Consider the following 144,179-nt stretch of genomic DNA (forward strand, 5'->3'; position numbering starts at 1 on the left):
AGAATTGACAGTGCAACATGATCTAAACATTGAATACAAGGAAGTAATGTATGAGATAAACTCTAGGGCCATAACAGTAACATCATATAGATTAAGATAATAATACATGTCTTCTAAATAGTGGAGCAGTCTGCAGCTAAATGTATCTCTGAGACAGTTTACAAACATGCACACAATGAATCTGAACCGTTATTCAACGAATTAAATAAACAGCGTAGACCATTTTAATCTGATTTATTCTCTTTACATTTTTTACATTTGTACAAGTGAACATCTGTAGATCATTTTAGTATCCCTCACTTTGGCCTTTCAGTGTGCTGTGAAGGTCACAGAACAAACTGGAAAGTCAAAAGAACAAGTATGTGTTCACACAAACCTTTAAATTATCAAGCTGTTCCTTGAAAACACATAATAGGCTCACGCTGGATCTGCCGTCTTTGTTGCTCCATGTTGCTAAAAGGCTTCAATGAGAGACTTACTGTTTTATTACTGTTATTATGTAATTTTTATTGTGTTTAAATGAGTGGATTGCTCCAGCAGAGTCAGTGATATAATTGAGGGGCTGCAGGGGGTCAAACACAATGGCAGGGCACACATTGGCTGTCTGCTCTCCACTATATACACACACACACACACACACACACACACACACACACACATACACACACACACCACCCCATGCGGAGCTATAAGGAGGTTTGGTGAATGGATTGGTCGGATTAACGACTAAACAATAGTGTGGAGAAGCTACACAGACGCATTCACACGTTAGCATGAACACAAATACTCACAAACCCAGCAGTAGCCACATACAATAACAGCAATATGTGTGTGTGTGTGTGTGTGTGTGTGTGTGTGTGTGTGTGTGTGTGTGTGTGTGTGTGTGTGTGTGTGTGTGTGTGTGTGTGTGTGTGTGTGTGTGTGTGTGTGTGTGTGTGTGTGTGTGTGTGTGTGTGTGTGTGTTACTTTTCATGTATTTGATGAATGATGAAAGAACCTCGATCTCACACTCACATACACTGTATTTATTACCCGCTATCAATAATCAGTGGTATAAGGAGCCACATGTGTACGTCTTTATGCCTCGGTGGAAATCTATACACTGAACATGACGATCTACTGAACTGGGCTTCATGTGGCTGCAGTCGTCACTTTGAAGCATCTTCGTCGTCGTGGAGCGAAGGCCTCACTTTCAGGCATCTAAAACATCCCAGCTGCAGCTCATTCTCCCACAACTACCCCCAAAAGAAGTCATTGGATTACTGTAATAAAATTACCGAGTGTGTTCACAGAGAAAAGCATACAAGGGAACCCTGGCCTCCAGGCTGCAGCTGGCTGCACATACTGGGGTTTCTCTTGGCCCCCTGAAAGATGCTCTTTCAAACATAAATCACACTTTCAAGCAATGATGAATTCTGAAGAGTTTCCCTGATCAAGGTTATTGTCCTCAAGTGTGCATGCTGCCTCCGACTGCATCGCTCTATATGCTAAGCCCTCCCTTGCCTTGGGACTTCACTAAATTAAAGGCATGCAGGCATCTCTTTCAAGACCTCGGGTCTCTGTGAACAAACTTCCATTGTGTGTGCATCTCCGGTGAATGTAAATTTTCTTTTTTTCATGTTCTCTTGCATCCTGCAAGATAGCCTCTTTGTTTGTCTCCCAGGCTTCTGTTGAGGACGTTTAGTCTCAGACAATAAAGTCAGAGATTTGACATTTTGGAACAAGGATCTCAAGCTGTTTTTCTCCTGCCCTGAAACCCATAGAAGAATCGCCAAAACTGATCATAGCCCCCCCCCCCCCCCCATCCCCCAATTTATCGCAAGTCATTGCCATTTTGTCCATGTATTTCCATCTAAACATACTAATGTCCACTAACTCCATTGCACCTACTACATCTTAAAAATAAGATTGCTTGAGGTCAGTTTTCATTGACACCTGAAGTAACACATATTCCTGTTTTCTCCCTCTGAACCAACATGTCATTAAATCTGAATTCACCAGCCCAGCTGTGCAGCACTAATGTTATCAATCTCACACTGAGTAAATATGTATGTCAGGTTCTGTGTGTTTGTTGCTGCATGATTAGCGGCGCCACAAATAAATGGTTACATTTGGCTGAAAACATTTGTGGCTATGGCAAAACCTTCTCCACTGCTTTGATAGTAAATGCATTCATCTTTTTGTACTTAAAATTAGCTTTTAGCCTAATCATTTTTAATCATTTGAATGTATTGAATGATTTAGTCCAAAGTTCACAATAATGTGGCTGCTTAAAATGTCATTGTTCCAAACCATTAATTATAAGACCCTCAGTTACAAAGCTTCATGTGTATGTCATTCCTTGAGCCTAAATTCTACATTTGTTCCTGAACATATCAAGCAAAGGCCAAAGACGTATTTGCTGTGACTCGTCTCCTCTTTTCGTAGCAACGGTATTTACATACAAACAGAAACGCCTTCACACTCAGCTCAGAGAGCATGTAACAGAGACGAGAACTCAGGTGTGAGATGTAGATTGTGGTAATGACTAGTAATGAACACATAAATCTGACTGTGTGCACATGTCTGCGTGCGTGCGTGCGTGCGTGCGTGCGTGCGTGCGTGCGTGCGTGCGTGCGTGCGTGTGTGTGTGTGTAGCAGCTTGAGGGGGATGTTAGAAAATGACTGTGTGTCTTCAGTGGACCCCCTCTGTGCTGCAACATGGTCTTGCACACACTTCAATACTCCAGATGGTGTAGGTGACACACACACACACACACACACACACACACACACACACACACACACACACACACACACACTGCAAGACAGACATATAGTAAGTAGCGGAGATGTAAATGATTACAGTTTGGTGACAGGATTTGATTAATTACTCCTGATGCTGGGTGAGTGTGTGTTGATGTTCAGCAAAATGCATAATGATCTGCTTTATATGAAAAGACTCACATACTTCTGCTCTTATGCAAATATTAAGGACACAAACCTTGCCAAAGAGCTGCTGTGAAGATGTTTCGGTGCATTAGGTGTACTTTATGACACCGGCTCATTATATCTCCCGAGCAATGAGTGCGAAATGAAGAAACGGAGAAGCAGAACATAATGTAAATACAGTCACATTGGAAGGTGATTAAAAAGGAAGAGGAAGACAAAGTAGAAAAGAGACGAAAGAGACTCGCTACTTTTGAATATCGTACTGAGAAGGAAAGGTTTTTAGTAAGTCTGTTAAATAAATAGGTCAACATTTGGGAAAATATACCTAAGAGTTAGATATCATTCTCTCTCTCTCTCTCTCTGCGGGTTGGAATTGGAGCCAGGAACCAATTAGGCAAGTTATTGGCATGAAGCAGGAGGAAACCACTAGAATGACTCTCTCCAAAGTTCAAAAATCCTCTGCCGAGTAATGATGTGACTTTCTTTGTTTGATCTGAGCACAAACCGCCGTGCAATAATAACTCTGGTCAATTCAACTATTTGTTGATGAACATCAGTTTGTTTACCAGCACAGAACTTTCTAAATATTTGAGAGTATCACCATGACAATATAGTTCAAGGAAGTCAAGGAAAACTTCCACAAAAAAAAAACATTCATTTAGTGAGCTCTACAGATATGACCTGGGTGATCTAGGTGTTGTGGGTCCTTACTTCTCAGTTTATACTATGATTTTAAGCACTGCTTGGCTCTAGAATCATCCTCACTCATCTCGCTTTTTGAAATGTAACCAGTATAGTGATGCCATCATGGATAAGTACCCCCCCCCCCCCCCTCCACAAAAAAACCCCCAAAAATTAAATAAAAAATTAACCCAAACATAGTAAAACTGCAAGCTTTTCTTTGAGAAAAGGCTATGTTTTGGAGAGATCTACATCATTCAGTAGAGCAACCATTTTATTGAAAATGCACAAATAAATTATTTTCAATTTTATTTTTGCTCAAACGGTCATAAGTTACATTTCTCTTTCTCGCTGCTTCAGTAAAATAGACTTATGACCACAGGGAAACCACAGAGACAGACAACACATAAAGTCAAACCTCCAGTATATGTGGAGTGGAATGGCTATGAGGCCTGGCCCAAACTCAAATCCACAATATTGTCACTATAAGGCCGGGGTGCTAATCACTTCCCCTCCGTGCCGTACAGCTAATGTGCTTCAATATAGACTGGAAATTGGACCTCCTGACCTTCATTTGATCCCTTTCTTGGTTGAGACGTGTGATCATGAGCTTGTTTGTGTCCTTTCTGTCTGACAGCAACATTAAATCGACACTGCTGTTATTGTCATGTGAACACTGTAAACTAGGAGACAGGACCTTCTCCCAGTTATCAGCTGCATGAACAAAGCATAATTCCCTAAGTTAGGTATTGGCCATGAGAATAAATCCTGAGCAAAATTCATTTTATCTTTAGTGTTTGTCTTTACTAAAGTCAAGCTTCAATAAATCTGTTCTGGGAGAACAGACACAGATGACTGTGTCATTTCTGACATAATACGTACTGTATGTTATCATATCATATGTGACACAAGAGTCACCTTGTTGCTGTGCACTGACGTTAACTACCGCATCTCCAGATCCATCAGTTAATCAAAATGAATGACTCAACCGAATTCGCATCCGCAATGATATCATATGCAAGCATAGCAACTTATAGTATTTGGCACTGAGGTAGCTGTTGCCAGAAGTTGTCAAATAGATAAACAGTTTCCAGTGTGAAGTGTTCACGGCAGAGGCCGGTTCTCTCTCCATCTCTATTTTCTCTCCTCTTGAATAATTTAATGTTCTTCACAGCGACAAGGTCATGGGTTCAAGTCTGCTTCAGGCCGACGGAATTTCCTGCGTGGAGTTTGCATGTTTTCTCTGAGGTGCGTCTGTTTCACAGCTGGTTTGTTAATATGTTGTTACCAGTAACCTGCTCATTTAGAACTGGGTTCAGACCGAGGCGCTGTGACTGGCAATGTTTCAGATTTCCCCACAAATAAGTAAAACTATAACAATTCTTCAGTCAAACTCAGAAAGTTATTATTATATAGGGACACCTTGTTGGCCAGCCAGTATTTCATTCACTAATTAATATATAGTGTTGTTTTTAAAGGCTCATACATAACATTGTTTGCTGCTCTGTGGATGTAGTGAATGTTTTATATATGCAGTAGTTGATCTTTTTTTTTTAACTAAACATTCCTTATTGTGAGTAAAGGTTTTTAAAATTGTTAAAGGAAACTATCAGTACACCTTGCTTGAGTTTTATCAATCAACCAAACGACCCATGGTTCAATAGTTCCTTTTTATTTCCACTTGGCAGAATTAGCCGTCACTCCTAACTATCTGTGGCCAATGAGCTTCAAACGTAAGAACTTCTTTCCACACTGTGCCCCGAGACTGATGGATTGAAAATGTCACCGTATCCCATTTAACAAGGTAGATACAATCAAATTGTGCTCTTCTTGCCTGACAGACCAGACATTTGGGATTTCTGAGGATTACATGAAAGGTCTGCTGTGCAAAATATGAACCCAAATCAAGTCACTCCAAAAACTTCAAGGAGAAGTCTCCACAACTCGCTCTCTTGGAAATCCGGCAAATGTGCACAAAGACAGAATTTCTGTGCCCTTTATTTGTTGGAGTGAGTAAATGGGTCCCTTCAGACCGAGCTGTGTGACCATTGAGACAATGGGGTATTTTACAACTCCCTCCAGCCATTTAGACAGCAATTTCTAAAGCAGTTGCAGCCACTTTAACCGGGGTCCCACATGGTGCTGTGGGCGGATATGGATAGACAGGGCAATTACAATGGATTTATCATACACACACACACTCACCCACACACACATGAACACACATAGTTACATGCACTTTTAATAGCACTGTGATTCCAAGCACCTTGGGAGGTGACCGCGAGACACATGCACGACTGCCCTTTGCCTCAGCTGTAAGCCATCCCATGTCATCTAATGCGATAATCTATGGCATCATTAAGAGCAGTAATTAACATATGTTATCCATGAACATCTGATCCCAAAAATTACCAATCAGTACGTCTCTCTCTGTCTCTCTCTTCTTCTCTTTGTGTCTCCCTCCTTCCATGTGTGAGTCTCCTCCTAATCATATCAGAGTATAAGGCTTTAGCATCAACAACATCAGCGGCTCAACACCTCCACAGGAATATACAGTCTAATCTCAAAAATTCATAAATCCTATTTCTACTGGAGGAAAATCTGAGATTGAGTGGTACGCCACTTAAAACAGTGTGGCTAAAGATAGTACAGTTGCTGGCAGGACCTTTCTCGGTGTGTATCTGTGGGTGGTTTAGAAGCTCCTTTGAACCCCTGCTGTTATTCTGTAAAGAACCGAACAGCCTGCAGCCCGATAATGACTCTGCTGAATAGCTGCATGATTATACCTCTTTCTGTGAAGTGTTTGTCTTTTCCCCCCTTCTGTATTTTATCTCCATCTCCCCCATTTTTTTGTCTCGCATTCCATCTTGTATTATTTTCTCCTCTCTTCGGTTGCTTCTGCCTCATTTTTATTGTCTCCTCTCCCACCTCTCTTCTTCCCCATTGACCTCGCTCGAGTTCACTTCCCCGCAAACTTCACCAGTTGTTTCCATGTTTGTGGTATTTATCTGCTTTTCTCCAGCATTGTAATACACATGGGTGTTTGGGGGAAAAAACAAGAGGAGTGTTATTTATCGTTTGTCCAAATTGTTATCTGTATTATGATAAGACCCTCTCGAGGCCGAGGATATAAATTATAGCTGTTCGGAACACAGAATGGAGTAGTGAGTTTGCTAAAGAGCTATAAAACCAGAGACTTGATGCACATTATGAAACAAAAACAGGAACACTCTTTGGTACCAGTTAATGTAAAAACACGGATGCCGTTTTAAACTCATGGTTTAGGCTTGTGCAGTCTTTGAATTGTTTGCCTATTCACTCGGCTTGTGCTTCGTTCGGTTTAGTTTTGTTTTGTTTTTTGTACTATAAATGCAAAGGCGATGACGTGGTCACAGTCGTGATGCAGTGTTGTCGTATCTTGGTGTTTTTGTAATCAGACTTCACCAAAGCTCTCAGTGGGGCCATCAAGTTAATGTGCAACTTTCTCGATTCTCTTCTGATGTTGCATTTGACCTTCCTGTGGCGTATGAAAAAAATGGCACAGCCTGTGTGTGTTTGTGTGTGTGTGTGCGTGCGTGCGTGCGTGCGTGCGTGCGTGCGTGCGTGCGTGCGTGCGTGCGTGCGTGCGTGTGTGTGTTGATAGCTGTAACTAATGCATACTGCTACACACTTTGTTAAACCCCTGCCCTGGAACAACCTCCGTCTTCCCTCCTTCAGTGTCTTCAATAACCTTCTGTTGTCTTTCCATACATTATCCATGATCTGGTAATGATACCTACACACATACTGGCACATGGGCCAACATATTGTACCAGTATCAGGACACACACACACACACACACGCACGCAAAACAGACAACACACCCACAGTCAAAGGCCTGATGTACGCAGCGAACACTCACGCACAAACATTCATCATGCATGCTATGGTATTACAATAACTTAATGCTAATCTTACAGCATCGCATTATTAGCTTTTAATGTATTCCGGGACACTATTAGCTGTGAACACTAATGCTAGGGCACTATTAATGCTTAATGCTAATGCAGTAACAGTGAGAGTCCTGAGCCTGCCCGCCCATCGAGGATTATGTGGAGCTTTATAATCCCTTGTTAGCTAGTAGCGGAGGCATACATCACACCACCAAGGTAATCTGAGTGCTGTGTGACAGCTATACACCTCGCCTTGTCCTCATCTACTCCCATAATCTACTCCTTCTGGGGGAGTTGCTCTATCAGCTGCTTTTGGTGATGATGTGCACACACACCACACTTGTTGAGAAACGAGAGTTCGCTCTTCCAGTAAAAAAAAAAGAATGACACACACAAACAAAATTGCAATACGAACTTTCAAGTGTATATGTTGGTATTAGCCGTTATCTACTTGCCAGAGGGGAGCCATTGTAGGCACAATACCCATTCCGAGTCATATTGTATAGCTTTCAAATTCCTGCAGTCTGTTAACGCCTTTGAAAATGGAAGCTCAGACGGTGTTTCTGTAAGTCGGTGGATGGATGTCTGCTGCCGACGTTCTCTCACAGTTCTGAGCCTTTGACATTTTTAGGTCAAATCTTGTGTTTCCAATTAAAACAGCAGGGGATCTTTCTCTCTTGAGCTGTAAGAGCCGACATTACTCCAGTTTTCCAAGGGATCAATGTTAAATGACGACTATTTGGTCTAATCTGTAACAAATGTGTTAGCCAGCATTGATCACGTTCACCTCAACAAGTACCTATGAACAATGGACACTGTCTGATGTAGTCTTTTATTTGACCTTTGCTTATGTGGAAACAATACAAAAAATAATAATATATTGATGGAATTTGGATTTTTGGGGTGTATCTGGTGCGATATCAATGAGATGATAATACTTATCATGTCAGATTTGATCAATACTTTCTATTTCACAGTATTCAGATTGTCTAAATAAAACATTCCAGTTAGTAAATAAAGATTAAATCTTAGATTTAGTCCTCTCATATAACGCCACTGAAATCAGAGACATAGTAACAATACCCTGGATAAGTTGTATCACATTTGTGCTGGTAAATGTGGAATATGACTCAGCTTTTGTGACAAAGCTGCCCTGATTTTATGTTTCTTTGTGGCTAATCAGATCCAAATCTTGTAATTATGTTCAATGGAGAATGAGAGGAGTGATCTATTAAGAGAGGAAGAGTATTTGTGATTGGTTACAATCAATTCTGACAAGGTTATAAGCTACTGTGGCTTTCAGTAATGGATATTTTCCAGCTTAGCTAAAAGGACATATGCCGACTCATATAAATCAAGTCACAACAGTCAAAATTCACTTCACTCAGTGAACTTTCATTTCATCAAAGTGTCCACCAATCCACAAACAATGATGCTGATGATGAAGTTTCTCCAGGCAGCATTTCTTGCATCAACAGTCATTACAAGAACAAGGAGAGAGCTCCCATGTTATTTGATCTATTTCAGGAAAGTTTGCTTTATTGTCTTCAATCTGAATATATTTCCTCAGACAGTGTTTCTTTTGAACAAAGTCTCAGCAAACTTGACAGGCAAAGCTTCGTCTCTGCTGCAGGAAATTAACACGTTTGTCCTTTCCCTGTACAAACCTGTTCCTGTCAGGGCTACGGCGCGTCTTCATCTCATCCCATCTCTCAGGCTGCACAGAGCAGAAGCAGGGTACGGTCAGGTCATCAGGACCGTCCATCATGTGGATGTACAGTACAAACCGGGGCCATGTCAGTTCACTTGTGGCAAAGACAAACTTGAGATAAATATTTGCTCTTATAGCCTTCTGCTCCTGAACGGTGTTTGGTTCAACATCTCTCCTGATCTCACCTGCTGGGCTGACCTTGCTGTATTGTGACTGCTATATTAACTAACTGTGAAGAATGTCGGACAAACAGCCCGGCGATGTATCTCGACGGCCATATGGTAAGGTGAGCAACATACATACTTAGTAATGCCCTTTTTTTCTCTTTTTCTTATCGGGCTTTGATAAGAAAACAGAGGATGGGAAGCTTAGAGGCTTGATAGGAGGGGACAAAGCAGGGGAGGGGAGGGCAGCGGAGGAGAGGAAAAGGAGGGGGCAAGGAAAGGCAACAGAGGGGAGAGAAAAGAGGTGAAAGAGGGGCGATAGGGATGAGAGGAGGAGCAGGAGGCAAAAAGAGGGAATGGGGGGGCAGCAGAGGAGTGGGGAGATAATGTACTGTAGGCTGATTAATGTCAAAGGCGCTGAGTCCTGAATACTTATGAAGCAGATGTCAATGGAGCTTTACCCTGCAAGGTTACGCAGAGGGAGGGGTGAGATGGCGTTTTGCAGTGTGTGGGGGGGGGTCCAACTCTGTGGCAGGAGATGGGGATGAGGAAATGAAGGTGAGAATGAAACAGAGGTAAGAGTTGAAAAAGAAAAGAGAAACAAACAAAGCGGGGATTGTGACAAGCACGGAGGTGATAGAGGCCACGTCTATAATTTGAAAATGCCACTCCAAAGTTTTCCCCAATGAAGCTCTTTTAGGGGTTTTTTTTCTCTCTCTGCTCAAAGAAAAACTCTTCCTCCTTCTGCCATGTGCAGACCACTTAAGCCGGCACCCGTACAGGAACTGAATGCAGGCAGCTTCTTGCCGTTTTTGAAGCTTTTTGTTTGCTGTTTACAGAACATAAAGATCAAACCGTGGCTGACAGCTGGTTCGGAGATGAAGCGGGGCCATTAGTCACATGCTAACAACAACATTGATGCATCAGCGTTTTGGAAAAACTTGCGTCGCCGCCTGAACTAAATAAGCACCGAAAGCGAGTGATCCAAGATGTGTGTACTGTACACACTGTGCGTTTCGTATCTGGGACGATGATGAAGAAGCCCGAGAAGAAAGAAACCTGTGGGCAGAGTCTGTGAGTTGTGTTTGTGTGGCCGGAACAAGGAGCCGCACATGTCTGGACGCCACAAGGTGAACATTCATCTGAGCTGAGTGTATTCAGCACCAAAAGGGCAGCACACAGTGCAGCTGTAGCGCCTAATGTATTCAGCTTTTAATGCTGTCATACACAAGCCAGCAGGAAAAAAAACAAAGAGAGAGAGAGAGAGATAGCTCCACTCCTGATCTCAGTGTGTGCCTCGACAACAAGAGACCTTTACAGTCCATCTCATATTGATGACAGAGCAACGGCCTCTCACCTATGACCTTTAGCAGTGACCTTGACCTCTTGGGGATGGTTGTAATGATACTGGGATACATCTAATGACCCCTGGGTGGGAGGGAGGTCATTGAAGAAAGGTCAAGGCCAAAGGTCACACGTCTTGGGTGACCTCAGGAAAGGAGCGGCGCCGGCTGATTAACTGACCGGACAGTGAATCCTGGGGAGAGGAAGTGTGGCGGGTACGGTCTGCTCACGAAGATTACAAATCAGAGCTATTCAGAGAGTTTTTCAAAAGAGCCTCTCTGTGTGAAACATGAGCCAGAAAGTAGAGAAGCAGAGGGGGAGGGAAACGGCAATGGCAGCATCTCCTCTACGGGATTAAATGTATCTCTTTTTTACCGTTTCTGACATTATTTTCCTGGAAACCTGAGAGCAGCGTGAAGGATATTACTCTGCAGATGAAAACCTAAAGAATGGATGTTTATTCATCCTGTGACTTGCCTTGAGTGTTTCCTTTGTCAACAGATATGCAAGATAATGATTTGTGTGATAGCAAATTAAGTGCTAGAACCTGACACAGCTGTTATGTCACATCAATGCAATCGATGTGTTTTCAAATCTTTTGACGGCGTCTACAAGTAGCCAATTATTAACGAATCCAAAAACTACACCTCAGCACTTTGTCACTCTCTGTCACATACACATGCATTAGCTGGATTTAACTTGCTGGGTCCATTGGAAGAGAGATGTTTAAAAAGGCATCATTGAAAACCTTGGTCACAAGCTGTCTGGAAGTCATCCTCACGGTGCAAACAAAAACCCCTGAAACTATGCTACTTATGTGAACTTGTGTTTATCTGTTCTGCTTCTTTTATGTTTACGAAGGATTGTTAATCTGCTCATAGTCTTGTTGATTTGGAAGAAGACGCATAAAAAAAAAATAACATGATACTGCCATCATTGTTGCTGCGGTTGGTGTTTTCACCTTACATGAATATGACCCGAGTCTGAATCTCGACTGGGAACCTTCTGTGTTCAATTCTCCCTGCGTCTCTATGACTTTTTGTCTCTTCAAATCCTTCAAATCCTTCCCATAATCCAAAGACATGCTTGAAAGGTAAACTGGTGACTCTGAAGTGCCTGCAGGTGTGAATGAGGATGATTGTCTGTCTCGTTGTGCTGGTCCTGTGATGGACTAGTGCCCTGTCCTACGTGTGCCATGCCATTTATTGTCAACTGAGATCGGCTGGAGCTCCCCTGCGACCCTTGTCCGGATAAAGTCTGTGTAGAAAATGGATGGACATCCACCAGAAGGATGAAGACAAAGCTTTGTTGGTCTAGCATGGATGCTTTCTGAACCTCCAGTCGAGGTAAACTTACATTAACATTCACACAAACCGTCTATTTTTTTTTTTTTTTTTACCCTTTATTGTGTATTGTTTTGAGAATATGGATTACAACACTTGTGATTTTGAAAAGTTGATAGAGAGTTCAATGCAGAAAATACCAACATAAACACTTCTGGGACACTGTGAACCAACGCTTAATGGAGATAACTGTTGAACAGATGAAAGGATATTAAAAGTTGGTCATGTCTATTTAGTTGAGTCAATAATGAACCAATAAGTTACATTGAGAGTAGATGTAGATGTACAGTGAGTTTGACGGTGCAGCCACAGGTGTGACTGACGTGAGCCTCCTCCCATTGTTTGATCAGATTCATGGGTAAAGTGTGGCGCCGCTGACATTACTATTCCTCTCTCATCTCCTGCTTCCTCTTCTCTTTCGTATCTCTCCTCTACTGTCCTCTCCTCCACTCCTATAATCTCTCTCACTATTAGTAGTCTATTTACAGCATATTCAGTCTGGAGTCTGCCAACACTTACTGCTCTCCAGAGCTTTATCTAGCCACTGATAAACTATACCCACACACACACACACACACACACACACACACACACACACACACACACATTTACATACTGGCACATGCATGTGCCCGATTTCATGAAGTGATTTTATGGAGTGTGTGAGTGCTTGTCTGCAAGCATGCATCTTGTTGATACTCCTGTTTGTATAAAAACATGTTGGTGAACTCGCACAGCTGGACGGAGCCCAGGAAGTCTTAGTTTCTGAGTGCTGTGGTTCGGGATATGCATGTACACGTGTGTTTATGTGCATCCCTCTTTTTTTTGTTGCGTGTGTCCGTGCTCGTGTGTATATGTTATCAGCAGTGTCCCAGTGTGCTCGCCGAGGGCCAGTCTATTTAGTGTTCATAACAAAGCCTTTTACTGAGGCTGCAATCAGGATTAAACCCTTATCAGCACACACAGACCACAGGACACAGCCAGGCTGCGCGCACGTTTGTGTGTGTGTGTGTGTGTGTGTGTGTGTGTGTGTGTGTGTGTGTGTGTGTGTGTGTGTGTGTGTGTGTGTGTGTGTGTGTGTGTGTGTGTGTGTGTGTGTGTGTGTGTGTGTGTGTGTGTGTGTGTGTGTGTGTTCGAGAGGGTAAAGGGGATTATTTGCACATTTGTATTGTATACCGTGTTAGTTGTATGTGTGTGTACCTCTGTTCATGCATGCGCATAAAGTATATATGGACCGTAGAAGCTCATGGGGCAGTGTGTCCTTGTGTGTGCACACTCTTTATCTTTTGTGTTTCTGTGCATGCAAGTAGGTGTGTGTGTCTGTGTGTGTCGGTACACTCAAGTGTTGCAATAAATATGAAACTCTGAGACTGCATTAAATCCAGATTCAAAGAGCTGGCATCCCCCCTGTGGATTTGATAATTATCACGGTGTGTGCGTGTGTGTGTGTGTGTGTGTGTGTGTGTGTGTGTGTGTGTGTGTGTGTGTGTGTGTGTGTGTGTGTGTGTGTGTGTGTGTGTGTGTGTGTGTGTGTGTGTGTGTGTGTGTGTGTGTGTTAGAAAGACAAAGACAAACCAATCTTACTGAGATTCAGCCAATAACATCACAAGGTGGAGGCAAACGTAGAGAAGTGAATGAAGATATAAAGATAACGGTAATACATTTGGGGGAGGATCAAGAGAGAAAGATCAACGGATCAATAACAAAGTGGACAAAGTTGCAGAAATGTGCCGCTGACAATAAAGAAGTTCAGAACATTGACAAAACAAACAAACTGTAAATACTCTACTCAAGCAGCTCTGCTTGCAGCTGTTATAGTGTCATACACAACATGTTAAAATGTCTCTTGTTGATGTTTACACAGCAGGGCTCAGCTCAAACACAACTTTGTGTCCTGCATACTGAAAGAATAAAAGTTTTTTTCTTTCTTGCATTTGTGCCTGTCGTCACAGCCAAGGAGGGTTCTCAATAATACAGTCATCTTTGTTCTTTTCTAGGTCAAAGCTCAAAGATCTGATCTGAGGTCTAGGATCCTTTTAGAGATACACTCTACTGTAGGCCTTTATTATTGTGATAACGCTGCATGTAATTATGTAGATTGATGTCATTAATATTCATGAGCCACGCTGCCGCCAGGGAGGAGCCTGCAACAGACACAACAATGAACCGGCAAAATAAACTGAATCTATGAATAAAAATCTCAGACCGCAGAGGATTATTTACACCCATCTGTCTGCTTACTGTGCATACTGTACAAAAAAAGGTGACCCACTACTGAACAGAGCTGAAAGATAATAGTTAATGAAAACTATCCTTTTAATTTCCTTTAAAAGATTTGATAGAATAAAGTTGATCAGAATTGGTGCTTATTGGTTTAGTTAAGTTATATTTAAATATGCCCTTTGTGGGGTTCTTTCTCAACAACAAAAGAAATAATTGCATTTAAGAAAACACCCCACAGAGGATAGTTTAATATCACCAGTGTTTTCATAATTTTCTGAAAAATACTCATTATGCAATAAACATTGTGTTAACCTCTAATTAATTTCTGCAAAAACAAATGCCTGAAGAAGAAATCTCTCCATTCATGAAGAATCCCAGAGGCTTTTTTTTCTTTTTTCGTTAAATAAGAAAAGTTTTCTCATCAACATGACTGAATGAATAAAAATTGAAATGCAGAAATGTCTAAAAAGAACACCAAAGCTTTTTCTTTATTTCCAACCACCAGTTTGGTTATGAGTGCAAACACAAAGAGTGTAATGAGACTGTGATCATATAAAAGGGCTATGATGATTATTTATAGTTTTATGAAGTTAAAAGTTTAAAGCACACTCAATTAAATTAGTAAATAATTTAACCTTATTGACTTTAAAGTATAAATATCCATTATTATATGATAATTATACAATCCAATCTGTTTCAAAGTGGTGTAAAACTACAGAATATCTATTAAGTTCTCTCCTACAATGCAGTGTTGCCATGTAGACTAAATATGACTTGTTCGACTCATGGGAGTAACAGATGCTGTCAGTCTCATTATTTTTTGTGTCTATTGCTGATGCTGAAACACAATTTGTAAAAATGTTTCATATTCTTCAGATAAATGCATCGATTAAGGAAACTAACTTGAAATAGGCAATGTTTACAAAAGTTAAAACGTCAAACACTTGAGTTTATTGCTATTATAGGGGGGGGGGACTTTCTGGTGTAGTATTTTATTCAACTTCCCATTGTTAGTTTAGAAGAAAATATGAATAGATGAACATGGAACCAAATATAAACTTAAAAAAACTAAATATCCGATAAAGAATGCCGAAGAAAATCTGAACGATAAATAAATTCATTCATGCCAGATGAATCCTGAGCTGATCGGTGGAGAAAAAAAAAGTGCCATGTTTTTCCGTGTTTTCTCCACATAAATATTCTCTACAATGATGCTGGATGCCCTTAATGTTAAATGATGATGGAGATTCATGATGACACATTCTGTCTGCGATGTACAGTAAAGGTACATCAACACAGAGCGTAAATTAGGCGGGCCATCACAGTGCATTTGGGTATAGAAACAGAATTAGGCTGAAGTGAATCCATGAATAAATATTCGGGTCCTCAGAGGATCATTAACACCTGTCTGGCTGCTCATAACCACTACTGTATGCAAATGGATGGTACATTTATGACCTGCTAGTAGCGTTTAAAGGCAGAATAATAAAACTCAGGTGTATTGTGAAGATGTGCCGACCAGATCAAAAGTCTGAAGATTATTTCTAGTTAAATTCAGTCATAAAAATGGTGGGTAAAAATAAAAAATAAAAAACACTTTCCCATTAAACATTGATGAAGTGAATCTATGAATAAATATGACTGCCTCCTTGGAGAGTAATGTGTGTCTTACTATATGCCCACTGTTGCTGCTGTACAGTGAAGAGAGGGGAAAAGAGGATAGAAGAGGAAAATACTCACAAATACATCCCAGAGGCATATTTAAATCACAGCTAAATCTCAGTCGAAACCAACAGCTTCAACAGGAAATGTGTTGGCGCTATGTGTGACTGAAAAGTATGAAAGATTGAATTCACAAACCAGCAAACAAACAACACGTGTTGGATTATAATCGTCCTTCTGGGAGACATAATTGTGAATTGTGGGTGTCAGATAGTCGGTTCGCCGCGGCTCTCCGTCTGATTGTCGGCGGTAAATTTCCATTAATGAGCCGGACTTTCTCTGCACAAACCAAACCAAACACATCAAAACTGCTCATGCATACGCTTTGCACAAAATCATGTGTCACACATTGGTAAAAGATCATTTTGGGGTTCAGCGGGAAGCATAAAGCCTTTATGAAAATGTTTTGATTTGGAATTCCATGAAAGGGCAAGGGCAGCGTGGAAGGAAGTCTTTACTATTCTAAATGTGAAGAAAGTTATCTCAGAGTTAGAGAGAGAGAGAGAGAGAGAGAGAGAGAGAGAGAGAGAGAGTGTGTGTGTGTGTGTGCTTGCTTGTCCTAATGAGCATCTGTCAGTACAGACCTGATAACCACAGTGACACCCGGGGTGATTTTTCTGCCCGTGTTCACAGGCGCTCTGAGGCTCCACAGCGAGGTCAACATCTGGGTGAAAAGAACAGCCCTCACACCCTTCAACACTGTGATCACTGCTGTCAGTTTGATGTTGTAACAGATCTGCACTCATTCTCCATCCCTCCTGTTCAGGAATGCTTTAATTTATTACGCATGTTAGCCGCGAATGTTTCAGGTCAGAACCATTTCAGTGTGGAAAACTTTTACTGGTCGAGGTTTAGGTAGGAGGACTTGACTGAAGAGAAAGATTGTGTTCAGGTTTGAAGTGAAACACCGGATGAGGTTCGTAAAAGTTACGCTCATTGCGAAAAGTTAACGTCTCTTATGTTCCAAATCAGTGTTTTAAGTGCTACACAAAAATCTGATTCATCTAATTCATTATTCAACTCATTTCATTTTTTCTACCTCTTCAATCAGATTCAGGATTGTTTGGAGATGAAGCTGGTCCCAGCTTAGTTAAATGGATCATATTATGCAGCTTTTCAAAAAAAGTAATATGGTCTCGTTGGTCCAAAAACGTTGTATTCAAAGTTTATTACCCCAAATTCAGTTTTACCTTGATTTTCATCCATTTGAATATTGGATCATATGAGCTGCATTCAGAATCTGCTGTGTCTGTGTGAGCTGGACTGGCTGGACTATTTGTTTCATGTTATTCTTCTCTCTTTGCTATATTGAACTGCGTCTCAGTTACTTTTTGCAGTTCTTACCTTTTTCTTCTCCTCTGAAAGTATCCTTTCCATCAATCACTGTTTTAATTTAATCTCGATAGCCACACATCATAACGAGAAGCAGTTCTGCTGTATATTTAGATTTCATTTGTTTCTCATAAAACAGCAATGTTGCTGTATATAAGTTTGAATAAAAATATTTTGGGAATACAGAAACAGAGGAAAACTATGTTTCTGTCTTCGAATCAAGTTATTATCTGCCTTTATTTTGTAATCCCTGACGTTTTCTAGGAACTCAGCTAAGTGCCGCGGGACCATAAACATTTCTGCGGTGGTTACAAGCAGTGGGGATTGTCCAAGTCAACCGGGGGAAATACGTTTTCAGTCAATTAGTTTCTGAAACATTCAGTGTCAACATCTTTTTGACTCAACAGAAATGTCAATTAAGTATGTTTACTCATTATATGAATGGAAAGTGCGGGCCAGGTCTGTTATGACATGCTGTTCTAGTAAACATACTGCGGAAAACATGATTTGTTGTGACAAGATGTCTGCAGTGAGTCCGGAGGTTCATTAATGAAACTGGCTAAAACTTGAAAAAAAAAGATGACACGTCTCCCGGTCAAGCTCTGCTCAGTACGGTCTGCTGCAAGTCATTTCACTCTAACACGTCTTAGTCAAGTTCTGTCATGGCGGAATCTTTCATGGCACTGAGTTGGAGTATTGTTATTTCAAGCTCAGGATTGAAATCGTCCTCGTGTTAATTGGTGGCAGTCCTTTCCACCTATATTTGTACAGATGTACAGCATGTTTATTGTAAGTCAATGCTTCTTATGACTGCTTTTCTGACGCGGTAAACACTGTTTGTTGCCACAGTTTTTGGTGTCCGTTGCTTTAGGGAGATAAGTCCTACTTTTGGCAACGTCTCTGACGTGTTGGGCTCAATCTGAAAACTGGGCAAATGCTGCAGTTTGTTCGTTTGTGTTTTTTTTTTCTTCACTCGTACGACTAAAAAGTACTGATCTTCTCTTCAAGAGACACGTTAGTTGTGAAAATGGCACTTTTCAAGGTTGAGGTGTGTGTGTGTGTGTGTGTGTGTGTGTGTGTGTGTGTGTGTGTGTGTGTGTGTGTGCGTGCGTGTGTGTGTGTGTGTGTGTGTGTGTGTGTGTGTGTGTGTGTGTGTGTGTGTGTGTGTGTGTGTGTGTGTGTGTGTGTGTGTGTGTGTGTGTGTGTGTGTGTGTGTGTGTGTGTGTGTGTGTGTGTGCTCGTAGGGTTCACATCCAATCTGTTCGAGGATTTGCTCGTGAAAGGTGCTTCTCTTTGTTTGGACACCTGTGTGACCACCAGCTAAAGCCTCGAGAGGTAGAAATGGAAGCTATATGTTAACGTGTGTGTGTGTGTGTGTGTGTGTGTGTGTGTGTGTGTGTGTGTGTGTGTGTGTGTGTGTGTGTGTGTGTGTGTGTGTGTGTGTGTGTGTGTGTGTGTGTGTGTGTGCGTCTGCGTCTGCGTGTGTGTGTGTGTGTGTGTCACTGGCGGCTCATGTGTACCATTGTGGTAGTTTGTGTTTCTATTGGTCCATTAAAGTGAACAACACAGGATGTTTGTCAGTTTGAAACATCGCAGGGGGCGGCGTGTGTTATCCTGAGGCCCCAAAGGTGTGTGTGTGTGTGTGTGTGTGTGTGTGTGTGTGTGTGTGTGTGTGTGTGTGTGTGTGTGTGTGTGTGTGTGTGTGTGTGTGTGTGTGTGTGTGTGTGCGTGCGTGTGTGCACGGTGCACAGAAGCATGACTGAGCCAGAGGCAAAGGAAGGTCACCTCACGTGCACAGCTTAGTGGAACAGCGCCTGGCGATCGTGCACGAGGAGCTGAGCACCAGCAGTCTCCCAAGGACAACAAAGTGCTTATCCAGGAGAAAAAAAGAGGAAGGGTGTAGAGCTCTCTGATCACTCACACACACACACACACACACACACACACACACACACACACACACACACACACACACACACACACACACACACACACACATACACCTCAGTATTCAGTATATAGGCTCTCATGCGCTGTCATAAACAGAAAAACAAGCCTCTTAACTCACACATGCAGCCACCTTTTGCTCGCATCTTTATCACTGCGTCTCCATCAGACCACGATTTGTCTTCCTCAAATGTCTCTGCTGCAATGTCAACCGCTCACTTATGCTCCGCGTGGTTCACAGGAGTAAATTATTTTTTGACGTCTGTCAAATAGAGTCACAGGTGTGAGCAGTCTCACGTCACAACGGGACACTGGAACAGAAATCAGCCATGTAGCAGTAGTCACATCAGCAAAATTCTAAATGTCTGGAAGTTATATCTGAAATCGAATGTAAAATGACTACCAGTAATTGCTTGTAGCATCAAACTTATATAAACGCCAGGGATGTTCATCCCTGTTCCTGCTACGTGACAGCTGATCAGTTGGTTGACTAGGTTGTCTTAAAATCCAAAAGTTGCCGATTCAACTGCCGTTTGCGCCTGTTCATCTGGAGATGTGTTCCTGGGAAAGATGCAATCTGGAGTCCAGAGAGCTTCGCCGTGCAGCTTTGACACAAATGTGCAGTAGCAGAAGGCTTCATGTCTGAAAAGACACGTAGAAGAAAGTCTTGAGGAAGGCAGTGACCAGGATTTCAAGAACATTACAGACTTTTTATCAATACTCATCATGTAAAAGTGTCAGATTTGCTCAAAGTATTATCTCTATTATGTCATTTGTAAGTGTTTCAGGGATTTTTTTTGGGGGGGGGCAATGGAGACTTGTTTCAGTGCAGACTCAATCAGTCTCAATATCAGCAGAATAACAAAAAACCTTTTGAAAGGTCTTTATTTACATTGAATGCAAACTCAAGCTTGTGAAAAAAAAAAGCCTTGACGATATGACTTGAGTGCTCTCAGACTCCGAATATAACGTATTTATACGAGGGGTAGCATCGCCTTAAGATTTTTCCAAAAAGATGAGGAAGTAACTGGTTTCCTGTATATCTTAGAATCCTTCGTCACAATACGTGTCATAGAGAGGCAGCGTTTTAGTCAGGGATGCATTAGATATCGCCACTTACCCCACTATTTTTTTTTTCTGTAAGTATATCGTATAACAACTTTCTATTTCCGTGCAGAAGCTTGTTTTGTACAGTAAGTGGAGCTGTCCATTGCCTGCAACCTTCCTCACTCTCCTCTCTGCCATCGGTGGTTCAGCTGTTGTTTCTCATTATAAAAACCACCTTATTGTGTTTCTTATTATCCCAACCTGCTCCGAGCAACCAGTATACTCTGTGCATCGAAGTGTGTGTGTGTGTGTGTGTGTGTGTGTGTGTGTGTGTGTGTGTGTGTGTGTGTGTGTGTGTGTGTGTGTGTGTGTGTGTGTGTGTGTGTGTGTGTGTGTGTGTGTACAGTAGCTGCCAAATGGAGTCTTTATTTGCCTCCAACCTTATTCCGCTCGTTCTCTATACTCAGGTGTTTGTCTCTTCTGTCCCCTCATTATAAAAAACACCTCACTCCCCCACCTCCCCATTTCCCCCTGCTCCCGCCTCCTCTCTCTTTCTCTCCTCTTCCCCGTCACCGTTCAACCCGCTTTCCCTCTCCATCCCTCCCTCCTTGTCTCTCTTTACCTTTCTCTCACTCATTATCCAACAGCTTGAAGCAACCAGTCAGCCATATGTGAGTGAAAAACTGCCACCTCGCACTGTTAGCTCGTATTATATCGAGCCTGCTCTTCGCCTTAAACTTTGCCCTAAACCTTTGGCTATTTCTGTTCTTTTTAAACAGTCAAACTAATTAACCAAGCAGCTCCCAGTCAACATCCTGCTGTGTGAATCTATCTCTGTAGTTAGTTTTGAACTCATGTTTGCCTGAAGTTTTTTGGGGGAGTTTTTTTCGAATCCAAGTAGTTTTCCCTCAGAATAACCAATTAGTGAAGGCGCGCACCATCATCCATGTGTGAAGCTTGTTTGGTATGTTTACTGTGGAACCTGTGGGCCACAAGCTATAACTCTCCTGTCCTTCTAAAAGAAAGGCCATTTTGATATATATACATTGTAGTTCTCCCGTAATAAATGACCATAACAGTGAATCAAATGACTAAAGGGAAATGAAACAGGAGTTTGGCAGCCAGCGATCTAAGACGGAGGTACTCAGAGAAGCACCACTCCGTTTTCAGCCAATAGCTTCTCATGTCAAACAAAAGAATGGGTTTATTTTCTATGACTCCGAAAACATAGGAGTACTTTCAGTTATCTCTGTATGGCCTCTGTGGCTTCATATCTTGTCTCAGATAACCAAATCTATCTCTGCCATGCTGGGACTGTTTTATAGAACGGTCTGGCTCCACCAGCGTCTCTTATATGTTCAGAAAGAAAACTGTCTGGTTTGTTTGCTTTCTGTAATCTAATCACAATGTTCTTGGGTGGATATAAGTCCAGCTCACATAGACATTTTGTTATGATTTGGTGGAGGCTCTCCTGCTATTTATTTGTTTATTCCTGTTTCTTGGTCAGCGTACGTCTGTCTCTTCAACTTCTGGTTCTCATCTCAGCTTCTCATCCGACAGGTTTGGCCGTACTAGATGATTGCATATGATAGACCGCGTGGAAATTATGCTCGTAACATCTTCACAATAAATCAAGCAGTCATGTCTCATTGTTCGACTGGATTTGAAAACCGGCAGCGTATTCATGCGATCTTTGATCTGGTTAGTCGGACCATCCAAGACGACAGGCGAGGTCAAATTTATGTGAATTAATTTTTGAGACAACAACATACAGGGATGTCAGGTATTAATTTCAACAAAGACACAATTATTATACTTGTTTTATACATTCCTATTATAATGAGAATCTGTCCCTCAGTGCAATAGTTTCTTGTTTGTTTCATGTGATACAAATATCCCTCAAAACAAAACCCAAAGTATTTCAACAGATCAATGTCCAGAGTGGTTAGAAGTGTTACAGAACGCGCCTCTGTCACTGATTGCACTTTGATTCAGATTGGACCGTTTGTCCTCTGACAGAGTCACTCAAGCAAGACCGCCATTCAGTTCACTGCTGCTCAGGTTAACAAGATGATTCTATTTCTTAAATAAGCAAGTCAGCAGTCTTTGTAAAAGTCCTCTCCACAACGATGACAACGCTATAATTCACTTCCTGTGTCCCAGAGGGTCGAGCGTGACTCGATCCAATCAGAAATCATGCCAATTAGACGCCTCAACTGGCACTTAATTACCACTCTGAAGAGGCTGATGGGCCATTAATTAGCAGGACATTAACAGGACTGATTGTTCATTAACGGCAGAGCATATTAGAGGAGATAAGACCCGATTGTAATGGACTCTGGTGGAGACGAGAAAGGCTGAAGCTGCCTCCAGTAGAATTAAGTGACCTGCTACGGCAGTCAAGTCTGGGATAATAATGTTAGCAATGGACATTAAAGGGAAATACCACTTACTTTTAATGTTGTGACTTTATCACTCATATGGCTGATGTCTGTTTCAGTGAACGCTCCCTCCTTGAGGGAGACATCCAGGCTGTTAGTTCCTACGAGGCATCCAGCAAATAAAAAATCTTGGAATAATGGACCCAATAGATAATGTTGAGAATGTGCAGGTGTTGCAAAGGAAAATATAATGAATGTGGATATCTGGTGATGAGAAAAAGAGAAATATTTTTTGTCGTGCTGGGTTGTTTTTTTTTTACTTGCTTTGGAGAAAATATTAGTTTTGTTTGTTAGAGTTTGGGAAATGTCCCTTTTTAGAAGCTCTTGCCTCCTGTAATGTTTGGATTTTAACACTATTATAAAAAAAATATTAACACGGTCATTAACAAAAGACTATGTTGTCAATCGAGTAGTTGTTCCTTCTCTTTTCCATCGATTACACACCTCCGAAACACTTTCCATGTCTTGCTTTTTATTCAATAAATCAAATAGGCAGTGCTCATTGTTTATTGGATGTTTGCCAAATTGGACAAAGAACTGAGTGAATCTGAGCGGCTTTGAGAATGGGAACATCTTCCTGTGCCACAGTGAGGAAAAGACAACAGGACATTTGCCATGAAAATTGCAAACACTTTGGATCATCGCCACAGTTAAACGCGATGACTTTGACTTGGTTTGCTATGAAAACTGTTTGCCTGTGACTAAAGTTTATAAGCTTGCCGAAAATGAGCTCCAATCAAAACCTCTTGGAACTAGTTAGTCAAAGCTACAACCAGGCAAATAAATCCCTGACCTGCAACACTGAACATGAACAATGTGGAAAATTTTATTTGCATTTGTCTAATTATTATTATTATTTTTTTACAACAGACCGAATTTAAAGAAAATAATGACGTCCACTAGCAGTTGGCACAACCGAATTACCCTATTAAATGATGCCAAGCAACACAGTTTGTGTCTCAGGGTACTAATGTCTGGTTTGAAGGCAGATTTGTCAGTGTGTGGAATCAGGCATATGGCTAATAGGAGTTGTACTTATTCGCAGTATTTATCATAGACACGTTTGGGTTATAAACTCTAACATCAATTGTCTTAAATTAACGTACACTTTGCAATTGTGGCGTTAAGTGTGGATGAGCTGCTCAATAGTGAGAGTGACGGTTGGTGTAATAAGTCTCCCGCCTGCCACTTCGTGTCTCTGGGCGGCTCCTCCTTCATGGGCAGACAGGTAGGGCAGCACACCTGAGTCACATCGGGGGCTTAATCACCTCTCCGCCACAACCTTCAAATCACTTGACCACACTCTACTTTAAGAGTAGGGATGCACCGATACTGATGCCAGTATCAGCAGTGCATATCCTTCACGTATCGCTGGCATGTGGAGCATGAATTCGACTTAATGGCATTTATTAAGTGCACGAATTGCTAGTTGGGAGCTAAAATTTAGTACTCGTATTTGTCCTTTAGAGAAATGGTGTCAGTGCACCCCTACTTAAGACCACTCCTTGGCATTTACTATTCCAGCAGTTTGTGTGCCAGAGAGGGGAATTACAACTGTATCATTCTACAACTAACTGAGAAGCCTATGATTTGTGTCACTTTGCACTATTGGGGGGGGCGGGGGGGTCACGTTTATGAAAAGTCTCATTCTACCACGAGGAGACGTGTTGATGCAGGGATATTAAAGGTTTGGTTTTGGCTGTCCTGATGTATCCTGGCCCGGTCCGTGTCAGTCCGCCGTAGAAGATCCCTGGGGAAGGAATGTTCTCACATCTCTGACTCTTCATTTCACGCTTCATTTACCATCACAGTCTCCCCCAAAAAAACTGCGTGTGTGCGTGTGTGAAAGCAACTTTATGCAAGTGGATGTGTGCGTGAGTGTATTTTTGCTCTTGTTTCACTGTCTTTGTGGGGTCCTAAACTGAGTGTCTGATCTACTTTGTGGTACCAAAAATTTTTTTGCCCATCTATGTATTTAGAAGTCTTTATAGGTTAAACATTTAGTTGTGATGTTCAAGGATCATTTAGGGAAAGTGTATCCTGGTGGCGAAGAGGTTAAAGCTTCAGAGTCAGGATCAGGGTTACAGTCGCAGCTGTGAGAGTTAAGTCAGTGGACGAATCCAGTGATGCACAACATCATTTGGAAACTCCCACCAAGTTACTGCACAACCTCGTGTGCATGCCTGCAGATGCTTAGGATGGTTTCCTAATGTTTTTTTCCCTCTTCGATTTACAATGTTTCACACACACGTCCATCCCCAGAAACAAACCATGCACAAACCGAGAAGGGAAATACTCGTAAACAAATGACCAGCTTGTATGTGCTGGAGTCAATAGGAAGTGTAGCTTTCTCCAAGGACAGGCAGAGCACGAGAAAGAATGAAGCAGAGCTCTTAGACGCAGTCAGAGGATTGGATGAAAGGTTTTAAACACACACACACACACACACATACACACTCCCACACTGACACACTGTAACTGTTGTTTTACTTTTAAAGTCAATGCAATTATCTCTTTCCCCTCTCAGTGGTGGTGTATCCAGTGGATGAATATAGCTAGGAGACATGCAGTAAATGGGAATATGTGTGTGTATCAGAGTGAGTAAGGGGAATAGTTATTGGAGACTTTGTATCTCATAAAGCCTCTGCAGCATCAATACAAGCTTCTCCCTGCTGCTACAAAAGAGACAATTTTACAGTCTGGCATTTCTTTTTTATTTTCATTTTGCAACACTTGTTTTCTTTTTGTGATACAACTATAAAACTTTGAGTTTGCTGCTCCTGTTCAAGTTTTATTTGTATTTTGTTTTAATAGATTGTGTCAATGATTTTTGTGTGAAGTTCTCCAAATCGGTGAAAAGAGACACTAAATTTTTTACAAGTTCATTCAAAGTCACAGGAGATTATTTTTCTAGTAGACGACTCAAATTCATACAACAGCCATCAGTCAGCCGATTGGCTCTTGGAGCTGAGCTGCTGATAAAAAATCATTTCTGAGGCGCGCGCACACACACACACACACACACACACACACACACACACACACACACACACACACACACACACACCTGAAAGCACACAAATTCAGCCTTGACATGTAATAGCTTTTAAGCACAGCAAGGCATTGAGTTGCATTACGGGCAGCGGTGTGAATGGATGGGCACCATCATTACACATACAACACACACACACACACACACACACACACACACACACACACACACACACACACACACACGCTCACACAGATAGACACAACACACCATGGTGGGTGGGTATGAATGGATGGTCTGTCTCGGATTGGTGAGATTGGTTCCATCTGTCGCAGAGAAGGTTGCGGGGTCACATCCCTCCTATTACCTTTCTCTCCATCCAATGACACTTTATTCACCTGAATGCGATGGATGGAGCTAATCGGAGCAACACAGAGGGGCAAGATGGATAGATGAATGGACAGACAGACAGACAGACAGACATGTAAGTAAGTAGATAGATATGCCATGAAAGTTTTTTTGTTTTTGTTTTTTTTTTAAAAAGGAGTTGAAAGATGTCTTATCAATCAGAGACCAAAGCGAGAATGAAGCAGCAGAGAGATAGGAGCGGACAAGGCAGGAAAATGAAGAGCAGAATGGAGAGGAGACGGCGAATGTGGCTCATTGAAGGACAATCATTGTCTATCAACATGAAGAATTACCTTTCCCTGTGTCCCTTATGCCCACATGTGAGCACACGCACATACACACGGAGAGGAACAAGTTGACCTGCGAGGGAACACTGATTGAATCTTCGGTGGGATTAACAGGGATTTATCCCAGTGTAATGATATCTGAATGAGTTGATTAGCTATCTGATGACACTTTGCGGTTTGACCTCCACAGTCCAATAACAACTGGTAACTCATCGCATTCACTCCGGCTGCATTCAAACAAGGGTAAGAAGAATAACTGGCGCGGCCGTGGGCCTCCTTGAGGCAGCGATCAGTGCTTTTTCGTGGCTAAATGAACCATGAAAGTGTGTCACCGTGTGGGCAGCGACGGCACGATCTGTTATGGCTTGAAAATCAGTTTTTCTGTGGTTTGTCCCTGTTAAGACAGTGACGAAGCACATAAGCAGTGACAAAGCACAGCTCGAGGGGGCTGAAGGGCAAAGGCTTCTCAAACCAAAGCTAAGAAGGAGAACAAATATACTTACAAGAGGCGATTAAAGCCAAATGCACACGTAAAGGAATTGCAATGATGTGAGAGGAAACAGAGGAGTGCAGGAGAAATGCCATATAAATGCAGTTGCTTGGTCCAGTAAGGCAGTAATGAGAAAAGGGAAACGTTTAAAGGAATAGTTTATTGAAACAGACCTTTTGTTCTTTCTCAGCTTAGCTGTACCTGAAATGAAATAGACCGACCAGTTTAAAGTTCACTCTTTAATACTATCCAACCATACTAAAACAGGTTTTCAGAGTGTTTAGCTGATTCCAATTAACTGTGAGCAAAAGGCCATCAAAAATGCAGGCAATTTCAGATTGACGAGTTAATTTTGGGGATGGGGCTGTGGAAGGAAACTGGAATACCCAGAGAAAACCCATCTATGTATAGAGAGAACATGCAATCTCTACACAGAAGGGCCCTCCCTGGATTCAAAGATATCCCCACTGTGAGGCAAGGGTGCTACCCAGTACACCACAGCGCAGCCTAACACATAAGATTAAAATACAAAAATAGGGAGCTGAAGCTTTTAAAACATTTTTCCCTGGTTGCTTATCTGGCAAATTCACATTGAGGAAGGAAAATCTGATCATCTTGCACAATGGGTAAATATATTTAAATCAATTCAATTTAAAAACACGTATGTAATTTGCAGTGCGTACACTGTATGTCTCGAGTTTATTATCAGCTCATCTGCAGTCGTAAAAAGATTAAATTCAAATCTGAAGATAGAGCACAAGCCTATGTGTATGGATGTAAATATTGTTCTCAGCCAAAATATACTTTGGAATGATAATCTTTTATTTATAAAACAAACGTTATCAAGTTGAGTAATCCAAACTTCACTGAACAAAATAAAAAAAATAAAAGAACACATTACTGTTCATAGGCAGCGACAGTGGTGTCATGGGGAGTTACTGTAGTTTCCTCCAACAGTCTAAACACATGCATGTGAAGTTAACTGATGACCCCAAATTGCCAAGTGTGTGTGTGTGTGTGCGATTGTCTGTCTCTGTGTTTGTCTTGTGATGGATTGGCGACCTGTCCAGGGTGTTTCCCGCCCTCGATCATAGTTAGTTGGGATTGGCTCAAGTGCCCCATGACCCTGAACAGGATTACATGATATAAAGATGGATGGATGCTCATTGGCTGTTCTGTACACTGCTCAGCTTCAACATTATGGCCGCAGTATCTCTTACTGTATAGACCACCCTGAATAATACATTAATCACAAACTCTACATTGTGTATTTATGTCTCCTATCCACTAGCGGTGTGTCAGTGTGATAATCAGTAAGTGGTTATAAAATCTGTCCAGTCGATGCAAGTGACTGATCAGCTGATATATGAGTGTTTAGGTTTGAATACATGAGTAAGATTCCATTTTTAATTCACCAACCATCTGGGTTTTGTTCAAGAAAGAAGGAATGAAGTCTACGCTTCCTGGCCAAGTTCAAACAAAGTGAATTATAAATTAGAAGCAGTCCTTGGTAATGGAAATCCATAAAGAGGTGACAGAAATGGAATATTGCATTTACAAGTATGGTCCTCTGGGAGATTCATTTTCTGTGGGGTTTTGAATACCGGCTCGGAAACGTGCAGCGCAATACGAGCAGACTTGGTGTGTCATCTGCAGGCAGGTTGGTCCCAGCTGTTGTTTGGAAGTTGATTTAGATTTCAGCAGCACCTCTCCCATCACTAACAATGACATCTATAGCCCCCCTTTGTCACCTCCACCTGCGTGAAGTGAATGTGACTGGTGTGAGAGTTGCTTTTTAGGGAGGGTTTTTTTTTTTCCCCACTCTTTAAGTATGTGAAGAGCGCGCCACTGGAAACATTTACCTCTAAACTCGCCTGCGTTTGGAGAGGAAATGTGCTGGATCATTGTCTGTAGAGAGCAATAGTGAAGATAACTGATAAATCAACTTGCAAATCTTAAAACCCAGTTTTGTTTTGTTTGAAGTTAATTACTGAATTTGTTCGGTGTACCAGTCAAGTAGCACAGACATGAAAACACGATCAACAGTGCTCGAGGAAGAACAATTTCAATGGTGAACAAAAGCCAAAGTGACTCACATTGTTATCTCTTTGTTAACAAGAAGCAAATAAAAAGTTTTCTCGGCTCCTTTTGCAGTTCCGATAGGTCAAAAACATAGATATGAAAGTTCCCCTGCTGGCTCAGCAGGCACCAGTGCTGCTCTATTGATCAGCCGACCAGAGCTGGTAGTTAATTTCTCTGAGCTGACATTTGAGGGTAGCTCTCATGAATTTTTCTGCTATACTTTAAGGAGTAAGACACATCCGATGAGTAATGGGATGGAGCTCCATCAACAGCTCTCTCTTGTTGTAGTGAAAACCTTGAGTGACTTGTGGATGTGATGGCGCATTGACTCCAGAAGTCCGGATCTGATTCCTCGTCAGTCTTGAGGTCAAGTGATTCAGGTGAAAGTCAGACCCCCGAAGAGTCAAATTGAAGTTTTGTACAACCCGGATGTCATTAGACTGTGACAGCTAAAACTGCAGATTTGTTGGTTATAAGCCGATCACTTTATGTCGCCTCAGTGTGATAGAAAACTGCAGAGGGTCAACAAAGTAAACACCAGACAACAAAATTAACTTACACATCAATCTCAACTCAGTCTGTGTGCTGTGTCTCCTTCAACGAGCAACTTGTGCAATGCAGCAGGTGCCAAATCCTCCATCGGAGCGAGATGAGCCTTTCTTATGCACATCATAATCAATTTCCTGATGATGGTTATTATATGAATGAGCTGTAGTCCCAAATTGCTTACATCCATTTCCGTGCCCGTACTGAAATTAGCAATGATTTTCATCAGCCTGTTTGAATCAGCAGACTCATGTTTTCACTTAGTTTGTCGCGGATCGTGTGCGCACGGCTGTCAGCAATAAATAAGCGCGTCAACTTAACTTTAATGACAGTGTTATATGAGAATTTATCATTGGTTTATGATCGTTTATCAACAACTAGGTAAGCATGAATCCACACAACAGCGTAGAGACTAACATGCGTTATGTTACTTCTCATACACTCGATGAAGTGTGGTGCAGCTATTTCCTGTTTATAGAATTGGGGTTTTATTGTTGATGCAAACTATACGTGTGGATATGTGCGTTGATATCCATACATAGGCCTATAAAAAAAAGACTTGGCTGCGATTCGAAGAGAGACTCTTTTTGGCTGCGAGATGTCTCCCAGGCGAGCCCACTCGACACCGGTGTTTATTTTAATAAACTTGTTTTTATGCAATGAAGGCGGTGTGTCTCCACCTGCACATCATCGATGTGTTTGAGCAACAGCAAGATATGCACTTGAGGTAAACCTGTGACCCTAAGCTACTTGTAGATATGCATGTATTTAACCTTTGATTGACTGTACTCATTCATAGGCGATGACTAGATACAGTACTTTACCCTTGATTTATAATGACTCTTCATCAGATATTAATATTCCTCAACACATAAATATGTAATCAGAAGGCTAAACACTATTGATTATGATTCCTTGCAGCTGTTTCAAGTTGATAAATGACACTGAAATGGACACAGCGTTGTGACCTCACCCGCTCACTGCGGGGCTCATACCAATAAAACTCTGCAACGTTTCGACGGCAGAATGAGCAGGACTCTGTCGCCTCCAGGTGGAGACAAGATGTACGACAGCACAAGCTTTTCAAACGTCAAACAAATCAAAGCTGCAAATAATGCACTGTGTGGTATCCATATTCATATTTAGATCTTGATACAAATAGTTTTGATGTAAACATCGTGAAGTTAGGACTAATGACCTATGATAACTCTACTATAACCTAAAGGCAACCTAATTCTATTCCCCCAGGTATAAATCACAGCGGCTAAAATGAAACCACACACACACAAACACAAACACGTGCTTGCACTAGCACACAGACACACTCCACTGGGCCGTGTGCTTGGGTAGTAGAAAGCCCTGACGCTGTTCATTAATCACCATGTTGAGGTTTTGATGCCACAGCAGGAATGGAAATGCTGCTCCGACTCTCATGGATATACTATACTGCCTCCATCAGCTTCACCGGAGTACAGATCCGCAATGAGCAACACTCAGCCATGAGTAAGAGCAATCATTTGCAGAAATACCAATAGCTCCTGTATTTCTGGAACATGTCATCCAGCGCAAACACTCGTGACTCATTTGTATGAATGGTTTCTGTGGGAACTCGAAACATGTCTTCCCTCGTTCATTGTTGTTTCTTGGTCTGGCGATATAAAAAAATAAGCAAATATAAATACCAAGACCAACTTCATCTGCATGTGCTAACACATTAACTCCTCATCCGTTTTTATTGGCAAGCTTGCTGTTTGTTTTGTACTTGGACTGAAGGATCTTGTGCAAACAAGAGACGACTGGACAATGTGTTCTTACAGAGCCTGAGCAAACAATTAAAAGCATGTTTATCGAGCCCGTCTCACTATATCAATAGATGACGGTGGTTGGAGTCGTAAGATTAACTTTCTCCTTTTTTTTTATATTTCTTTAAAATTTATACTGCTCGCTTTATACCCTTTATTATTTAATAAATCTTGAGGAATATATATGTAAACTACCATAAAATATACAATATAAATGGTTGTGTCACGCTACAAGTGTGGTGGGAAATCATAAAGTGCAGCTGTGGTGTCAAAAGCACCAAAACAAATATATATATTTTTTTTTTTTAATGATCTAAAATTTGGCTCAACCGGTGATTCTCAGCCCAGGTTGCCTAAAGCTGCAGACTCACTCTCCAATTTCTGTTTGCCAAAACATTTCAGCGAAGCGAGCAGGTAAAGCCCCGACAGACACGCATTTGGGATCCACTGTTTTCAAGGAATGACTGTACTTGTGCACATCTGCTGAACTTAAGCACATGCCTGTAACAGGATATCTGAACACAGTGCAGTATTTTTTATTTTTTTTATTTTTTAATCGCAGCCGTCATTGTCAAGTGCGCTTACAGGTTGTTTAATGTTTTGGATCTGTCACCATTTCTCGCAGAAACGCACAGATGGAGGGATCAAAAAACTTCCAAGCTGGTTTTAATGGGCACTTTATACAAAAGTAGCTGACAGTCGGTAGAAAACTAACAGGATCCTTCCAACAGCTCGGCAAACTCACTGACAACTTGTCTCTCCCACAACCAGACTGGACTTACACAACAGGAAACACATCTTCTACACAGTGACACGCCACATTGTAGACAGGATTGTTTGTCCATGGTGTCTGAAACATAAGCGTTTGCTTATATTTCAAACATACGTCCTGGGGAAAGTAGGAAGACTTCCTCCTGCTGTCAAAAGGTTCTTATTATGGTTTTCTTTGAAATTTGCAAATCAAATCTCGACAAATTCTCAGATGATCCCAGGTGCCTCTACAAGAGGGTCCCAGAACTAAAATAAAAATCATGGCATTCCTTCAAAATGACAGAAAAAAAAAAAAACAACTAAATTAAAATGTATTTATTTCGTCACACAGTGACGATTGACTTAAAACTGCCTTCTTGATAAAAAGCAGCGTAAATGTTCAAGCGGTGTGAGCAGGACTGTGTCGTCCCATCGCTGTCCATTAGGAGTTTGGCTTCGTGGTTTTTGAGCCTGGCTCTGCTCTCAGGGCACGATGCACGTTGCCTTCCGGAGGGCCAGGTAGCCCGTGACCACGTCAGTGGGGAGGAGACGGATGTAGGCGAACTCCTCGGTTGATGTGAAGCGGAGCTTCGTCTGAGGGTCTGTGTAGTTCGCCTGAGGAAAAACAACATTTCTTTCTCAGTCTTCTTCAAAGATGTGGCTGAAATACTGTTTTCCTTTCTTTCTTTCTTTTTTTTTTTTGAAGCAATCTGCTCAGTGCTCACTCACCGGGAGTCCAGAGATGTCGGAGTATTTCTTGGCAGGCTTCAGGGAGGGGGGAGCATCAATGCTGTAGTCTAACAACACAGGAAACCCATGGTTACTAATGCATCGTTATTGCTTTTTGTTTTTCTTTCACACGTCATCTATAACATCCGTCTTAATTTTTCCTCATTCCACTGATATTTAACGCCATATAGACACTGCTTTCAAAAAAAAAAACACCAACGCAACAAGGCCGTTCATTAGGGATAACTGATAATTGGGAATTACTTCACTCTGGCATATGTTTTTTCTCAATATTCCACTAATTATTGATGGTATTCAATTAAGGTTATACCACTTTTGGGCGCAGGGTGGAAGCTTTGTTAGTTTAACATTGTTTGCCAAGAACTTTCACTCTTACAGCTCTTCTCATATTGGGTTTTCTTTTTTGTGTCACTCTTGTTGTGAAAGGAGCGTTAGAATGACTCACGACACCACCTTGTGGCACAATCTTTGAAGACAAGGCGGATTGGGCTGACGATCAGTTTGGAATGAAAATGTAAACAGTTTACTTTTAAGAAAATGACCATTTTGTGGACTGAGTGAATAGTTGGTACAGTAAAACCCAACAACGTGAGAGAGCCTGAAAAGTTCTTGAGGAAACTTTCTTTTACCCTGACGCCACATCCATCATTTTCACTCTCCAGAGAAAAATGTACTTGTCTCACATAATCTGACTCCATAAGCCAGAGTCATTGTGTTTGATACATCAAAATGACGGGGACATCGGATTCTCTGAGACACTCAAATGCAACAAGATGATAAGCAGCAGTTTCCTCACTTGTTACCTTGTCTATATTTACAACAGACACAGAAAACCTTCACAATGGTGAATAGGGGAGCATTGAGCCGAAGCTGAGTCAACTCACTCCGTCTCAATGACAAACATCGATCCAGCAGCTCTACAAATGCGATGCTCATCTCGTTATTTATCTTACATGCTGTTGGAGCAGTTTCACATTCCAGCAACAGGTAAAATAGAGCAGACTGCAAATAGCGGGTGAGCAAAACAGTTGTGAAGCACAATGACCTTAAAAATAGATCAAAAAGTAGATTTAACTGACACCAAATAATATTATATAAATTTAGTTTCAGTTGCTTGACATCGACGGAGGCAGAGTCAGTTAAACAGTCAGGGCTATTGTCTGAAGCAGTTGCTCCAGGTGCCGCAATAGAGACGCACTGTATTTCTATTGCATGCAGAATAAATGAACATTCACCAGGGCAGGATGACTCATAAGATATTTTATATCACTTTGCCAGAAGAGAAAAAGAGGCAATTTGATGATAAAAAAAAATATATTTCTTGACAGTGATTTGAAACAGGCACTGTGAAATTGTACTTTTCCATTTATATGATGGAGACTTTATGACAGTGCCATATGTACTTTTAAGGGAAAAAAAAAAAAAAAAGAGAGAGAATTGTTGCATTGCTTAGAATTGCTTATTTAGAGTATCCAAAACAGGAATAAAACAAACGAAGCAAAACTCACAGTTTGGGTCGTGGAGTTTCCAGGGTAAAGTCCGCTCCAACGCCAGGATCTGCTTGAGGTTTTTCCAGGTCCTGTTCTTTTTGCCTGCCGCGGCTCCACCAATCCCAGAATGCTGCACAATTAATCACGACAGTTAAAAAAAAACAAAAAACAAAACCGAATATGGAAATGGAGAGAGTACCAACGAATGAAGTGACGTTCGGGCGGTCAGATTCACTCACCATAAACGTGGCGTCTTTAAACGGTGGCGGCTTTGCCTCTGTGGCGGTGGTCGGGACGCCGTCGGTGGGTGCGACCGACTTCACCTCAACCACCGTCTCCACTGCGGCAATCTGCAGAAACACCTCGATTAGAGATTTCTTTTTGGGTTTTTTTTCATGGTTTTTAACAAGCATATCTGGGTTACGTGGATTTCACTTGTGCTGCACGTTTGCACTGCATTTTTAAACGCATCCCCACACAACAAATGTGACAACTGCGACACAGTGTGCTCAATCTATCCGTTGACAACATGTGGGTCCAGTGTGTTGCTCAAGAGCACTTCGACATATGAACGGGAGGAGATTGAACCTGCAACCTTACAATTGAGAAATGATGTAAAGCAACATCATTGACTGTTTCTCCACTGAGACAAGAGAGATTTAAGATTATAATACATGATATCGTTGGTGCGACGCGTTTTTATGTGCTTTTTGGCCGTCCTGCAATATTGATCATACCGTTCTGCACACATACATTTGATGTGATTGTGCCGGGCAATATGCGCAGTGTCATTGCAGTTAGTTTTACACATTGTGCTGTAAAATGCATTACAGGACAGCAGTTTCATGTATCAGGATACACAGAACAACGTCTGCTAGCAACGACCAAAAAAAACACCCCTCTCCAGAGGTTTGTGGTCCATTAGGGATATCGACACGTCCACATCATGTTACAACCTTTCTGCAGCCCATTGTAAAAAAAGAAAATGCATGCTTCTTGATTTTCAAGAGTATTACACTGAAGATGTTTCTTCTGAAGGACAATTTACTTAATGAAATGTAACCTAGTTTTTTTAGGTTTTTACCAATGTACTGGTGTGTACCTAATATGAAAGACTCATATTTATCATAGACTCTATAAAATGTCCCTGTGTTGCAATTATCAGTGTTTTTATCCATATTGAGCGACCTATGTGCTCTACGAGGAAATAAAGGAAACACATTAAAACAAGGCCATTATGAAAAGCTTCATAACAAAAGTGCAAACTTTATTCAGATAAAGGTAATAAAACTAAAATGTATTGTTTAATGGAAAGCCTGAGCAAATAATAGTGTTTTAAGGCCTTATTTCAAAGAAGTGATCGTGTCAGAAGTTTGTTCCACAGATGAGGCTTGTAGGAACTTAAAGCTGCGTCGTCTTGTTTCCACTAACTCTGGGGACACTTAGTAACTTAGTAAACCTCTTCTTGAGTTTCATATATTCTACAAGTAAATCTGAGATGTATAAAGACCCAAGAAGACCAATCAAGATGTAAGACGTTGAAGTGGATCCTTTAACTCACAGGCAGCCAGTGCAGAGATTGAAACTCAAGTGTAATACACTCCAACCTCTTTGTGTTGGTGAGGACTCTGGATGAGCTTCACATTTTTTACTGACACATGTAAACACACCTTTGTAATAATCCGGCCTCTTGAAAATAAATCCATAAACCAGTTGGAACAGATTACCCAAAAGAATGCTATAGATGACTTGACCAGGTTTAAAGAAGTGAGATTAGACATACATGTAAGGGGAGAAAAGCTATGGCAGCATAGTTTCTTCTTTTTAGGGGTAGATTAAAAAAAAATGTGTCTCTAATTGGATCAGAAATGTGAGCTTCACTCTCCATACAAGGCGTTTATTAATGTGTACAGTTAACTAGATCTTGTCAAAGTCGCAAGGAGTCTGTGTAATGTCGCAGAGTTCCAGCAGCAACCGGGAGAGTGAAGTAGTGTGCCTCCACCTGGATCTGTGGTGTGGTCTGCATCACCGCCACCGCTCCTTTCTTCTTCTTGCCGCCGCCGCTGCCGCTGCTGCTCCCGGCGGCCTGCTGGACGACACACACCGCCGGACTAAGCGGACGTTTCTTCCCCCGCAGAGCCGAGGGGCTGGCGGCCGGCGGCTGCGTCCTCACGGTGATCGGGATCTGAGAGGCCATTTGTCGTGACGGACACTGGAAGAAGAATAAATGATCTGCGGGTAATTCTCTCTACAGTTAGCTTGCTGCTGTTCAGATTGTAAACACAGGGCGACCCGGAAGAGGAATTGATCCACTTCCGGTATGGAATGCGACGGGTTGAATAAAAAAATAAATGATACATAGAATCATGTGTGAAGATTTAATTAAATTAATTCATAAATAGATCGCATTGTTATTTTTCTCAGTTATTTCTTAAATTTAATAATTGAATTAAATTAAATTTAATTAAATTTAATTAAATTGAATTGAATTGAATTGAAATGCTTTTTTTTTTTAATCCCAGGGTGAATTTTTTTATAGCCTTGCTCCAAACAGAAGATGATGTAATAAAAATAGAATAAAAATGTTAAAATACCAAATAAGCCAGAATCAACATTAAACAATTAAATACAAATTAGTATAAGGCTTAATGGAAGCATGGAAAAATGGAATTGACACAAACACACTATTTACAGAGAAGACTTATACAGTCAGATGGCCACAGATACAAGTATATATGGCTCGACAGGTGTTTGTACATTAGGTTTGAATTTATTCATTTCTGAATACAGATGGTAAAAGATATATTATATACTTCGAAAAGAGTGCAATTTTTTTTTTTATTATTCAGTTAACCATGTTTCAATATGTTATCAACCAATGGTAAACTAACAATGGACATGTAAAAGAAATAAGAAAAGTGTTGGAACAAATTGAGGGTTCAATTCAGTATATGGAAATAACTTAACAGCTAAAATAGCACCGGGATTTCAACAGTGCTTCATTAAACAGCTTGCAATGCATGCAACAAAAACTTCAGTTTGGTCTCACATAATTACATATCAAAGTTTATAGTGCCTGCTCTCTTAAAATTGACGTGTGTTTTCTATTTTGGTAGTAAAACTGCACACTTCTTTTCTAAGGTCTTGACAGTTTGTTGTCCTGCTGCTGTAGATATCTCAGCAGGACTTCTACCCCCATACACACTAAACCAGTGGCTCTCAAATATAGCGGCAATCTTCCGCTGGGGGGCACCAGAGAGCTTCAGGGGTGCAATGCAGGAGGAGAAATCTGGAGTTGAGAGGTCTGCATTTTCCAAATATGATCCACTACAATAAGCATGAAAAGCTATTACCGATTACTCGTTTTTGTTATTGGATTTAAATTACTTTAATTTGTTTTGAATTATTTTAATTGTTGAAGTTTCTTAAATGTCAGAAGGAAATGAAAACAAAACTGTCTGAATTTATCTGTAAATCTGTAGCAAATTATTATTAGAATAGTTTCACATCATAGTGCCTCATTTTCCTCTTTCCTGCAGGGTTGTATCCTGTTTCTTTCAGCCACTGTGCAACCACTAACCCGATTACCACTCTGATGTGACCTTCCTGCGATGAAACTGTTTACATTATAGAGACTATAACAGCAAAATGAACGAAAGGACACTGATAAATCTATCTTTATAAATCCATGTTGATCAAGTCAGTGGATAATCTAATTTGCTTGTCTATGTTTTATGCAACTTCCAAACGCCTCAAAAGAGGCTTAGATTTGCATTAGTTCAACACACCCGAGCTCAATAAATATCAGAATAGAATCAAAAACGTAAAGCTTTATTGTATTGTAAGACAACTCGATTCATGTGAACAATGCAAATGAATAAGATGTAATATTATTCTTTATTTATTATTGGCGATAGCACTACTGAAACCAATGCAAACATACACAATATATAGCATTTACTGCCGGGGGGTGACTTAATGCCTGCAGTAGAATAATGCTGCCACCTTGTGTTTTTTGAGGATAAATACTTGGACACAGAACGCTAATTAAAAAAAAAAAATACAGCTTTTAATTGTAAAAGGAGGATAATATTGCTGGGATCTGTTTCCTGGTTTAAGTTCATTATTTGACACCATTCCTCCCATGATTTCAACACAAATAAATTCTCCTATCATCCTAATGATGCAAGTTGTAACACAATTTGACAACAATATTTTACTGTATAATATAGGATGTTTCCTCATTCGTTCACATTATTTGAGGTGGCGTTGGATTTGAGGTTCAGATTGTGTAAAATATCCATACTAGTTTACCAGATTAACTACTTCCCATTTCACCATGACGTGAAGCGGTCCTTTCTGTCTGTGGACTGATGCAGACGTAATTATTTTTTCTTTTCAATGTCATCAAAGATCAATTATATTCATCCAATGTGGAAACAGGTTGAGGCCAAAAAAAAACCATTCTTAATTAGCTACAATTTTACATGAATACCCTCCTATAAATACCCTTTAACTTGTTTAAAACTAGTTTTGTTTTGTTTTTTAATAGATTCGGAACACTATAAATCATTATAAAACACACACTTTTTCACAAAACAGTGACCTGGTAGCCAAATAGAAAGCTTGCATTATGTTTCTAAAAAACGTACTTTATTATACCAACAGGCTTTATTGTATTCTTTAGTGCTTGTTACTATGTCATCAGCCTTAAATCACATACTTAAAAAAATGGGGAAAAAATGACAAACTATGACACACACACACTAATTGGCTATTCACACTATAAATCTGTATAAATAATTCTGTTTATAGACGTGTCCGCATCATAGCTTAAAGTTGTAGTTTTTAAAAGTATTTTTTGAGTTACATATCTTTCCTATGCTATTTAAAAAAAAATGTTTTAAGTGTAACTCTTTAAAGTGACCACACCACATTGCCATGAGCAGCAATTTTACCTCCCAGCGTATCGAAGTTGCTCGTCAGTTGATCGTCCCTAAAGATAGCCATGATATCAACAATGAAATAGTCACTCCATCAAGAGAGTTCGAATTATTTACTTGTGTCTGTAAGAAACTGAGAAGCTTCCTCGGATGACCTGCATTGTGACTCAAGAGTAGACACAATAAATAATTCATAGCCTTTCATTCAGAACACTATGAAACAGATGCACCCTGTGACAACTTACAACTTCTTGTTCTTAGTTTGAAGCCTTATACTATGGTTTTAATCTTGAAAACTGTTCTTTTTATTCAAATAGAATACTTTAGTTTATCATCGTAATCTCTCTAATCGCACAAGCAAAATAGTGTACGGCATTATGCAGAATCTAATTTGTTGTTTGACTGTTTACAAGTTGTGGATATAGTTTTCTGTATTGGCTGTTACAAAATTCCATCCAAGAGCCCATAAAGTGAACGGATCTATGTCTGCTGAATTGAAAAGAGAATTGCTAACCCCCCCCCCAGCCCAAACCAGGTTTTCAATCCCTACCCACAATCTGTCTGCCCTATCCTATTTCCTCTTCCTATCCCCTCACCCCAACCAGTACAGCAGCAATTCTCCACCTCTGAGCCGAGTCTTGCAGTTTCTTCCTGTTAAAAGGTGTTTTTCCTTTCCACTGTCAATTATGCTTGCTCATGTGGAATAGTTGTTTTTTTTTCTTCTCTGTAATAGTGCCTTGAGATGACTGTGTTGTATTTGGCGCTATAGAAATAAAATTGAATTGAATAAAGATTCAATTCATGGCAGATTGCAGAGCGGAGTAAAGGGCAACTGCTTTAAATTGAAAGTCACAGCCAATTTATTCTCACAATAAAACAGTTCCAGTCTCTTCACATTTTGAAACAACCTGTTAATGCCCTATGTCAAAAAGTTTAGAACAATATCAGGGGGGAAATGAATGCTTATTTTCCCCACATATTTTTGAGAAAATACAACCAAACAGTTGTATTTGAATCTACTCTCTGACCTGATCTGTGATAGTGTGGGAGTGAGATGAAAAAATAATAATTCCCTTGCTGGAATCTATAAAGTTGTTGCTATAAACAGGTTTACCTGTCAGAATAGGTCTGCAGGCTGAGTTGGCCTCTGGTTATGTGCTGGTTGATTAGAGTGGGATGCGATGCCTTGGGATGTACATGGTTACTCTCTTGTCATTCAGTCGCTGCGTTTTCACACAGATACCTTTGAGGGGAAACTGCCTCCAGCAAATCCTTCAGTCTGCAGTGGTCCACCAGGGAAGAACCTGTCAGTATTCAGCCAACCCACACAATAAAGATCTACCACATCCCAATTCAACACTGTGCCCTTTGAGCTGCTGTGGAGACCTTGGTGAACTCTGGGATGCTGATTTAAGGCTATGTAGTGGAGTACTTGACACACACACACCCACACACACACACACACACACACACACACACACACACACACACACACACACACACACACACACACACACACACACACACACACACACACACACACACACACTGAACCATTCCTGCCACTTTGCCTCCATTGTCCTCATGGTGACTAGAGGACCAGGCTCACAGGGGAAACATTGGTTCAGAAGAAGGCCTTTTCAAATGTCTCATCCATTTTTCAACGCTGGCCCACCGCTGTTGCTAACTACATGAATAAAGTATATTTTGAGACTCTGCTCAAGCTCAGTAGCAAACAGATATTAATGTTTTATACCTCTGGTTATGGACTACGGGCAGTGACTGGGGGACATTGGACCTGTGGTCACGTCCCTCATAAACACGTCACCACCTCCGACCGACAGCCAACTATTGATACTTGCATCAGCACTCGAACCATCTCTGCAAAAGGTTTTTGCAGCAGCTGCAGTAAAGAAATCTTCTGTCAAGCAAAGCCAAGTTGTTTCATGTTGTTCTCAACCCTCTGTGTTCCGACCGAACCCGTGCCGCCGTTACAAACAGCCGTGGAAAAGCATTTACCCAGCAAACCTCATTTTATTTTCACTTGAAACACTCCTATATTCTGTGGGGTGGGGGTGGGGGTGGGGGTGGCGGGTTCTCTGCTCCAGTGACTCCGGGTGGTATGGGAGGCAGACATGTAAGCCACAGCCTAAAGCAAAGCCTATTGATCTGTGTCAGCAGGCCATTGACTGGTGCTGGATATGTGTCAATGTTTGTAATGGGAATGGATAGCTCTCGCGTGTGCACGTCAGCCAGCATGTGTATGCGACTGCTGCCCGACTCCTGCCTATAGAAAGAGTTTGTGAATATGGAATGGTTACTTGAATATACACGAGTGTGTGCGGTGAATATAAAGAAAAATGTCATCTGTTGTTCATCTGTTTTGTATTTGCGAGAGTCGGCTGAAAATTGTAACTGTTCAATATTCAAAATGAAAACTGCATGTTCCTTAATGTGATGCTGTAGGCGTTACAGATGTCAAAATTAGATGAGCACATGTAAACCACAACAAGGAAAGAATATACTGAATCAGTGCACTCAATAGAAACCGGACTGGGAAAACACGGCCTTTCTATTTTAGCTTGAAATCCCAGTTATGTCTGAAATAAATGATGGGCGCTCAAGGGCGCTTTATTGAAATTTTATAGCCCTGGTTTGTTTTTCAAACTACATTTATTTGCATTCATTTCTCAAAAAGGACTCCAAGTGAATTGCAGAATTATATCAAAGCATTCACAGCCTAAAAAGTGAATTTGCTCTGTCCAAGTTGACATGGGGTCGTCATTACCAAACAACCGAAACAATTATAGTCAACAATAACAAAACAAAAAAAATTCAAGGGTGCAAGATCCCTTTGCAAATGTGCAATGACTAATGCGAGCCTGCTGGGGTTGGTGAACGCAAATAGGCTATGCATATCCAATATATATTAATTCCCCTGATGCTGAATCTTGCCTCATGAATACATTCTGCATGACCCGACCTAGAAGTGCGGCTGTATTGCAATTCAAATGACATCAAGTTGAGGCAAAGTGTTTTCTGTCTGTGCAGGTAGAACGTTGAGTCATAAAAATGAGACACAGCTCCTCGCTGACTTCATTAACTCCGAACACGAGTTTGGCGGCGATGCTGACACAAACCAATTTGCATTTGCAACGCAGGGAAAGAGTGGACTGACACCATATCTTGCGGGTCATATATTGGATATCTTTCACACCTGGAAACTGCAGTCAGAAACAGTGTCTACCTTCCCAGTGAACGAACAGACAATAAATTGCTCCTCATCAGAAGATAATGAACTCAGTGAGTCAGGCAGCTGACTCTGTCTGGCACTGGCCACAGTCTGAGCACTCTAAAGGGTTTCTCTTATTCTGGTAATAAATTGTGACAAAAAGAAAAAGAAAAAAGGTTACGCCTGAAGTCAAGACATCTAAAGGCCCCCTTGATAGAACAGCTCGCAATATTGTTGACATCTTATTTGTGGCTTCTAGTAACTGAGAGTATCCCATTTGTCGTAAACACTTCTCCTTTTCCTTGTAGAGGCAAAAAGGTACAGATTCATTTTTCTCTTCTTTTTCTCCTTCCTCACTCGGGATTTTTGTCCACGATATTCAGCAATATGAGACAAGCTCTCTGCAGCGAACACGGGTCTCATTCTATCGAATGGATTGTATGTTTGCAAGTAGTGGCCCATAAAAACAGCCAGAATTATGACCCTCTGTCATGTGGACCTGTAGCGGCCCATACTGGCTGTGCTTTGTGCTTTATGCTCAGAGATTCCATCATACCGTTATATTTGATTGAAAATGCAACCAATAATGGTTCAAGAAACATTGATGTATCATATCTTCCTATTGGATGAATAGCAATGCATTCAATGTATATATTCAGTCATGAAGCTTCACTGCTAATAATTTATGAGCTAAATCCAAAAACAAAAAATGGATTTTTACTAAAAACAGACAAATTCAGCAGAATTAGACACGTATACCCAATTACAGACAAAATACAAAGAAGAAGGTTGATGCAGAAGTGACTTTTATTTTACATCTTAATATCTAATCCATCTATTAAACTTAACTTTAAAGATACTTGAGCAAAAAGAAGACGATGTAAGACCTTGTTTAAATGTTTGTATATATCATGTTAAGCTGGTTTAAATAATGAGAAATCACATATGGAACAAGTGTTGCGTTGCCTGGATCATGTTTGAAGAGATCAGTTATGTCTTTGGAGGTGACGTCTGCTTGGTCTGTCAGCGTGAATCAATAAACAAATCTTCAAGGTGATGTTCACAGCAACTCTCACCCCCACATGAATTAAATTGACACGGGAACGCATCAGCATATGACACGATAGACATTCAGGCTGAAAAGCAAACAACATAAACACAAAGTTACAATGCTAGAACACAGTAAACTCTAAGAGGGCAAGATCGCCTACCTTTCAGGCAAAGTATAGCTGTTCGGTTCACCCACAATTAAACCAAACGGGATTTAAAGACAAAGACAAATGTTCCAATTGTCGAAAAAACAAAGACATTCAAGTAAAGTCTATATAAATTGTGGGCAATAGTATTAAAGTCGAGTGCATTAACCCTGCTTAATTATATATAACTTAACAATAACCTAATGCCACAAGCAGAGCAGACTGCAGGTTCTCAGTGGTTTTCATGCATAGTTGAGAGTATGACATGTAAAACTAACCTTCAGTGTATTACAGACATCAACAGCCAAAAAGGTCAGAGTTGCTGTCAACTAGTTTCTTTAGCTAAAACAAGATAAACCCACTCATTGGCCAACTTGATAATTCACAACTTTTAGACCCATGTTGAAGTGATCTGGGAGTTTAGCATAAAACCTCTAATAACCACAAGCCCCATTTCACAGCTGGGTGTGGTGACATGTTTAAACAAGTGCTGGTGATGTCAGATGTGTGTGGGTCTGTTTTGTTTTTTTTTTGTTTTTTTTTAAAGAGGTTCATTCTTGGCAAGTTTTTAGTGTTTAAGACGCTCACATTCAGTAAATGTCTCTGTAGGCGCTAACGTCACTTTATGTACCATAAAAACAAAAAAAGGCAAAGACCTCCTGCTGTCACTGCTTCATATTGTCGCCTGCATGTGTTTATTTGCCAGCATCCTTTCTCTCATTCACATTCTTGTTGTGTGTCATCTCATTAATCTCAGTTAACCTGCTGCTATTGCATTGTTTGGTAATTATAATGCAAGTGATGCTTGAACAAGGGGTCTCGTGGTACTTTAGTTGCCACGACTGTCCTTTTACATCAAGAAAATCCCAGGTTTTTTTTGCATTTTTGGGCTCGGAGGCTTAGATTTTCAAGTGCACTCCGATTTTCCTTCCATAGTGCAAAAACACATTTCAGTTTAATTGGTGACGGTAAATTGCCAAAGGGCAAATGTGAGTATGTGTGTAGTTGTCTGTCTCTCTCAGTCTGACATAACTGGAAACCTGTCCATGCCGTATCATGTCTTTGCTTATTTGTCAGCAGGGATTGTGCACCCGCCCTCTGGATAAAGTTGGATAAAGAAACACACAAGATGGACAGATAATTATCCTGGTATGTGTCATTGTTTTATGGCCATTTCCTCTTTTTTTCCCCAGTATTTTTTTTTCTTGGGTATTCCTCCATTTGATTCATCCATCTTAAAACACCCCTCTGACTGTACCAGTGCGATTTTCTTTTACAAAACGCTTTACTTTCTTGACTTTTTTTTTTCTTTTTACCCGTTTGTTTCCTCACTTAAAATAAAGCTGGTAGAGAAAGTGACAGCTCTAATTCTTCCGAAAGAGCGAGGGAGCAGCTTCCCTGGGGCCTTGTGAAATATCAGTGTTGGAACTAAATGAAGATCTCTGCCAATGTGAAAAGCTGAATAAAGTTCCCTCAGACTTGAATCCTGAATGTTCAACGCTTTTTGAAAGAAACGAGTTGAGCGTGTGCCACGAATACATACTGATTGTTCTTGTCTGAATCCTCAATGTGAGTAGGCATACAAATGACAGACCAGATACTTGAGCTTGTTTGCGATTAGGGGGAAAACATTTGCACAGGTATTAGTGGGACAATATGCCAAAATCACACTTTCATTGTTGGGAATTGCTGTGGATGAATGGGTTGTTAATTTGTTTCAAAGCTACAAGGTGTAGCTCCTAAATAGTAAAGTTCATTTTAATTACACATGCTCTTTGATGACAGTTATAAAAGTAAGCTGACTTTTTTTTTTTTTTTTTTTTTAAAGAAACTAATACATCCACGTGTTAGAGGTGCTCAAGGTCACAGTTTGCCTGTGAGGAGAACATTTGGTGGCCCTGATCACATATGTATGGATTTGGTGATCTTAACAGTTTGTGCAGATGTTTAATGCACAGATGAAACAATGTTTGTGCCCCTCGAAATAATGATTGCAATTATATTTTTGGGAAGTAGAGTTATAGTATTTTCTTCCGGGTTGAGGTTAATGAATGGGGGGATGAGAAGTGATGCCAGTTTGCTTCGCGCATCTCTCTCTCTCTCTCTCCCTCGCTCTCTCTCTCTCTCGCTCTGTCAGTCGGACTCGCCAAGGTTCAGGGAGGACGTCCGCCCGGAGAGAGAGCACGCTCTCCCCGCATAGCGTCACTGTCGACCCGCCTCGGCTCTCGCCTCCTTCAACCCCCCCACTTCCCAAATGGATGTTATCGCCTGATTCGTCTCTCTCGCTCTTTTTTTTTTTTTTTTTTTTTTTTTAATTTGGACATCGCACGGCGCTCTCGCAGCCGCGACGACCATCTCCTCCCCGGCTTGTGTTTTACGGTTCGTCTCGACGCCACGGAGGGAATCACTCCCCCCCCCCTTCCCCCTACTCCCCCCTCCTCCATCGCTAGCGCGCTAAGCTAGCTAGCCCGCTAACTTAGCGGCGATACTTTGCGCCGTATCGGCGTCAGTTCTTTCCGCCTCGCGGCTCTCCTGCGCCACAGCGGCGGCTTGACGTGACCCGTCACTCAAGGTAAGCGACTATATCTGCGCGTGGGTTTTGTTGTTCCGACCAGGGTTGTTTTTTTTGGGGGGGGGGGGGGGTCTGGCGGTTCATCGGGAGGCTGGCGGAGGGAGCCGCTTGTTGACAGAAGCAGCCAAGCAACGGGGAGATGCGACGCGACTCAACGTTTAAAACACACGGGTCGTCCCTTTCTCTCGCCCAGATGATTTACCCCCTGAAACCCGTCTAAAAAGCCACACGACACTTTTCTTCTTCTTCTTCAACCTTGACTGTTGTGTGATGAATGGGCCACTGCCGGGTTCACGTTATCTCACGCTTGCCGCATTTGACTGCGGCGACTTTTCCTATAACGGTCTCCTGTTGAGAGAGAGAGAGGGAGCGAGAGAGGGAGAGAGAGAGACAGCGATCACACACCAGCCTCCTCTGTCAACAACATGCAGAGACATGGAAAAACGACTGAAGTTCAGCCTAATGCTTCATTCACAGGGGAGTGTGTGCATACTCTCTTCCTGGAGCTCCTTGCCTCTTCCCCCCCCCTCCTCTCTGAATATTAAAGTGCTTCAGTGTTGCATCACAACCTGGAAATATGAGCTATAAACCTGGAATTTAACCTCCGCTTTGCACCCCCCCCCCCCCATCCCCATCCTGTGTCTAATAAAGGTCAGATGATTTCGCTGAGCTTGACACAAACCTGGAGAAAAAAGCACACCGGTGGCCAGAATTCAGCTCGTCTTTCAATCAGCCTGTCTTTCACAGAGGTTGAGCATAATCTTGTGTATTTCAGATCACAAATGTGGGCTTGGTTGAGGCATGCGTGTCGTCTGGTGTGTGTGAGGAGAGAGTGAGTGGGAATGCATTAACTACGTTGTCATTACGTGCAAAGATAAGGAATTGGACTCGCTATCAATCCTGCAGAGAGGATGAAGACGTGGGATTGACAGGAGCCCAATTAAAAGGAATTTGTCATGTTCCTCTTTTAAAGGGAGCGGAAAAAACGGGAAGCATGTATTATTTATCACGTGTGTTTTGCAGGCGTATGTGTGGCATCGCTTGTAGTAGGAGGGAGGGATAGTGACTGCATCTTTGTTTTTACCTGGAGCAAGTATTTCAGCCGCAAACGGGAGCTGGTGGCTGTGATGATATTTCATCATGATTATCTGAGTGGTGCATGAAAGAGGAAGCGTCTTGACCGTGCTGGTAAATAAATGATGGCGCTTACATGTGAGTGGTAAGTTCTCTTCACAGACATTTCCTCAGACGGGTGTTGTATACGTCTCATAAGTGGGATCGTGCCTCTGAGCTGTATATCTGCGTTCAGCCTTGTGCTCAAGCATGGCCGTCCGGCATCAAAAGGAAATGAATCATGTTCCTCATTTCAAGGCCGTGGAGTCGGCATGATGCGTTTCCTGCCCTGTGTGTGTGTGTGTGTGTTTGCTGGTCATTCAGGCCCCAGCAGATGTGCCGCCGCCGCCGCTGTGTGTGATGATTTAGAGCATCATGTACTGGGAACATCTCGGCTTAATTGTCAAGACTGAGATGTAGTTTGACACGAGTTTGTGGAGTACAACAAAATAGGTCCCGCTTCTCAAGGAGCGAATGGCTTCAGTGAAGTCGCCTTTCGTGTGTTGAAGTCCAAACATGTCTTTGGGCGAGTACAGCTCGGTGGCTTTTGACTTTTATCGTTGAAGTCATCCGTTGGGCACGTTCCCACAGTGTTGGACAGCAGGCTTTGATTAAAGCTGCAGCACACTTTGAACGTCACCTTTTCAAAACCGAAAGGAGTGCGAGTGCAACCACGGTCTGGGATCAGTAGCTGAGGTATCCAGGCTGTGTGCTCGACTCGGCTACTCCAGGACATAACCCAATATTGATAACGGTGAGGCTCTCCAACATCCTCTATTGGTGTTTGTCATCGAGCGTGGCCGCGCTGCATTTATTGCTCTGAGCTGCTTCTGGAACAATAGCTCTATTCTGGCCCATGTCTCCGGAGGGAGGCAGCAGCATTCGGCGTTCCCGGCACTCTGTGTGCCAGCGAGGCTTGGTTTAGGATTGGGTTTCCACAGCCACCTGGAGCTCAGAGCACAGGAATGCCATTGTTCCTCCTTCCAGACTATTGCCGGATCAGGCACACATGCAAACAGACGCATGCACATAAACAGACACATGCAAGAGGAGCTCATACCAACTTTGCCCGTCCTCCGAAAACCGAGGTCCCCCCTGCTTTGTTACCGAGCCATTACTTGCATAGTGAGAGAAATGTCAGGCTTTCATGTGCACAGGATCTGGCATTGCAAGAAGAGATGCTTGCTTATACAAGTGGCCGGTTTAAAAAGAAAAAGAAAAAAAATCCATTGAGCAGCAAACCGCAAAAGGTATAGGACCTGAGCTGATTGCATTTCTACTATTATTTGCTGGCCTCTTACTTTGTATGCCTGTACAGTTTAATGAGGTTCAGTCCAACTGATCTGCTATAAACTGTGCTTTTTAGAATGGCAAAAATGAGGAATATAAAAATAAGAAAATCAGGAGAAGGTTTAATCTCATTCTGCACCCAAAAGAAAAAAGGTCGCTGTATGTTTAAGTATCTCCTCTGGGGACAAGTTTGTCCTTCATAGTGCTTCTATTCCTATTATACAAAACTTGCTCGAGCCACACGAACATCTCCATAGAATAGGGAAGCTGTGGTCAAATCACAGACGCTAGATGCAGCATGTCAGCAATGGACCTTCAGATAAAATTAAACGGCTTGTTTCAGACAGAAGATGACTTAAATAACTTATATGAAATGAAGAAGGATTAAAACAAGAACCCCTGCATTCTCCATGCTTTTTAGGTGGAATCCAAGAATATAAGTGAACCATGCAAATTAGGATTGTCCGTATTCTTATATTCATGTAAGCATATGCGGATGTCACCAATGGTAGCGATGTTAATCGTTTATTGATATTTCATAATAGGAAATTTGCCTTCAAATTGGCAAGTCCTGTTATTTACCAATGTGTGGATTTGTCAGTTCCCTGCCTTTTGTCTGTTATCTTAAGTTCAATACTTCAGCTGTGTTGGTTAGTCAAGGACCAGGCATCGCTACATAGAAACTGTGAAGTGTGATTTCTTCTGTCATTAAAGACCCAACATTTAATCAGTCAATCGTACAACGTTAATGACATTAATGACTATTTTCTTGCCAAATTCAAGTCAATAGAAATTCAGCACTGAAAGGAAATTGTAAGTTACTGATAAAAGATGTGGATTCTCACAGAACAGACCAAATGTACCGTCACTTTCTTGTGTTATCGGTTCCCATGAGTGAGATGTCAGTTTGACTGTTTGCTTGTAAGTTTGTTTTTTTGTGTTTTTTTTTCTTTTAGATATGAAGTCTTGCCTTGTGCATGAGAGCATTGCACACATATTCCAGCCTGCTCCTTCACTGATGCAAGTTTTGTTTTAAATAATGTTGTCTGATCAGCCACAGACTCACTCCATGTTGCGTCAGCCAGTTTTGCCAAAGAGCACCATGTCAGAAAGCTGGTATTTTTATTTTTTTTCCCTCCACGAAGTTGTCGACTTTCTTCTCAATGTCATCCTGTAAGACGCATGTTAAATCAGTTCCAAAACAACTGTCCCCAGAACCATAATTTAAACTAGAGTGCTGCGCTAATTGAGGATAAGGAACAAGTGGATAAATGGAGACAAAAAAAACAACTTTGTCTCAGCAAAGGTCAAAAATAGGAAGCATCCCAAAACAGTAAAGGTTGAGTTTGTTTGATACATCGATCATCAATATGGCTCTCCGGTCGCCAGTCCATCATAGGATAAACACAGACACACATACTTAATCCTCTGGGGAATTTAGAGTCACCAAATGACCTCACATGCATGTTTCTGGACCGTGGAATCGGAGTACCTGGAAGAAATCCACTCATGTATGGGGAGAACATGCAAACTTTGCACAGAAAGATATTGATACTGTTTAACTTCCTGTCATTTTCTATCCATAAATAAATATCATCACGATGCCAATCCTGAACTGCAACAATCTCACGTCGTGACAGTGTTACCGGGATGTGCGCCCCCGTGTAAAAAGTCTTCAACATTAGCTATTCTTGCTTTAAGCTGCCGACTGAGATTTAATGTCGAGTCAGAGCCTGCAGAAACCAGGTCTGGATAGTTGAGATGGATCAGATAGCAGAGACCTAAATACTTGCTTTTCAGACAAAGTGAGAGAAGCCGAAAACGGAGAGGGATGAGAAAAAAAAAGAGCCACTGGCAACATTTAGCAGTTTTGTGGTTTTTTTTTTTTGGGGGGGGGGGGGGGGGTTCTGCCTCACAGTCTTCTAGGGCCTCTAAGGCAGACAATTTCAGTTGTGTGTGTGTGTGTGTGTGTGTGTGTGTGTGTGTGTGTGTGTGTGTGTGTGTGTGTGTGTGTGTGTGTGTGTGTGTGTGTGTGCACGCGTGTGCATATGTGCATGCACTTGCCGGCGTGTGTGTCCTCTGGCTCTCCGGTGGGTCACATTAGGGATAGGGTTGCATCGAAGTGGGTCAGCCACTGCCACGAGGGAGTCTTGCCAGCTTCCTTCTCCCTCTCGGGCGGGAGAACCATCTAAAGGCCACCGCAATCACACAAACCCCCCCCCCCCCCCACCATTTGTGCGCTTGTGCACACGTCGTCACGTCTTTTAATATTTGTTGTTATCGTGAGCCCACTCTTGACATACCTGCCATCTTCCTCGCACCTCGACTCTGGAGGAACCACCGTGCATTTGGAGGCAAAAAAATAGAGCAGCAAGCCTCAGCTATGGCGCATTATGTTGCTGCATATGGGGTCTGAACAGATGATTCAGAGCCTGTCACACTCTGCGTGTCTCAGCTGGATGGACACAGTGTTTCTGCTGGCTTAATGATAAGGAAATAGGATTTAGTGCGGTATTCAGCAGAGGTTTATTTCAACCCCTGGCCGCAGTCGCTGGTTTTCTGCTTTAGTTCTGATTTTGCGAGGAATTAATGGTTTAGTTCTGTTTTCAGCGGGGTATGTCGTGTTCGTGCCTTGTTGGTTGTGAGATTTCGGCACGAGGTAACAAAAAGATAGCAAATTAAGGAGGCTTTTTTATGTCACAATCTGGTAAAAATTCACATCAACTTCTACCAAGTACAAATAAAGAGTGTAGCTCCCAGTGTGGGGAAGTGTAATTTAAGTCTGTTCTTCACAAGAGCAATGTATTGTCCATGAACAAACTGGAAGAACAAACTAGGAATTGATTGATGTTTGTGCATGAAAGTCAGGAAATCTTCCAAATTCAATCCTGCACGTTTGTGTGATATTCGTACATTAAACTCTTCTATTGTCAGAAACAAGATTTCTGTCGAACAGAAACGCCTGTTGAGTTTTTGATATTTATTTACAGGACAGCGGCATTTTGATCCCCTCGAAATGTCACTATTTGAAAATGGCTTCGAGGAATGCCCCGGTCTGCATCAAGAGGGAAAACGCAAGCTTCCTGAAGTACTGACACTTACAGTAGCAGTCAATGGATTTAATGCCCAGGCATGAGTAGATCGACTCCTGCTAGTGTGGCTCACTCTTTTGAATTTAACAGTGCTTGTTCAACAAAGTGTACATTTTCTACACCACTAAATGGATCAGCGGTGTGTGTGTGTGTGTGTGTGTGTGTGTGTGTCATGTGTTGCATGACAAAAAAAACAAACATTGCTAACTCCATCAGCGTCATGCGTCTGTTTCAATTAGGTCAATTTCATCTGCAGAGGGCCTGAACAAATCATTTTCTGAATTGTGTTGACATTGAAGGTCAGACCCTTTAAATTATTTTGCTTTATGTCGTTCATAAATTTGTTTAAAAAGCTATATTCCTCATAATTTCTGTCTGTTTTCTTCAGAAATGTCAAATCTTTTGTAGTTACAAGCGTCTTGTATTCAAAAATTCTATTTGCACTGTGTGATAATGTAAGACTTTTTGACTATAAAGAACAGTTCCCAGGTCTAAGGACATCACAGACAGCTGTGGGGAAAAAAAAAAAAAAACCTTTTTCAAACAGAATAATTAATCAATTTAGTTTTTCGGTCAATTCTCACCACTCTCATTAGCTGCATTTCCTAATGCAGCAGCCAGCTGTTCTCGGCATAAAAGCTGTACACCACAAATAACAGGCAGAGAGGGAAGAAAAAAAAACAGCCTGTCAACGCTGTGGAGCATTGAACAGCTACAGACCCAGATGTTTCCTTTATGACGCAATAAGGAACACAAAGAAAGAGCAAAAAGGAGAGCGAATAATGGATTCATCCTCAACAGGTGGTTAGAAACACGTCAAAAGATACGTTTTGTGTCATTTCTCTTTTTTTTTGTACGTGCTTTAATGAGAGTAGGGTCACGGGGGCTGCAGCTCGTTTAAGCAGACGGCATGCACCAGTCTGGGTTTCCAAGGGAGAGGTCACTTATCTAATACAGGGCGAACGCAGAAAGACGGACGATAAACTCTGTCCATTCAAATCACAACTGTGGAAAATTTGTATCATAGAAAATGTTGTATCCAAAGTTTATTGCCCCGAATCCAGCTTTTCGTCAATTTGTATTTATTCAGTCATATCAGCTGCATTCAGAATCTGCTGTGTCTGTGTAAGCTGGGCTGGCTCCGCCCACACATGCCCATCTTGTTTAGAGGAGGAAGTAGTTCCTCTCGTGGTGCCATGTGCCAGAGCAGAGCTGCTTAATATTGGAAGGGTCAAAGGGAAGGCCTACCTTGATTTGGAATGGCTAAAACTGCAATGGCATGGTTTGATTTCTGGTTGGTTCATTGAAGTGCACACATTTGAGAAAATGGAACAAGCCACGGAGAGAGATGAAAGACTTCATTCATTTCTGGGGCGTCCTTTCAAGTATGGGGACGATTATTACTGTTGAAAAAATAACCCATTAGAAAGTGAATTTTGCATGATATGACCCCCTTAAAATAACCGAATAAACAACCCATGTCATGGAGTGTGAGAGGAAACTGATGTAACTGCAATAAAAAAAAAAGAAAACATGCAAGTACAAAAACATCATGCAGTCTCCACATAGAAATGCCTTTGGAATTCAAAACCCTGAACAATTTACTGCATCATTGTTTTTCCTGCGCCTCGCATGCAGTTTTGCCATCTTGTCCAAACTCCCAACTGAAGGACGGTGGTGTTGTGTAGTGCTGCTTGACATTGGCGGATATCCGTACTTCACAGAGAGACTGTGTGTGTACTGTACACAGCTTTAAGAGTCACCTTGAAGGCTCAGTGGAGAGAGAGAGAGAGAGAGGGAGAGAGAGAGAGAGAGAGAGAGAGAGAGAGGTGATCCGGCCAGCAGCCGCTCACTCCCATAGAGTTTAGTAACCCTATAGGTCGTCTTCAGCTTAGCTCCAACAATTCCCCTCTTTGTAAAAGTGTACCGCTCGTGTGTGTTGGTATCAGTTTACTGCCTCAGATACTACTCGACGGGGGGAAAAAAAAAAGGCATAGTTTCCATGGTGACAGCCGTGCTCCTTCCCCATCCCCCCCCCCCCCCCCCACGCACTCTCCATAAGAGGAAGTGGAATATGTCCAATTTCTGCTGACTCATGGAGAAACAATTGCCTGAGACATACTACACACACACACTCACACACACTCACAAAACTCCCCACCGTGGCCTGGAAGAACGGTTGGCGTGCTTTTTTAAAAATGTGTTACACACTGTTAGTATGTGTTGGCATCTTCATTCAACTCTAATGTGAGACTTGAATTCAATGGGGGATTTTCCAGTACAATTTTATTTTTTAACCTTGTTTGACAGACTTTCTCATCTATAAAAATATAAACCAATATTTCTTTTTTTTTTTTTTATGTTTTTCATCAGTGGAACAGAGGTATTTTTTCTGTCCTGTTCTAAATGAATGCTGGGGTTTTTTTTCTGGGTCATAAATGTATTTCTTCTCAATCTTACTTACTTTGAGGTTGTTGTTTTTTTTAATCTGGTATCGGCCTGTCTGGCACAGTCTACCACGAGCCATTCAAGGTCTGTTAAATCCTCTTTCTTCTCATGGTTTGAACTTGAGGAGATAATTTTGACCGTGTCTGTGCAGTACATGCGAGAATCTATTGAGTTGACATCAGAAACCTTCACTCAAGGTTTGACGAGGATGAGATGCACAGGTCACAAACTTCCAGCTCCACCCCCAGAGATCCTGCAGGGTGTTGCAGAAAGAGATAAAGAAAGCACATGGTGACATATAAACCTCTCGGAAGTCAAGAAAGTACATGAAAATCAAACCACTGCACGGCAATAGAAATCTAAAGCAAACTATATAAAAAAAAAAACAATCCGAGGTAACCAGGAGTATTTCCTTCACTTGTTTTTCAATTTAAAAGTTTAATTTGTGGCTGCCATGCTCAGGGTTCAGTTCCTGTAAGGCATTGATGCTTTATTGTTGGCCATACCTAGATTGTGCATCTCAGTTTGATCTGCTCGTGTAACTGTGTTGCTGCCGCGAAATGAATGAATTAATTACAAGTGAAAATGGCTTCACAGCATCTGTGAATGTCTTTATTGCTCAAAGTAACCAGTGAGAAAATCTGTCATGCAGTTCTGAGTGTCGCAGATGATAAGCTCCAAAAGGCAGTCTGAAAAATGCTAATTTTGAGAGACAACATTTTTCCTGCCTCCAAGAGCCTGTCGGGGGGAAGAAGCGTGAGCATGTGACTGATGGATGAGATGCTATATTTTGGATTTTCATTTGGAGAACCAGGCAGGATCTGACAATCAGGCCAAAAGTGTTGCATTTTGAAAGAGCGCGGTATCTGCCATGCAATACCTTAACCGTTAAAGTGAGGCGTGCACAGTGGCCTGGCAAAGTTGCACATTATTGATCTCTGCGGGGATGTTTGTCTCCTGTGTTTGATCCTCTGTACATGAGCAGTGGGAAGCCACAGCACAGTGTACAGAGATTAACTTCACTTGAACCTTTGCGGTGCCTCGGTCACGGCCTAATGGCAATCCTGTTCCCGTAGTGACGTCTGTTTGTACCTGGATAACAACCCAATGAGTGTTCATATGGAGGATTTGGTTGTACATTTTTTTTAAATGTCCTCGTTGCAAAAAAGGGGAATCCTGAGATCGAGCAGCTGCACAGCACATAAATACCACCTATTGGGTTCATCTGAGTCAATGAGGAGGGAGAAACACCGAGCAAATAAAATGAATAAAATCAATGAAAAAAGATATTACAAGTGCGTAAATTGTTTACTTTCTTATTTAAACTGCAGAAATCAAGAAGACACACATAGGCTACAGATCAATTGCAAAGTATGTTGTTGCTATTTTGGTGGGTTGGAGTTCATTACAGTCTTTCTCTCAATCTTTAGTGTAATAGGAGTTTGTGGATATGATGGTGTACAGTTGGCTACACTCTATTCCTCCCAGTGTGGTATAGCAAACTACATCACACTTTTATTCTCAACTACATTGACCAAGTGTCACCAAATTACCTGAGAAATGGATTGTAATTGTTTTAAGGCAATAGACAGGAATGTCAAAACACTGAATGTCGGGAGATTTTTGTTTTATTTGGCAGAAAATGTTTCGCAAGCCCTTCGTGGCTACAACTAAGCTATACTGTGTGTTAGCAGTGTTGGACTCCAGGTTGGAGATGTGGACTTGGTATCTAAGGTTCAATGGCTCGAATCACACGGCTGACAGGTTTCCACTGTGGCTCCCGGAGCAAAGCCCGGAACTCATCGGCTCCCTGGGCGCGGCGACGTGGCGGCCCGCTGCTCCCAATAACGGGATGGGTCAGATATGATATTGGAGACAGTGGTGGCCTCCAGCTTAGAAAAGCAGACTTGGGATTGGACGTTTGCAGGTTCAAATCCCAGTGCCGACCACTGTAACTCCCTGAACAAGAACCTTGTTCCCTGGGCATGACACGGTGGCAGCCCACTGCTCGTAGCTTGTGTAGTTAAGGTTAACTATGAATAAGGCGGGTTAGATGCAGAGAATGAATTCTCCTACAAATGCACGTTTCTCGTGAATTTCACTCCATTTAACAGGAAAGTAAACAGGCTTTCCGGTGGGTTATGATTTATTTCCATTAAACCTTATTGTAAGAAAAAAAAAATATCTACCAGACACAGATTTATTTATTTATGAGAGTAGCAAAGCCTCAGCCCCAAACAACAGCGTGTATGTGCGCTAGCGTTTGCTTTTATGTGCAACTTTTGAGGTTAATAAGGAAGAGGAGTGCAGGAAGGTCTGACCCTGCCGTGGCACCTCTCCACTCTGTCTTCAGTTGTGTGACAGTGGGAGCTATTTGCCATGGGCTCATCCTGGGAAAGGTGGTTGCACTCCTCTCTCGGTCCACACACACACACACACACACACACACACACACACACACACCAGTTGTTATCTGCTGCCAGGCTGCTGCTCTGAGTGTCCGTACGTTTTGTGTGTCTGAGGTCTCTTTGAGAAGAGTTGTTCTGGCCTGGTCATACTGATAGCCGTATCACCAGTTACTCCTGGTTGATGGACTGCAGAACAACACATCCTTTGTTTTTCTGAGTATGTGTGGGTGTGTATGCTAAGCTATCAGAAATTGCTTTTCAGCAAGCTACAAATGTCAGATGCACTGTGCTGAAGTGACTTGGGAGTGTGTGTGTGTGTGTGTGTGTGTGTGTGTGTGTGTGTGTGTGTGTGTGTGTGTGTGTGTGTGTGTGTGTGTGTGTGTGTGTGTGTGTGTGTGTGTGTGGGGGGGGTGTTTGAGCTGCAGTGTAATCTGCCTGAGGCTGGGATGTGGGTCAGTGTGGCTGATGGGGGGGGGGGGACAACAGCAGGATACTGCCTCTGTACTCGCTGCATGGGGACTGGCCACCTTAAACCAATGCAGCATTAAGCAGGGACCAGCCCGCCCGTCACATTTGATTTCTTTATTGTTGCATTTTGTCTTCCATTTCACATATCCTTAAACACAATACCTTGACTGTTTCTGACATTCTAATCTTATTTTTTTTTCTGGATGCTAATATAAGCAAGAAAAAAGCCCAAACACGGCCATTTAGAAATGTATTAGGAGTAGGTTGTGTTAGTATGGGGTTTATCAGCATAGCAGGATAGGAATAGAGATGACGATTTATGCAGCTGTTGATAAAGTGAGATTTGACAGAGAACGGTCAGATCAGTCGGACCTGGAACTCATAGTGGATTTCACCTGCAGTCATTAAGCCAAAGTTATTGCGCAACATTAACAACTCACAATGAAAGCTTATTGGAGGTTATGTAGTGTGACGAGGAGTGCGTGTGTGTGGGCACAGGGACTATTGACCTCATAAAGGAGCTGCTTAAATGAAATATCGACAGTGTCTGCTTGGTTAGGAAAGATGTGTGTTTGTGTGTGTCCGTTTTCAGAGTTGCCTGTGTAAATGTAGATATTTGCCCAGTCACTGTGCATTTTGCTTCTGCCAGTTGGCTATTGAGTGTCGATTCTTAAAAATGTGTACTGAAGAGGACAAGAGTTTTGAGTGTTGATTGGATGATAAGGGTTAGATAAGAGCTTTAAGTGGTTAAATGACTTTTTTTTTTTCAACAGTTGGATAAAATCAGTGTCTTTTCTCCTGTCTAACAGTAGATTAGTTGTTTGCTGGACTGAACCTGTGATACAAATCTTAAGAAGTTATATGTTAAACCTACTCTGATCCCATTGAAGGAATTGGTAGCATTCTCTTGTATCACTTTATAATTAAAGTAAAAGCCTAAAAAGTTCAAAGAACAACGAGCAATCACAGATTTCTGACCTCCGTGAAGAGTAGACATGGACACAGGGTAAAGACACACAATCCACTTCCAGATCAACTGTCTTTATTCATTAAGTAGTTTGTATTTCAAACTTTGAATTAACACAAGATAAGACAATATATTGCGAAATAAAAAATGTTCAGTGATAATTGTTTTGATCCCAATCACCACCAAAAATTATTGTGTTCTTCCTTTCATCAAAATGCACCTGTGTACCAATTTCCATGAAGATCCGCACATCAGTTATTGAAATAGCTTGTTAACAGACAAATAAACGCGGGTAATTTTATAACCTACTTGGTGGAGGCAATACCAAAGTAGTGTGTGAACATTAAGTATATCTGAACCTGATTCAATTTCTACCAGAGTTCTCGACTTTTCATGCAAGAACACTCCAGGTTCAGTTCCCGGTCAGGACACTGCTGAGTCAAATTTGCACGTTCCCCTGGTGTCTGGGTTGGTTTCCTCAGGGCATCTACCACTTCTAGTCCAAAGACATGTTTGTGGGGTTAATGGGCGACTCTGAATTGACCGTAGCATCGTATTTGCATAGTCTTGCAAATATTGTCTGTCGTTCTTTGTTCGTCTTGAGATTGGCATAAGACCTGTCTGGAGCATACTCTACCACTTTCAACGACACTCCTTTGAATAAAGTGGATATAAAAGTTGAATGGAGATTTCCTCATACCCGCATACAAATCAGTGTGGTTGTGATGTTAAGATAAACTGCATTCAATGCTTTGACGCAAAGAACAATAGCTTGTAGCTGTTCCATACTTCCAGTTAATATATGTTCTGTGTTGCTTTATCCATTTCATGGTCGTGGCTCAATCCAGCCCACACCAGCTAACAATGGGGAATCTACACAGGTCTCCATTTGTGCTTCTCCCTGAGGCCGTAAACATAGTCACGTTAGAGATGACCTAGCTGGATCGTTCCATGTAATCCCATGCAAATAGTTTTTTTTTGTGGAAGTAAATCCAGCTGCTTCGTTGCGTGTGCAGGCACATGTTTTCACTGATGCGTGTGTCTACATGGGCAAAGTAGAGGCAAACACGATAATCTATCTGTTATACATTATTCAGTTTCTTGTGGGTTCTTTTTTTTTTTTATCCCCTTTTTGTTTCTGATGGGGTTTATTTTGTTTTGTTTTTATTTTGCGAGAATGTTTTTAATAATATTTTTTGGGGGTGTATTCCAAATTCAAAATGTTTGACTTTTTTTTTTTTTTTCTTTCCCCAAGTGCACCTTGAAAAACCTTTGTTGTTTTTGTCCCAGTGTGTGCAGTTAAAACTGGCTCGTGTGCTAAAACTCCGTGTCAAACCTTTGCTACGGCACCACAGCGGGAGGAGGTTGCATGCTGTGTAGAATTGGTAGGAAGTCTGTCCTGGATTGGGAATGTTGCCGGGAGCGTTGGGAGCACACAGCTGGAGGCAACGCATGCACTTCAGCTTGATCCCGTTAACAGGGAGCCGTTGGCCCGAGCTGCTGGGACAGCAGAGAAGTATTGCACCGAGAACAAATCACGAGATGTCACCAAGATAAGCGGAGAATGTTGGGAAGGTTTGAGGCTATATCGGGACCATGTGATCACTGGAGACACAGTGGGAAGGTAGTGAGTCTGGGCCTGTTCCTTTTGTGTGCCTTGCCATCACTGTTATTCAGTTTAACAGTGGTCTGGTGGCCTGCTGCTCCGTTTCCTGTGTTCTCTGCTCTCTTGTAAACAGGAAGCAGATCTCTGTCTCCCTGTCTCTTACGCTTGCCTTTTATCTGTCTTTTTTTTTTCTGCCCTTCCTTTGGTACCTTCTTCTGCCTTTTCCTCCCTCTGGCGACCGCAGAGTTTCGACCCTATATCTAGGCGGTGACAGGCATGCGGCTCCCAGTGCATGTCATTATAATGGAGAGCAAAACACGCTCTTGTGTGTGAGCCGTTTCATCTTGGGTAAGTGTGACTTATTGGAGTATCAAGGGAAGTTGAACCGGTTGCTTCTCACCTATTTTCTCCTCGCTCTATTCCTGGTACCACTGTTTTTTTCCTCCTCGGACTTCCCCTGGAAAAGCTGTCAGAAATGGTGAGTTACATCTCCAGTTGCCTGTAATGGTGTTGTTGCCATTTTAAATTGCCTTTCATCTTGTCCCTGTTTACCACGGATTGAGTGTTTTGAGGTGCCGAAGCTCCCGCTAGTCCTTCCTTTCCCCGCAACATTTTAAAGCGAGGTGTTTGACAGGCCAGAGAGGTGCAGGCTTGTTGCAGTTGGCCCCCGGGTTGGCAAAGCTCTATTTGTTGTTGCCGAGACCAAAGTTGTCATCTTTGGACTCCTTCTGTTACAACATATGCTACAAACAGAGTCACATAACACGTCCACGAACCCTGGCACCGAGCCAACCACAAACACAAACACCCACATGCACATCGCTCCACGCTCATTGCAGGCTAGCGCTCGGTGGCCTCTCTGCTCGTCGTACCCGGCGCCTCCCATTTTTCTCTCTGGCAGTCTTGAGAGAGAGAAAGTGAGTGGAACAGTGAGGTTTAATGCTCAGACATGGCTGGTTGGTCACAGTGTGTTCACTGTGAGCTCGGGGAATTGTGAAAGACCGATTTGACTGTCTGTTAGCTTTAGCTTTACTCCACACTTCCCTTTTAAATTGTCCAGAACAAAGGTTATTCCAGAGCTTTAAAACTTATTTGGCTCCCACTCAAATCTTTATTCCAACCGTGGACTGTCGAGTCGCTTAAACGTATTAATATTCTTTTAAACTGTATGTTTAGATTACTCAAAGAGAAATTGTGCTTACTGTGAGCTTCTACTCACCTCTATTTCGTACTCTCCCGCAGCCACTTGGTGTTTTAGATTTACGACGGGAAATGGAAAGAATGAATAAGGGTCGACGAGGGAAAAGACAGTGACTTCATAGATTAAGAATAGGGAGTGTTTTGTGGAGATGGAGATAGAGGCAAGTTGGGTGAGATGCCTTACTTGAATTCTCTAAAGCTGCTGGCAGTGAAGTGAGCAGAAGTAAGGCATATTATAACATCATGAGAAGACAAAACCTGTAACAGAAAGTGTGCAAACTCTCTCTTTTTGTTTCCCCCATTCTAATTTCGACACGTTCTTGGATCCGTTGTCTATGTTTTTAAATTCATGCCTGGACGTAAGCTGTCTAGGGTGTAACCTGCCCTCACCCACAGTTAAATGAAATGACGGCACGTGATCTTCTATCTGTCTGCGCTGACTTGTGACTGGCTGACGATGTGTTTATCATGTCCCCGCACCGGTACTGGATCATTGATATTGGCTCTGACGCTATGTCAGGTACTCCAACTGGTACTCGGCGTGCTCTGATACGACGTTATGGCTGCCATGAAGCGTCACTGACACCTGTCACTGGACTGAATTGTCAGAAGATCAGGCCAAGAAAGAAGGAAGAACAATGTCGGCCATATGGAGGTTTTTCAAGGGTTAATGAGAGCGACAAAAAAAAATAAAAAATAAGGCAACAGCAGATTTTGACTGTGGTGATTGAAGAGATGTGTTTTTGTTTTCTCTTATTGATTTTAACAAAAGCAATTGCATGACTAAGTACCAAAATACAGGAATATTACAACTTGTTACAAAAATGTGCTCGCTGTACATTCCTACTTTTCAATTAACACCATCAGAAATAGACTCCAGCCGTCTGTGATTATCCTTAGGATAAAATATGCATTTAAAGTCAAGGATGAATGAATAATTTCTCTCAAGAGCAGGTATTGGCACTAATTAGCACCCGAATACATATTTTGTAACTCTGTGTCAATATTCATAAAGGAAATTGCATAATTTAATCGCACCATTCTCAAAAATGGCTTATTATTGCATTTTTTTTTTTTTAAAGCCACTTAGCTCTCTTTTTGCAAAAGGTACATTTTTCCCTCCGCTCGATTGGACGATTTAAGGCAATTACATAAGCAGCCAGCAGCAGAATCAGATCTGACACAGCTGACCGATGAACGATCTGCTCTGAAATACGGTCTCCAGCCTCTGTTTGAAAATACGATGGTCTTGATATCGTACATTAGTATGTTTTTTTTTTGTACAGCAGGATGAGAAAACAAGCGAGGCACAAATTACTATGTTGTCTTTTATTTAAACAATTACAAACAGTGACTCGTAAAGAGCGCGATTCTTTCTCAGCATCGCAATGGAAACACTGCTTATATGGTCTGATGGTGTCCACGAAATCATTCACGCTTGAAAACAACGATGGCTGAGTTGGTAGAGCGAGTTGTGACTCGGTAAGAAGGCTGCAGGTTCGACCGAGCGCCTCGCATGGCGGGCGCCTCCTTTAGTGCAAATGTATGCAACACTGTGAAGCGCTTCTGTTAATTAAGTTCAATTATCACTGTGCCGTCCTCCTTATATGAACTTGCTTTAACTTGTCAGCCAGAGAAATCATTCTGAAGCACCAAATCTGCAAAATGCATAGACTCAACATAATTGTTTTTGAACATATGTAAACTATTGTAAACTTTTTTTTAGATAGTTACACGCTTATTTCAAATACTTTTGATATTGTCAAATCTTTAGAGCAAAACACTTTTTAAAAAAATACATTCAATGATATATATATATACCAGTTGCTTTGACCTCTTATCGGTGACTGACGCTGTCAATATACTGACAGTTTAAAAGTAGAAAATTGGATTTCTGCCTCTGCCATCGAAATGCTCGTGTCCCACCAGTGCAGCTACATAATGTCCTGTTCCACATGCACAGCACTGCCTTGACAGGTCCATCCACACTCACTGGCTCCACATTCCACTTCAAACGTCTGTCTGAAAGCTTTAGCCACCGCGGCATCACATTGTGATGGACAAGGTGTCGGCTTCATGGTGTCGATGGCCAGCACATTTGGAGAACAAGCTGCTATGTCGTACAGCAGCAGCTTGTGTTACACAAACTTTTTTTTGGGGTGGTTTTAAAGCTACAAGTGCAGGGATGCCAGAGAACAGTTATGTCCAGCTGTAGGAAAAGCTGAGGTAGTTTTACATCTTGGAATATCTCCCAACTCCACCGCATGCTGGAAGGGAGCCCAGGAAACCACCCCCCCCCCCTTCTCATTCACCTTTTTCATATTCAGATTGAGAGCCTTTAGTATGACTCTTATTAAAAACAGTATTTCCACAATCTCTGCTCCCTGATTCATATTGCCCGTTGGGTGTTACTTCTTCACGTTTCGATTGCCGTCTATGTTCTGCCTGACATATAACACCCATGCAGCGAACTACAGCACAAGATGGGGAGGAAAGCAGAAGGAGGTGAGGAGGAGGCTTGCACTGCAGACAAAAGCAGAGATAAGCTGCTGTTTGCACTGCAGTGTTGCGAGTGATTCTCCAACTTTATTTTGTGATTGTCAGGGGAATCTGATGGGTATTTATAGAAGCGCTTGGTCGTCCTGCTTCCAATTTGGAGATGGATTACATTCCACTCAAACTTTGCCGGGTTTTCTGTACGATTGGGGGGGGGGGGGGGTTGATAGACACCTCCTGATATGTGTGTAAGACAGACAGAGAAAAATAAAGGAGACTTAAAGCCAAGCCGGAGAAGGGGAGTGATGACTCACCCACGAGGAGACAGACAGCCAACTTCGGTGGCCGAGAACCTTCCCATACTGAAGCGTACCTGCACTGCAGTGCAGCCTCCTCACAGTCACTAACACAGAAGTGTGTGGGCTGGCAGCCGGAGATTTATGCTATGGCCCTTTTTGCAATAGAGGCTCTTAATACACACATGGACTCTACGCAGGCTAGAAATATGAAGTCCCACTGGATCAGAATGATGACTTTGCTTTAAAGTAGGCCAAGGGCCAGATTGAAGGACACACGCACACACGCACACACACACACACACACACACACACACACACACACACACACACACACACACACACACACACACACACACACACACACACACACACACACACACACACACACACACACACACACACACACAGTCATATTCACTCTCATCTTTATTCTCTGTGGATTTTTCAAAAATAGCAGATTAATCCTGTGAAACGAGCAGTTCTGAGAATTTGTCAGTTGTCGATCCTGATTTCTCTCTGCCCCTTCATCCCTCTATCTTCTACTGTGCTTTTTCTTTCTTTTTTTTTCATTTGCTTCCTTAGCTGGAAGAGCTTCTCTGTTCATCTTTGACCTTTTGATGGGTGTGGAAAGAGAGACGATGATGGATTCACAACACAATACAAAGAGAAACGGTGCTTGGCCGACAGTTTGTAAATCACTGATGACTTTCCGACGTCCGCTATTCCGACACGTTTGACTGAACGATGATGCATTAATGCTAATGCAGGGAAGCGTTGGTGGGACTGGAAACTTGCCTGATGACATTGTGACGCTGATATTAATATTGTGTGCGTGACATGAGTGCATGCACAGCCAGGAAGTGTCTTTTAGGCCGTACGGTTGCAGCTCTTCTCTACTCTTCCTGTGGCTGCTGTGTGGTATTTGCACAACAGATGTGATTCTCTGCACCTGAACTTTCGAAGAAAAAAAAAAAAAAAAGCTCAGTTTCGTTATTTCCTAAATCTCAGTTTCAAGGTTGCACAAGATTTTCAGACATTGTAACATTCGGAGTACCTGCTGCCGTTTAGCGGCACGATTAAACAGATGCTAACTCTGCATCCATCTCTTTTCCTCCCTTTAAGGAGCATGTTCGAGTGACGAGCAAACGAGGAAGTGGGATCTCTGAAGCTCCGCCTCCTCTGCTGGTGGAGCCCCCTGCACATCGAGCCAGAGACTCCTCAAGCCACTTGTAAAGGTAGGAGCGCAGGAGTGACGCGGAGGGCTAAAATGACGTTTTCAGACAGAATCTTTCAGATTTTTTTTTAAATCACTAAGTTCTGGAGTAATTGTTAGAATGTATGCAGTTCTCTCTGTTCAACTGCATGAAATTCAACAGAAAATGTAACAATGGTTCAACCTTGATTGGTGTTTATATGATGTTTTTGTTGTTTTTTTTGTTTTGTACTGAGAGATAATAGCACAAAAATGGAGGCAACATATTGGCAAAACTCTAGCATGCAGTTTAACTAATAATTATAGAAAATATTACGAATATATACTTCCTTCTTAGTATAAAATCATACGTACATTCCTATATTGACTCCTTAAGAAAATCTTGTGTGTGACCTCGTGAAAATCTTAGTGAAAGACGAACATTTCTCTTTTGTATCACTGTTACAACAGGGAGACGTCAACAGTCCAAAGATGAATACATGAATTCATTGGGCGAGGGTGTGCAACTATTAGCAATTCAGTGTTAGAAAACATTCAAAGTAGATTTTCAGAGGCTAAACACATTAGTAGTGAGGAAAACCCTGTTGTGACGGCAGTGCTCATAAATCCTGCCTGCTTGCTGTGAGTTGGAGTCGGAATAGTTGGTGCGTTAATAATAGTTGGAAGCGAGCTGCTGACATGAAGCAGAGGCCAGACAGTCGAACCTGCGAGGGCAAACAGTTTGATCCGTGATCATTTGATCTGAGCACGTGCTTGTAAATGGTGAGTGGTTGTGTCTCTGGTGGCGTGTTGATTATATCAATTGTCAGATTTTTTTTTTTTTGTCAAGATCGGTTTCAAAGCTGTGACTTGTTTCCTTTGTTAATCCTGCCCTAAAGCCACACCTGAATGGAACGATGAACGCTCGCGACACAGACGGGCAGCTCCACTCCACCCGCTCATCAGGGTAACACTGTGGCAGTAAAGCGTATTGATTTAGTTAAAAAAAAATGCCCCTGTGATTAGAGATTGAAAGGTTGGATTCCGCTTTGCTCCCGAGCCAAGTTTTGCATTGGCAATCGATTTCAGCTGGGACTTTTACGCTGCCGTGAGCAGTTCTCTGTTTTTACTCGTTGCCTTTGTCACACTTTGAAACATTTTGAACTTTGTTTTTACTCTTTCGCTCTCTCTTCCTCTTCCTGAACTGTATTCAAGCCTAAATAGTATTGATCATTTCGGCAACATAATAGTGCGGCATTGATTGTTTAAGGTCCTTATAATTATCACTATTATCGTGTTAGAAAAGATGGCGATGGAGGTTCTGTTGATAGGGCTGAATTATTAAATAACTTTGCTCTCAATATAGGACAATCTCGCCATAAAAATGCAATTTTCCCCACTTCTCAGACGTTTCCTCCTTCCATACAGCTTAATGGGTTTTATATGAAGTCTAGACTCCACAGTCTCTCATGTTATCAGACTCAGAGCTCCTGCCTTTGCTGGTTTCTATCAAGCTATCATTACTCTCATGCTCCGGTTCTGCCTGCTCCTCCCTGAAATGCAGCAATTTAAAAGTCTGGCTGTGCAATAGCGGTATAGTGCCAGTCAACTTTCAACTGCAAAGTTGACGATCTGGTACTCCATCTTGCTCCTTTCCATACGTCAAAGTATACTTGAACAAGACTCGGGACCCCGAAAGGCCCCCGGTGTTTTGCAAGTGGAGTGGCTGTGCACAACAGCCATCGCCATTGGTGAGGACGAATGTGTGGCTGGACGAATGTGTGGCTGGACGAATGTGTGACTGGACGAATGTCTGGCTGGATGAATGTGACAAGCTGTGAAAAGAAATAAAAGCTAAACGAGTGAAATCCATTTAATGTAGGCTGCTGACCCGATTAAAAGATGAGCCTACTTCATCAGACTCCTTCTCAATCAATACAGTTCAACTTTAACAAAAATCAAAAAAGAAAGCATCACCAACGCCCCCTGATATATTCAGAAGAAATATGAATACACTTGACCTGGAAGGCCCCCAAACACAGCCTCTTAACAGCTCATAAGATTTACACAAATATAGATGAAGCTGTCCACTTATTATCATCAGATGCGAGTCTTGTATCTTTGCATGTTTGATATCTGCACCTCCGAGGTTGCTCTGGAGACTGTGAGAATACTAGTGAGCTCCACCCATGGAGGAGTTTGACATTGAGAGCTGCAGAGGTCAGCCTATAGAATGAGCTAAGACAAAATTCCTCTTATCAGTTTATTCACTTTAAGTGCAACTTTTTTTTTTTTTTAATCAAAACACACTTCAGCTGCACTGTCTCATGGATGGATGATATAATCGGCACGCAGACAGCAGCGCCAGGCTGGTAATTATGTCTCAAGGCCTGATGCTTGGTGAAATGAAACAGGTCAAATGTGGCCGGTTTGTTGTGTCCATATGTCAGCGGAGGCAGTTGTATAATAGAGATGGAATACATGATAACAGCAAGCCGTCTAGAATAACACATCCCTACATCGCCTTGCTCATTGTTACATTTATTTGAGCACAAGGGCCACATACATCCCTGTTTGGTCTGTGTTGGTCTAGAAATATACATATTTTTCCATTCCATACAGTCATCATGTAATCAATGGGTGTTATTTTTATGGTAAACTTGCATCTATTCATGTTTGTTTTGTGTGGGTGTGATTGGACCGTCCAGTGGGCCGATCCTCGTCTTCTTGCCACGTGTTGGACACCCCTGGTGTCGCCGACGCAGCGTTACAATCCTGTATACCTTCAAAGCTGCTGCCCCAGGCTAAGCTCCAGAGGCGTCCGGCATAAAGCTCGCGTTTCACGTGTGTTAATGGCTTTGGTCATGATCTGTGATGTGACGATATCGTATTTCTAAACAGATGACGAGAGAAAAATGGAGTCTGGAATCAAATCTGTCGGCCATGGAGTTATCACATTGGGCGGTTGTGGCATGGGTTTAATCCGTTTGAAGTTAGTTTAGGTGAATCATAGACGGTTCGACTGGTCCACATTCCTGTGATGTTCCTCAGTCATTTTAAACGGGGGTATGTTGCCTGTAACTTAGCATGGTGTCAGGATGTGATGCTCATAAAAAACATGTTGAGATTCAACTGGTGCAAACTGGCGAAATGACGTTTCTACTGCAGCCTACATACAATCTTGAAATACTTTTTATGTTATTGTGTGAAATAGTGAAAGTGAATAAGAGATGGGAATAAATTGTATACTTTGAAAAGAGTATGCTAAATATTGTGTGAATACATCCACGGTCAAATACAGGTCATTCTCCCTCTCTTGCTCCATTTTTCCATCCCAGTTCGTGGCTTGTTTTTACGTCTTCTATAAAAACCAGCCTGTGTTTCTGCAGTCAAGATTTTGATGTGGGCATAAAGCGACCCCAGCTGTTTCACCAGCAGTCTCTGTGAACTCCATGGAGAGTCACAGAGATTGGGCTTCAGGCCACCTTTTTCTGTCTCACCCCCCCCCCCCCCCCCTAATATCAGCCCGCGCCTTGTTCTGCTCTAATTGCGAAGCATTACGACAGTTGAGAAAATCAGCGCTCCCATCAGTGTTGTCTTGGAAACTGTTGAGCTTATCAAACCCGCATGACCCAAGGATGGCACATACCCTTCAGTGGCTCCATGTCTGCTGTTCGTCACCGAAGACGTTTCAAGCAGCTGGATGACTTTTTTTTTTGTGTAGTTTATGTGGGAAAGAGCGGTGAAAATGAAAGGCCTCTGGGTTTGTAAGAATAAACGGTCCCATACAGACGGCAAGCACATAAACTGTGTTTGGAGTTTATCACGTGAATCAGCGGCACAAACTTTGCCTTGATTAGTAACACACTGATCCTCCTCTCTCATTGGCACTTACTCATGCAAATACTATCTCCCCTACCGTCCACTTAATTGTCTTTCATACATATAAATATAAAATCCTCGCGGGGGGGAGGGGGGGGGGAGGCTCCTCGCTCTCACTCATAAATTGTGAAGCTCTCGATTGTCTGGTATGTTTTTTTTTTCCCAAGCGGTTGTGAGAAAGAGCAGTTGCGCAATCTCGAAAAGGGGATTAAGCGTGTGGAGAAGAGAAGAGGAGGGGAAGATGAAGCGAGTCGCAGAGCAGGATGTGAAGGGGGGGAAATTGTGTTTTTGTATGGAAGTAGTGATGGCAACCGCTCTTGAGAGACGGCCTCACTGAGAGACAAACGGGGACCTGGAGGCGGGGTGGCTGGGAGCACAAAAATGTGCAATGCCCGGGATAGAGGTACAAAAGCAAGACGGAGGGAAACGCGATATGTTAATGGATTAGCCACGACGTTGACGGGATGGAGAGTTTTGTGTCTGTTTAATGTCAGGCTGTTTAAAAGACGCTTCAAATAGACTAGAGCCCCACATTAAACTAAACTGACACACACACACACACACACATAGAAGCCAGGCCCAGGGCAGTCGTGGGCACGGAGGAGACCTGAGGTGTTCTCTGCCATGCCTGATTAGAAATACAGTGAGTGGAGAGGCCTGGCTGAGAGACAGCAGTGGGGAAAGAGTGGATGTGCATGCTTTGATTTAATGTACACGCATGTAAATGATCTGCTGCTGCTGCTCCCGCTCCCAGCACCGCTGCCGACTATTTTTACATCCTTTCTGATCAAATAACGTTCAGAGAAAACGGATGACATCCCCTCGACAGCATTTTGACACGACTTTGTGAACAAGAATATGCACGCGTGCCTCTGTGATAGCACGCTTTCATGCTGGCGTCTGTCTCCTTTTTCAGAGGTCTGCGTTTGTTGTGTGGGCCGAGCTCTGTCTGCGCACGGGACAAGGTGAATAGAGAGCGATATCCAAGTTCCTTTTTTTTTTTTTTTTTCCTGTGCTATATCAGGTCGTGTGATGTTACCGTGTAGAGGTCTGAGGAGGTCAGCACAATCTAGCAGCAGTCAGTGAAACAGAAAAGAGACTTTGTAGAGCACGGACTGAATATCAGGCTTCCCACTGCTCGTGGAATTTCAAAAATGTCGAGCGGAGCTATCCAAAGAGCGAGCCCCTCTCTGGGATGTCCAGGCAAATTGTGTACATTTTCCAAAGGCCACTTTGCAAGTGTACCGGCTTCATGAGTGTTGAATTAATATCAACCTGCAAGGTTTGGAGCAGTGAGCAGCCGTAATAGCATATGCACTCTGCAGAAGATCATTTCTCACAGCGCGCAGCCATCACTCTGCTCTCTCAACACGTACGGCACCCGGAGTAACACCTGTATGTGTGAACTGTAACTACAGTCAGTGGTGTGAGTCTGCTGCGCCGTGCAGCATTTACAGCGATGACAGCATGACGGAACCCAGCGAGCCATTTCGCTCTCTTCAGTCACAGACGTGTGCCGGATACCGAAAGCCCAAATCATCACCCACGGTCCAAAAGGTTCTTCCTTCCATCACTGCAAATAAAGCAGTTTATGACTACAGCTCGTGGACGTGACATTGAAAAATGGTTGAGAATTAGCTTTGTTTCTCTGTCTGCTCTGATAGTGTATATCTTAGTTTCCTTTCACTCCAGAAGCAACTTCATTTGTCGTCACCCTGAAATCTTCACAAATAAATAATAATAGAAAAACAGTAGAATCAAAACCACATATTTCTGCAATATTTGCATATAGTGGATCATTTACATGCTTTATACAGCATTTTACAGTCATTTGGCACGATAAGTTCAACCCAGGCTCCTCTTACCAGCTTTTTCATTTTCACATCACCAACTTTTTCAACACAACAGTGTTACCCTAAATCTGTAATTATATTAAAATTCATCAAACGGTGCAATTTTCCCGTCAGACGAGTTTCGGTTTCAATCTGTGTGGGACGTAGTTAGACCTTCAGACAATATGAATACTGATAAATGCATGCCAAGTTTACCCAGAGACGTGTAGCGCACGAGTCTTATTCATTCTGAAACCAACTGAGTGTGTGGGAAATGCTGTGCTAATGCGTTTGTGGTAGTTTAATTGATTTTATCGGACTTTGTTCTCCTCATGATGATGCAGATCATATCACAACAGCGCAACTGGCAGTTGTCCCGCACCAGTTTCTGTTTCTAAACCTGAGAGATATAAAGTTTAATTAGTCGAATGCTAAATCAGATTATTACAAATCATTTTTCCTGTTACGAGTGAATCTCAACTATAAATCCACTGAGTCCCTGGAGAAAAATGAAGTAGGAGAAGGACTATTTACCATGGCGGTCTGTGCACATGCGCGGAAACGTCGAGTTTTCCTCTTTGGGAGCATTTTCAAAATGTATTTTCAGTGGCTCCGAGCACCGTTGTTGTGTAAACAGACACCCAAAACAACAAAAGTTTTCCATTTTCATTTGTAAAATGGGGCCTTAAAGAAGCAGTCGCATGCATCCCCACAGACTATATAGAAAAACAGCAAATATTTCAAATGAGCTTTTACTATCTTGAGAGTTTTGTGTTTCTGTATCCCAGCGGATGTTAACAATAGTATCTTATGGAGTGGTGAACATCAGGAAGTCTGGCATTCAACTGAAAATGACCATTTGACATGGGACAAAGCATCAGCAGTGTGAGAATGGGGAGGAGTTGTGGTTGTACAATGTGGCTTTAATTCTAAGGCTGGGCTCATCCGCCCACACTTTGTAAACCCCTGATACACACAGTTGTGTTTTCAATGGTGTTGAGCTGGAAAACATTATTTTTGTTGGGTCTTAGTTATTGTGGTCAAGAAAGTCCCAGAAAATCTACTGTGAATGGCTCCATGGTGAAACTGCGGAGTTATATGGACACTGGAAACTATTCCACTTTCGGAATCAGAATTCCAGGAGAAGACAAATCTTCACTTTTCTTTTCTGCTGTGCGTGGCACTTTGTGATCACCGAATCCTATCAGGTGGAATTTAGAAACGCTGCTCTGCAGTTCTTTCTCCTCCCTGGCTGCAAAACTAAGCTAAGCTAAGTTAGCTATGCACAAACACCTTCTTTTTTTTTTCCTCCTCCGCTCCTCCCAAAGGCACAGGAGAAATCACCATGGCCAAATTAATTTCCTCCCCTCTGCTTGTGCTGCTGCAACCTGAGGGATCATTGAGGCGGAGAATCAGCCGAAGAGAGGAGCGATGGCGCTGGAGGAGAGAAGGAAAGGGGAGCAGTGGAATTTTAATGCGACTGTGTCTTGTCTCGCTCTGCCTCCCGAAGAAAAGCAATTACTATCACGCAGCTCGCCTCTACGCTGTGTGTGTGTGTGTGTGTGTTTGTGTGTGCTCACCTGTGAGTCTGTGTCTCAGCGCACTTCAGCACACAAGATGTGGTATGTTAAATGTTCAAAGGCCACGTTTGTTCGTACTCCGCAGGATGTTTGTGAACGCTGATACAGTGGATGTCTGAGAGGCTTCTGTTGCATGGCTTTGCCAAAAAAATTTGAAAGGAGTCAAAATGTTGCTCCGATATGTTGAAGTATCTTCTCTGAGACGGGATTTTACTTTATTTTTTTATTCTTTTGACTTTTACATTGGTGTAAAGTACTAACTTAACTGATGAACTTTCACAAACACCCTTATCGATGTACTGCTTTCCTTCTGGAGTGATGTTGGACAGAAGTTCATAGTAAGAGGCTCTGTTTGTTTGGCGAACACGAGATTTTGATGAATACCTGACAGATAATAGCCTGGAGTCAGACTGACAGCACGGAGAAGGAACGGGGTATTGGGAAGACCTGTGTGAAGGCTGAATACAATAGTTGGGAAGACATGAGAGGAAGGGCAAGAAGAATATCTTCACATTTTTAGAAAACTCACTGACAGTCATTATGACGGCCCACGGTAAAGTGAACAATGCTGATTATTTCTATATTGAGCTCCTATTAGTGTGTGAATGTATTGGACTGTGAGTTAATATTCTATCTTATTAAAATCGTATTGAATTGTTACAGGTTGGAAAAATACATGGTGGGTGGCTGTGCATCAGCTGTTACAACAGCTTGTCTTCCAATCCTAAGGTTATTGGTTCAATTCCGGCCTGTCCTTGAGCCACACACTGACCCCAGTGGCAGTCGAGCCACCTCGCACGGCTGTCATTGGTTTGTGATTAATAGTAGGAAGTACTTTAAGAATGATTAAACTGTCGTGGTTGATCTGTATATCTGTACATTACCACTCATCTGTTTGTTTGGCTTCGGCACAAGCGTTAACCTTTCCTCTCCTGGTGTTTAGGATGCGGAGGTTTGCCTACTGCAAGGTGGTCCTGGCCACCTCTCTGGTCTGGGTGATGCTGGACATGTTCATCCTGCTCTACTTCAGCGAGTGCAACAAGTGCGACGACAAGAAGGAGCGAGGCCTGCCGGGCAGAGACGGTGGGTGCATCCTGCCACCGATTCACATTTTCACCCGAAACAGAACCTCGAGTAACACAGTGTTCATGTTGATCCGCCACAGACGCCCTGTCCAGACCGCGAGACGGGCCCGGCGAAGGGGGGAAGCCGGTGGTGATCCCGAAAGAGAGCCAGGAGAAGATGAAGGAGATGTTCAAGATCAACCAGTTCAACCTCATGGCCTCGGAGATGATTGCTCTGAATCGTTCACTGCCCGACGTCCGCCTGGAGGGGTGAGCTGCCCGCCCGCGACTCATCATCCGTCTTGTCACTTTGTCTTACCGCCTCCATAACGTTCACCCGAAAGTAGCCGCCAGGCGGCATTCATTGTCCCAGGAGTCCACGTTGGTGATTTATTAGAAACCGCAAGCCAGATGTCTCGCTTGAAACCCTCACAATCATTTGAATATTGAGCCATTGTTATTCGGTAAAGATTATAAAGATTACGAGCAACGACACAGCGGGCGGCAGATATATAAGTCAGAGTGGAGTGGATCAACTCAACGACAGAAAATCTTAATTGCTTTTTCTAATCGCATTGATCTGAACATGCATTTCATTCTTGATGCTAAGGTAACTTAAAAAGACACCAGTAAAAAAAAGATCTGTCATTGCATCTGTGACAACAGCATACTCTCCTTTAAGAGTTTAGTTTTTTGAAGCTGGGACACACAGACAGTGAAGTAAACAGGGTGTGGTGGCCTGAAAGACCTCATGGGAACTTGGACTTCCTGAAAAACAGCCGGCGTGGCCCAATTCGATATGCTGATTGTTTGCAGTAAGCAACAGATTTCACTCCTTTTGTTGTTCGAAGACACAAACTCACAATGAGTAACAAGATACATGTGCTGCCACCAATTACACTTGAAACACTGAAACTGAATTTTTCATCAAGTGATCATTGTCTTTTGTTTTCTTAGTGGTCACAAAACTCTTATCATCCAGAATTCACGTTATGGTTTTCCATTTGTGAACAGCCTCCGTTTTCTTTCTTCTTTTGAAAAGCGGTGAAATAAAAAAAAAAAAGAAAAGTCTTGACAGCTCTTAGTTGTTTCTCTGTGATTAACAGAAGCTGGAGTGGAGGCTGTTGGAAGTGATATGAAAGCTGTCACCCTTTGAGGGGTTACACGCCGCTCAACAGAGACCATCTAAAAGCAAGGCCTTCGCGCAGGGTTTTCGAAAAGGTTTTTAAGCAACTGTCAGGTTGGATTATAGAATATGAGTTAAGAAAACAATCTTCATTAGCGTGAATCTTCCCTGATTGTTCCGACTCCCAACAGCTCTAAACTCGTACCGTGTTGTGCTCCTGTGCATCCATCACACAAATCTCTACACAGTGAACCTGACAGTAATCCCATTATAATATTTCTCTTCTGGTTTCCTCTTTTTAATCCTGTTTTTGCCTTTTTGCTGATGCTCATCACGAACCCTAATAAAGCCTATCATGTATTAGTGTTGCTCGAAGGGCTTAAAGCAATATGATCTATATTAATAGTTGCTTCGATTGTATTGACTGCTTCCTATATTCAACCAAACGCAAAGTCCTTATTTCAAAATGAATTACATCCAGCATTTTACTTGGTATCCAGTGATAAAGTGACCTTTCCCTCGATGTGTATCATGTGCAGATTATTATTATGAAAAGGGAACATTTGTATTATGTTCGCGCTGGACTTGTTTTATTTGTTTCTGTCATTGTTCTGAAACATTTGGTTTCATTTTACAGTATTGTATTGATGTACAAGTATTGTGACAGCTTTATTACAAGTTAATTTGTGGGTTTCACAGTAGAAATTAACTCATTTGGAGCAGTAGGGGTCTGTTGTCTCATACAGTTTCCATTTCTCGTCATGTAGTTCATATGAAGCAAACGGCAGGCAATGATTGAATGAACTAGAACTAAACCCCACATCGTTTATTATCCTCATTCCGCACAAGTGGACTTAACTGCAGGTGTGAAAGTAACTTGAGCTGAACACTTTAGTTTTCATTTGTAGACTAAAACCACAAATAGATTTTTGCGTTGACTTCATGCTGCAACCACGAGGTGTTTCTAAACCCGTGAATTACTAAGAACTGATGTTTTCACTCGTCCCAGCCAATCAAACTCTCTCTTTTCATGACTGAAGGCCTCAATAACCCTGAAGATTGATCCCTCGCTGTCCTGCTTCAACAGGACATACATCACCTTAAGAAAGTAATGATACCATTTCATGAGACCTTGAAGGTAATGGCTCATTGACCTCTGGTCAATCGAGCATTAAGCTCTCTGCCTTGCAGTTTTTGCTACAACCTCTTTCACTCAGCTTCACAATGATGCTTTATATGTGCAATTTACACGCCCTACTCTTCTCTTTGAACAAATATTGAATCATCTTCAAGTGTCTGTCTGCGCCGGTAGCTGGAGTTTGATTCGTCATCAGCAAAAAAGAGAAATTCGGGCACAACTGTTACGAGCTCATCGTCACTCTCGAGACACGTCAAGGTCAGTTCAGGCAGGTGCAACCCAGCTCGCCCCCCCCCTTTCCCCTTTGACCCGATATAAGAACATGCACGGATCCATAATGAGGGTTTGCGGAGCGACGGAGGGAAAGACTGACTGTGAAATGCAAGACTGACAGGTAGGGGCACATGCACACCAGACAGACGGGAAAGAAAGAGGACATTGATCCGTGAAATGGGTTTTAGTCTTTGAGCACAAGTTGATTACTAGGTGTGTTTTCACTCAGTCTTCCCTCCGTCTATCTGCTTTTCCAATTAGGAGATAAGACAGAGTCAATATCAAGCAGGGGAATGTGTGCCTGTGTGTATGTGTGTGTGTGTGTGTGTTGGAATGCCTACGTTTGTTTATTTGTACGTGTTTTCCGCGGTCACGTGCATATATTAACAGCAGGTTCAGTGAGGTTCGGGCCAATGAGGAAGCCGTGAGATAAGGCTTCAGCGGCAGAGACTTGCAGTTTATTTTTATTTTCTGTGAGCGGAACGTTCACCGCGTTGTGAAAAGACGAGCAGAGAACAGGTCATCCTGACATCACACTGAAGCCTGTGTGCGCTTGTGCTCGGAGCAGGGTGGATCTGCAGTATATGAAAACATTTTCCAGAACCACACCTTTCAGAAAACTTTCTTTTCTCAGTGTTAGACGGCGGTTAGAGTGCGGAATACATTTTTAGACGTTCATTTCTTCGTCTCTAACATTGCAACAGCAATGCTGTTTAATTAGAATCAGTTCGCCCACCCATCTGAAATATCCCGACAATCCTGCGCCCGGAGAAGCAGCCTGCAACTCATTACCCTGCTTTAGTCCTGCCAAGTGCTGCTCCACCACCCTTTGACTATTTACACACACACACACACACACACAAGGGATTCTTTTGTAAAAATCTACATCATGTGATGTGTGTGTGCGCGCGCCGACCTCCATCCATGCATTAGGTGGTGGAAACCCAGAAGCTCAATACGCACCGAAGATCATGTCTCAAAAGAGGAATGCCTGGGTTGTTCTGTTTTGCTTGTGCAAAACATGGCTGGGGAAAAAAGAAATAATGAAGTGCTCTGGATGCCCTCTCTGTTTTTACAGTGAATCATCTCGTGTGCTCATCGGCCCTGCCTTCTCCCGGAGAGTGTGAGCACATGTAACTTAGAGTGACTGTGTGTTATTTAACATGCACCAGAGGCAGCTGCAAAAGTTTGCTCTTGACCTCCTCTCCGCTGTTGCCGTTGCATTCCTTCTGTCGGAATCGGCCGCGGAGAAACTGGAATGGCTCCAGAGTGATCACGGGGATGAGGCGAGGCAGAGGAGATGAAGAGAGACGATTTTCCCTCCGACCGCTCTGAGAGTTGAATTCTGGAGAGGAAGTCAGAGGCTGGTTTCAGTGTTTCTTGTCGTGATTCAGCTGCAGACCAAGGTGCAACACCCGGCCTGTGAGGCACGAAGGTGTCATGGTGGACTGCACTGTCTTTGGAGCTTTTCTTCTCTCTATCTCACTTTATTTTGGTAATTTGTTTGGGTGACAAGTTGATGATTAACTCGTTTGGTTTTTTTTAACTGTGGTGGACAGATCGGTTCTCATTTTGGAAGCATGTACCAAATGAATGTGTTAAAAAAATACAATTATTTGCATATATATATATATATATATATAGAGAGAGAGAGAGAGTACCTTTCATGTAGATTAATACAATTCGAAGTGATTAACAAGAGAAAATCAGCATGACTATTATAAATATAGCAAATTAACCATGGAGTGAAATTAAACTCGGGTAATGGATCTATTAAATAATATGAAATTACAGAAAATGTATGTTAAAAGCCAAATAAAATACAATTTCAAACAGATTTATTGTAAATGAAACGATAAAAAAACCTAAACTCTTGGGGTGGAAACGGATATCATGGCAAACACAATTAAATAAGACGTCTAAAAGTATGCATTTCATAAACCAAATAATGATCATTCTTTTCTGAATGTTTCAAGACTTGCAGTTGCTCGCAGCTGAAGGGCGTCTCACTCAAGGTCACGGTCAATTCTGAGGTCAATAACAGGAGTCGTGCTCAAAGATCCTTGGGAGTTTCACCGGCTCATGCACTGCGAGTATCGAGGTCAAATGTCCTGATACAAGAAAATATGATGCTTTGAAAATGAATAAATGTGTCTAAAAATCAATGTTAATATGGTGAACTGGTGTAGAGACATTAAATGAGCTCTGCTGTGCTGATCTGCTCCTCGTTCTGGTCGGGAGTCTCACTGCAGATGCAAATGGTGAGATGATCCGATTCTGAAGAGTCAATATCAACACCAACGCCAAACTCTGTCGGTGGTACATGTATTAGCTCCAGTTATTTGCTTGTAAGTGTAATTTCACCTCCAGTCATGCAATAATTGTGCAGGAATTCTCATGTTTTATGAAAAGATGGATCTGTAATGAAAAGGCAAAGCAGCGAGGGCGTTCACCGTGTTACAAAAATACTCTTTAAGCATGAATATTACAGTGTGTTGATGTGTGCAGCGTCAACTGCGGTCTTCACTGTGCTGAAATGAAAATGCCTCAATGTCATCAATCCGTCTTTTATAGAGATCCGCAAATGGAAAGACGTTCATTCTTTCTTGTAACCCCAAATCTGATTTTATAGGCTAATGTGTTTATAAGCTGAAAGCGAGGGATGGATGATGTGGATGGAGTCTTCAGTTACAGTGTGTGATGGAGCCCTAAAGTGATAAATATCCTAAAAGACTATAGTAAGTGCGCTGGCATTTGCTTGAAAACGCTCTTATGCTTAAAATAAGTCGATGGGGAATGTGCTCGATATCACCGCTGGGTGTGATGGAGCTTTATGGAAATAGAAAGGAGCTGAAGCGACGGGATGCCATGTTCAACATGGAGACGCATTCGCGGGCTAAAATTAAATGAAACCATATCACGGTCTAAGTTTAAAACTGTAATAGTACATCTGAAGAAGAAAAAATTAAAAATGCTCAAAAGCAAAACCAGTGCTCCATCGTCTCACAGTCCAGACAGTCTCACACTCTCACATTCACACCTACAAGCAGTGTCGCGTCATCAATGATCCTAAATTAGATATTTTTGTGGTTATTGGAAGAAAACCAGGTACCCATGCACCGAGAGAACAACTCAGCGTGGCGCCAGTCACTACATGCATCCACTTTTACCAAAAACCGACTCTTTATAAATGCAGAGTTTCCTTGGGAATTCCATGTGACGGTATCGAAATGTGTCTCTGACCCAGTCTTGACTGCTCCATTATCTGTTTTCAGCGTGCCTGTTGTCCTCTGTTTGGCATTCATATCCTCTTCTGTGTCCCAATAGGGGGAGTGTGATGTGTGTGTGTGTGTGTGTGTGTGTGTGTGTGTGTGTGTGTGTGTGCTTCTACTCGGCGATGATAATGACTCACACTCTAATTAGTACCACTAATCAACTGTCATCACGCTGACCCACTATTTCTGTTCATCTTTCTCCGTCTTAAATCGGGGATATACGCTCCGATGCTCGCTCATTGTTCACCCTCGTGTTTCTTTTGTTGAATGCCGATAAAAAAAAAAAAAATTATGTTTCACTCGGCAATAAATGATGATCTCTGTGGTTTTGTGTCTGTCTGGTGCAGTTTAGTTGATTTTTCTTAAGTCTAGGCAATGTGTCTCTTGTTCTGCTCTCTTGTGTGGACTCACTTTACTGCTGCGCTCTGAAGCCGTCTCTTACAATCAGACAGAGGCTGGATTGTGATGTCTCTGCTAACGTGCTTTTTTGTTCTCACTCTGGATGTACAGTATTGTCTCCTTAAACTGAGCATTAAACTCTCAATGAAACCATATGTAATGGGGTTTTTTTGATGCGGCTTGACTTGCATATAGTCTTTAGCTTATATGTAACCAAATGACGTCCTGAGATTGGTTTCAGTCCATATTTAAAGTAGTTTTTATTTTTATTTTTATTTTTAAAGATTTTCTTTTTGATTCGTGTGCTCTTTCTTTTTTCTAGGTGCAAGAACAAGTTATACCCTGACAACCTTCCTCGCACCAGCGTGGTGATTGTATTTCACAATGAGGCTTGGAGCACGCTGCTGAGAACCGTCCACTCCGTCATCGACCGCTCGCCACACACACTGCTGGAAGAGATTGTGCTGGTGGACGACGCCAGTGAGAGAGGTAAACTCTCACACACACACACACACACACACACACACACACACACACACACACACACACACACACACACACACACACACACACACACACACACACACACACACACGCACTCATTTGAAGCTTAGCCTATTTTTAGAGGTACTGTATGATTTTTCTGTGTGTGTGTGTGTTCATGTTCATGCGTGTGCACGTGCGTGTGCACATGCCCCACTCCAACCCATGCAATACTGATAATCCCTGTTTGGGGGAGATTAGGTCTTTAATTCGCCAACCACAGGGATTACACACTGTTATTACCCTCAATCCCCCCCCTCCTCCTCCTCTTCCTCCATTCGCCACCACCCAGCATCATTTCACCCCGCGGGACCTCAGGTTAGATGCTGTAAGTCAGGAGTGTGTGGAAGTGCGAAGAGGGGGAGCTCTGCAGGTTGGGAGGGATGTGGGCCGGCATACTAAATCACACATACACCCGTGCAAAAACACAAGCATGTAAGCAACCTTTGATCTGGTTGCTAGGAGCGTCTGGTAGCCCAGCGCGTTCTGTTCTCCATGAGCTCACGTCTCTTTCGCTTCATTTGCGCCGATAGATTTCCTCAAGCGGCCACTGGAGCAGTACGTCAGAAGATTGGAAGTCCCCGTGCGAGTCGTCAGGATGGAGCAGCGGTCCGGACTCATCCGCGCTCGTCTCAAGGGAGCCGCCATTTCCACCGGCCAGGTGTGCGAGCGCATGTGAACACGCGTGACATTTAACACGCCCGATAGCCCCCCTCCCTCCCCCTCCCCCCCGCACTTGTTGCTCTTGCACTCCTCCATTTGTCCAACATGTTCTCACCGTGTTCTCAGGTCATCACCTTTCTGGATGCTCATTGTGAATGCACTACGGGGTGGCTGGAGCCTCTGCTCGCCCGCATCAAACAAGACAAGTAAGACACAGCTCATTTTTGATGCGCACGCCATCAGCAAGCATTAAAAAAAAAAAAAAAGAAAGAAGAAAAATCAATAACTATTGTCGAGCCCGCAGGGGGCTTGCCCTTGTGTTTATCTTATGCTTAATTTCTCACGCTACATTTAAAGCCTCCTGTTAGAAGGCACTCATTACCAACGCATGGAAGATGTAGTGAATGAAGGCCGACGGGGAGTCGCACTATGGTCCAACGTTAAAACACATTTGTCCGTGGGGGGAGTGCACAGTGCACATCGGATGTTAGCTGTGGTTCATGAATACTCCAATACATGTGGCGTTTTGTTTTTTTTTGTTTTTTTAATTTCCATACTGATGTGGTCCTGTTTCTGCTCATTGTAGGAGAACAGTGGTGTGCCCCATTATTGACGTCATCAGCGACGACACGTTTGAGTACATGGCCGGATCTGACATGACGTACGGGGGCTTCAACTGGAAGCTCAACTTCCGCTGGTATCCGGTACCTCAGAGAGAGATGGACCGCCGCAAAGGGGACCGCACGCTGCCTGTCAGGTGGGTGCGACGGGGCTCACCTTCTGATTGAGAGGTCAGAAAGGAATTGGCCCCCTTTTGAAGATTTTATCTTTAACCATCTTTGTATTTTTATATTGTTCGTGCATAAAAGGACACGTTGTATTATTTCAAACTTGATTTGAAAATGTGAGCGTGGTTTCCACCAGAGTGATCATTTGTATGAAAAGTTGTTACGGAAGTGATTTGGATCAAAACTGTTCATCAGTTGTGCTCATTCGTTCAAAATTCAATCAAGAAAGTGATGTAGGAAATAATCAGTGATGCGTTCACTGACCCCTTCAAAAGTGGAGCCAAACTGAGCAGAGCAAAAGTGAATTATATTGAATGTTTAGACATTTCTACTTCCTATTAACGTGAATAATTGTTAATAACTTCACATTCAAATGTGTATTGTCTGTAAGGGTGAAAGACGTTACTAGTAACTGGTAGCTGTGTGTCTGACAGATTATAGGTCTGAAAATGTGAGATTGTCTTATTTTTTAGATCTAATATTCAGCTCCTGGTGTTGAGGTTTTACATAAGGGGGCCTCAAGGATGAGAAATATTGTATATATGATCAGCAGATAACTCGTTGAGCGATTCAACCATCAGGTTTGCACAGTGAACGATGGCGTGGTGATCAAACTGGAGGGAGGGCTGAGACGCCACAGGCGCTGGATAGAGTTGTTAATAATAAGACCTTTAAAGTGCCTTAAAATGCTCGAACGCTTTGGATGGCAGCGAGATTAACGTCCTATGGAAGGAGCAGTTGGAACCACAGCATGAGAGCAATTAAAACAGAAGATGTGTTAAAAGTGTTCGAAGAAATAGTCTGAGGACACGGGGGACTCGAGACTTTATATAAAGTAACAGAGAAACATCTGAGCACTGCAGAAAATTGCAATGTTTTGTGTTTGCGTTTGGTTTCTGTTACTTAGAAACAGTGGGAAAACATGTTAATTCCATTTGTTTTAATTTATTTCTTTAATAATATATATTTATTCTGCAAAATTCCTTTCAGAATAGCTGACTTGTGAAAAGGGAGGCTCTTGTATTCAGGCCGATGCAGTGTTACCGCGGTAACCTTGAAGCAGCTCTTGGTTACTAAACGCTTCATGCCCCCTTGTGTATAGCAATGTTTTTGTTATTGTCACATCCAGAAGTGTTTAAATCTGTGTTGATGTGCACATAAATTGTACAGAAAATCATCTTGGCTTTCAAGTGAAAAAAACGATGCAATTTTCTTTTTCTTTTTTTAATATACATCTTTACAAACTTCAGGTAAAATGATTAATATGAACATTAAATTCTTTTCTTACGTCCAAGTCTTTATCTTTTTATCCTTCCCACCTCTGCCGTTGTGCAGCTCTGACCTTTCCGTAAGGTCAAGGGGGAAACAAAAGGGGGAGTGGGTTTTCCCGAAGAAACAGAACAGAGCCACATTAGCAGTGTGATCACACACCAACTGTGGCAGTCAGCTGTTTACTACACATCCTGTGAGCTCCGGCGCCTCTAACAGCCATTCACAATTGATACTCTGACAGTAAATCACACGTTAGCATTTGATTTTCCACAGTTAATCATGAAATGTACTGGTATCATTCACTGAGCTCTCCTCTGCATTACGGAGTCAAAGATGTTTATATAAGATTCAGTGTTTTTTTGTGTGTGTGTTCGCTGTATCGCTTTTCATGGCGCAGACCTTGGGACCGAAAGCGAGGGCTTATTTCTGCCCGTCTATCATCCCTCCTTCCTGCTCTTGTTTCGAAGCATGCAGGACGGTAATGTTCAAGGTCACACTCGTAATATATCTTATGTAACACTGCGTCCCTGTTATTGGTTGTTTTTCACAGTCCTGCTCGACAAAGTTTTCCCTCCGGGTGTCCTGCGTGTGGCCTCAAAAAACAAGAATTGGGTTGTCGTGTCAGAGCAGGATAATGACTTCATACTAATGACTCTATTTACCTGAATGGCGTTCTGTTCATGAAGCAGCTACTCACTGTGGGGGGGGAACTCAAAAGCTCTTCCACATATGGAGTTTTCACATTCGACAATGAAACGAGTGAAGACTAGCACAGATGTGATTTGTGCTATTTTTTTTATTTTATTTTTTTTTGTTACATCTGTTTCTGATGTGAGATCTTTGCGAATACGCCTGTGGAGAATTGCCCTTCTTTAGCCGCTCTTGAGCAAACTGCGCCTCCTCTGCTGTCACACTCCTCGGAGCCTCGTGCGTTTGACGGCACAGGAGAAACCCTCTGAAGGGAAACTGCTCGTTACGAGGCGCTTCTACCTTGTAATTTACCGTATTGTGCAACAGGCTGGACTCACTTGAAAGGATTCTTTTTCTAAAACTGTTTGGCGAAGCGAAACAGCCAAATAACTTTATAAAAGCAAATCGTCTCAGAATATTAAATGACGTTGTCATTACATGCTGTAAATGTTTTGTTGCCTGTTGTTTTTATAGTTTCTGTCTGTTTTAAGCCTGATGATTTGCCGTGGCAGTAAACGCCACCTGTTATCGGGTTGGTATTGAATTTAACAAACAGGTTGTGTTTAAATAAATAGCTTTAATGAGGAGCGGGAGATTTGCTTTAAATGACCAGGTTTTGTTTGGTTTGGAGGTTTGAGTTACACAAGAATAGTGCTTTCAATGTAAGATGAGCTTTTTCAGAGGCTTTTATTAGTTTCCCCATAAAACGAAATGCACATATACTACTGTCAGCTCTGTTTTGGGTTTTTTTTTGTTTTACATCCAACAACCATATCCTGTTACACAACATGTGTCCGTCGTCCTATTTGTCTTTCTTTGTTGATTATTATTTCATCCTCTCGGCGCTGCGCTCGCTCCATCGCCCCGTGTTTTCTCAGGATACGTTTCATGCGTGTTTGTATGAAAGCGTTGTGTTTTTGGAAGTGAACCTGGATGTGAAACGCTAGTTAAAAACAGGCAGTAGTGAAAATGAGCCCGTTTGACGAAGGAGGAAGTCACTTCAGTGAGGAAGGGGGGGGAAAAGCAGCCTCGAGGCCGTTTCACACTCGAGCCACAAACGGCGGTGAAGTGATGGGAGGAAAACAGGAAGACGGTGAAGAACAGAGTGAGAACCGTGAAATGTAAAACTCAGATGTGATCCGTAGATACCGGGTGACCTTTAGAGAGCGGGCCGTCGTCTAACTAAGTGGCACCGACTCTTCATACTCTTGATTTGCGACGTCTCTCTCTCTCTCTCCCTCTCCAGAACTCCCACCATGGCGGGCGGCTTGTTCTCCATCGACAGAGACTATTTCCAGGAGATCGGCACGTATGACGCAGGCATGGACATCTGGGGTGGGGAGAACCTGGAAATCTCTTTCAGAGTGAGCGAACACACCCACAGCCGAGTGAAATGACTGTGTTCTTCCATGCACTGCAGGCAGTTAACACACACACACACACACACACACACACACACACACACACACACACACACACACACACACACACACACATGCATGTTAGACTCTGAGGCCGGTGACTTCTCTGACTACATTGTTGACTTGACTAATACTTTGTCACGCGTCATCCCGACTGGCTTTCAATCCCAAGTTACTCAGACTGTCGAAAACACAGGCCGGACCGGCCCTGCGTCATCCCTCCTCCCGGCGGAGATCACCGCTCTGCCGACGTTAAATTCAGTTCTCGGGACTTACGTGTCCACTGAACAAAAGCGTACTGTCGTCCACAGATCTGGCAGTGCGGCGGGACCCTTGAGATCGTCACGTGCTCTCACGTGGGTCACGTGTTCAGAAAGGCCACGCCTTACACGTTCCCCGGAGGAACAGGACAAATCATCAACAAAAACAACCGACGCCTGGCCGAAGTCTGGATGGACGAATTTAAAAACTTCTTTTATATCATCTCTCCCGGTGAGTCGGGCTTTGTGTCGTTGCTCTTCTTGAACCTTTGCATCGTAAATATTAGGCAAGTCGTAAAACAGCTGGGTTGAGATATGGAGTCCAATGAAATCAATGCAGGTGGCTTTTCTTTTTCTTTTCTTTTTTCTTTGCTTGTGGCGCAAAAACACACACACACACACACATTTATGGATGAATAGACTAGGGTTGTTTATGGGAAAGGTAGAAGTTGCGGATGAGTTTAGAGTAAGTCTGCACGAAATTGATTGATTGTTTATTGCCCACAAAAATACATATGCAGATCTCAAATTGTTTACAAACTCATAATATGAGCACTTGCTATCTTTGTGAGGACAGAAATCCAGTGCCTATAAGGAGTTATGTAGTTCAGGTGAAAGCTGAGTTTACAGTTAGTCTGCAGGAAATAAATCTAAGTCAATGAAATGACCTCAAATGGTGTTTGTATAAATGTGTGTATGTGTGTGAGTGTGTGTTCATGCAGGTTTACAGGTCTGTGCTCATGTGTTGAGGTTAATCACTGTGGCAGGTGTGATCTGTCCATTAACCCAGTCAAAGTCCCAATATTGCAGTTGTGATCCAGCAGTGCAGGACGAGAGGTGGCAAAGTAATTTCACGCTACGAAGCATCTATTAACGCACACTGTAGCCCACACCAAGTATCAGGATAGAGAGGGACGACCAATAAAGCTGAAGTGGAAATCTTTAAATGATGAATTTCTAGGTGTGAAGCGCACTCTTTATTTCCGTGAACAGCGGCAGGCGTCCCGCGGTTTGAGCTGCTCCCCCGTTGTTCGCTCCAGCTCCCAACGCCGGACTGCTTTTTTTAATATCACGTTTTGTGTCGAGGAGGTATTTCCCTGCTGCAATCTGACAAACACTATTAATTAGATCACTTTGTCTCCTGCGCTGTGCCGCTGATCAGCAGATCTGTGGCTGTTATTACGGTGGTGCTGACTGGTCGGGTGGCGCTGATATTTCTGCTCCTAATGTATGATGATAATATAATAACAGAGTCGGTCTGGATCTGCACCCTAAAACAGCACGTCTTCCTCTAAAACAGTTATTAAGTTATCAGCAAAGTGCATCAGCTCAGCAAGTGAAGCTGGGATGTTCCACACTTACTGCTGGAGGCTACATGATTATTTTAGTAACTCCCTGCTCTGCCTGATATCTGCAGTGTGATACAGTCAAGTCAGGTCATGGGATCTGTTCCCAAAAAACTGAACGTTTCATTCCCTGCTTTAACCATTTAATTACGCTTATTTATGAACTTGCTCTGCAACGAACGAGTTTCATTTACATTCATGAACGTGTTAAATAAGTCGCCCGGGAACAGAAGAAGCCTAACAGACGTGAGCAAACAGACATTGTTGTGAACATTCTGAGCCGGTGGCAAGGTTTTACTGAATGGGTGGCTTATCTTGCAAGACTCCTCTGGCTTTACTGTGACTTAAGGTCGTTGAAAGCAAGATGAAGCAGCAGCTTTAATGTCACACGATACTCAACAAATTCACTTTTGTTGGAGCAGCTTGTGAACGTGGCTGAACGAGGCTCATCGAGTCAGGGTGTCACAATGTGTAGGAAATGATTGTCTCAACTTTTCACCGGAGTTTTTAAAAAAAACCAATATAATTACCGTGTTCTTGTGCGTACGCAGGTGTGACCAAAGTGGACTACGGTGACATCACGTCTCGGACGTCTCTGAGACATACGCTTCAGTGTAAACCCTTCAGCTGGTACTTGGAGAACGTCTACCCCGACTCCCAGATCCCCCGCCACTATTACTCCCTGGGAGAGGTACACACACACACACACACACACGGTATACAGGACTATTCAAGGTATATAGGATTATTCACCATTCATTTATTACAAAGCTGTTGCAAGTCTCTGGAAGCTGCTTTTTGAAAACACTGTGAGAGCGGGGGAAATAGGCCTCTTGTAAGTTCTCCACAGTGGCAGTCAGTAGTTTTTGTGCTCAGTTAGATCGACGGCGGTAACAATGGCGGCTTTACGAGCTTTGTTGTGCTCCCCGCCTGTTTGGATATAAGTGCTTCTCCAACAAAGTGTTGCATTTATTACTAACTAAAATCATCGCCCAGATCGGTGGCCCATTTTCTTAAATAAGTGATACTGAGTGAGTGGAGGACGGCGGGTGTTTACATCCGACTGTTTCTTTGCACAACGGAGATCGTTCTTGTGTTAAAAAGGTCCACAGACTCACATGTTTGTACAAGACTACGCTTGACGGGTCAAGTCATTGACACACACACACTCTCAAGCACCTCATATGTTTACCTTTGAATGTCCAAGACTGAACCTGTCCAGAACCTTTGTTAAACAAACTGGTCCCGTCCCGGGCAAACGCAGGCTGCACAGTTTTCAGGGCCTTCGAAGAGATTAATGGAAAACATACTTCTATAAACATATATCTCCTGGTGATTGCACACTTTGGTTTGAAGCAGTGTGAGTGCATGACACTGAAGAGAAACGCTTTTTTTTTTTTAGAACCAGGCTCAGAGATGGAGGCTTTCTGCTCTTCTGGTCGGGGTTAGAGAGAATAACATACAAGGATTAGCAAAAACATCTATTAAACAAAAGTTTAATATAGTTATTCATCATAGATCATTCAGTCGATGCACATGTTGAGAGATCACAATAATGCATTTTTGACATATCGCGTCATTCAGGGAATAGTGTCGCCAACTGTCCTTCCTGTACGTTTCACTCAGATCCGCAACGTGGAGACGAACCAGTGTCTGGACAACATGGCCCGCAAGGAGAACGAGAAAGTCGGCATCTTCAACTGCCATGGCATGGGAGGCAACCAGGTAACGGAGGAACAAGACCGAATGTGAATAACTAACAAGCGTGTGGCGTTCAGTTGGCGTTCAGTTGGCGCCCGTCCCGGCAGCAGGCTCGGACGAGAGAAGCCCCGCGTGTGACGGCGGGTGTTTGTTTTTAACAAGCCGCTCTGGTTGTGTGCAGGTGTTCTCCTACACGGCCAACAAGGAGATCAGGACGGACGACTTGTGTCTCGACGTGTCGAAGCTCAACGGCCCCGTCATGATGCTCAAGTGCCACCACCTGAAAGGGAACCAGCTGTGGGAGTACGACCCCGTGGTGAGGCCGCCGTCCGGCCGCGTGTCGCCAACGTCGACGTGGAGAAGGAAACAAGTCGTCGGCGTGATTTATTAATAGCTTGTGACAGTTTTCTCAAACCGGCTCGGAAATAGACAATGAGCGTCCTCGTGTAATTTCAGGACGACGACTCGTATTTCAAAGCGACTGTCGCCGCGGCGAGATTATTTATCGGCTCCAGTTTTTACGACGAGACGTCTGAGCTGATGAATCGCCCTCCGGAGCGAAGCGCGGCGATTACTCAGAGACAAAACGCAATGGAGCGGCAAATGTTGAAGCCTGTAGGGGGAAAGAGAGAGGAGGGGTTTTAAAATTGAGGAAACTTACAGAAACCTTATTAATTAATATACCATATTAATGGGCTATGAATTATTTCCTTAAGTCGTTACCAACCTGGACAATATGAGCCTAATTAACATCAATCACATGTAAACTTCAGCCTCAATTAAATGAGTAACTATTTGCCCCCGCCCCTCCAATGCTTGCCTGCTTAGCCCCGCCCACTTCCTGTCAGCCCAATCCAGCTTTATTCATAAAAAGGCCATTTAGACGAAGACGTAAAATGATAAGATGTAAAACACACATGTACATTTACATAAAATAGATAAAAGAGACAGACAATAAAGCTAATTAAATGGGATTAAAACATGAAAGACATTAAAGAGATGAGTGAAAACCGTATTGAGTTGACAGTGAACGGCTCACATGTTGCCGAAGAGAACCGGCGGGTTATGAGGTGAGTCGATCCACAGCGAAAAGAACTCTGATTAATCCCACAAACTCCTAACAAGTGAGCCAAGATGCATAACGTCAACAGTTTACACTCCATGAAAGGATCTGTCTTCTAAAGCCTTTACTGGGATATGAGTTTAAAAAAAACTAAAAAACTATTGAAAAAGCAAATGAAAACTTTTTCACACTGAATCACAAACATTCAAGCAACTCGAATCGTCTTAATATTTTATTTTACTTCTATTCACTGAAGCAGTTTGAAGAACCGCCGTTGAAACATTTGTGTTGAATAATTTAAAGCGCCTGGTGCAGTAAGAAAATGCATGTTTGTTTAAAAAGCAGCTTCATAATGATCCTGGTGTTTCGGTAAAAAAAATCTGATGTGGATTTCACTCTGATCACCAGAATATCTCGTTGGCTGAGCGTTGGATTGAAGTCTATGAAGGAGAAAAATAATCAATTTGATGTTTATAACAGGCCAAAAAGTGCCGTTTTTGTCAAAGTTTGTAACAAAATTCTGAGTGAAATCCTTGAGCGTTGGCTGCTCTTCAGGTCATTTCTATTGAGGCTGATCAGGAGAACAACTGTGAGTCGACTTTGTGAGTCATTGCATCCGGCGGCATCTCACCGGGATCCACGTTTCCCTATCTCTGAAGAAAACAGCTGAAAAAGCCTGATTCACCATGTGTCTCTTGACTGCTCACGCTCTCCATGTCTCTCCTCCAACCCCCCCCCCCCCCCCCTCCCCCGGTGCAGAAGCTGACTCTGGTCCACGTCAACAGCAACCAGTGCCTGGACAAGGCCAGCGAGGAGGACAGCCAGGTGCCCAGCGTCAGAGACTGCTCGCACTCGCGCTCCCAGCAGTGGCTGCTCCGCAACGTCACACTACCGGAGGTCTTCTGACCGCACGGCGCCAACACACACTCTCACACACACACGGCGGCCCAGAGCGAGCGACCGGGGGAAAGGACGTGTCTGTTGGAGATGGGCAGCGGGGAGAGGGAAGACTTCCCACCGGAGGAGGGGGAGGAGGAGGAGGAGGAGGAGGAGGAGGAGGAGGAGGAGGAGGAGGAGGAGGAGGAGGAACTGGACGGTACGACCTCTGCCGGCAATCAGAGGGAGGCCTCCTCGGAGCAGAGAGACTCCTTCCCACAGACCATGGCTGTTGTTCTGCGTTTGTCTTGTTTTTCTAAAAGAGATTTTAACCACACGGAGAGAGAGACTCGCTCCCCGTGCGTCGACGTGAGACCGACTGGCCGGCGGGCGGAGGGGTTCTGAATTCACAGCTTCCCTCGACTCATCCCGTCACATTTGCTGACTGCCTCTGTTCAGAATGTGTGCACTTATCTGTGTGCGTGCGTGCGTGTGTGTGTGTGTGTGTGTGTGTGTGTGTGTGTGTGTGTGTGTGTGTGTGTGTGTGTGTGTGTGTGTGTGTGTGTGTGTGTGTGTGTGTGTGTGTGTGTGTAAACCTGAGATGAATGTAAGAATGCCTTGGTGATTTCTTTTTTTTTTTTTATTTAATTTTGTAACAGACTTAAGAAAAAACTGAGCGCCGTTATGAAGAAGGGTGTGTGTGTGTGTGTGTGTGTGTGCGCGTGCGAGCGTGCGTGTGTGTGCGCGTGCCAGAGCCCCTCCTCCAGTCCTGCAGCAGCGTCTGTCGCCCTCTGCTGGTTCTCCTCTGCATTTTTCATTCAACTCCAGCCTCCACTTCCAGGAGGATTGTTTTTTTTTTTTTGTTTTGTTTTGTTTTTTTTCCAAGGGACAGCACACTTTGGCAAGAGGAGGAAGGAATCCCCCCCCCCCCCCCCCCCCCCCCCCCCCCGACATCTGCGATCAGCAGAGATCTAGAGATAGAGAATTCTGGTGTTTGTGATATCTTGAGATTTATATGTCCAGTTTTTACATGGCTCGTCTGTTTCTACTGTTTCAGTAACCCTCGTTCGTCCGTCGGTCTCTGTTGTCTTTGAAGATGTTTAACATAGAGCTAACACGGACACACACACACACACACACACACACACACACACACACACACACACACACACACACACACACACATAGGAGATAAGGCTGCCCTGGACTACTACTTAAATCTATTCTGTCATATCTTCTTGTCAATGACCTCTTAAAAAAGAAGGAGTGCACTCCAAGGGCTTCTTTCCTACAGCGGAGTGTGTACGTGTGTGTGTGTGTGTGTGTGTGTGTGTGTGTGTGTGAGTCTTCAGTCTGTTGGAACAAAGAGCTCTGACTCCTCTCCACCTCCATCGTAGAAAACCCAGAGCAGAAGCGTGTCGTCGTTCAGAGAGGCGAGTGAGAGGGAGACTCTGCAGCAGACATGATATCTCGATCCATAACCAACATATCTCACTTTTCACCCGCAGTGTTTCCGCTGCTCATATCTCAACCAGAGGCCGAGCAGTGGGTCCACGTCGTCTCATCCTCGTTTCCCTTCAGGCCCCGTTTCACTCCTGCCCTGCGAGTCGGAGCCAGAAGTGACGTCCTGAACATTTTCAGCTTCCTCCAGTGGAGGAAGAGTTTACACGTTACACACGTTTCGCCGCTTGGTCTTTGTCGTGAATGCAGCAGACGCGAGATGGGAGGCCGACTATCCTCTTTCTGTTCGTCCCGTTTGTTAAGTTGTTTTGTTAAGTTGTTTTGTTTTTCTTCCATTGTCCGAAGTGACTGTGGTGAATCACGTGAGCGTTTTCTGACCGTGAGACGGAGCGAGTGTTTCCATCGGGCAGATTCCTGGGGGAAGGGGGCGGGGCTTTGAAAGTAACTGACATGTCCAGGCTTCCACACTGAGCTGATCCAAATGTAGAAAATAAAGGTGAAAAAGTTTACAGAACAACTGGAGAAGTGTGTTACTTTTAGTCAACGCACACACACACACACACACACACACACCTCATAGAAGCGGTGGTGCCCCGGTAAAATCACCTGGAAGCTCTGGTCAGTCAAGCAACATTCAGTTTGAAACAAAACAAAAACTTTTTGTTTTGTGCTTCGAGTTTATCGGTTTACTTCTTGACTGTAAGTCTTGTTTTGTCGATGATCACAGCTTCTCTGTGTGGAAAGTAGGACTGCTGTTGTTGTTGTTGTTGTTGTGCTACGACTAGTCTCTGACCTCCCGGCAGCGAGACGTTCTGCAGGATCGTCGGGTCGAGGCCCAAACAAGACGGGTCCCACGTGGGATTCGGGATTATTTCCCGTCCTTTTAATAACCGCGGCCGTCCAAAGTGAGGCGGCGGAGCCGAAAGCAGACTCACTCGGCGCTCCGGGAGAAAGTGGATTATTTGAACTTCTCGACTTGATCTGCTGAATTATTCATCCGTCAGGCTTCGTCCCATCAGGAAGACATATTAGACAACAACGTTTTGCATACACATAAATAAAACATGCCGATGCCCCCCTGCATCTGTTTTTTTTCTCTGAGAGCTTCTGCAAAGTGAAGAGGTTGATTCTCATTACGGTCACCCCGGCGTTCAGCGAGGGCAAACGAGACGCCTCGGGCGCCAAACTGAGCGGGAAAGTGAAGTGGTGTTTTTTTTTTTTTGCTGTTTTACAGAAGACGGAGGCTCTGATGATGAAGTGTAAAGCTTCAGAGTGGGAATGTGATCTGGCCTCCGCTTCCTCCAGCTTCTGGGTGGAAACTAAATGTCCGCGGTGGAGAAGTGTGGATGGAGGCGCGTCGCTCGGCCGCCGAGAGCGAATGACATGAATGCCTCCACTGTTTAGAGCGTTTCAAGCCTCGACGCCTCAGGAACACTTCGATCTGCTTCAGCCAGGAAACGGAACGAAGTGTGTCCATCTAATGGATTTGTTTGAATCTTTTAACAAATATATATATTTATTTAAAAACAAATTTAAGCTCAGAACACTTTATACTTTAGCCACTTTTAAATTTGTATTTAAATTTTATTCCAAAACAAAAAAAATTAAGAACAAAAGTTTTCACTTTCCTGAATGAAAGGACACAGAAAGAAGTTTAACTTTCATACTTTGCCTCTTTATTTCAAATAATAATTTTCCATTGAAAAGTTAGTTAAAAAGTGATCCGCCTTTTATTCTTTTAGTATTGGCTTTATTTAAATGTTTGTTTTCTTAAATTCAATTCAACTTTATTTATATAGCACCAATTGCAACAGTCACTGGTGCTTTTTTTTTTTTTTTTTTTACAGAGAAACCCAACAGACTAAAGTACTGCCAATTGCCTTTTTTCTGAATAGTGATAAATATGAAAATGTGTCCATAAATTTGTCGTGTCAAATAGAAGAGTTTTAAACTTGATCCTAAGATTACAGGCAGTGTTTTCCTTCTGGTCTGATATTTAATTATATGAATCTCAGACAATTCAGCCACTGACACCGTATGAGTATAAATGTTTCCAGTCAAAAAAATAATAAAATTGAAACAAGTACTTGGCTTCGCTGAAGCAAAAATGAATACCGCAGATGTTTGAGGGCTTTCATATCAGCCGGTTAAGAGCACAGCAGCAGTGATGTGATGGCGGCTCCAGCAGCAGCAGCAGCTCCCTGGACTGGCTTTTTATTTGGTCCATCTGTCGGCAGCTCTGCTGACATGATGACAATCTGTACAGCCTTCAGAGAACAGACGACACCATCTGACTCACAAACCCAAAGGAACAGCAATTTCCGCTGAACAGAGAATAATTACAACAACAACAAAAATCACCTTTTTACTGTTCATGAAGACGCCCCATGAAAAACTCAAGATTTTTTTTTTCCTGAACATTTAGTTTTTACTGCTGCTGTTCAATTCGGTGGACAAATTAGAAACAGTAGCAATTTTTTTTTTTTTATTATGGACAAATCACAGCTATTGTCTTGAGTTTTGTGCCGCATGAAGAGTTTCCACAGATCAGACTTGGCCCACAGGTCTTTTTTTTTTTTTTTTTAATCTTGTCAATCATCCCACAAATGCATGTTCCTTAAAAATCTGGCACCATATCAAAACAAAACAAAACAAAAATTCTAACTTTTTGTGCATTTTTTTTTTTTTATGAAGTTAAGAAAATCTGAACAGTGAATGCTTCCTGTGCTATTCAGAGCTATTCTGTGCAAACGGCAACCGGCTCCGATTGAATGCACCACAGGACAAAAATCACATCAGTTTCATATTATGTTTATTGTTGTCAGTGCAAGATCGAGTGTTTAGAAAACAAAACACAGCAACAAGTACCAACGAGGAAGTGGCGCGTTCTCCTCCCAACAGTTCATGTATTTCTCCCCAGAACAGGTCAACGCCCTCCCACGGCTGACACGGTAGCCAAGTACCAGAACAAGTCCTCTGCTTTCCTTCCTTAAAGCTTCATACGCTCCTCTCCCAAAAGTGCGGCGTGATGAATCGCGAGGGTGTGTCGAGAACGTTTAAATGACATCTGAAGGGTCAAACAAGTGCTGATGAAAAATAGAAACCCATGTGATGAGGAAGACGGACGTCTACATGGAAAACCTAAGAAGTGCTCGGGAAAACGGTCAAGGAGGAACATGTGCTTTAATACTGGAACGACTGAAAACGGTTGGGTGTGTGTGTGTGTGTGTGTGTGTGTGTGGTGACAGTATGTTCAAAAAAATATATCTTGAGAATAAATAGAAACGTATAAAAAAAAAAAAAAACCCTAACCATCTACTGTCAAAGTTTACATCTAATACCCTGAAGCAGGGCGTCCCATGAAGTCTGAACCAGTGGTTCTCAAACGAGGGGCCACAGCGCCCCTAGAGGAGCTCTCTGGTACTGGAAGAGGTTGAGCAGAGTTTAAAGAAAAAAGTGATGTCAAAAAATTATAGCGATAAAAAAATGCATTGATTGTTATTCATATCTTTAGCAACTGTGAAAAATATGGCTAAAAAAAGGGAGAAAAAATGTGATTTTATTACATTTTTACTGTGGTTAGAAAAATATTTTAGATTTTGATGAATATTAAGCATGAATTGTACTTAAAAAAAAGCGCTATTGTAGCGTTTCACTTCCAGACTTTCTAAAAATACCAAAAACTGACGTTACAACAGAGACATTGTACCTTTATAAGCTGCTGTCACTGGGAACATGAATGAAAAATAGATATTATAAGACGTTTGAGAATCACTGGTGTAAATCCTATATATATATTAAAAAAACACTTAAATATAGATACACAAAGGAAACCTGGTATCATGGTAATAAATTCTGGTCCAGGAGCACAAGAGTTTTGTTAAAGCCAAAATGTAGTGTTGCGAAGCTGCGATCACTGAAACGTGACTAACGCATCAAAGCAACACTGTGTAACGACTTTACATTTAAGCGTCGGAGGCCGACTCTTCTTCGAACTTCCTTCCTGCTGGACGTCCGGGGCTCCGCCACTGGCCGTCGGACTGATCTGGGGGAGAATCTGCCTGTCTGAGGTTTGAGTTGTTGCACTTTCTCGCGCAGCTTTCAGCACAGCAGTCGACCCACTACTTATATAAAAAACAAATAAATAAAAAGGTCGGTTCACACTCGGACCTCGGTATTAATATTAAGTGCTCTTGCATCCACCGCTTTACAGTTATTGGCACGATTTGCGTCACGTTTTATATCAGGAGGAATTCAAGCTTGGCGACGCGTCCTGACGAGGTAAGCTGTGCTTTTCCCTGGCGCCACCGCTCTTAATGCTCAACGTGGGCAGACGATGCATTCGCTGGTCTGGAGCAGAAGCTCCTCCTGGCGGCTTCAGCGTTACAAAGTGTTGCTTTAAGTTTGAACTAAAGACAAAACAGTCGCTGGAGCCACCTGGTGACGGGTTCAAGAGCCTCCGTCTGGAGGGAGGTAGGGAGGAGGTGCAGGGGTCACACCAGGGGCTTTTGTGGGTAAGTCGTCTTACAATTCACCACAGACGCCGTCGATAGTTTAAAAAAAAAAAACAACTAAACAAATTGAGGCACTGAGGGAGACGATTGGATTAACATCAAACTCTCTGCTATGCATCGTATTCAGGAGCCCGATGTGACGCCATCGGTCATAATCTGGGGGTCTTGAGACGTGTACGTAGGAACGTTTGGGTTTTTAAGGTGCTGGATGTCCGTAGCCGGCGCCACGAGCGGCTCTGTTCAGCAGAGCATTGTGGGTAAGCCGGCTGCCACGCTGCCGTCTTCGACCCTTCGGAGCCAGGCGGCGCGGGGGAGGGGAACCGGCCGAACCGCAGGGACTCGCCCGCTCACCGTCACTCGCTGTTCTTAAGGACCGACGGCGTGGATTCTGCGAACACCCTGAGATCAGAGCAGAGAGGGAGAGGCGGGCGGTGAGGCGGGCGGTGAGGCGGCGGTGAGGCACGCTCATCGACGCGGCGGGACACAGGAGCGCCGGGGGCTTCACCTCATGGTATGCAGGGGCCAGTTGGGCTGCACCGGCGTGGGCAGCGCCGAGCTGGGGCTCGCCAGCATGGCGCTGTAGATGTTGGCCGCCACCACCAGGATGCAGAGGAGGATGGGCCCGATGATGGCGCCCTCCAGGCCCAGGTAGTACGCTCCGCCCGCCACCGCCAAGCCGGTCAGGTACGGGTGGCCGCCGCTGAGGGAGGGACGGGCGCAAATATAGCACAACTTTTTAAAGGGACAGTGTCAACGGCTCAGAGGAAACAAGAGAAAATGAATGGTGGAATTAAAGTCTGGTCAGAATTATTGTTTTGTTTTGTTTTTTTTAATTCACACCATATGTTTTTAAGTTTTTACGTCCATTTATATACGTCACTTATGAATCAGCTGTGGTGGTCTTAAAGTGCTTTAAAGATAAAGTTGAGTAAACATGTTTACGTGACGATCCTGATGCGACTGGTCCATTTTGAAAAGTTATTTCACGCTGAGGAAAAGGGGGAGGTTTATACTTTATACCAAAAAAGTCGAAAAATAGCAGTGGCCTCTCAAACGTGTTCTTTCCTGATCAGAACCAGATTTTCTCTTGTAAGCCTTTAAGCTCCCACATCAATCTGGTTATTTCAGTCTGCGTTCATGTAAATAGGAAGTGTGGTGTCTCAACCAGAAAGGACACGACCTGACGAACAATGTAAATTGCACTGATTGTGTCGTGAAATATTGCAGCGCAAACAAGAACAAAAAAAAAATTAAAAAATAATAATAATTTCAATGCAGAACAGGCCCGTCCTGTTCAGAAGGGTGATGAAATGCTTATTTTGTAAACTCTCTGCAACCTCACTGAACAAGGCGACGTTCAGCAGATCCTTTCCACGGTGCAACAAACACAAACCAAGCTGCAAAACGTGTGATTGCCAAGAGTTCTAGTTTGTCACAACTCAGGCAGCAGCGGGGACACGTGAATTCAAGCTGTTCTTGTACAAGTTCTTTTTCAGTATATATATATATATATTTTTTTTTTTTAACTATTAAATTGCATTTTACTCGCAAGAACAGTTTGGCTCTACAAGCACAGGCGACACTGTAGCATGAGAAGTGAACTATCATCACACTGCAAACAACCGTCCCGATTCTGATCGCAAGAGTTTCGAGGAAAAAGGGAAGCAGAATAAATATGTTTGGTTTGAGGTGTGAAATCAAAAAAAAATACAAAATTCAACAAACGTCTCTGTTTAGGTGCTTTCAAACACTTGTTGGCGAGAGGCCAAACCTTTTGAGGGAAAACGTTCTCTCGATCTCTGCCAAAGCTTTTTCAAAAATAAATAAAACCTAAAAAAGGGACTCCTGATTTTTCCGGCGATCCACACGGAGTTTCCCTTCACACCCCGAGGTGTGTGGCAACGGTGAATATCGTGAGAACCGATCTGAGTGGCAAAAAAACATAAAAATGACCATATCGGTCTTTTAAAGATAAAACGGTGGTAAACTATGTGCTAAAGGAAACCCCGGGTGGGATTGACGTTCACAGGTGACCTGCTATCTCATGCTTTTCAATTTAAGATGATGTTTCTAGATTTCTTAGTGCAACGGACGCCAACTGACTTCCACGCACACGTACCCGGATATATCGGAGTAGATGGCCGTGTCCACAAAGTAAGTGGGAAGCAGATGGCAGACGAGCAGCAGCAGAGCCTTGACGCCCTCACCCTGGGCCAGCCACAGGTCGCACACCGCCGGCACCGCCGCCCAGTACGTCCCCAGAAACGGCACGGCGCCCAAGATGGCCGCCAGAGCTTCAGGACGGGTTCAAAGAGCGACAGATACAGTGAGTGAAGCACCGGTGGGGGGGGGGGGGCTTGGTGTCGGGGCGTAAAGGCTGCAAGCCGACTCACCCGACGGAATGAAGACGATGTTGATGCCGAAGATGGTGTGAGTGAGCCAAGTGTAGAGGCCGTAGAACGCAGCCATTTTCAGAGAGGCGTCGAACACTCCCCTTCAAATCAAGCACACGCACCGAGTCAACAAATCTGCTCCCCTTGAGGAGGATTCTTTTTTTTTTTGTTTTGTTTGTTTTTTAACCGTAACCACCTGATGGCTTCTTCCACAGACTGGCCGATGATATTGGACGAGGGTCCGGGCTGCGAGAGAGGCGTGAGGCTGATCACCCACTTCACAGGCTTGTAGTATTCACCACTGGAGCTCAGCAGGTAGAAGAGGGTGGTGAGGAAAATCACCTTCAGACACAGAGAGGAGGACACCACACCTGCAATGTGAGTATTAATGACAAGAAGAAGCTGGCGGCTCTTTACGACCATCTGTTGGAAAACATGTTGCGTCGACACGGCGTTAGAGCCGGAGCCACGAACCAAATGAAGCGTTTCTGAGTTCCTACCAGACTCAGCGCGAAGTTGAGCAGAGCCGTGCCGCTGTGGAACAACACCGTGAGCAGCGTGGTGGTGGTGGAGATGAGGAGGCCGACGTTCCTGCTCATCACCACCCACAGAGACTCCAGGATCTACAAGACAACAAGGCCACGGTGAACAACGCCAGCGCTTTTCCCTTCGAGGCGCGGCTAAAAATATCTCCGCCATTTAGGAACCTGCTGTTCTTTAAAAACAAACAAACATCTATTTCAGGCCAATACGTGGCGGCGCTGCCATTGCCGCATCCCAAAACCTTTAATCACAGGCTTCGACTTCACTGACTCCCTGAAATAGTTATTTTTGACACGCAGCATCTCCTGGGTTTTATCCAAAATATGGGAGCGTCTGGAGCACGTGGCTGCCTCACACACAGACGTTAAAACACTCACAGAGAGCAGAGTCTCAATGTTCTCTTGTAAAAAGGAAGCGATGTCCTTCCAGTCCAGGATGTCCCCCAACCAGCTGTTTTGTCTCTGCACCGACATCTTGTTCCCTCGATTTCGTCCCGTGTGGGTCACGTTCTGGAAACATACATGCACCGATCAGCCATCACATGACTAATACTGTTTTGTTCCTCGTATGAAAGAAACAAGGCTGCACTGATTGTTTTCTATCACATTTCTGGCAGCCTGCGCCTGAGACGTTATTCTAATGGACTTATGACACACAGGTTTGTGGATCTGGAGTCCACAGGCACACAATATTATAATCCATATTACAAATATAACCTACAGTAAACCTACAACTTCACTGGAGTTATCTAGTGATTTGTCCTTGATAAATACACTGAAGAATTTACATTTTTCAGCTTCCAACACAAAACCTCTGAGACAAAATGTTCACTTTCTCCATCAAGGATTCCACCAACTAACAGTGGCCAGGATAAAAAAAAAAAAAGATAATTTGTGTTAGTTACATCACGCGTCAGTAGTCATAATGTTATGGTCGTTGTGTTGTTTAGTTTGGGAAGTGGGAAACATCACCTTGTTGTCACCCTACCTTCACAAACCAGGAGTGGTAAAGTCGGTCCCAAAGCTCCAAGACCTGCTTCTCGATGACGGCTGTGTGGTTCACTTTGTCTCCCAACATCTTGTGAAGCTGCACAGAAAGAACACCGAGGCTTTGTTTCATAACTTCTGCTTCGGGATTCTTAATCCCAACATGCGACACGAGCGATATATCGAAAAAAGCGATCAGACCTTCTGCGTTATCCATTCCCTCCCGTGTTGATAGACGTTAGTGGCAGCCGAGTTCAGAGCTTTCTGAACAACACGAGCTTCTGGCAGCCAACTGGAGGAGCACGTCAGAGCAGAGAGAGAAGTCGTGAAGAGCCTCCGACAGAGTGAAATAAAACCTCCCAAGTACAAATAACTCATGGTAAAGTCATACTTGGCCCACTCTGGATGGTTAGAAACCGTCTCGTTGATCAGGTTACTGGTGATCTCGATGATGTGGGCACTCTCATGATGCACCTGGAAGAGAAACGCCCACTTTCTTATCCAAGGCCACCGTTTGGCTCCAGCAAAGCTAATAGATAGAAGTCGTACCATGGCGGTCAGCAGCAGAGCCATGAGCAGGGTTCCTGTGACCAGGAGGAAGATGATGAAGATGCTGATGATTTTATCCAGCGACCGCTCCAACCACACGATCATCTGGGTGGAGGAAGAGAGGAAAACGACGGGGAGGGGAGAGAGAGAGAGAGAGAGAGAGGGAGAGAGAGAGAGAGCGAGAGCACGTGAGAACGGCTCTGGAGGCGCTGAAACACGTACAGTGATCAGACACATGGAGAAACCTGTGTTGTTGATATTTATCACCGCTGCATTACAAGGCACAGGAACACTTGTTGACTAGGAACAAAAGTCATTTATTTGCTGTGTGATCGTCATTCTGGAGGTAAACTCAGGTTTCTCAATGCTCCAAAACTGTATCACCAGCTTTAAGCACCACCGTGTGTGTGTGTGTGTGTGTGTGTGTGTGTGTGTGTGTGTGTGTGTGTGTGTGTGTGTGTGTGGTGTGTGTTAATTAATGTCACAAATAAAGTTAAAGTGGTGTTACTGGGAGACGTTCTGTTAGCGGATACCTCGTGGTTACAGGGTCGAGCTGTGATGTTTCGGTATTATATGGACAGACATGATATGACGGCCTCACTGCATCGCTGTGAGATAAAGATATGAAGCTCAGAATGATCTACGGATTCAAACGACCCCCCCCCCCCGAGGACATTGTGGCCTAAAAAGAAGACGTTACACAGCCAACAGACTTGCACAGCGTGAACTCGGTCAACAAAAGAATGGAAACACCTCACTCCAAATAAGGTTTTCATTTTGATTAATTTAAACTCGGGAAGTTTATTTTTATCCAAAGTGTGACTTATCAGCTTTAGAAGAGCTCATACATGAAAGCAAACAATCCAAGCGACAGACTTTTGGACGGTTACAAAACCACCTGTACCTTAAATAGTATTTAACTCCATCTTTTTGACTGGTTTTGCCTCATCTAATGTGTTAAAAGTAGGATAAAGAATAGAACCATAAAGTTTGTGTTGATTAGGAAAAGGAACACGTTTCCACTTGCATTAGTTTCAGTTGTTCGGTATTTCTGATTAATCCGTTTTTCAATGTCGTCGTCGGGTGCAGCGTTGCTTTGCAGAAAACAAAGAGGGCAACACATCTCTCCATTCACACGACAAACATCTAATCATGTAATCTGTGATTTGCATTCATCTATTATTATTACTGAGGAAGAACAGAGGATACGTGTGGAAGTTACTGGTGAAATCAGTTATCAATGGGTTAGAACCAGCCTCATCTGGATTGCTTACATAGTACTTAAAAAGATAACCACCTTTTTTTTTTTTCACAATAAAAGTAACCACGACTACTATTTTCTTCCAAACAGGGAAGATCTGGGAAATTTGCAGGGATTTGAGGTCCTTTATAGTAGATTAAAAAAAGTTATTAGAAAAGTAAAGTGCATCCATACTTCTATTCACTAAAACTAAGGAGAATATTCACATTTGTCCTTTTCTACACATTATCATGCTCTTTTGGCTGATCGACTAAAATCATACGAACCTGAATCTTATTTATCACAGATTACAAAAAACAAACAAACATAAGACTCATTAATAGGCATCAGTTTCATGGCATCTATAAATTATGAGTTAATATGCATAAATAGCAGGTCAGATCAGAAGAAAACGCTTTAACATGCTGCTGCATGTCGGGACATTACATTAGGGATTAATTACACGAACGTAAATCTCATCAGGTGAATGAAGTGTGTTCCTGCGGCGCAGCTCGGCCTCTGGGCCGCCTGACACAAGCCCAACACATAAATCACCAAGACCAACTTTAAATGTGTGGTGAGTAACGACCTGACACCAACACAACCTGCAGTTCTGTTTTGTTTTTCATCTCATGAAAAGACGATCCCGAGTGGGAATATGAAAGACAAGCAGCTCGCTTTGTGTCTGTGAATAATTTAAGCACAGAAATACGAAGACGTACAAAACGTTTTGGCTCTTCGAAAGTTTCAAATGTGTCCCCCCGGTGTTCGCCGAGCTCGGCACTTCACGCCGTGTTTCCATGGTTTTGTCCACACGCAGCCCTTCATCCACCCGTTAAACCTCTTCCTTCTCATCAAACAAATGAAAACGCCTTATTTTATTCAGCAACGTGTCTTTCCTTTCCCCCCTGCTCTGTTCACATCGGCAAACTCTCCATGCAGCTCAAACACTCTGGAAGCGAAGCTGCGGGTCAGACTGAAGCAGAGAAGATACAGACGGGGCGAGGGGGTCGCCGCCCCCCCGACTGTAGCTTCACCTCCAATAACAGCAGGGAGCGGGGCAAGAAGCAGAGACGTGACGACGAGACAGGATGAGGTGGGGGGGGGGTGACAGTGGATGGGTAAAAAGAAAATGCCAGTCCAAGCTACTATAAGGTGTGCTCACTCCTTCACACAGGCATATACATATATATATATTAATACACTCCTTATCCTCTTTTTCTCTTATTTACACAAACACACGTTCCGCCAGTCTCTCGCTCTCTCAGCACACTGCTCCTCCGAGTCATTACCTGCTGGTTAAGCCAATGCCAGAGCTTGGGGAGGAGACAAAGAGACATTGGGAAGATTGTTATTGTAAAAGATCTGTGCAGCAGTCATCACATGTACCCGTGCGACAGAAACACAGCCTCGGCGTGTGTGTGTGTGTGTGTGTGTGTGTGTGTGTGTGTGTGTGTGTGTGTGTGTGTGTGTGTGTGTGTGTGTGTGTTACAGGCAGTGAGGGATCACAGTGGGCAGGCAGGAGTTCACTACAGGCTGTACAGGGAGTGTGGACTGCAGACAGAAGGATGCAAATCAGTGTGTGTGTGTGTGTGTGTGTGTGTGTGTGTGTGTGTGTGTGTGTGTGTGTGTGTGTGTGTGTGTGTGTGTGTGTGTGTGTGTGTGTGTGTGTGTGTGTGCGTGTGTGTGTGCTTACAAAGACACAACGGTGTGTTTTGCAAACAGAGTACTCAGATTTGGCTGCTTGCAAATACCAAGTACTGATAGGAGTGCTTAGTAATAATATTATTCCTATAGTAACTTTAAAAACATTTAATTTGCATTCCTCTCTGTTCAGTTAGTAACTGTCGCTTTAATGTCACTACGACAAGGTCAAACGGTGCTTTAGTGCCTCTGACTTCCGTCTTTGTCGCCACCAGGCATGATAAAACCTTTAGGAACAAAAAAAAATGAAGTGAAATATTTTCAAAATGAATGAAGCATTGTGCAGACTGGATGAGACCGAGTGCAGCCACCCAGTAAATTAGGGGTTAACCACAGATTTGCCACAGGCTGTGTTAGCGTTGCTACGAAGGGGGAAAAAAAAACAAAAACAAAAAACAAATCTCTTCACTGTTGAAGACATGATAGAATCTCTCCTCCATCGATGACCTGCCCCCGCTGAATATGAGCCGATGTCATCCTGCGGTAAAATGCTATCGAGTGTGACGGTTCCAGAGCACCTTTGATTCCGAGCACCCCGGCGGTTTGTGCTAAACAGGATGTTTTTCTCCCTTGTAAATCCTGAAAAAACTCGTCGATGTAAAGTTCTACCAAACATCATTTCATCAAACATTTCTCCTTCGCTGTCATGCGATCGACTGACATCAGAGTGAGAATTTGCACTTCTATAAGGAACAGTAAAAAAAAAAAATTAAAAATTGTAATTTACAGCAAACTGATGAAAATGAGAGTTGGACCAGGGCAGAAAATACAGCGGCTCATCGCTGCCACCCAGTGTAAAAAAAAAAATCACTCAATCTCTTTTAAGACCAAGCCTCTGCGGAGGACGACTTTCATTTGCCTCGCAAATTTTTCGGACACTTTTATAACCGGTCCAATATTCAAACGTATGTGTTTCCTCACGTAGCCTCACGCTGAACTGCTGCGTGAATCATTATGCTTTTTAGCTCTGATTCGGTGAAAACGTTCTATATTTATCAGCCTGCAACACACTGCTGGACTTTTTTTTTATCACGGTTGTTTACTGAAAACATCTTCTGGCAGGAGCAGTAAACAACACTGATGAGTGCTGAAAATGGGCCAAAACAATTCGATTGGAAATTGGAGCTTAAACTAAATGCTCCTTAAAGTAGAGTGCGGTGATAATTTGTCGCGGCTCCGGCACTTCATTCCATTACGCGGGCTAATTTAATCAATTATTAATGCAAACCAATTACCTAGCGGAGCCTATAAATATTGTGGACTACATTCAGGACCAGCAGCAGTGGGCCGGGGTGACCGATATAAAACCTACAAGCTGCAGGCGTCACACCAAGTGAATCGTTATTGCGCGTTGAAACGACGATACAAATCACAGGCGATGTTCATGTCGAGCACTCAAGTTACTCTCTTCAGTGAGTTACTATAACTTTCCCTTCTTTGTTGTCCTTTCTTTCTTTTAGACCTACGAGGCCTTGAATTTAAAAAGTGAAGCTGCTCCGCGGGTCGTGTGTCTGGTTAGAAGATGTGCATTTCGTCTCGAAGGAGGGAGGGAAAGTAAAAAGAACCCGTGTCGCTCCAGCGGCCCTTGGGCGGACGCAGCCAGAGGCGTTTACCTTGGTGTCGATACGCAGCAGGAACTGAGCCAGGCCTTTGATGGGTCCGGGCAGCAGGGCCTCCTCGCGCTCGCGGCCGAACTTCTCCATCACCATCCACCACGAGGCCAGCGTGCGCTCGGCGAAGCTCTTCAGGCCAAAGTGGACCACCAGCTTCTTCAGCACCCAAACTGGATCCCCGAGGGCAAATAGAGTAAATCCGAAGTGCTGTGTAACGGTTTTAGGCAAGCCAGTGTGTGAGTGTGTGTGTGTGTGTGTGTGTGTGTGTGTGTGTGTGTGTGTGTGTGTGTGTGTGTGTGTGTGTGTGTGTGTGTGTGTGTGTGTGTGTGTGTTACCAGCGACGGGGATGGGGAGCAGCTGCAGGATCCAGAGGTTGAGCCAGACCTGAACCAGCACGATGGCCCAGGCCAGCAGGATGAAGTAGATGTTGCTGGCTCTCTGGGAGCTCCTCTCTCTCTGGAAGAGACCGGCCGGTAATGAGCGGGACCCCCGGGGGAACCCGGGCGTGGCGGGGACGGGCCCCACAGACCGCACGCCGTCTGAAAAGGGGAGGACAGAAAAGAGGAAACGGACAAAACAAACAGTGGTCGGTGCTGTCAACGTCAAACTTCTGCGGTGTAGGAATGAAGAAATGAGAAAGAGGAAAATTGGTGCTTTTCTCTGAGAAGAGAGAGGGGAAAAAAAAGCACTTTGCACAACTGAATTAAGTTAAAAAATTATGAAACGGGTCACATGGAAAAAAAAAAAAAAGTGCATTGCAGAGCGTGCGTATACAAGACATGCCTGTCTGAGCAAGTCAGTGTTCAGCTGCCATTTAAATGAATCCACAGAAGTAGAGAGAGAAACAGTTTAGCAGCTGCAGCCACAAAAAGGCTTTTAACCAACACTAGTATGAGTCGACTGTTACTGTATAGAAGAATAACTGGGGGAATTTATCCCACAGTTATTGGTGGGATACGATTCTGTTGTTGTAGAAATCTGTGACGGTAACAATGTCCTAAAAAATGAGACAATCACAAACCAGTTTGTCTATTTGGAAATTGTAACAATTTCAAAGAAAACAGAGATTTTTTTTTTTTAGTTAAACAAATGTACTAAGAGTAGCAGACACAACAGAAACAGAGACCCGAGCTGAGATAACCATGATGCAACTACGTTACTAGCAAACTAGCATTAGCCGTTTGTAGAAGGAAACACATCATGCAACAGTAAGAGACACTTTGTTTTGTTTTTTGTGGGACATTTAACTGTATTTTGCATGAGAATGTATCATTAAAATTGGCTTTATCATAAGATTACACAACAAGAAATCTGTAAAAGTGTAAAGGTTTCTTATAGTACTATTATATTCCAGATGAAATTGTGCTGCAGTGTGGACAACCAGCAAGCCAATCTTCTTTTAACCGACTTCAATGAATGAGTTAACGACACACTAAACTCCCTCTCTGAACTACATATCCGGTTTTAACGGAGGACTCCACATATATTTTTGGGCCACAGTGTGTCTTGTTCTTGTTTGGAAGACTTGTAGATGTGGAGGAAGTTGTATTTCACCAGATGTTATATGCTGAATGCTGAACTCACCTGTGGCGGCGTTTTCGCTGGGCTGAAGGTTGCTGCAGGAGATCGCCATGTAAAAAGTGTTTGCGGCGAACGACAGAACCTGACCGGAGAGTTCTCCTGGGGGGGGGGGGGGGGGGGGGGCAGGTAACGGGGGTGAAAAGATACATCCAAGGCTGTTGAGACAAACTGTTCCTGATCATTTAAGTGCAGCTGGATGTCAGCATGACGACGAATAAGACAAATTACATTAAGGGCTATTTTAGGAGGAATACTTAAACCCCCCCCTCCGTTACAGGGATGATCACAAGACACTTTCCAGCAGCAGTTCATATGATCCTTTTGACTTTTAAAGAATTATTTGATTTACTGCAGCGTTAAATGAGAAGACTGACGTCACCGACGTGTCTGAAGAAGCTCACTGTTCTCGCTACGCTTTATTGTGAAAAAGAGTTCATTTCTGCGTCTGCTTAATGCAGCCAAGGTAAAATATCAATATTTAAACGTTCACCTCTTCCCGGAGCAGGGGGTTTCTCCTGGGAGCCCACGACGAGGAGTGCAACCACGACCACAAATATGGGAACTCTCCACGACCCGGTCAGCGACACTGAACACACACAAGCAGGTACGAGAGGCAGTGAGACGCTATGATCCCGCATTAATCTGCACCCCCCCCCCTCCCCCCGTGATCCCATTTGCTTTACTGAACCAGTTCAACCATACATCCACCTGGATGTGTTCTCACATCCACTGTGTGTTAATTCTCCTCAGCAGGCCTGTCATCTTTAACATTTAACGCCTGAAGGCTGACACCTTTCCCCAGCGTGCCTCCACTGACCTATAAATACTGACAACTTCCTCGTCTTGCGGTGCAACATGTGAGGCAAGAACTTCTGAACGTGTGGAGACATCTCACCACAAACCCCCTGTAACCCCCCCGTCTTGCATAAAAATGACGTTTTTTTTCTTTCCCCCCCCACAGATTTTTTTTTTTAACGGAGGCTCATGTTGAGAACTCTGGAGAGAGCAGGATTAGATAATATGGCCTCGGGGGCGGGAGAGACATCGGTTTTGAAAGAGAAGGAATTTAGGAGCCCACAGGACCGAGCAGGTTCTCCTGAGATCCTCGCTCACCCAGGTAGAACAGCAAGGCGGCCCACACAGGGAGGGCCAGGGTCCGCAGGTAGCGCTCGCTGTCAGGACTCCACTTACAGCAGACGGCCAGCAGGTAGCCGAACACCACCGTGCAAACCTGAGGGAGAGAGAGAGGGGGAGAGAGAGAGAGACAGAGAGAGAGAGAGAGAGAGAGAGAGAGAGAGAGAGAGAGAGAGAACTCTTTAATTTCCTTATACATTTCGTCCTGTTATCGCTGTATTGTTTTTCCAATCTGCATGAAAGTAGAAGAATCGAAATCACTAAACATGACGACGATGATTGGAAAAATAACTTAAAAATTCAATTGTTAAATTTAAGTTTCTACAAAATGTGAGCCCCTGAAAGGTTTCATACACACGACTGTTTTATCTGCTCGTTTACTTCTGATCACTTTATATTTCTATATCCATTATAGTTTGTATTGATAAGTGGAAGTGTTGTTGCTTTTCTGAGCTGCTGGTCAGTAGAAGTTCCCTTTAGGGTGAGATAAAGTAGTTTTGCAATGTTCTATTGATAAATCTATTAACATATTAACATTTATGTTATGTTTTTGAGCTCGCTTAAAGAAATAAACGGGGCTTGAAAAGACTGTAAGGGGCTATTTTTCCTTTTTACCCTTGAGGCCCCTTTGTGGGAAAAGTTGTTTCCACAGCAGCCCAGAACAGAGAAAACAATCTCTCGGCCTCTCGGTTGAATCTCTGCGAGCGTCAGAGGTTCTCTTGTGTGAAAGGAGGCCGAAAGAAAACTGGCACCACTGAATATTTTGATATTACATTTGGCCACAGTGGATTGCTTCCTAAAAACATTGTTTATAACGAAAGTTAAACTGTTTCGGCCCGGTGTGATAGTCTTGGGACGACGAGTGAGGAGGGACGACACTGCAGTCAAGGACCAACATTTATTCATCTATTTTGAATTTCAGCAGCCGGTTTGCTTTGTTTGACGTTGGATCATTGATATGAGAAAGTAGTTGAAAGATGTTACAGTTCTGTTGGCAGGAAAAGATTGATTTTATTTTAATTTTTTTTATAAATATTGAGACATCTATGCATACCTCGACATATATAGATTTTGACAGCATCACTATTTCATATTGAATTGAGACTCTTATAGTATGTTACAGAGTCTGACCTTGAGGATGTGCTGCTCCGCTATGAAATTCATTCTCAATTTCAAAGCTTATGACATTATATCTTAAGACACGGGTCCTATAAAGTCTAGTGTATAATTGGTGTACAATATAATAATAGAATAATTATATTGTAAAACTGGAGTGTGTGTCACGTGATCTCTCAACCAGTCATCTGGATGAGTGTCTCTTTTTTGTTTTTATTCATTCTGGTTGTTTCTCTTTGTTTTTGTTTTTTTTTTGCACATTTGGAAATGAATGAATGACAATGGAGAGCACATCTAACTGTTAACAGAATACTACCAATACTGACTCCAAACATGCTGGATAGCAGGAAAACACCAGAAACCCACAAAGACACTACAACTTGATATAAAATGCATTTCCTTTATTGTACTAAAACTGATTTACTTGCATAAAAACCCTTGAAAATGAAGACGACGCGTAACATTTAGTTTTGCCAGGTATGACAAAATTGCAGTTAATACTTGAGCTATAACAAAGAACAACTACAATTAAGTCTGGGCTGACGGTTCAACCATGTGCCTCTCTGTGTGGAGTTGGCATGTTCTCCCTGGGTTTCTCCTGGTACTAATGGTTTCCTCTCACAGTATTTAAAGTTATGACACTTCGGGATGTTTCTCGACTTGTGATGCCTGTGATGTGATTTTTTTTTTTTTTTTTGGGCCATGCAACGCTGGTCACAAAGCTCTCAGCTGATCCGCCTCCACACAAAGACTTCTCTCGGTGTAACTCAATATAGAGCGGGGGTCCTCCCTCCTATTTATAATTGTGGAGACTGTGTCAGGTCCACCTCTGTAGTTAAAGGAAGCACATGCTGTCTGAGGAGGAACATTTAATGCAATTTGGATCCAGTCAAAAGGAGGCACGGAGGAGCCGGGAGTTCAGGCCCCTGCAGCTGTCTGGGAATAATGAGCTACTGATCGATGGGCCACTGGAACGCCAGAGAATTAGATCTACTGATGGACACAGTTTGGACATATTTTCCCCAGAAAGGAACTTTTTGCCTCAGGGATAACCGAATGAGACATTTAAAAAAAAACATCTGAGATCATACAATATTGTCTATTGTCTCTAAATGTTGAAGACTGTTGAATAATATTTATATTTGTTTGGATCATGGATCTCTTTATGTTTTTCCCATAATATTAGCAGCATCTATTGGGATCCATCTGTCAGAAAAGAAAACTGTTTATTAGAGAACAAATATGTTTGACAAGTCTTTATAAATAGTATACTATACTATGATGGGATACTTTATAATAGTCTTTATACATGTAACAACTGTTACAATCGTGGTTTTAAACAAAACAGTATTTTTACTCATAATTAACAACAGATTTAGTGATTAAAGTTGTTTGTTTTGCAGATAAGAAACTATTTTACACTTCATGATAGTTATTTTTTAACATTTCTTACCTAAATGAAATGAAAGAAGTGATTCGGGGAAAAGAAACCCCAAAAACCAACGGATCTTTATTGCGGTTGTGCGTTTTCTGTGTCGCCCTCCAAGAGAATCTCACCTCACGCCCAGAAACTCCTGGTCGGAGTTTTATAACGAGGATCATTAATAAAAGTTAAGACGCTTCGACTTGGTTTTCTGTTGATCAACTTCGTATCGAGTTGTTTCGTCTTCATATTATACAGATCAAGATAAAATTAGTCATCAAACGTGTCTGAGTGTTTTTAATGTGTTGATATTGAGAGAACCCCCCCCCCCCCCCCACACCCACCCACGTGACAGCTCCGTCCCTCCACTCACCCACACGACGTGGAAACAGTCCAGCACGGCCCCGATGACCCCGCAGACGTGTCCGATGATCACCTGCATCCCGATGACGCTCCAGAACAGGTAGAGGAAGTAAACCATCGGCGCGCCGGCCCCGATCACCAGCAGCACCGTGAGCCGCTCGAGCACCAGCCGGCCCATCGCCTCCACCCCGTAGTTGACGCACCGCACCGGCACGAGCAGCGTCCCCACCACGATGGGCGTCCCGGTGTCCTGCAGGCCGTTGAGCCAGGAGCGGCCCAGGCGGGCCAGCGAGTGCTTGAAGGGGTGGAGGAAGGTGCCGCAGAGCACGGCCCAGAGCAGCGGGCGGAGGAAGGCCTCCAGGATGAAGTAGACCAGCACGGCCGCCCCGCAGCAGATCGCCACGAAGATCATCGCCCCGGTGTTGTAGAAGGCCTGCTTGATGTTCTTGTCGAACTTCAGCGACGACGGCTGCGTCAGCAGCTGGCTCACCATCTCGACGGCCGGCTGCACGCTGTCCGTGAAGGAGACGGAGTGAGGCCGCTCGGTGCGCGGGCTGCCCCGGGGGGAGAGGGCGGCGGGCTCCGGCGCCGAGTCCTCCTCGTCTGCCATGTTCCCCGCTTCACCGTCACCGGACGGAGCCACCGCGTGAGGGAGGAAAACATGTGACGTCACCAGCGAGAGGCCCAAAGGCGCCACGGGAAATGTAGTACCAATGGACGCAAGCGCTGATAATAATAATAATAATAATAATAATAATAATAATAATAATAATAAAAATAGTAATAATAATAATAATAATGTCAAGTAAAGAAACTTTTTTTAACTATTCAGAATAAATGACTGATATATAAAACAATACAAGCAGGATTTAAAAACACAGAACACAGAACTTCTAAACGTAGGTGCAGAATGTGTTCTAAACATATTTTAGAGAAAAATTAAAGATTATTTTTGTGGAATAATCTATAACTAACATCCATCCTTCTTGGGTCGCCTTATCCTGGGCGAGAGCCAATCGCTCACTATGAGCGAGGGCAGGATACACCCTGGACAGGTCACCAGTCCATCACAGGGAAAACACGATGCGACAGAGAGCCACGTGCACTCACGTTCACAAGTAGTGGCAATTTGGGGTCTGTGATGTGGGGTTAATTAGAAATTAAGATCATGTGTCTGCTTTCACTGAAGTCCCATCCTGGAATCAAATGTATCAAACATTAATCCACAGCAGTATTTGCATTTGTTGCATAATTTCTTTAAAGATCTGTGAATAATAACCACAGCCAATGCAGATTGTTTCAGTGAGAATATTTTTGAGCATATCCAGCCAGTTTTAATACAGAGCAGAAGGCTACATTGACAGTGTGGTGGACAAATAGTCCATGTCCTAGCAGAAATGTTTTTAAGTGCACAGTTTGTTCCTGCTCAGTCTGTTATTGCTGGGGAAAACAATGCTAACATCTTATCAGTCTCAGTTAGTCTGTTCAACCCAGTCACAGTGCCACAGTACTGATAAACAAAACAACAACTGATTGTAGAAGAAGGGAATAATAAAGCAAAAAGTGAATGACTGAAATGTGATAATCATAAACACTTCAAATAAAAAGTTAACACAAATATTTTACATGGCAAATGGTTCCTAAAAATCCTGGAAGCAATATATTTTAACACACATGCCTGAAAATGAACAGTCTTTTGTTGTTGTGCTTGCAGAAGCTGATATCCGGAACAGAGAGGGTGCATTTGTGAGCGGCTTTATTTTATTTCATCCTCAGGAAACCTTTGTGTTTTAGCCAAACTCCACATGAGTCGCCAGTGAACAGAAGGTTTCTGAAATCGGTCCCAGAGTGCATGCAGTATTTTCGAAGAATTGTGAGATTTTTGTAGTTAGTATTGGTTTTCTTTATATTTTCTCATGAACTGAAAACTAATCTAAACAGGTCAAAGTAACTGTCTTTTTTCAAACTAGTACTACATTATTAATCAGGCCTCTTGTTTTGTACTTAGACCTTCAAGTGACACATCTAATATTGTGACTTTAATAATCTGTCACGGTTCTTTGTATGAGTTCAGATTAATGAATATAATATATATCACGTTGTTTATATATTTAATACAGTCTGTCTTTGTGCAAATCGCACACTTAAATGTGGCATTCGATTTTATAAAACGACAACTTCTCGTTATTGCTGTGTTCTTCTTCTTTTCCTTTTTTTCCTCCTCCATTTCACGCTCTGCGGCGTTTCATTATGGCGTTCCCATCAGCAGATAGAAGGTGAGCGCTACTATGAGCAGCAGGCAGAGTGGGGAATTGAAGGTCTGATAGGCCGTGGAGGGCATGAAGACGTCCTCGTACTTATAGATACTAATCATGTGGTCGCTGACGGGAGGGCTGTCGATGTCGTGCCTGGTGATCGAACCTGTTGGAAGCGGTACGATGATATCAGATGTCACAAAGGACAGTTAAAAAAACCCATCGACATACCACTTAATGCCGGGTCCTGATTGCTCACCTTGAATGGCAGGCCCCCATGCAAACAGGTAGTACCACGACAGGTGCAGGTCCACAAGGGTCTCCTCTCTGGGGACGTACAATGGCCGCTTGAAACGGCAGGTCACGCGGTTGTTCTCAAAAACGCCCTCTTCATCTCTCGCTGGGTTCCTCTTGATCTCCTTGGCCCACTGGCCCACGTTGTAAAAATGATGAATCCGCACACGTCCGTTATCGTCGTGCACGCAGCCCATGACATCGTCTCCTCCCTGAGGCAACGGAATGGGAACATTTACGAAACTACATATTTACATCAACACAGGTAAAGCTCAAAATATTTAAATATCGAAAAGTCTAAAGTTGATTTAACACTCATAACATGTACCATTTTAAGCATTTAATAAAAATACAATTGTTATAATTACAGCCTGTGGTTAGAAAAATATGTCATACATTTTTTTTAATCTTATTACATAGTCACTAAAAGCATAAAGTTAATGATTTTTATATCGTATCGGCTAAAATTATACATAACGAAACAAAAAGCCTTGAGTTAATTTAGAAACATTGATAATGCTTAAATGAATGTTTCTGGACTTTGGGCTTGAGTTTAAATGTTTTTTTTAAGATGTTTAATACAAGCATTGTACAAGTTCTACATAAAGCATTAATAGATGTTGAAAGGCTTTAGCAATTGGAAGTTTGAATGTAATCCTTTCTTCTCAGGTCAGGAATTCTGTTTTTTTTTTGTGTGTGTTTTTTTTTTGACAAGCTCAAAACAGGCAAAGCTCTTATTATATCTGAACTCACATCCAGGGTGTGCTAGGCCCTGTGTTTGAAACCACGCAATTATAAACCATATAAATATTTGAATCTTTCTTCATTGTGACTTGAAAATATAGAGTATTCAAATTGATATCTCAGCTTATGTTCCACTACACTAATTAGTTGAAACTTAAAATTTGTTTTAAATTACTCATATTTTAGATGAGGAACTGTTTATTTCCCATAGTTTTACAGTACTTAAGTACTTAGTGCGTGAGAGTTTTTGGAAATAGAAATAGCCAAATGCATTGCATCCTCCAAACTGGCCACAAACCTCCAGACCTCTACAGATTAGGCAGCTGCTCACCATCTTCTTGTCAGAGGAGAAGCCCACGGCCACCCAGCCGTCCGTGTCTGCGCTCATCTCATACTCCACATCTGTACCGATGCGACGATAACTCAGAAAGTAGTCACACGTCTCTGCATCACACCCTGGTTTCCCGTACCTGGACGTGAACAGAATAAACGAATGGACCGTGATTAGATTGCCTGAGAGGCGTTGCAATATCAGAAGTGGGACACGATGAATTCCCTCCCGGTTTTGGAAAACAAAGATGAGAGTGTGAAGAGTTTCTATGTTTAGCTCTGGCTCTCTGAAGTCTGTCCACTGCATGTAGGATGAAAGAGCCCCGGGGACTGCAGCTGCACCGAGGCTCAGCTCTCGGAGATGCAGCACAGACATTTTGTTCTCTAACCTTATGCAGCCTTTGGTGACGCCGCAGTCGAGGACTTTGATCTTGGCAAAAGGGTCGACTGGTGGGGCAGTGGGGAACGGGTAGCCTGCAAGGAAAAGCAAAAATCAGTGATTCTTTTGGCTCCACACTAAACATCCGAGGCTTGTTTTCTGTCCAAAAGGACAACTGCAGGGAGGCCATCTGCACCGTGTGTCTGTGTGAGACCGGACCGTGTTTACAGGCACATGGTGAAGATGTGTCTTCATTATACATGTGTCTTCAGACACCCTTCAGAGAAGTATTATGATTAACTAAAATTGTGGAAATTCCATTATGTATTAAAAAAAAAAAAATTCCCATACTTGAAATAGTCCTGCTGCTAATTGTGTCCACGACTGTACCTTCTGGATGCTTCTACTCTTCTACTTCTACTGAGACCTCTTTACGATAACAAAGGATAAATTATCCACTAGCAAGAAAGAAAATGCACGCACGAACTGACCAATTACCATTTTATCTAGTAATCTAAATATTATAGAAACAAGTTGGAAGATTCTAATTCTATTCAAGGTGGAACTCAACTAAAACTGAATATATTTCATTTGGAGGCTTGTACAGCATTTTAGTATTTGATACAAGAGACAACATTTTTCAATTCAAATAGCTTTTAGGAGATGGACAAATTAAATAAATGAATTCTTAAGAATGTGTTTATGCAACACCATGTTTACCCATTACTTTTTTTAACTTCTAAACTTGACAACTGTCTGTTTATTTGTAAGATTGGAAAAATGGTTAACATTAGCCTGGTTATTTGTGGTTACGGCTACATGTTTAGCTTTGAAGCGATACCAAAGATTTGAACTGTTTTAGGTTTACAGGTTAACTGTTTACATGCAAAGTGTGTGTTGCCATAGTGATCACATCAACACCCCCTTCTCTAACTTATCTATCTACTAGGCCAAAGCAACATGTCTCCTGTGTTTCATTCATCTCACCCATTAGGGCTAATGCCTGTCACAGTTCTGGAACGGACAAACAATTGGCTTGCAAACTTCCACTTTGATAAATTAAACAAATAGTTACTATGAGATTTAACCATACAATCAACAAGCCCTTCAAAAACAACAACAACAACAACAACAAAACAGGCTATTAAAGTTTGGTTGCTACTGTAGGACTGGTGTGTCTGGAACTGAAAGGAACCTTAATAGATGCCAATGAAAACCTGGCATGTTGGTGGGTGAAAGTAAAGCTCAATCAAATGCATTAGTTTTTCCTCCACTTTGTCAATAATCAATTGATACATCAACGTTAACACCTTAACCCTATATTTTTTAATGTAACCGCCCCGGTGAGCATGGTGGTTATCCGGCCCTGGAGGGCAGCGTCACCAGGGGAGCTGTCCAGGGTGCTGAAAAGCCCCTTTCATGGGAGACGGGATGCAAAAAAATACACTATTGCTCTTTTCCCCCTCCACACTTTCCTCTTCGCTGGGCCTGTATCCCAGATGGCTATTCACATGCGTCTTTTTTACCGTCGTCGGACAGATATTTGGACTCCAGAAACTCCGAGGCGAAGGTGCTGTAGGAGTCCTTGTGGGGCTCCTGGTGCCCCGGCTCTCCGTGCTCCCCGTGGCCGGTCCGGAGTGCTCCCTCGTCGGTGGGGCTTGGCTCGACCCCCCGCCATCCGCCGTGGAGAAGCAGCGTCAGCAGCTGCAGCAGGAAAACCATGGCCCGACAGTGACGCACGCAGCGAGACAACAAAGCACTAAACCGAGCTGAAGTCACTCTGGATCTCCATTACTGAGTGGTAGACATCCATGGCCTCATCATCACCGTCATCACCATCATCATCATCATCGTCCTGTCTGCATGTTGTTGTTTTCTCCCCCGCAGGGATGTGGTGAGAGGAAGCACCGCGCTGCTGGTTCAGAGGCTAATTATTCTCCAGATTACCCAGATTTGTAATTTTACCACCTAATTCACGCGCGCGACCATAATCCTCTTTGGAAAAAATGCTCCTCTCGATGGCAGCGGAGGCACATTAATCTTCACATATCTTCCACGGATAACAGGTCGGGTGAGCGGATGAATGGATGCTCGCGGCCTCTCTCCTCTCCTCTTCTCTTCTCTCCTCTCCGTCCTCACTGCAGCAGCCAATCAGCAGCCGGCACGTGCTCCGATCAGGATCAATTAGCTGCGGATCAAAGGTCTCCATAACACCTCGAAATAACTCATGCTTGTGCATGGGCTGTAAAACGGTGGAGAAACTTAGATAAACCAATGATATACATAAGTATTAGAAATATTACATGGAAAAACTAGGGAGACCTGAACCTGAACCTGAACCTGAACCTGAATCATTTCTTTCTTTTTTTCTTTTTCTAACATTTTTTTTAATTGAGGTTGATGTTTTTGCACAGGACCAAACCAAAAACAATTCAATACAATGCAGAACGTTTTCCTAATATTTATTTTTTTAAACATGCATGAACACATAGGTATCAGAAATCTTACAGATAATGAAAAAAGATGGAGAAACAACAACAAACAGTTTGACCACACCCTGGATAGGCTGCTTTAGCAGGGGAAATGGAAAAATAGTCAAACACTCCAAACAGCCTCAATTGCAAGGTGTTGGACTATGGGAGGAAATCTGAGTACATGGATGGATGATAATATCATATTGACCCCTCGTGGGCTGATCAGGAACAGCAAACCGACAGCGCGTGACCTGAGGAGGACAAGCAAAATACCCGAGGGTGGGGAGTTAATGAGTCCATCAATGCAGAGCTGGAGACGAGCCTTCATATCTAGAAAGGCTTTTCCTCTTCATTGTCACAGGGAGCCAGAGCCAATCACAGAGCAAACACATTCCACCTCGCAATTTAGCAGATTGAACTCGACTCGGCATGTTTGGGAGGGAAAAAGAAATGATCAACAGCAACATTCTTCAAAACCACGTTTCAAATCCGTTATGGAGAATGAGCAGATTTACACGAAGTCACATCAGTTTATATACCAAACTATATTTATATGTAGCAGTTCAACGTTTTGCCACTAGATGGCGACATGGAATCAAAGTTTGGTTAAATGAGCACATCATTTCTGGAGTTTCTTTTCAGGGTACGATGTTCAATTGTCAACGTTATTCAGTTTTACCACGGGGAAAAAAATTATGTATATATATTTATTTATTTATTTATTTTTTTTACCTCATAAAGTGCGGTGTTATAGACTAACTATATCTGCCTGGGCTTAACAACATCTTTGCTTGAGCACAAATGTCACTTTTTTGTTTGTCTGTTTTTTTAAATTTCATTAGCTGTTTCCTAAAAAAAGACAAATCTCTTAAAACACTGGCGAACAATTCATTTTTCGCTCTATCTGCAAATCTTCAAATCACAGAGTAAACTTTGGGAATCTGCAGCATCTGTGGAGATTTGATAAAGTGTTTCTTCACAGCTTGTGGAAATGAATATGATAGAATTGCAAATGGCTCTGACTCGTGATGAAACACCAGGGTGACAGTGACAGTGAAATTAATACTTTTACACTTTGCTGTCTAATCATTCCTCCCCTGATACTCGCCCATATATCAAGATTTTTACGAGCGAGTTGAATTAGTCAGATCTGCCAGTAATGTCACCACAACAGAAAATACAGAGATTGAAACCGGAATATGACTGATAAATAAATGTAATCTGCTTTATTGAATTGTATTTTTAACATTATGTTATCACACTTTTCTATTTAAAAAAAACAATGTATAATTGCAGATTTTAGTCGAATGAATATCATTGTCCTGAGTTATTTCCATCCAATATTGGATCAGAAAGTAAACGAAATCTGGAAAATATTGGAAATGTGAATAAAAAAAGGGACAACAGGTGAGAACTTAACCAATACTTGCTGTTCATGTCTGTGTCCTGTAGGTGATGCTGATGTTACACCGTGTGAGAATGACTGACCGCAAAATGACTAAAACTGTTAAAAAAAAAAAAAAAATTTAATCTCATATTGACACACATATATGCAAACTTTGTCTAACAGTTAATCTTTTTTCTGAAGTAATGCAGAAGGTTGATGGACATCGACACAAAGTTAATTGAATAGAAGAAACACAGATCTTATAGATCGAATTATTTCATTATGTCTTTTTCCATGCATGCACGAACGCTTTCCCCCTCTTTTGAGCTGGTGTCAAGTGCAGGTCTGAAAGCGCCACTTATGCATGTAAAGCATGTGTGTATCACGCGCGTAAACGTACGTGTGTGTACATACAAAAGTGTGTGACCTTTAACCTTTTTGCTCTTCAAGCCGCCCTCCCGTGCAGTCACAAACCAACCTGATCAATCGCTACTCTTGGTCTCAATCCACCCAATTATCCCTTGTTTATCCTCCTATTATTTGCACTCCTACCTCAGCCCTCTCACTCTTTCTCTGCCCCTCTGTCTCTCTCTCCTGCCCAATTACCATTCCATGTAGGGGGCAATGCTTGCTGGGTAATGAGGGACTCTGGGCGTACCAATCTTAGCCTAATAGCCTTAAAGGGCCACTCATTAACGCAAACACTTACTCCATCTCTCTCTCACGCGCACACACATACACACACACACACACGTGCGCGCGCGCGCGTATCCACACACATCTGTCCCCACACATTGTGCCATAGAGAGAGACAGAATGACAGAAAGAGAGAATGAGCAAGGGACTTAATGGAAGCAGCAGGAGAGAGAGAGCGAGAGAGAGACAGAGAGAGAGACAGAGAGAGAGAGAGAGAGAGAGAGAGAGAGAGAGAGAGAGGAGAGGAGAGAGGAAGGGGATGAATGTAGGGAGGGGGGTGGGGGGGAGGGGGGGGGGGTGGTCTGCTAAATGTCAGCGGTGTGTCTCCTGGGCCTGAGAGACGAGTTAGTGACAGTCCAACAATGGCTGCTGGATCCATTCAGAAACACAGCTGCTGCGAGTGCATGCCTGGATCCGTCTTCTGCCTCGCCATCAACGTGCGCTTGTGAAAGCACAGCTCAACACACAGGCACACACTCTAATAGGAAGATGCAGGCCTGGTACACTTCCAGGCTCACACAGTTGTGTATGCGGACACACGAGGTAAGCCCTGGATGTTATGGGGGATCAGCAGCAATGTGGATGGCTTAGCCGGGGCTGTCAGTCAATGAGAGCCCCTGCAGACTCACAACTGGCCGTTTGGACATCAGACCTGCATATTCATATCTCGTTTGCAATCACTTCCGTTCATCCCACTTTCATCCTGAGGCATACTATGAACAGACGACTTCCCCCATATATACTGTATATACTGTGTATATATATATATATATATATATATATATATATATATATATATGCATTGATTCTCAAAAAACTAACTAATACTTGATGCCGTGCCTCAGATATAATAGTAGTAAGGAAGTATGCTTGATTAAAACACAAAATGTAGATATTTGTTTGGCCCCCCCAAAAAAGTTCCTTTTATGCATCTCAGTTTTGGTAACTTTGAGGTGGGAAAACATTTTAAAAATCACACTGTACAGTATATCTACTGTTCAGGAGTATCAATGTTATTCAGGATGAGTTCCGTAGACTGGTTAACCTTTCATAAGACATTCATGTGAGAGAAAAAACAATCAACACCCTAAAATGGCTGTATGTCATTTGTTGGAAAACCCTGCCTTAGTTTTAACTGTACAATGTTTTCCTCAAGCACTGTCTTTTATAGTAATTATATTTTGAGTAAAATATACCAGTCTGGTGAACTGACTGAAATGAAAACACACTTCGCTTGAATTAAATGTTATTGTTGTTTCTTCTTTTCTTTTATTAATCAGTGTTATCAGTTTGAAGGAAACATAACAACCTGCAGAAGTTACCAAATGTGGTCCCAAAATGAGAAAGTGAGTGGCGGGCGCTCGTCTTTCCATCAAGCTGTTTGAATTTTAAGAAAATATGTGGAGCCGCGCAGCCTGACGTGGGAGATTAAACGAAAGTGGTTGAACTGAGTTGGAGTCAGACAGAGTTTACCTGTATTGGGTGACGCTTAAATTACACCTGAGAAAACTGAAAGATTGAATTAAAAGATACATTTAGGAATAACAATTTAGGAATGAAAACAATACTGATGTATCCTTCAAGGGAGAAAAAAAAAACCTGTGGGCCAAAATACTTTGACCATTTCGAGGATTTTTTTTTTAAACCAGGTCTGCCGTCTCTGTCTAACTTTTCCTTTTGCTCTGCGGTGGCTGAAGGCTGGTTTTGTATCTGTTGTAGTTCCAGAGGTATCATTTTGTTTCTTCATGCTCCTGTAGACGTCAGTTCAGTCGCTTGATCACTTATCGACTGCACCTGGTAAAACCAAGCTATTAACACACACACACACACACACACACACACACACACACACACACACACACACACACACACACACACACACACACACACACACACACACACACACACACACACACACACACACACAGCAGCGGCAGGCCGACCCCCTCACCCCCAGGAATTCATTTAGAAGTTGTCAGAAATCACTTTGCCCACAGAGGACAGTAAACACTATTGGCACCTTCCTCTGGCTGCAGATCAAGCACGACTCCACCTCACCCCTCCCATCCCCACGCCTGCAAAGAAACTGAAAAACACCCATCTCACAGATCATCGCCGTCGCTCTGTAGTTCTCTTTAAGAGTTTGAATTGAACAAAAGTGCGTCTGTCTCCGTCTCATTTGCACACATGGTTGGTTTTATGCTGTTTGTCTGTTGGGGTCTCTCTGTGTATGAAAGGCTGAACAGTTTCACTGTGCTGATGAAATGTTTGCCTTAGAGATAAGGAGGCACAGATGAGACATCGATCAGCGCTCATTAAACACTTCCAACTGTTGTGACACACACACACACACACACACACACACACACACACACACACACACACACACACACACACACACACACACACACACACACACACACACACACACACACGCAGACAAACACAATGACAGGCATTCATATTCTCCTTCTCAGCCGCAAACACAGGTAAACACAAAATGTTTTTAGGCCCTTGAACGTATTTGAGCTCACTCAAGCCACTTAGACAGGATCCCCTCCCATGCTGTTGATTCTCAAAGCTTGTATTGACAGTTGACTTAAAATGCTTGTTGTCAGTGGACTTATCCATTAAGCTGTAATGCTGCTCCTTCTCCATATAGACATGCCGACTGACCAGGGCCTTAAGCAGTGATTATGGTGTTGGGTATTGGGAGCTGGGGGCTGTACTGTCATTAGTCTGGTTAATCAGAGCCTTGCTCCAGGTTAAGCTTCACAGCCTCCAGAGACACGCTGATGAGCTGAGAGCCGTGCCCAGCCTACAGTTCTTGGGTCTGGACTCTAGCGGCTCCCCTGGCCCCTGCCTGCTCCAGCCAGTAATCTATAACTCTCCCCTGGAGCAATGTGCAGAGGCTCAGCCTCCTGGACAACACTGACACACGATGCATGGTAATGAGACACACACAGAATGACACACTGTCACACACACCTGTTCGCACACACCCACACTCCACCGCTGATGCAGTGTTAACGATCATCGCTGAGTTTCTGAGAGATTTTTTTTTTCCTCCTTTCTTTTTCTTTTTTCCAGCCTGGTTTCCACGAGCGGGCCTATTCTGCTCCGTGACACTCCAAAAGACAAACGGGTCTCTCTGCGTGTCTTACCAGCAGAGCAGTGACCTTGACTTAATGACCAATGTGATTCCACATCTAAATGTTTAACTACCCCTGTCCATGGAGTGCAATAACAACCAGCTCAGCAAAACGAGTGTATAATGACCACAGGGACTGATGGGTTTTCAAACAGGAACGACTCAGACACACACACACACACACACACACACACATGCACATGCACACGCACACAAACAAATTCCCAGAGCGCCACGAGGGTCTCAGCTAAGCAGGGACCCTCCGGGGAGGTGTATCAGAGTCTGCCCTGCCATTGGCCAGCCTCCTCTATCCCCATGTCCCCTGTGAGCTCATTAGCTCCAATCATAACCACTTCCCTATGTCTACTTTACACACTTCATCCATCGCCACCCTGCTACACACAAATTGCACCCTCCGTCAGACTCAGCCGGATAGTGTGTGTGTGTGTGTGTGTGTGCGGGCATCTGCAACATTCTCCGGATGCATGTGTGTATTTAAAGGACGAGGAAGGTCGGAGGGCCCAGTGAGCCCCCGACATTTCCCAGTGGACTCTGGAGGCCCTACAAGAGCAGGGAGAAGTGGGCGGGAGAGGAGACAAGCCGAGGGTGAAAAGTGGGCAGGAGGAGGTTAAGAAGTGCATTTTCAGGTGATGAAGTGGACAACAAGGTCTCAGCTTGGGTCTCCCGCGCCACTGCTTTGTGCTGTGTGACCCAGATGGGTGGGGATGGAGACAAAGACTAAGGAGGGAGGGACAGGGAGGGATAAAGAAAGAGGGGTTTCATTTAAAAAATGCCTGTTTGCTGCAGACACGGGAAGGACCCCAGAGAACCACAGAATGGGATGAGACAACAAAGAGCCCCATCATCAGTTTAGTGAATAGATCTGTCTATCGCTCCCTTTTATCTCCCTCCGCTTTCTTTTTTTTTTTCACTGTCTCCTCCGCTCTTAATCAGCCTCTCATTGTGCCATTAGCTGAACCTGTAGTCTTAATCAGAGGCTTGGCGTAGACACCATCCTGATCAGCTGCCCTTCTCACACGCGCACAAACACTAAATAAACACATTTTAATGCGACACAAATCATGTCATCCACTCAATGAGGCCTCCTCCCCTCCCTTTTGTAGCCCACAAACCAAACATAACACATGGGAGGCATGGCATGGTGCTCCTGTCCATCAGCCAGCCAACACTCTGCCAGTCTAAATATACACCCATGTGTCTTTTTGGTGTGTATCCCGATGGGAGAGAAAATGATTTTTAACTCAGTAACCCGCATTAGCTCCCGGATATCTGCTGCTCCAATACTGTAAACACAAAAGCATGTGCACGCACACACACTTGCTGTCTCTCTCTTGTGCATGTCAGCGAGTGTGTATTGATAATGGCCATTAGCATATTAATGATCATTGCCAGCCTCTTATTGTTTGCTCGCTCCATTAATCTTCATCTGCTGCCTGCCGACTGACAGCTCAATCTAGCAGGCCATCAGTGGGCACTGGGACACACACACACACACACACACACACACACACACACACACACACACACACACACACACACACACACACACACACACACACACGAACATATTAAGAATGCATAGTTGTACATAAAGCATACTTGCATCAACAATCGAGGTGCATTGTCTGGCACATACACACTTTCAGGCAGACAGCGTGATTGACATTCACCCCAGTGGGTGTAATCACCGGAGGTTATCCCACCCAGCTGTGCGGGGGTCCACTCAGCTTCTCCTGCACCGCGCTGAGGCGTCACATACCCGCAGGCTCAGAGTTCCTCCAGGGCCATAGGTGGTTGATGGTGCCTTTTGATCAGGTGTAAAAAACCCGCCTGTCTCTATGCATTTGCCTGAACAAGTGCACCATTGGGCGTCCCATAGCTGGCATTAAAATATCACGAAAGACCGCCATCCTGAAGTCCTGTGGTCACCCTCTAGTCAGTTTATACCAGAGCTGCGCCAAGCAAACCCCCCTCAGGTTAACAACTGAGAAGAAATGTATGATTTTGAATCAAAATTACTATATATATAATGCAGGTTAAAGTACAGCACTGATACCGTGTGTATGTGTATGTGTGTGTGTGTGTGTGTGTGTGTGTGTGTGTGTGTGTGTGTGTGTTGTGTGTGTGTGTGTGTGTGTGTGTGTGTGTGTGTGTGTGTGTGTGTGTGTGTGTGTGTGTGCGCGCGCACGTGCTCCAGTGTTAATGTGTTTGTTTAAAACCAGTGTGACTGACTGACTCACAGCTGATTACTGGGCCAACGACCGCTGGAAGTGAGCCAAGTTCGATGGGAGGTCTGTTCTCCTGATGCCACTTCCTTTCTACTCCCTCCCCTCCTCCACCTCATCCTGTCTTCACTCCCTCTCCTCCTCCTGCATCATGCTGCTGCTCCAGGAAGAGCAACCGGAGAGCCACAATATCAGTGTGAGCTTCTGTTTGTCCAGATAGAAACTTTGTTGCAACATAAACTTGACCCTGAACATGAATGAAAGCAGAACGTTTATGATGTATGTTCATTTCTTCTAATTGATTGCTGTCCTGTTTGATTACATTTTCCAATATTTAGCACATTGATGTGTCTGCGGTGAACAATTTAGCACTGCGAGATATAAGCTTATTTGTCTTCTTTTTGAGGGTTGGATGAGAAAATCGATCGCATCTTGTGCCTTAATTATGAAGCTGGAGTCAGGAGGTGATTAGCTGGAGCCTGATAATCAGAAGCGAATTGCCATGTAGTTTCACTTCAGTCCTCCAGACTGACATTGTGTTCATGTTAGTCAATTTCTTGATAGCTGTGGTATTTAGGTTTTTCTGGCCCTTTAATCAGTCAAAAGAGACATGCAGTATCTATTTCAACAAAGTCGTGTCGCTTCTGTAGGAATTCAGTAGAAACTGTGAAATCTCAAGGATGTTACCAAAGCGTCGCTGAGCTTTAATTCAAATTTTTACAATTTCCTTTCTTTTGGTGCATTAGCATGTCTGTTAGTCACATTTTCAACTAAGAGGCTTGTGACAACATCCATTTGGTTGCATTTACTCATGATTTTAAACATATAATGGTGCCCTCATACTGAGATCCACTATAAAGCTCTGAGTAGTCATTGTTTCTCCAGCTGGTGGAAACCATTATCACCAGACCTATTGGAAACATTAAACTGGATACAGGTTGTAAGCGTATAATTTATTCTTTGCATCATGTTACTTTGTGTTGTTTACTGCTTGCCTCAACAGAAATATTTAAATGGTTTCATCGGGGTAGTTTAGCTGTACTTTTAATTCTTGATGGAGTAAAGACCATGTGTCCAGCCCCTCAATCTCACGTGATTGCCTGGAAACATCAAATAAACTCATGGACTGCCAACTACCCCCCCCCCCCCCCCCCCCCCCCCCCCCCCCCCAGAGTCAGTTTACTCTTTAATCCTTTAACGTAGACGCATGCAAAAAATAGTTTATAGCAGGTAAGTAGTTTTTAGTGCCTTGGCTTTAACTCTGCAGAGATTACCTTCATTACCAAACAGCAGGGAGGGTTTGCAGTACCAATTGTGGTGTGGTTTTAAAATGTTACAAGGCTGTCGTGAGCTCCGAGAGTGTACAAACAGCTCTGATGTGTGTAAATTGCGCAGTAATAGCAATTGTACCTATAAACCATCTCAGGGAAACTGCCCGTTTTGTAGATGGGATGTACAATAACAAGGAGGAAAACGCTTCTATGAATAACTGAGCAGTAAACACCAGGAGAACATGATCGCTCTGTGGAAGGTTTGTTGATTATTTCATTTAATCATGAAGTTATAAATCACGCTTCAGTTTTTTTTTTTTTTTAAAGATGTGTTGTGTTCTGTCATATCTGACTGCACATCATCATCGGTAGAGAACGTTTCTCCATAACTTTACCTTCGAAACAAGGCTCCTAACGTTTTTATTGATAAATCTCGTGTGAATTAGACCACATTTGATGTCAGGAATGTATGGACTCATTTGTCTTTATGCTATAAGATGTTTCAAACCACAATATACAGCATCGAAAAAAGTCATAATGTTTCTCTTTCCTGTGCCATAAAGCTGTTTTTATAGAGCCTATCTATAATATTTCACTAGCAGAGATTATAGAAGTTTTATTGTGATCTTCCACAGATAGAAGAGCTTTATTGAGCTTTAGTAAATCATTTTTTTTTCCTGTTGTGATATTAGCCTCTGAGGCTGTGTCAGTGTAAGAGTTGTGCAGTATTAACATTTATGATGTGTAAGCTAATATATTTGAGTAGTTTATGGATGCAGTAAAGTATGAAATCCATAATTTGCTAACATGTACCACGTAAAACAGCTCTTAAAGATGAGCTGTGAATACAAATGTGGATTTTCTACGGTTAAGGGCACATTCCATCGTTCATGATGAGGAAAGCTTTTTCTCCTCGCTGCATTTATCCAACAGTAAAACTCCTCCTGTGCCTGCTGCAAAATGTTAAACTACCCGGGGAGCTGAAGAAAGGATGGAGTCTACTGCACAGACGATCAAACTATGCAGAAAAAGACTGAAACAAAAAGAAACATGTTTCTTTTGCGAAAGCATGTATAGTGTTTTTTTTATGAATTTGATAGAAATAATACTTTTAATTAACCCATTTTTTTAAAGTTAAGATTTAATTTTGAAGGAGCTGTCATTTACCTCACAGCCCCTGAAGTTCAGTTTGGTTGATATTGTCCATCATCTGTGACGTCTCTATAATGTCCAAGCATGTTGTGTGCAACTATTCCTCATTGATAGAGAGAGAAAGATAGATCTTTTTTTTTTTTTTTATCTTTGTCTGCATTTTTCTCCTTTAACCATTTCAAGCCATAAAAAAGATTGTTTTGTAAAAATTTCTGTCAGTAAAAGATGCTTTGAGTGGGACTCATTAGCATTAATATCCTATTAATGAAACATCGCCAAAAAATAAATAAATAAGTATAATAAATGTGAATTAGAGTGTTGATGCGTCATTCTTTTTATTTCCCAGCTTCCCTTTTTTGGGGGATCAAGAAAATGTAAAAGAAGAAAGAAAAAAATAACACCATCAATTTTTACCTTTGTATCATCCTGTTTTAAAACCCCACCACCCAAGCAATAGTCATATTTTCATATCTCAAGTGTGTTTCTCTTGTTTTCAGGGCAACGAGTCCATGACCTGGTTAGCGTGCAGGAGGAAGAGTTCAGATTGATGTCTTTACACTAACTGTGCTTCTCTCATCATCAGCTTCATTTAGCCTATGATTAACTTCCAATCACTAGGCGTGATTAAAAGTCACAGTAAAAATATTCCATACATATTTAATATTCCACTAACAAGGAAACCACAGCTCCCAAACTGCCAACAAAATAGATATATACCTGTAACACACGCACACACACACACACACACACACACACACACACACACACACACACACACACACACACACACACACACACACACACACACACACACACACACACACACACACACACAAACACCACCACATACATCTCTCCCCTTTCCTCGCCTGAAAACACGCACCTAAACATTTCCACGGCTATCTCCCCCACACCCTGGTGTTGGCTAGGTGGAATTAGAAAACCAACCCCGCGGTCTCATTAATTAATTAAACACCATGTGCCACTGGCACCTGGGTACCGGTTATCACTGCCACTCAGACACACCGTGATCTCAATAACCACCCCACCACAGGGCAGAGAGAGGCAGGGGGGAGGGGGGGGAGGGGTGAAAGGGGGAAGTGAGGGGGCATGAAGTCTTCCTCCATAACTTTGAGGTAAAGAGTTTCTTTAAAGAAGCCAGGAGGAGACACACACACACACACACACACACACACACACACACACACACACACACACACACACACACACACACACACACACACACACACACACACACACACACACACACACACACACACACACACACACACACACACACACACAAGGAGACCTCAGAAACATCTCTGTGCACACTGGCAGTAAAGTGGGCCACCTTTACAATGAATGGAGGCGAGCGAGTGTTTACTGTTTTTGTTTGTGCATCTCTCCCCTCCTCTCACGCTCCACAGGATCTTTTTTATCATCTGGCCTAGCAGGGCCCCTAAATCACTGCGCCACCCTCCTCCTCATCTGCTCTTAATACCTCCGCGTGTGGAAACGCCGCATGAACTCACGCTCGCTTCCTCTTTCATTCCTGGTCAATTAGCATTTTGCATTCTTTAAATTGTCTACCGTTTGATTTTAGGCACAACAATTCAGCTCATACATCAGGTCATAAAGACACCAAACCCTTTACTCTATTTAAATCAAAGGTAAGTCGTATTTCACCAACATTCTAAAATACTTTACTGGGAACCTTTTTATGTGTTCACTTTTGCATTGTTTTGCTGGAATATGAGCACTAAACAGATGAAAGCAAGTTTAAAATGGTCCTCAAAGTGACAGTTCTAAGCCTACTTTTATGACTTTGCAATGATTTACCCTCCTTCGACAGGGTTTTATTGTTATTTACTCTTTTACAGTGTCTTGATATAAAGCCATTTTATTTGGGTTTTTTATGCACGTAAATGTATATACGCAAATAAATGTATCTTAAGTCACAAAAATAGCTATCCAAATAATTATTTTCAGTGTTACAAATATCACACACAGTATCACCAATTGAGCTGAGAGGGATCAAACAACAAAAAACAACAAATGTCAGATAGCTAAATCTTTTTTTTCTCCCTCCCAGAGCAAAGCCATACTGAATATTAAATTAGGACATAAATTCAATCTGCTCAATCACATCTCCTGCATTAATTGACTGGAGGTGCACCGCAGTGACTTTCCACATGATAGACCTCCGTATCTGTTTTAAATTAAACCATGGCCATCGTCACTAATTGGACCAACGGGGACAAATAAGTTGTAGTTCTGAAAAGTAAGTGGGAGGACTGTTGGTTTCTTTGCTTTTCAGCTTTTGAAATCGACTCCGAATCAATATGAGACGTGGGAGTTAAAAACTCAATGAAGGTGAATCATACAGAGGAAATGAAATCAAACCTTTCTGAATATAGAAGATTGACGGAGTTCACACCCTGTGACTCGGGTTGATGCTATAATAAATTACGTATTAGTTGAATAGGTGACATGTTAAGATGAACTGTGACCCTCAAGAAGGATTTCCAATTCTCGCGCAATCAGTTTACAGCATCCTAATAATTAGACCAGTTCAGTTCAGCTCAACTCACACTAACAATGGGAAATTACCAAACTCCTTGAAAACAGGTGAGATTTATTAGAAAATATCCAAAGAATTGGTTGCAAAATCCTTAGTTCTGTAAATGTGTATGTATGGTTGTGCTTGTTGACCAGGCTGAACTGAAGGAGAAGTAGTTTGGCACATTTTCTGGAGCATATTTGGACAAAGAAGCTAGAAAACTAGAACATATTTAGTATAAAACCATGTGAGAATTAGGCGATATGAGAAAATCTACTGAAGTTGAAGTCATTATTGGAAGTTAGTTGATCAAGTCTGTCTACCGAATTTGAAATCTTTATTATCAAATCTCATTTGTCATTGGATTTGAGAGAAACATCTAAAAACAACTGCAAAGTCAATTAGTATGTTTCTACAAAACAAAACATAGTTTGAGAAAGTATTTTTGATTTGTATGACTTGCGATTTAAAATGTATTAAAAAAAAAAAAAAAGCTTTAAATATATCAATTAAGATGCAATTGAAATGTACCTTTGAATTTCGGTAAACTTCTTAACTTTTGCCCCTGAAGAATACCAGAATCTGCATGAAGCGTATCGTCGACACAACCTGATTCCATCCCTGCTGGACGCCATGACGCATCACTGTGGGATTCTTCTGCACCAGGAGTTCAAATATGACTTGGTGAACTTCAGCGGTGAGCACTTGGCCACATCCAGTCGCTCTGGATCGGCTCTGTGCAACCAGGTGGGTTAGTCAGAGCTGCAACAATAAACTTTTGTTTATCGGAGAAATTTAACCAGCAGCTTAATAATTTAAAGCCAATTAGAAAAACAAAAAACCAAAAAAACATCACGAGAAAGTAGACTATGTTTAATTAATCAATTTGGTGACTGCTTGATTTACATTTTTCTTTGGTGTTTTATAGCAAAAAATTAGGCCTAAAAATGACTCTTAATAAATCCTTATTTCCACACTTTTCTAAAATGTTTTTATTATTCTTCTTTTTTAGGGTAGAAAAAGAGTGAACCCCATTCAGAAACAACTCAGACTGGAGGAGGCATATTTCTAAAAGCTTCTGTGTTTCAACACTGTTAATGAGCAAAATAGAACTTGTGTACGCGGCACCGTCTGAGAATGTTTGATTTAACAACTCCAGAACGGAGCAGATCTGTCCGCTGCTTTAACAATGTTTTTCGTGTCCCCGTGTTGCACCCCACAAAATCCTCCGCCAACTCCATTGTAAAGGCCAAAAAAACTTACCCACAAAGAAAGCTCCATAAGACTCGGGAAACTATGTGTCCTCTTGTTTATTAAGACTTCGGGAATGTCAATAAGAGCATTTCTATACAGTAGGAAGACTGAGGACGCCAGCGCGCAGACACAATGACCTTCTTCCATTCTCCTCGGTGATAATGACCCAGACACAGACACACTGCCCATCAGGCGGACCTCTAATAAAGCCCAGCTCTCTCTATCATCTGCTAATAACCTCCACGGAGGAGCAGAAGTCGCGGCCAGGCCAGAGGAGGGGGTAACAAAGCTCGTGGCGGACAGGAAGTAGTGGGGAAAACATCCTGTTTATCGATCTGAGGACTGTGCACGGCCTGATGACACATGGCGGAGACTGCATTCTTCCTCTGCATCCCCAAAACACACAAAGACAAAGAAAAGGGAAACACACAGTGCGAAACATTTCACTCTTTAACAATCAATCCTTTTTCCGGTGGACTCATTTGCGAGACTCCTGGTTGGTTGCCACACTGCTGCGCACGTGCAACTGTAATTGCGCACGCACACACGCGCGCACACGGGGATGTTATTCTTCCAGAGATAGGATGGGTAAACTCGTTACTCTTTTCTTAATTGGTATAGAGATTCCATCCTTTTTCCCCCCTCACAGCAACCCCTCCGGGGGAATGCTGATTAATTGTCCTCTAAGTCCTCATAATACATCCCCCAACCTCTGCGCACATACAGGCATACATCCTCAATTAGAAGACATTCACTCGAAGTCTCTGTCGTCTAAGCCATCCTCAAGTCAGCTTCACAGCTGAGGAGAGGGTCTTTTTGTTGTTTTTTTTTACATTCTCCAAGGTTGTCTTTGCAGCCTTCACCTCACTGGCTCAGTCTGACAATGTAGCCGTGCAGTTGGTCTGAGAAGGCCTGGAGAGAGAACTTATCTTGCACCCTCCGCCTCCCAGCTTGTCCCATGTCCCCGCGGAGCCGCGCGTCCCCGACGAGCCTCTGCATGGCCTGGGAGAACGCCTCGGCCGTGGGCTCGCACAGGAACCCCGTCTCCCCGTCTGCCACGCTCTCCAGGGGCCCCCCAGAGTTCACCGCGATAACGGGGCAGCAGCAGTACATGGCCTCCACAGGAACGATCCCAAAATGCTCCCTGCTGGGGGTGTAGAGCACCGCCGTGCTGCCCCGCAGCAGCGCCACCTTTTGTGCATCCGAAGGCGAGCGCAGGAAAGTGACACAGTCCCCCAGACGGAGCTGCGCAGCCAGCTCTCTCAGCTCGGCGAAATGCTGGGCATTCTCGGTGACGCGGTCGTCGTAGCCCCCCGCCACCACCAAGTGAACGCCCGCTCCCTGGCCGGGAGGAAGTCGACTCCTCAGGGCCGCCAGAGCCTCCAGGGCCAGGCCCAGATTCTTCTTCCGCTCGTATCGGTTCAGAGAGAGAAACAGGGAGGACGTCCCCTCGGGGAGCAGCCCCTCCAGGCCCTGGGGATCAGCGGGCGGCTGGTCAAAGGTAGACGTGTTGAGGGAGGGATAGAGGACGTCTGTCTGGACGCCGCTGAGACTATGAAAGGTCTCCCTGAAGATGCCTGCGGTGAACTGGCTGTTGACCAGAATCTGAGAAGAAGCACAGAGAGATTAATTCATAAGGATCTCACATATATCACAGGTATTTTAATTCCCTATGAGTTGGATAGCAGCCCGGGGTCTTTGATTATTCTAAAGTCTAGACTAAAATCGAAATGTCAGGTAATTTCTGTCAGGGCCTTCAGCCGTTACATCTGCCCGTGGTGACCGGGCTGTATCATATTTTAAATAACCGTTATGGTATATTCTCATACGTTTCCAGTCAAAAACTTCAGTTTTATTGTATGTCATTTCAGTGCATATAGAGAAGTTTGTCTAGTTGAGAAGAGATACTTCACCCCTCGGAAAAAAAAAAGAAACAGGAACAACATGTGGCTGATGCTACATTTAATTGCTGTATGATTGCTATGTAATTATTTTGCAGGTACAAAGGCAGACGGATGCCACTTTACGACTTTGTATGAGTAGCAGGCGGCAGCAAACACAGCGGTTTTTCTAGAAAACTTGCCACACCGTTTCCTTTTCAGAAGGTTTTTATGTGTTTAAAAACCGGTCTGGGGTAATACAGTGACAAGCACCAGCATCACGCTGCAAGAAGACTCATGTTAACCTTTATGTCAAAGAAGTCCTGTGCTGAGTTTACAGGTTCTCTTGCTACATTGAGAAAGAATTCAAAGAGAAAGGTGTCCCCTTGAATTGACATTGGCATCAAATTGGCTGATTTTTGCATGAAGTAAATGGTTTTATCTAATTAGACGTTAGAATAAGCATCTCAGTTGGTTTTCAGTTATATTAAGGCTCCATGCAGGGCGTTTTGAAGTTGTTGCCGCAGATCTTGTGTGCTTCTATTTGTCTATGTTCTGTTTTTTTTTTTGTGTGGGAAAAATCAAAAAAATACAATAAAGACAGAGAGCTCTTTGTTACGCTTGCTATAAGGATCCAACATTACGTTTGCCACAGAAAGAACACCATACTATGACAGATGTATATCTTATACTTTTGCTATACTATAGAGATAATCCAGAGGATGTAGAGAGATTTAACTTTACTTTGAACAAGCAGGCACAACCTAGCTATTGTCTAATCTGCAATTTCCCCAATGTAATATTTACAGTCTAATATATCTCGTCATATAAGTGTACTTTATGTAAATGCATAAAGGACATGGAAACAGGTTTATTCCTATTTATTTAATCTGATGTGTACTTAATGGCATTTTGTTTTCCTTTTTTTTTTTTGTTGTTGCTTTGCGTACAATCTCTTTGCAATCTAAATGAACCAAAGCGGGACGATCTTTTTCCAGCATTCACGTCAGAAAAAGGAAAGGTGTCGACTCCCATACTCCGTGATCATATTACCATGTCAGCCATGCCGGTGGTGCTTTCCTCCAGCCAGTCAATGGGAGCGCGGTAAAGCTTCTTCAGGGTGGACTTACGCTGAGTTAGCAGCTGGTCTGGGAAGTGACAGTAGAACAAAACCTTCTTTTTGTGACGAGAGAGCCGCAGCACCGGGATGCACGCCGACACCTGAGGTCAAACGATAGACAAGTTCAAAGAGTTTCTAAATGCCTAAAGAGGCTAAATCTCCTGATCACCAGTAAATCTGTCACATTCTTGAAACACTTTAATTTCTACAACAGTAGAACAAACATAAGAACAAAGGGAGCAGTGTGTCTGTATGGAAGAAAAAAAGCTGTTGAGAGTTGACTGTTTGCTTCATGTTGAGGTGTCTTAACAGGGTGTGACACAAAAAGGAAAGACAGCACTCCCGTTAACAATGGGACCTGTTATCTGCACGTTTTAGCCAGTAAGGATATGCTGGTGCCTCAGCAAGACTCAAACAAGTTACAATCAAACAGAGAAAGAGCTGAGAGCAGTCATCGATGCGGCTCACCTGATCACAGAAGATGACATCGTACTCCACCCCACTGAGGAAGACCAGGTACAGAGTCACGAAGATCATCCTCAGGTAGGCACACAAGGCATGCAAATAGCCAAATACACTGGTGGGGAGCCAGTCTCCCACACACACCTATTGAAAATGAACAAGAAAAACGCATTAGAGGAAAAACAGTCCATAGATACTTGAATCCCTTTTAATCCCATATTTGTATTTACCTCCTCTACACATAAAATGATGAGTTCATTTCCATGGTTTAGTGCATTTTCACCTGATAAGGTAACAGTGCTACTCTGCAGCTTGAACATATGTGACAATCTACTAGTTTAATTCTTACTTTGTTGATTTACCATCTTGTGAAGAATGCAGAAAATATAAAGAGACTGGTTTTGGGTTTTTGTTGTACTTTCAACACGTTAATAACTGAACACAATCAAGTCATAAGTCACCAAATACATGGTGTGAATGCTGCGACAATGTAAAAAAATATTTTTTTTTATAGCATATCATATTTTATGTCAATGCGGAATGATGTGTTGTAGTGATGTGTGTGTTGGCGCACCACAGGAAGGTCTGGATCCAGAGTCTCTGAGAAACAGTGTGTCGGGTCATAATGGGCAGTCCAGATCTGAACACTGCAGCCCCGTGACTTCAGAGCAACTGCTGCATCAACCACGAGTCGCTCCGCTCCCCCAATACCAAGGTCAGGATGGAGAAACACCACCCGCACCATCCTACAAACACAAACACTAGGTCAGGTAGCAACATCACTGTGTGAGATACTGAGCAGGGAGTGTCTCCGTGGCAACCAATGCTGATCTCCATTGATCTCCTCACCCATCCGCTTTGTATCGGGAATTTTTTCACAGTATTTTGCGATTTGTTTGTAAATGGTTACCCATTAACATCCAAACCTCTAATTGATTGGTCCTTGGATGATGACAATTCATCCCGCAAGATTTTATGTAATTTTAGTGTGCAGTTTTTGAGAAAAGTTGGTAAAATACATACATACAATCCAATAAATAAATAAATACATGCGAGCAAAAACATAACCTTCTCGCCCAACTTTTGTTGGCAAAGGTAAAAATTTTGACAGACTTACAGTCCATTAGATTTCTACTTATGTGTTTTGAATACTGGCTTTGGTAATAGTCTACATGTGTATTTTATATGTGTCACACATTTTTGTGATTTTATCCAAAGATCAATAAATAAGACTGAAGGATGAGTGTAAATCTTGATCTCTGGCTCATGCGGTCCATTTTTCAAAAAGCACTGCCAATATCAAATACAGTAAAATAAATAGAACTATGAGGTGTGTAACATAAATAAACCATCATTTCTATCCCTGAAAATATTGCATGACCACAGAATGGATATCATATTATGAGGCTACCTGGATGCTAACAAACTTATGACAAATAGCAAACTGACAGCAGGAAAACAAATACTTTTAATGACAGCTTTAGATAACTTTAGTGTCTCAAGCTACAGGGAGATGAATGAGGGGGCTGGTCTATCTAACAAGTGGGATATTCGCCCCATTTAAGCTATCCAAGTTGTTTTACTGTTTAAAAACAGAACCACGTTCACAGTTTATCTACAACAAGCTGCCGTTTACCTTAGGATCGTGTCACTACCTCCAAAGTCTCGAAACCTTGAATTATGCTCCGTCTGGCTGCTACTGGCTGGGAGCAACTGGCACGAAACTGAACCATTCGGATGCCATTTTGGCTCAAATCAAAGCATAATAGCAATCGAATCGCACCGCCTTTCCAGAACCACAATGGCGCCTGTTTCCCGACGTTGTGAAAGTCGTGCTTCCTGTTGGACACGTCTTCTTCAGATTCGAGACAGCTCAATAATTTGCCTTTCGAATCATGATTAGATTTGTGTAAAACAATTACTACCATTGAACACTAGTATGATTTTTATTATATCTAAACAGACTAAGGATAGTGTCATTTTAAATGTAGACGTTTTAAGGGGATATTTTGCCATTGAATGCTAAAATCTGTTCAGGCGTCTCTTTGGACGCCTTAACTGGTCTTTCGTTTCGCCGTCGTGTCCTTTTTAGACAGGCGTCAGCTTTGTGGGCTCTCCTCTTCAGTTTTGATCAATCCACACACAGGCTCTCTGCCTCTTTTTAACGTGGACATCAGACAGAAAAGGCGCTTACGTCTTTAACTAACATCGAGACAACTGCAACATCATGGTAAGGATCCATTCCCTCACTACCAGTGTCGCCTTTATTTACTCAAACCGGCTGCACTGCATTCATTTAGAGCCGAGCTAGCAGTGAGCTATCTGCTAGCCCACTGGCTAACGCTGGCTACTCTTGTGTTGACGTGGCTACTAGTCCACATCTAATAAGTCCCAAAACATCTATTTAAAGATGATATGGTGTTAAATGATGCGTGATTTATGTGACCGTGAACGGTGTGAGTCGACATTTGATTGTTGATACCAACTCAACTGGTAGATACTAGTACCATTGATGGAAAAGATCTTTGATTTGAGTTTTCTGATGTACCATCTAAACCAAAGTCTTACACAAGCCACTATTTCATTGATGAATCCCATCATCTTAATGCGGTAGACTTATTAATTGTTGAGTTTTGTGAGGTAGCGACAACAATGGATTAAATTGAGCACAATTAAACCTTTTTTTCCCTCCTCTAGCCTGGACCAGCAGCAAGTGCAACCAATGTGGGGGCGTCTAGCCGTTCCCCCAGCAAGACAGTGGCTCCCCGTGCAGCAGGATCCACAGTTAGGCAAAGGTACACACAATCACAATCGTCCCACTGATCTCTGACTTATTTGAGCTCCACTTAACGCAGCTGAATGCCACTCAGAGAGCCCAATGACTAAACCAGGAGGATTACACTTGTTTGTACTTTTACATCTCAACTGGTGGCTCTCTTGAGTGCCTCGTCCATCTCCAAACACGTGGCCAAGAAAGTGTTGATGTTTAAAATGTGTAGGTTTCCCTGTCATCAGAACCACGTCCACCAAGGATCTCGGAAGATGTTTTAACCAGTTCGGCATCAGGTGTTTAGCGTGACATGACTGTTCACTTGTTATCAGTACATCATTAAACGATTGAACCATCTTCAGAGGAGAGATGATTTACTCGTCTCCACACGAAGTCCAAAACCAGTACTCAAGCAGTGGAAACGAATGACAGTTATACCATCCAATAGTCGGTGTGTCCATGCCAGTTGTTTTTGTTTGTGCAAAGACATTGTTTATTTCCATTACACACTGTCATGGAAAAGCAGCTGTTCATGTTGCTGTTATGTTTTTACCAATTGTACTGGTGTCCTCTGTTCATAGCCTCAATACAGTGAAGGGTGGTTGATGTATTTCAGCCTTCCCCTGTATTTTTGGCTGCTCTGAATAGATTAAAGCAGATAGATGTTCTTCTGTGGACTTAATCAGTGTGTAATCACGGGCTTACTGTTTACTCTCGCCTGCTCATTATTACCCACTACTATCACACCTCTTCATTACCTCATTAACCTCTGTTTAATCTCCTCAGATGAATGAAGCAGTCATGGATCAATCTGCTCTTTCATCACCAGCTGCTGTAGTAGAAATTATGTGCTGAATATAGTGTGTAATAAGACTTTTTTTTTTTCATTTCTCACTGATTGTTTTTTAAATGTCAGGCTCAAGTTTGATTGTCCTAAATGGATTTTAAGATGTCCGAGAAGCTGGAACTCAAGAAATATGACTGTTCTAGGCAATTGACTGGGTACTTGGACAATACACCCAATGCTGTTGTGTGTTGTTCAACAGAAAAGCCACCAGCAGTGGCACACGCAGCGGCGGCAGGACTACAGGGTCGGCGGGGACTGGTGGCATGTGGCGCTTCTACACTGAAGACTCACCAGGCCTCAAAGTGTAAGTAGAGGTCATAAAAACAACAATTATACCCACACGCTCACTAACTGGCCTGACCTTTTGACATTTTAAGTTGCAGCCAGTCGCGTAGAAGCACTAATCCACTGGATTTCCGACACTGCGAGTATTTAATGGTGGGAAATTGAGCAGGCGTGACTTTATGGTGGCCCAAGGTATGAGCCGTGGATCGGCTGGGGTGTGTCTAGACGGAGATGGCGACGTCGGTGAAGTGCACATTTGCAAAACTCTCCGCCGCAAACTTGTATTCAGCTCCACGCTCGCCCTCCCAATATCAGGAAAGTCGTCCTGTCTCTTGGCCGTCGCCGGCCGTTGGTTGATCAATGGTGCTGTGGTTGTTATTGAGTGCGTCTCTCCAACAGTCGAAGGAGGGCAGACTCGCCATACAGTGCTGTATATCGAGTGCGTGTTTGTTCCCGTGCTAGACGCCGGCTTCAAAGCTTCATTAAAGGATCCTCGCTGAAAGGTCAACTCAATTACAGCCTTCTGACAGGGGGGAGTAGGGGGGCCAGCAGAGGAGATGGTTGGCATGGCAATGCTGCTACTTAGCGATGCGCTCCTCCACCCCCACCTCCACCACCCCCCCTCTGAGCCTCCTTCAGAGATGAGAGCCCCTTCTTGTTTCCAAAGCTCATCAATAAAATCAGGCTCCCCAGCTCAGACTCGGGCTCTGTTTGGGGTTACAGCAAACGGTGGGATTTATCGGGGTGTGTGTGAGATTTAATCTGGGTTTTAATCAGTGTCTGATTGTTGTGACAGCGGCCCGGTGCCAGTCCTGGTGATGAGTCTGCTCTTCATCGCATCGGTCTTCATGCTGCACATCTGGGGAAAGTACACGCGCTCCTAAGAAGCCCGACCGACGACCTCTGACCCCCGGCACCTCGGCCTCTTAACTCTTTGGACCCGGACCAAACGGCAAATGAACAACGACTTCACACCCAGTTTCCTCCTCAACAATCACTACCACAACATTCGAATTGGATTTTTGTGACCCGTGTTGCGGCGAGATCTTCACCTGAATCTGACGTTGGTAAAACACCCACGTTGTTTCGTCTCTTCTCCCCACTTCACATCCGACGGTGTGAATGAGAGGAAGTCCTGCAAACTCGGATGGGACGTCGTCCCTCTTCAAACCAACAGCAACACGTGTTCCCTCAACTGCTGCACAAAATGTTTTACTGCAGCATCCAGGAACGTTGTTCTTTTCAGGCCTCCAGCAAACATTTCTCCTCGTAGCCTGAATAGCTTTTTTTTGTTAACGGCATTTGTACAAAATGTAATTGTATTAATGTACAATAAAAAGTTTAAAAAAAAATTAAAAATCAAGTGTTGTGATGTTTCACCTTCTGTTTTTGTTTTTCCCAAAGTTATTTGAAGTTTAAACAAGCCGTTTGGGTGTGAAATAGTCTCAACTGTGTTTTTAGTCACAAGTGTTGTGACTTTTAACCTTCGGTATCCATTACCAGATTACTGAAAGAGGTAGAGTTTTACCAAAAGGCATTTATTGATGTTTGTGTGACCAAACATTGCGGCCTGTTTTGGGGCTTTTAGGCTGAACAAACAGAATTTGAAATGTTAAGTGTTTCAGTTTGATTGACGGTTCACTTCACAAAAACAAGTTTCAACTACTTGAATTTGATTTGACTGAGCGTTTGGCGAACACTCAAACTGAATCGCAGGATACTCCTTTACCACTGCGGCCAATGCAAATATGTTCACACTTGTCTACACACACGGACTATATATACACTGAAAACTGATTAGTTCAAATTTCAGTCTACTTTTACAGAAGTTCAGAGACAATTATCCTCAAGATGAGGAATCCCTAAGTTTGAAATTTTTTTTGTCTTTATTAGAGGCAGCAAGCAAAAAAAGAAATGTTTAAGTGTAGAATTGTTTTTATTTTCTGTTTAAATACAAATTATTAAAAAGGTGATAGGGGGGGCTTCAGTCACCACTATCAGGCAATGATGTGAAAGATTCAATATGATTTAATGTTTCTGAGTCTTGAATTGAGTTCAGCAAACCAGTGAGGGAGAATATCTGAGCTTTCAAGTCTGATGGACGGTAACGGTTCTTTCACTCGTCTTTCTCCTCCACTTTTAAATGATAATGGGCTGAAAAAAGAATCACATGTGAATTTAGGTAGAATTAAATCCTGCAAAACACCACTGCATCCTCTCAAAAGCAAACACTACCCTGATCTTCTCAAGTAACTAATAAGACTAAAAAGAAACCAAGTTGTGTGAGGGAATTTCTCGCAGACTGTTGGATCACACTGGATTGAAGTGAACTCAATGATCAGTGTCTGTCAGGTTTTCTTCTACTTTCTTGACTTTCCTTTTGCATCTGGAGAAAAAAGAGCTTTCAGGAGATTTCAGCAAAGTTTATTAAAAATAATTTTTCAATCATATGAAGGAAAAATGTAAATTGTGTTACAATCGTCGTGAAAAACTGCTGTCTGGCATAATTTTGTAAAAATGAAAGCTTAAAAAGTACCTACCTGCGTGCTCTTTCTGTGTTCTCCTGCTGGAGGCGCTGCAGACTGTTTTCTGAACGCAGGAGACTGGCCGTCACTGACATACAGAGCTGTCCTCACCCAGGGATGCAATTGACACATACTGAGTGGCGGTTTGAACATTTTAAACATTAATATGTTAAATCTTTACTGAGCTCAACTGGACTCAGATCAAACTCTGAGATGTGAGTAGATTCCTCTCTGCCTGAAAGTCTCTTTGAGATAAGTGGGAAAGAAGATCTAAATGGTGAGAAACATTATTTAAATCATTATAGATCATTGAATGAAAATAAACCTCTTTAATTTTGCTGATGTTGAGTGTATTATGTGGTTTACTGTAATATTGTGAGCCCAACCTGCCTCCACCAGGTTCTCTGTTGAATATGAAACCTGTGTGTGTGTGTGTGTGTGTGTGTGTGTGTGTGTGTGTGTGTGTGTGTGTGTGTGTGTGTGTGTGTGTGTGTGTGTGTGTGTGTGTGTGTGTGTGTGTGTGTGTGTGTGTGTGTTAAAGCTTGTAGCTTGTGTGTTAAACGTTGCATTCATGTCCTGTTCATTTATTCATTCTGTTGCTATGGCTCTGCTTTCCGAAAGGCCTCCAGTATTCGTGGCAAACTCAAACACCGCTGTCACATCACTCTCCCTATCCTCTCTTACACACACACACACACACACACACACACACACACACACACACACAATGAGATACACTCACAAACTCCCCGGCCCAATCCACGGTGGCACAACACGGCAGTGAGCCAGAATAATTCAACATAACAATTAAATATGAAGGAGGCCGGGTGAAGCCGTCCCTCAGTGTTTAGGAGTCAAAGTCAGACTCCGGCAGCTCATGGAGCTCTGCAGCGCTTCACACTGCTGCAACCTGTACTCTCAAACTCCTCCTGACAATGTCCACACAAGTCAGCTCACTCTTTCATCCAGGGATGAAAATGACGGAAATCATTATTTCATTTGGTAACTTTCCCATTGCAACAATGAGAAAACTGACCCCATAAGTAAGCAGTTGAACTATAATAGTTTTTATTTCTGTCCTATATTTACACACTCTGGACTTGTGGCCTAGAAGATATAGTAAAACAATGTTTTCTAACACTTTTTGAGGCACGCATTAGTTCATATAAAGGGGTGGTTGAGGTAAGATAATTGACCAAAATGATAATATACAAAACTAAGGAAATGACTGTTACAAGTCTACACATGTGGTATAACTTTTGCACCTTGATCTGTGCTCATTCTACTTCATCTAATTATTGTCATTTTCTCAAACACTTTTCTGAGAAGGTGAAGGTTCATTTTCATTCACACATTTAATAACAGGGTGCAAGCTTTAAATGTGCGTGTTGGTATGAATGAAACATTTCTAAAATGAAACTACAAAGTTACAACATCCAAGCTTAAACAGAGAATCCAACCTCATTTTTTCGGGGCCACTGTGCAAGGTCTCATTCATGCTGGAAAGTGGAGGCTGCATTTGAAGAGGTATTAATTTAGCAATAATGTACAGTGGAAATTTAAGTAAAGCCACGTTTAGGCAGTAGGTGGCAGCAGTGAGTCTGCCGAGGTTAACGTTTTAGTAGTTTGCTGGTAATTGTAGCTAAAAGCTTCAAAGGTAGTTTATTTTTACTTCTTCTATTCTTGACCTACATGGCAAGAGGCATGGTTGGTTCACTCACTGCGCCTTCTCGTGGCACAAATTGGTATTACAAGACTGACCATCCTGCTGCTCGCTGGTTAACTTTTAACACAAATTTTTAGTTATTTGATTAACGGTATTCTGTATTGTACTTTTAAATACTCTAAGACATTGCATTGTTTAAAATCTAAAAAAAACAGCATATTTAGATATATATTTGTATTGAATACACTGAATTATTGTCCTGAATTATTAATTAATTTGCACAACTGCATCAATGATATAGTAACCTTGCATCAGCAGCACCGACTTTATCGAGAAGACTTTAAATTACACGCAAACCACATAACCTCCGATATTAACTTAACCATGTCGACGATTGGAAGTATTGGAAATGAAAAAGAGTGTCAGAGTGAAAACAGAGAAGGAGCTGTCTTTAAAGCACTTCCTTTTTGTGTTTCTTTTTCATCAGAAACCCATTTCCTGTGAAAGAAACCACAGGCTTTTTAAAGGGATTGTCCCTCGCATAGAGAGAGGTGAAAGTACACATACACACTGGAAGAGACATGTAAATAGGTCACATATCTTTTCTTTTTTTTTTTCTGTGTTTTGCAAGAAAATGCTGCAGTGTGGTTGAGCAGGCAGGTAACAGAAACTGTTAAAGTCAAGCTCTCTGTGGTTTTGTCACTCTGTCACTTATCCATCCATCATGTGTACACACATGTTTATGCCCAGAGATTGTAAAGACGTGCATGATAAACACAGCTTTCGTGATATCAGGACGAGAAACTCCTCTTCACTTTCAAAGGCCGGGCAGAATCATTGTCTCCAGATGAGTGTGTATTCCTTTTCTTTCATTTTTTTTTAACAGATCACATGGTTGATAAAGCACGCGATGGATGGCCAGGCGGGTGGAATCGATCTACACACACTGGCCAAGTGGGTCCTGGGGGATGTCCCAAAAAATGCGAGGCTGCTGCTGGAGGTGATGTCGGGACACCGTTGGCAGGCTCTGCCCTGTGAAATGGCTGCAAAGTTACTCTGTCACTAAAATAACCTCCTGAATTAAACACTGAATGAAGTATCATGGTGGGACAGTGGTTAGTGCTGAGAAGTTGCGAGGAGTTTGCGTCTTCTTCTTGTATTGGTCCTACAGCTTCCTCATAATCCAAAGACAATCTTTTGAGGTGATCTGGTGTCTCTGATTTGTGTTTCATTGTCTGTCTCTCTCGCTGTGTGATGGACCTGTAGTCAGTCCAGGGTGGACCCGGGTTTTTAGAGTGAACCCAGAATGGACTTTAACTTTAACTGTGATGAAGTTGGTATAAAAGATGGATTGGTTATGTGATATACAAGAAATTACTGTAGGTTCAAGTGTATTCAGTGCTTTTTCTTATAATAATACAATAATAATTGTACGAGACAGCATCATCTTATTATGATCTCCCTATGATGATCTATTAAATACAGACGTAGATTAATACCTTGAATAATTGTAACATTTTTATTGATCATTTTGGGAGTTATACATCGCTAATCTGTGGAAAGTACATTGTTATTGTGAATTTTACTCCAACCATCTATCTTTTATTAAGCTGTTTCCTCTCGTCGCCTTTTATCTCCTTTACTCTGGGCAACACTTAAACAATTATGATTTAATTGT

At 42.8% G+C, this 144,179-nt stretch overlaps 6 protein-coding genes across 11 annotated transcripts in view; 2 read left to right on the forward strand and 4 right to left on the reverse strand.

Moving 5' to 3' along the window:
- Positions 1–32,081: 32,081 nt before the first annotated feature.
- Positions 32,082–36,678, reverse strand: ino80c (INO80 complex subunit C). The gene is made up of 5 exons (XM_080501352.1): positions 36,419–36,678; positions 34,656–34,766; positions 34,435–34,546; positions 32,906–32,973; positions 32,082–32,791 (listed from the first exon to the last, which is right to left on the reverse strand). The coding sequence occupies exons 1-5, from the start codon at positions 36,611–36,613 to the stop codon at positions 32,660–32,662; spliced, it is 618 nt and encodes a 205-aa protein (XP_080357478.1). The 5' UTR covers positions 36,614–36,678; the 3' UTR covers positions 32,082–32,659.
- A 9,266-nt stretch (positions 36,679–45,944) lies between these two features.
- galnt1 (UDP-N-acetyl-alpha-D-galactosamine:polypeptide N-acetylgalactosaminyltransferase 1) lies at positions 45,945–90,250 on the forward strand. Of its 2 annotated transcripts, none has more exons than XM_080501558.1 (14): positions 45,945–46,359; positions 64,869–64,981; positions 73,176–73,315; positions 73,398–73,566; positions 79,830–79,996; positions 80,584–80,711; positions 80,840–80,919; positions 81,300–81,470; positions 84,710–84,827; positions 85,196–85,376; positions 87,042–87,181; positions 88,117–88,215; positions 88,373–88,507; positions 90,014–90,250. In XM_080501558.1, the coding sequence occupies exons 3-14, from the start codon at positions 73,177–73,179 to the stop codon at positions 90,158–90,160; spliced, it is 1,674 nt and encodes a 557-aa protein (XP_080357684.1). In that variant the 5' UTR covers positions 45,945–46,359; positions 64,869–64,981; position 73,176; the 3' UTR covers positions 90,161–90,250. The 2 variants fall into 2 exon arrangements, with proteins under 2 accessions (XP_080357684.1, XP_080357685.1); XM_080501559.1 differs by lacking the exon at positions 45,945–46,359 and adding an exon at positions 60,116–60,229.
- Positions 90,251–94,386: 4,136 nt separating this feature from the next.
- Positions 94,387–111,368, reverse strand: tmem245 (transmembrane protein 245). 4 transcript variants are annotated; one of them, XM_080501672.1, is made up of 18 exons: positions 110,761–111,368; positions 107,828–107,945; positions 107,205–107,300; positions 106,718–106,813; positions 105,469–105,672; positions 105,134–105,303; positions 103,109–103,132; positions 100,577–100,681; positions 100,419–100,501; positions 100,229–100,319; positions 100,029–100,127; positions 99,419–99,550; positions 98,999–99,121; positions 98,695–98,840; positions 98,499–98,599; positions 98,225–98,399; positions 96,611–96,805; positions 94,387–96,504 (listed from the first exon to the last, which is right to left on the reverse strand). In XM_080501672.1, the coding sequence occupies exons 1-18, from the start codon at positions 111,358–111,360 to the stop codon at positions 96,459–96,461; spliced, it is 2,604 nt and encodes an 867-aa protein (XP_080357798.1). In that variant the 5' UTR covers positions 111,361–111,368; the 3' UTR covers positions 94,387–96,458. The 4 variants fall into 4 exon arrangements, 3 of the variants coding, with proteins under 3 accessions (XP_080357798.1, XP_080357799.1, XP_080357797.1); XR_013936753.1 differs by lacking the exon at positions 94,387–96,504 and adding an exon at positions 97,877–98,030 and having other exon boundaries at positions 96,691–96,805; XM_080501673.1 differs by lacking the exon at positions 103,109–103,132.
- Positions 111,369–112,998: 1,630 nt separating this feature from the next.
- frrs1l (ferric-chelate reductase 1-like) lies at positions 112,999–116,474 on the reverse strand (the record flags this gene model as incomplete). The annotated part of the gene is made up of 5 exons (XM_080501332.1): positions 112,999–113,171; positions 113,265–113,511; positions 114,375–114,513; positions 114,763–114,847; positions 116,279–116,474. 5 exons carry the CDS (start codon positions 116,472–116,474, stop codon positions 112,999–113,001), a joined length of 840 nt encoding a protein of 279 aa, XP_080357458.1.
- A 14,535-nt stretch (positions 116,475–131,009) lies between these two features.
- alg2 (ALG2 alpha-1,3/1,6-mannosyltransferase) overlaps positions 131,010–144,179 on the reverse strand; it is a 40,082-nt gene continuing 26,912 nt past the window's right edge. The window contains exons 1-5 of one of the 2 annotated variants that reach the window (XM_080500955.1): positions 136,045–136,093; positions 134,983–135,154; positions 134,415–134,552; positions 133,880–134,047; positions 131,010–132,551 (exon numbers count right to left, since the gene is read on the reverse strand). In XM_080500955.1, the coding sequence (XP_080357081.1) occupies positions 131,811–132,551; positions 133,880–134,047; positions 134,415–134,552; positions 134,983–135,153 (1,218 nt within the window). In that variant the 5' untranslated portion in view covers position 135,154; positions 136,045–136,093 and the 3' untranslated portion in view covers positions 131,010–131,810. Of the gene's footprint in view, positions 132,552–133,879; positions 134,048–134,414; positions 134,553–134,982; positions 135,155–136,044; positions 136,094–144,179 lie in introns of those variants that run through there. The other variant, XM_080500954.1, reaches the window with a different exon arrangement.
- Positions 136,507–139,669, forward strand: sec61b (SEC61 translocon subunit beta). The gene is made up of 4 exons (XM_080501118.1): positions 136,507–136,638; positions 137,106–137,203; positions 138,225–138,329; positions 139,107–139,669. The coding sequence occupies exons 1-4, from the start codon at positions 136,636–136,638 to the stop codon at positions 139,192–139,194; spliced, it is 294 nt and encodes a 97-aa protein (XP_080357244.1). The 5' UTR covers positions 136,507–136,635; the 3' UTR covers positions 139,195–139,669.

Source organism: Blennius ocellaris (genome assembly GCF_963422515.1).
Source record: "Blennius ocellaris genome assembly, chromosome: 8".
Taxonomy (NCBI): Eukaryota; Metazoa; Chordata; class Actinopteri; order Blenniiformes; family Blenniidae; genus Blennius; species Blennius ocellaris.

Bases quoted from the DNA above. Each gene is read 5' to 3' on its own strand.
- sec61b (XM_080501118.1), top strand. The intron at 137,204-138,224 runs GTACACACAATC...GTTGTTCAACAG, and splicing joins GGATCCACAGTTAGGCAAAG to AAAAGCCACCAGCAGTGGCA. The intron at 138,330-139,106 runs GTAAGTAGAGGT...TTGTTGTGACAG, and splicing joins GACTCACCAGGCCTCAAAGT to CGGCCCGGTGCCAGTCCTGG.
- ino80c (XM_080501352.1), bottom strand. From the start codon at position 36,613: ATGGCCTCTCAGATCCCGATCACCGTGAGGACGCAGCCGCCGGCCGCC. The intron at 34,767-36,418 runs GTGGAGGCACAC...GTGTTTCTGCAG, and splicing joins AGACCACACCACAGATCCAG to ATTGCCGCAGTGGAGACGGT. The intron at 32,974-34,434 runs GTGAGTTTTGCT...CTGTGTTGTTAG, and splicing joins GAAACTCCACGACCCAAACT to ACTACAGCATTGATGCTCCC.
- tmem245 (XM_080501671.1), bottom strand. From the start codon at position 111,360: ATGGCAGACGAGGAGGACTCGGCGCCGGAGCCCGCCGCCCTCTCCCCC. The intron at 98,841-98,998 runs GTAGGAACTCAG...CTGTGTCTGAAG, and splicing joins TCAACTTCGCGCTGAGTCTG to GTGATTTTCCTCACCACCCT. The intron at 98,600-98,694 runs GTGGTTACGGTT...CTTGATTTGAAG, and splicing joins TCTGTGGAAGAAGCCATCAG to GGGAGTGTTCGACGCCTCTC.
- galnt1 (XM_080501558.1), top strand. From the start codon at position 73,177: ATGCGGAGGTTTGCCTACTGCAAGGTGGTCCTGGCCACCTCTCTGGTC. The intron at 81,471-84,709 runs GTGGGTGCGACG...CTCCCTCTCCAG, and splicing joins GACCGCACGCTGCCTGTCAG to AACTCCCACCATGGCGGGCG. The intron at 87,182-88,116 runs GTACACACACAC...CGTTTCACTCAG, and splicing joins ACTATTACTCCCTGGGAGAG to ATCCGCAACGTGGAGACGAA.